The sequence below is a fragment of the Eulemur rufifrons genome, chromosome 19 (assembly GCF_041146395.1).
Source record: "Eulemur rufifrons isolate Redbay chromosome 19, OSU_ERuf_1, whole genome shotgun sequence".
NCBI lineage: Eukaryota > Metazoa > Chordata > Mammalia > Primates > Lemuridae > Eulemur > Eulemur rufifrons.
The window spans coordinates 86,351,086-86,495,264 of record NC_091001.1 but is presented as its reverse complement, the minus strand read 5'-3'; the positions used below and the strand labels follow the sequence as shown (position 1 = coordinate 86,495,264).

The 144,179-nt window shown below is 41.8% G+C and overlaps 2 protein-coding genes across 5 annotated transcripts in view; one reads left to right on the top strand and one right to left on the bottom strand.

Moving 5' to 3' along the window:
• The first annotated feature begins 61,844 nt into the window (after positions 1–61,844).
• GALM (galactose mutarotase) lies at positions 61,845–123,506 on the top strand. The gene is made up of 7 exons (XM_069495256.1): positions 61,845–62,105; positions 71,973–72,127; positions 77,310–77,516; positions 83,317–83,398; positions 119,587–119,728; positions 121,333–121,507; positions 122,318–123,506. The coding sequence occupies exons 1-7, from the start codon at positions 61,916–61,918 to the stop codon at positions 122,393–122,395; spliced, it is 1,029 nt and encodes a 342-aa protein (XP_069351357.1). The 5' UTR covers positions 61,845–61,915; the 3' UTR covers positions 122,396–123,506.
• Positions 123,507–136,896: 13,390 nt separating this feature from the next.
• The window catches only part of SRSF7 (serine and arginine rich splicing factor 7), an 8,426-nt gene continuing 1,143 nt past the window's right edge, over positions 136,897–144,179 (bottom strand). Inside the window, exons 2-8 of one of the 4 annotated variants that reach the window (XM_069495286.1) lie at positions 143,866–144,046; positions 143,420–143,596; positions 142,465–142,539; positions 142,235–142,336; positions 139,697–139,750; positions 139,119–139,154; positions 136,897–138,491 (exon numbers count right to left, since the gene is read on the bottom strand). In XM_069495286.1, the coding sequence (XP_069351387.1) occupies positions 138,437–138,491; positions 139,119–139,154; positions 139,697–139,750; positions 142,235–142,336; positions 142,465–142,539; positions 143,420–143,596; positions 143,866–144,046 (680 nt within the window). In that variant the 3' untranslated portion in view covers positions 136,897–138,436. Of the gene's footprint in view, positions 138,492–139,118; positions 139,155–139,696; positions 139,751–142,225; positions 142,337–142,464; positions 142,540–143,419; positions 143,597–143,865; positions 144,047–144,179 lie in introns of all 4 variants that reach the window. The other 3 variants (XM_069495285.1, XM_069495287.1, XM_069495288.1) reach the window with 3 other exon arrangements.

The following is a 144,179-nucleotide window of genomic DNA, read 5'->3' as shown; positions in this document are numbered from 1 at the left end:
AAGAAAAAACTTGTTTATGTGTTATCTTTTGAATCCAGTGTGCTTTTATAGTAGTTTCAGCAGCATCAAAGATCAGGAAAGGTTGGGTGAATTAGTAAACTTGCTTATAAAGGAAACTTTTTTGATGGGGCGAGGTAGGCCATTCCCAAGATATTTTTAATTTGCCCAAATTAAAAGAGACAGAAAAGAAAAACTGGGAGCTTAAAACTCTGAATTATTTTTCTTTAGGAGAAACAAGACAATAGAATATTCTGTGAAGTAGTTAGGAATGATCAGTAGCACTTACTATCTTTTTGTTGTTAAGTATGATTGACTACTTGTTAATTTTTTTTTTTTCTTAGAAAGAAACATTTCATAGGGATTTATGGACAGAAGCCATGTCTTGGGCAGGGGCAAGGAGAGACAAGATGGTAGATCCACACCTACTTGTTAATTTTATCTGTATTTTCATATGCAAGGTAAATTTAGTTTGGATAAATTCTATTGACTCCCCACTGTGAACTTATTAGGCCCTATACAAATTTTCCAAAGATTACTTATGATGGTGAAAATATTTTAAATTCTCAAAGCCCTGCATTCAACCTATGGATTATACCAAGTTAAAATGCAACTCTCTAGCCAATATGTGAGGAAACCCAGACTCAGCATTTGCTTCACTAACAGTGGTAAGAATCAATATGTACCAGTATTAAACTTCATTCTTTTTGTGACTAGTGCTAATCAAACTGTTGAATAAAAATTATTGAAGAAGTAAAACTTTGGAAGCATTTTTAAAGGACATCAGTCAGTTCACTGACTGTGGGTAAAATTTGAGCTTGTTGCAGATGAGTTGTTCAGACAGGACAATAGGTTCTTTGATAAGGAAAATGCTAGCTAGCTTACGAGAAGAGCTAAAGAGGGAGGACATAAATTATATTCTATGTGATTTCACTTAGATAAGGTAAAGAAATGACACACTACCCAGTCACCAGAAATGCCTAAGACAATGAGAAAAAACTCCTAAATGCTATGACCATCTGGAACCTCTTGTGCATTACAGCCTCAAACCTTTGGCTAATTTTCTGAGTGCTTGATTGGATTGGCTGCTATAGAGTAGAGTAGGCAGCGGCCAAGAGCTCCCATTGCCACATCTCAAAGGGGATTCAGAAATTATACCGGAGTGGGAGACAGGCCTAGGGCTGGCCTAGGGAAACTGAGAGTAAAGGGCCTTCATAGTCTGACCCTAAATTGCCCTTTAGTTTCAAATCTCATTAGTAACCTGTGTAAACTAATTTATAAGACATTGTGCTAGATGATAAGGGGAGTAAAAAATTGCATGAGCTGGTCCCTGCCATTGCAATCCAATTAAGGAAACAAGGCACTTACCCAAGAGATAGGCTACAAGGCACATATACAATGATACACATGCAATAATAATAACTACATATAATATGCCAGTCACTGTGCTAACAATTCTGACAGAAGCCCTCTACCCGAGGCATGATTATTATTATTCTGCCTGTTACTCAATTAAAGAAACAGTCTAGGGGAGGTTAAGAAACCTGCCCTAGAGCCACAATTAATAAACTAGAGAGCCAGGATTGGAACCCAAGCAATCTGGTTCCAGAGCCAGTACTCTTCATCAGAAGAATGATGATTTAAATATTGTGTTATTGGCCGGGCGCGGTGGCTCAGGCCTGTAATCCTAGCACTCTGGGAGGCCGAGGCGGGTGGATTGCTCAAGGTCAGGAGTTCGAGACCAGCCTGAGCGAGACCCCGTCTCTACTAAAAATAGAAAGACATTATATGGACAACTAAAAATCTATATAGAAAAAATTAGCCGGGCATAGTGGCGCATGCCTGTAGTCCCAGCTACTCGGGAGGCTGAGGCAGTAGGATCGCTTAAGCCAAGGAGTCTGAGGTTGCTGTGAGCTAAGCTGACGCCACGGCACTCACTCTAGCCTGGGCAACAAAGTGAGACTCTGTCTCAACAAAAATAAATAAATAAATAAATAAATATTGTGTTATTTAGTGCCGTGGACATATACATCTAATTTACAGTCACTTAGCATGTTACTAATTCATTGACTAATTTATACCTGGGTTTATGCAGCTGTAATTCTGGGATGGGCCAAAAAGTTTATAGTTTTCACTATTGGCACTTGTATAAGGAAATTCAGTTTACTTCCATAGGAAATTACAAGTATAATGCACTGTTGTGCTGTTAATTTTTCTGTTTAATTTTTGTAGAAAAAGCCCAGAAATTATGTGAAAAGTGTCACTATTTTCTGATGGATGCATCCTTTGAACAACCAGAGATGCAAATTATGAGTTTTTCATACCCAATTTCCAATATTGCTGTTATTTCATTGAATATATAAAACTTTTGTTTCCTGCCTCAACTCTTGTAAAATTCAAATAAAGCCTCATGCACATTTTACTGTGAGCCACATTTCCAAAGGATTAGAGCCGTAGAGGTTTGTTATGATTAAGACAACATGTCTAACATGAAATCCAGCTATTTAGAGACAAATCAGTTTCTACGAAATTTTGCTAAATCCAGAGTGCACTATTTCTGATGCTACCACTTGGCTTGTTTGATCACAGAGAAAGTGTACTATGGTGCTGTTGCTAAAACTGGCCCCTTTAATTCAACCCACATTTGCTTAATTATGGTCAAAAGAACCACAGTTCAAGAAGCATGCACCCTGCAGGAAGTGCCCCAGACCAGTATTAGCTCCAGGTGTAGTGGAGTGTAACCACAGTGGTATACTCTTTCAGGAACTGTTATGCACAACTGATTTGGGGCTCCAGCTGCCACAGTGTTTGTTTGGCCTCTTTAAAAAAAATTGTAAAAAAATAGTGATAAATCTGCAAAAATAAAAGATTGATCTTAGAAGTGCTCACTCATTTACCAGATAATGACAAGTAAAATTCAGATTCTTGTTATTGGTTATAGCCGCTTAATCTTAAAATTAATATTTAAATTATTTTCACTTTTCTTTCTGACTCATGTGAATTGATAGTGCATTACATATTTTAAAATAATATTAATAAATTATAATTTAATAAATAAAGTGTAAAATGATACTATTTCTGTCCACAGTTGGTAGTGAATAGAATTAAGCTAAATTCACCTTGCCTATGAAAATATAGGAAAAATTAACAAGTAATTGCTCGTACTTAACGACAAGAAGATATTAAGTACTATTAATCTCTTCCAATTATTCTATTGTTTTGTTTCTCCTGAAGAAAAATAATTCAAAGTTTTAAGCTCACAATTCTTTTAAATTTGAGCAAAATAAAAATATCTTAGGAATGGCCCACCTCACCCCATAAAAGTAAACAAGTTACTTTGGTAAACAAGTTACTAATTCACTCATTCTTCTTTCCTAATCTTTGGATGCTGACACTACTATTTAATATAAAAATGACAATGGATTCTAAAAATAACATATAAACTGGGTTTTTTAAAGCTCAGTTGTGTTTGTTTGTTTGTTTGTTGAGACAGAGTCTCACTCTGGTGCCTGGGCTAGAGTGAGTGCCGTGGCGTCAGCCTAGCTCACAGCAACCTCAAGCTCCTGGGCTCAAGCAATCCTTCTGCCTCAGCCTCCCAAGTAGCTGGGACTACAGGCATTCGCCACCATGCCCAGCTAATTTTTTCTATATGTATTTTTAGTTGTCCATATAATTTCTTTCTATTTTTAGTAGAGATGGGGTCTCGCTCTTGCTCAGGCTGGTCTCAAACTCCTGACCTCTAGTGATCCTCCCACCTCAGCCTCCCAGAGTGCTAGGATTACAGGCGTGAGCCACCTCACCCAGCCTCAAAGCTCAGTTTTTTGACCCTTGCTGTCTTCAGCATTCTGAAAGCCAGGTAATGTCTTTGTATTCTGCATATATTAGGGAACATTTGAATCAATAAAACAGAGTTTATACAGAATTGTATAATTGTTCCCCTTTTTGCTGTTTACTTTCCCAAACTGTTCCACCAGTTTCTTCATCCTTACCCCTAAATCCAGAAAGGTAATAGTCCACCTTTATTTTAAAACAGAACAAAAGAGTTTTGCCTATGCATCCTCTCTTTGGTAACCACAAATCAACTATGGGGTTTAGCCTAGACCTGTGATGTTTAATACAGTAGCCAGTGGTCACATGTGGCTATTTAAATTTAAATTAATTAAAATGAAATAAAATTTAAAATTCAATGTCAGTCCCACTAGCCACACTTTATCAGTAGCCACATAAAAAGTGCCTTCCACATTGGACATATTTGAACTGGACTATAGCATAGAGAATGACTGTATCTCATTTATCTTTGTGTCTTCAGCACCTAGAACATTGCCTGGCACTGACTAGATGTTTGTTGATCTAAATTAAGCTTCTCTTTCTCTGGCACATGAAACAAAGCATGTAAACTTTGCAAATTATGTCTATACAAGTATCCCAAAGACTGATCTAAAATTTGATTTTCTCCTCACTCATATTTGAAATTAAATTATTTTTAAAATATAACTTCATTTTTCAAGTAACCAAACAGATAGGGCTCATTTTGTGCACCCGATGTACCAAAATATGTGTGACTTGGATTTGTAAATCAACCAATTGTAATAAATGTGAGAGAGGCATTCTAACAAAAAATTTCCTATTGTGAATATCTTCAAAAGTGAAAATTCCTTTACAAAGCAAGTAGTTACTCTCTGATTTACTTTAAGCACACCATTATGTGAAAATCAAAATTGGAACTGAATTGAGGAATTAGGCAAACAAAAGTAGTTTTCTTTGAAGGTGCTATTACAATCATCTGATGTTGAAAACTTTGTAGGATAAAGTTACTATTATTACTAATTACAAATAAATAACCAGCGCTGTGTAGCACTTTACTATGTACAAAGCAGTGTCACGTACATTGTCTCATTTGATTGTCACAGAAACCTTATAAGGTAGATGGGGCAGGTCCTTACTGTCTCCAATTGTCAGATGAAGTTCAGAAAGACTAATCTTTTTCTCTAAATTCCCATCTTCTTTTCACTATATCAATAAGGACATATGAACCATCTATGGTGACTGCACTGAAATTGGAACTTTTAATTTTTCTGCCCTATTTGGACAGAACTACTTTCCTGAAAATATAATTTTTTAAGCAACCCAAAATTTGTGTGAACTAAAACTATTGTTTTACACCTCTGGAAAAAATATATCTCAACATCTGTTTATAGAATGTCCTCAATAAATATTTGCTAAAATATCAGTGTTACTGAAAACAGGTAGAACAGACTGTATCAGTCAAAGTTAGTTGCAGAGAACATAATACACTCTATTTAGTATAAGCTAGAAGTATTAAAACACTTAAAAAATTGAGAATACTAGTGAAATGACTTTCAAAACCACACCTCAGAACTGGAAAACCAAAAGAGCTGTGCTCTCCCTCATTGAGAAGCTAACAGTTCCACCACTACACCACAGTGGCCACAGTCTGGAAGCCACCATGATCAGGAAGCTGCCACTTCAATGGCCAGCTCCAGAATCATACCATACCAACTGTAATCTGCACCAGCAAAATAGATGCACCACCCATGCTTCCCGACATTCATGAAGCTAATAAATGAACACCAGGACCTCTAGTACCACTGTTACAAAAGAAAAAAATGTCTCCACCAGCATGCCTAGAAACAGAAACAGCCATCTAAATCTTACATAAGAGGCATCTGATTCTTGAAACCTAAGTACTTACACAACAATAGCTGCAAGAGAGTCGGGAAGATGCAATAAATAATAAAAATTTATTATAAGATTTCAGTGAGAAAAAGAAAGTACTATTACATCATTTTATCTCAATCTGAAAACAAAGTCTCTAAGATGGCTTCAGTTGTTCCATAAATGATACCAAAATAACCATAGTAATGGAGAAGAAAGAAAGTTAATCTGCATGATTATTTGCATAGGACAAAGCTTTTTGCAGAAAAGAAGTGAAAATTTGCAGAATTTACTCTTGAAATGTTTCTACATGAATAGTAACTTGTATATCTGCAATTAAGACATAGATTTTTTTTTTTTTTGTCCTGCAGACAGTAAGACAAACTCTAGTCCTTTTCAACTAGGTAAGGCAACAGTTCTACCTACTCAGATTGAATTCTTTTCACAAGCAGCAACTACTCCTTAAGCTCCTTTTCTGCTCCCCACTTCTCAGCCCCATCAACCAGCTAGAGGTGGGGCACTAAGGGGAAATAATATTGGGTGAGAAAAGAGGAGAGTTTTGTAACCACAGCCTTACATAAAGAGGCCTCAGAGTTCTGTGTGCACTGTGGGTGGCATTCTGAATGGTCAGGACACCACAAGGGCATTGCATACTGTACCCAGGGAAGGAAGAGACACCAGAAGAGGAAAGAAGGGTGAAGAAAGCTGAGATTACCAAAGACGAATTTCATCTGCTTCATGACTTTAAAAAATTAGCTCTGCCCAGTCTTGTCGTGGACAAGGAAGATTATCTAATGACCTCCAGATTATCAAGCCCCAGTCTTAGAGGTTCAAATATAAAAAAGAGAAGAATGGGCTAAAAAAGACAAATGATCTAGAAGTTAAGTGTATTGAAGCATCAGGCCTGTATTGATTGCTACTTATTTACTCCCTGGCATTCTGGAGGGATCTAGTTGTGACATGCCAGGCATCACAGTTCAACTCTGGGGCACATTCAATGATTCATAATCCAATTGACATCACTGATACATTGTGAAAGAATTGATTCTCATTCTTAGACACCCACAGCTACAAAATCAGTTCCCTCCAAATCCCATCTCAGTCCCACCCACCTAGCCTTCCTTCCTCTGCAGTGAGTGTTTCAGCTTGGCATGCAGCCACCCAGTTAGAGAATACATTTCCCAGCCTTCCTTACAGCTAGGTGTGGTCGTGTGACAAAGTTCTTGCCAATGGAAGAGGAGCAGAAATGATGCATCATTTGCTTCAAAAGAATTGTTTGCTGCCCCATTCCTCTCTTTCTGCTTCCCACATACAAGAGTCTAGATGTGGCACTGAGTTAGCTTTCACTATGCAAACAACAGAAGGAATGGTAGAGCAGAAAGACTGAAGGCACCGGGCACCTCGATGATTTTACACACACACACACAGAGCTGGAACTCACACTTCCAGACTGTTACATGAGAGAGACAATTTTCTATTTTGCTTGTGTACCTTATTTTGGGATCTGTTAATTAGAGCAGTTTTTCGCCTATACCTAACATATCTATGGTAAGCCTCCAGGGAGAGAAACTGGATTGCTGGAAACCACAGCCTTGTTTCTATATACTATATTCTTGTATACTTGTCAATTTTTTGTGCCATGTACACACACTCTCTAGTTTTTAAAAAGGTATCTATTAATTCCTTAATTTGTTAATGCTTTTGTAATCCTGTTAAATTAAACAAAAATTGATATTATCTTCCTAGAGAGTACATTTTCATCCTGGCTGAGAGGAAAAGCTATGTATTTGTCCCCAGACCTTTGATATCCTGGCTTCCACCACCAACCTTAGCAGATATTTCTAGCAGAGCCTGATAGCAAAAGCAACAATCTTTAAATCATTAAGTATAACGATAACCAAAAGAACCAATCGTAATATGATATCTTGTGTGTGTTCCCATAAAATCATTCTGTTTTGTGGGAACACAAAGCTTTCTATGCTGTCATCTGCCCCACTAAAGTCAGTTACATTCAGCTAGTCACTTCATGTTTTACCACTCCTATATTCAACAAACTTTTATGACATACATTTTCAGCCTGATCCTGTGGTGGGCCCAGATATAAGGATGAACAAAACACAGTCCCAACCCTCTCTGTGTCCCTGCCAAGTACTATTATCTTAAAGATGGCCAACGCAGGTTGTTATATCTTTTTCCCCCTCGGACCTACGTGAGATTTCAAACACAGTGGGTAACATAAATGGGTAAAGAGATGTCCTCCCTGCACCTAAAATTACATCATCTAAAACTGTCAGATAGAATCTTCCCCTAGTACTTCTTGCTTTCAAAATGATAGCATTAGAAACAGTAGTCAAAGGCAGACTTTAATTCTCTTTGGTAAACTATTAATAATGAATGTGCTTTGCCACAGTTAATATTTATAAGATCCCTATACCAAATATAAGAGCCAAAAAGTGATAATACCCTTTGTCAAAGTAATTTTACTCAGGAAACTTTAAGTCTAATCCAAACTAATATAGAAGCCATATTCATAGAGGTGGTCATAACATTATCCATGACTTCTAAGTATAGGGAAATCTTTAAATTGTGATGTAAACTACATGTATTAAGGGGTTAATAAGACTCTTGTGGCAATAAAAGGATTTATTATTTAATGGAAAGTTTTTAAAGCCTAACACAAAAGTGTGTGTGTGTATGTACCAGGATTTCTCAAACTGGCACCGTTGACATTTTAGACCAGATAATCCCTCTCTGAGAGGGGGCTGTACATTGTAGGATGTTTAGCAGCATCCTTGGCCTCTACCACCTGGATGCCAGTAGCACCACCCATGCCCAGTAGTGACAATCAAAAATGTCTCCAGGCATTCTCAACTCTGCAGGGTGGCAAAATTGCCCCCAGTCGAGAACCATGGGTATATACTCTATGATTACAGCTATGTAAAATATAGGCATATATGGACAAAGCTGCAAGGAAATTTGGAAAACTTAAAAAGACATTAAAATTATTGAAGCTTTAAAACATTCTCTAATATTTTTGTAAGAAAAATATTAAAGGGGTTAAAAATTGAGTACTGTTATTCACAAACTCCTCTAAGAAATTTTAGTCTTTAAAAATTATTATACATTTTCATTATTGGAGAAAATTTTAATCTTCCCCCTATAATAACATCAAAAGAAACTTTATTTAGATGATTGTGAAATCATTCTGTAAAAAAATCTCATAAAGCCAAAACTGATATGTGATTCAAATGGAGATGGACAGAATGACTCATTAGTACTGGACATAATTGTTCTGCAGAATACTTCTTGGAGCTTGCCCAAATTCAGAAGAAATTTTGAAGGAAATTTTGTATAAGAAAAAAATGAATTCAGAATTATTTTATCACTGATACCCAACACTGGATTTGAATAAGAATGGAAAAGTTACTTAAAATATTTTGACAATTCCCAATTTTATAAAAAAAAATGTATTAAGGTTTACAGCATCTAACATTTGCAGAATACACTGTTCATTCTCTCATTTAATGAATTTGAGCACAAGAAGAAATAGAATGTCAGTCATGAACATTTGCTGAGTAATATGACAAGTATGTGATATAGAACAAAGAGAGTATAGGCTACTGTAGGATTGGGAAAAAATAAATCATTGTCAACATTCACGTGGCCATTCTATTCCTTGCTCTGTTACAACAGATAATTTTAAACTGTTTTTAAAAGTCTCAATAACATTATTCTGAAAAGCAATACATCTGAGAAGCAGGTGACCTAGTGGACATAAACCTCAGCAGAGAGGCAGGTGTGGATGGTTGACACACACCCTCTCCTGTTCTGGGGCCTATATTTGATTCAGTAAATAAGCACAGGGGTATTTGATGCTTGACTTAGAGAGAGCTATGCCTGGAGGCTTGGGGACTTTGGAGGAAGAAAGGAAAAGGAAAAGGCTTTGAACAAGAATCTGGAGAGAGGCCAGGCACAGTGGCACGTGCCTATGTCCTAGGTGGGAGGATCACTTAAGCCCAGGAGTTTGAGATTACAGGGAGCTATGATCATGCCACTGCACCGCAGCCCAGGTGACAGAGCAAGACCTTGTCTCTGAAAGAAAAAAAAAAAAAAAGAATCTGGAGAGAGAGTGGTGAGGAAAACATGGCATCTCACCTCTCACCTCTCCTCCACCCCAACCCGTTTGGTCCTGTGGACTCATTGGGGCTTTCTGAAAAGCAGTTTAGAATTAGAAGTTGAAGAAACTTTCTTATGCTTTGTTGTCAGAATCAGCACATACAATGGGACAGCAGAAAAGTGGAAATTACAGGGAGGGCCCCATCAACAGGCTCAGTGCCGCCATCCAACAGATTTGGAACGAGGGACTTAGACCAGGAGACTGGACCTCCTGAGAACATGGAAGAAACCCATTCACAATTCCCAGATTAACTGGTGAAGATTTTGTGAGGAGAAGTTATTGAAGTCTTTTTTTTTTTTTTTTTTTGAGACAGAGTCCCACTCTGTTACCCGGGCTAGAGTGCCGTGGCATTAGCCTAGCTCACAGCAACCTCAAACTCCTGGGCTCAAGCGATCCTCCTGCCTCAGCCTCCCGAGTAGCTGGGACTACCGGCATGCGCCACCGTGCCTGGCTAATTTTATATATATATATATATATATATATATATATATATATATATATATATTTTTTTTTTTTTTTTGTCCAGCTAATTTCTATATTTTTTTTTTTTTTTTTTTTTTTTAGTAGAGATGGGGTCTCGCTGTTGCTCAGGCTGGTCTTGAACTCCTGAGCTCAAACAATCCACCTGCCTCGGCCTCCCAGAGAGCTAGGATTACAGGCATGAACCACCATGCCTGGCCTATTGAAGTCTTTTATTGCTAATGTGACTTTTTTGATTCCTGTGGGCTGACTAGGTATAGGAACATTCCACTATGTCTAGTTTACAAAAAAATACCCCACCAATCCCCAGTTTTATATTCCATAGGTGTTCCTCACCTTATAAAATAAGTATTCACAAAAATTGACTATAAATAAAATGTAAAGCAAATTCTATTTTATCCTAGATAGCCATCTTTCAGGTATAATTTACATAAGCAGTCGCCAATAAATTTTCCAAACAAAAAATTCCAATAAACTGGATTAAAAGCTTTTGATAATGAAGAGCATTGAGAGGAAGGCTAGTTCAAAGTAGGCTGGAGACTGCAAACCAACAGGGACACATCCTCTACTCTAAAATTATTGCTCCACCATTAGCCACTGCCATGTTCACAGCTACCAGATTTTTAAGGCGGTATTTATGAAGCTCAAAGAATAAGGCCATAATAGCATCATTTCTGCAGATTCTATGTGTTATGGTCTGAGACGCGAGAAAATGACCACTTGAAAGCCGAATTGAGCCAAATTAGTGAGTCTTTATTAGCTGGCCAGCGACCACCCCTGTTCTGGGAAAGTGCAGACACAGAGAATGGCCCTGATCTTAAAGTGGGCAGGGGTTATATACCTTCACCACTAACAATACTAACAATACACATACAGCTCAGAACATGTTGATTACAATAATTCATAAGCAAGCAACCTTACAGAAACAGATAGCATCAGTTAAATCAAGGAACATCCAAGGAACATTTCTCCAAGAAACAGCCAAGCGTAGTACAATGTAACTATACACACCTAATGATTTTAAACAATCACTTACAAGTTAATCACTGTATAAATTTTTTTCTGTTATTTATGTATTTTTCTCTCAGCTCGTAGGTCATGGACCTATGAATCACACAGCAGCAGTGAGCCTGTACACAAGATGGTTTCACTGTGGCTCACAGAGCTATAGTGATTACTATGCCTCATCACACTATGATCAATCACTCCAAATTAAAATTTACTTGAGGCCAGGCGCGGTGGCTCACGCCTGTAATCCTAGCACTCTGGGAGACCGAGGCGGGTGGATCGCTCGAGGTCAGGAGTTCGAGACCAGCCTGAGCAAGAGCGAGACCCCATCTCTACTAAAAATAGAAAGAAATTATATGGACAACTAAAATATATATATACAAAAAATTAGCCGGGCATGGTGGCGCATGCCTGTAGTCCCAGCTACTCGGGAGGCTGAGGCAGTAGGATCACTTAAGCCCAGGAGTTTGAGGTTGCTGTGAGCTAGACTGACGCCACGGCACTCACTCTAGCCTGGGCAACAAAGCGAGACTCTGTCTCAAAAAAAAAAAAAAAAATTTACTTGAAACTACATAGAACAAATCAGTTCTATGTTCATTCTGAAAGTTTAGAATGTTTTATATTGAATGATGTATAATTCAATATAAAACTGGGGCCAGCTGGGGCTATGCTGGCCAGCACAGACGGGCACAATTCTAATCCTTTAGTGATAAATGAACCTGTAACAGACAACTCATTTTTAACAGTATGGTTCCTCCCCTTAGTATGGAACTCTTTCCTGTGAGGAACCCAATCCAGGTGTCTTAGTTGGGGATGAACTCTCACTCAGGGCTACATGGCCAGCATCACAAGAGAGGACAAGTGACCCAACCAAGCCAACCGGAGTTCCCCATTTCCCTAGTCTCATTGATTGGTTCAAAGATATATATGTGACCAAGCAGAACATATCAGAATCACCCCCAGGAGTTTTTTTTTTCAGAGCTACTAGGAAAGACTGCCATTTTTACAGGGCTTGCTAAACTAGGAACCTAGGAGTCTGGGATTGGAGAAGCCCAGAATGAAGATGCAAGAGATAGACAGAGCTGGGAGATAGGGAAACAGCCCCAGTGACATCATTGGAGCCCCTGGATCCAGTTATGTCTGAAGCTGGCTCCATGTTGACTCCCTTTCCTTTCCTTTTTTTTTTTTTTTTTTCCCCTACCATCCTCTCAGGAACAGTAGGTGTAATCGCTCAAATCCAGACCAATTTACCCAGCTCACCAGGAGTAAAAACTCTCACCATTTCCCAGTTCTGGGTTGCTGGAGTTTCTTCTAGGCAGTGGTGCCAATGAAACAACTGGCAAGACAATATGAACATGCAAACACATGATTCATTTTCTCTGTCAGCTTGACCAAATTCAGGGAGAGAGACAACAGGTTGGAAGTACCTACAATCACTCTCAAGCCCACAGGGTCTAAATAATTCTTTTTACATAACAGAAATTATTTTTCTCCTGATACTACTCTTTTACCAGCACACATCACTTCCACAACTCCTCTCCAGACCGTCCCCCAAGGTTCATTTAGCTAGACCACTGACAGTTTTGCCCCTAATTGTTGTTTACTTCATTTGTATGTAGTCTTTGTCATGATCATGTCATTATCATAAAGAGGGTATTCCATTGTCAGAACAACTGGAAGGGACAAACTAACACACCACAACTTGAATGAAACTTGAACCATACCAGGTTAAAGTCCCATTGTATTCTTGGTTCCCTTTGCATATATGTTCACATAAACATAGACATTCTGCAATTCCTACCTATTTCTTTCTTTGCTTTGTTTCTCTTTCTAAAACTTCTGGCTGACATGTTTACTTTGCCCTGAATTTACTAATTTAACTCCTTTTACTTCTGATAACTTAGACACCTTTTCTTCTTCCTACATAACAGATTTTCTCTCTGAATTTCTCCTTTAGATCAAAATTGTCCATTCAACCCCTTGAACCTCCACTTTCATGAACCAATAAATTCCTCTATTGTTTAAGCCTGTCTGGGAGGGTTTCTTTCACTAATAAGTGATTTGAGCTCCTAACACCATCTGCCCAACTATTCAGTTCTTCTCAGAGAGTTTCATTCCTACAGTCAATTACTGTGGTGCTGCAATGGTTTGAATATGTCCCCAAAAGTTCATGTGTTGGAAACTTAATTGCCATTATAACAATATTAAGAGGTGATGTCTTTAAAAGGTGATTAGGACAAGAAGGAATAATCCCTCATGAATAGATTAATGCTGTTATCTCTTATAAAAGGATACATTTGGCCCCCATCTTGTCTTTCTGCCTTGTGCGCTCACTTGTCCTTCTGTTGCTGCCCAACCGGGTTCATTTGCCCACTGCATAGAGAAGAGCCAATGTACTGGGACAGCTGGGTTGCAATGGAGAAAAGAGTTTTATTCCACATAGTGCTAGGTGGGGAGACAGGAGAAATTTCTCAAATCCTCCTCCCTGAGAATTTGGGAAATAGGGTTTTTAAGAATAGTTTGGCAGGCAAGGCTTGTTAATTGGGGCAAAATTATAGGGGTGTAGAAATCGTCTTCTGTTGTTCCAGTCCCTGGGGTCACTATTCCAGTTGAGTTGGTTTCTTGGTATGGACCGCTGGTCTGGGTGGGTCAACCAATCCACTGGAATGTGGGGCCTGGAAGATATCTTGAAAAATACCTTTAGTTTTCAAAAAGGTGATGTTATCTATAGAGAAAGTTAAGAATCTTTATGGACACCAGCTATGGGGAGAGGTTCTGAATCTTTATGACCACCAGCTGCATGGCTCCAAGTGGCAATTATAGAGACACAAACAGGGGGGATAGTGATTAATCATTATTATTTTTAGCTAGGCCCTTACCACAGTTCTCACCTTGTACCCCATTACTGATTTGTGTAAAGGGTGGTTTTACTTCTGCTATATCAAGACGCAGCAAGAGGGCCCTCACCAGATGCAGACCCCTCAACCTTGGACTTCCCGGCCTCCAGAACTATGAGAAATAAGTTTCCTTTCTTTACAAATTACCCAATCTGTGATATTCTGCTATAGCAACACAAAAGGGATTACGACAGAGATGCTCACTCCCATCAATCCTGGAATTCAAAATTAGGTTACCTAGGCTGGGTGTGGTAGGTAGCTCACTTCTGTAATCCCAGCATTCTGGGAGGCCGAGGTGGGAGGATCGCTTGAGGCCAGGAGTTCAAGACCAGACTGAGCAAAAGTGAGACCCTGTCTCTACAAAAAATAAAAAAATTACCCAGGCATGGTGGGGTTCGTAGTCCCAGCGACTCAGGAGGCTGAGGCAGGAGGATCGCTGGAGCCCAGGAGTTGGAGGTTGCAGTGAGCTGTAATTGAAAGGGGCAGCCTTGCTGCAATAACAGGAAAATATCTAATCCCGCAATTTCCTAATAACTGCTAAAGATCAGTCACGAGCTCTCTCCCTGCTCTCTTGCTCTTTTTCTCCCTAGCTGGCAGGCACCCTGCAGAGTTCCATTTTCACAAACATCTGAAAAGAGCTGAAAGACAGAAAAGAAAAGTAAATCTTCCTCTTTACATTCCCCAGAAACTGCCTTAAGAATTTGTCTCAAGGTGTTCCTGAGAAGCTCCTGGACAAACAGCAGGTGGGAAAACTCCAGGCCTTAATTTCCTGCCCAAAACCACATCCACAGGTGCAAAATCACATCTCCTGCAATAAACCTGACTACGTTTCAGAGGTAACCATCATCAGAGAAAATAAGAAAGACGGACAACCTGATGTCTCACAGCTGCCTCCTGCTACTTACTCCACAGCCGCTGCTCTTTCAACTGACAACAATCACTATGTTTCTTCCTTTCTCTTTGTCCCCATAAAATCAGCAAGCCACTTGGCCTCAGCTCTGGCACCCCCTTCTCTTTCTTTGGGCTCCACTCCATCTCCCTGCTCTCTTCCCCGACCTTCCCCCCTCTCTTTCATTCTCTCACTGTCTCTCCTCTAAGAAGATAAAATAAACTTTTTTACTTTTATGTATCCTAATCTCTGTTTGAGAAACTTTTCTACACCTGTGTCGTGAGCACCCACTAGGCTTCCCACCCTAACAGTAATGACACCGTTGTACTCTAGCCCAGGCAACCGAGCAAGACCCTGTCTCAGGAAAAAAAAAAATAAAATAAAATTAGGTTAACTAGAAAAAGGAATGAAAACATGGTAGAGTGACCAAACTCCTGTGCCTCCTTCCAAACACCAGTAAAATAACAGTACAAGAATATACAGTAGAAAGGTATTAGCTTCCAACAAGCTGGAGAAGAAAAAGGAATCAAAAATATTCATCACACTTACGGAATACGGAAAGTGAATAGAGAAGTAATAACTGACACAATAGAACAGAGGAAATGGAAATCTAAGCATCTCAGAGGGGGATTTCAATGAGTAATGAGCTAGAAACTGAGTCTCAGAGCCTGGAGGCAGCAAGAACCACAAAAGGTAGAAGTGAAGATGTGACTCCAAAATGAATGGCCTGGTGGACTATATGTGAGTTGGACCTCCAGTCCCTGGTCCCCTCACCAACTCTTAAGCTTCCAGACAAATATTCCCCTCTCTGCTCTCCACCCCACAGGGGAACAGAGGTTCATACTCTGAAGAAATTAACCTAAGAGTCTCTGGACTTGGAGACGAAGCCAAATGCAGGGTAAGGACAAGTCATAGAGCTAAAAACTGGAGTATTATATCAGAAGCTGTATTACTGAATTATGGACACTTTGGCATGTCCCTTTCCCAGAATGCCAGCAACTGAGCATATACCTACTCTCCACCTCCCCAAGCAAACCCAATTAGAGATTCTCCTCTGGAGAAACTGGATCATCCCAGAAAAAAGATCTCCAGACTCTGACATTACAGGGTCCCCCAGTGATAGAGCTGGCTCACCACCCAATCTTCCTTCCGAAAAACCCTTTAGACAACACACCTGGCCATTGCACCCAGAGCTTCCAAAGAGCTTTTTTATGAGGCACTCTGAAAAACTAATGGCCAGCAAGGATCCCAGACATTTCAAGAAACCTGCAACATGAAAGGCAGATACCAAAATAAACAGAGAAAAATGGAATTCAGACGTCAGAAGCCAGAGAGCTCTTGACCCTGGAAAGTAAAGTCTAATTACAATCACTGCTGTGAAGCTGTTTGATCAGCAGTTAGCACTGCTATGGCCACAGTCTCATGTCACTTAGGGTTGGTTGCCTTCAACTGCAAGTAACACAAATCCAGGCTATAATGGCTTAAACAAATACCAGTTTATTTTTCTCACATAACAAGAAGTTGGAGGTAGCAGTGGAAGGCATTGGTTCAGTATCTCCATCATGTTAGAAGTGGCACCTCTGTGATTTTTTTCACTCTTTTCCTCATGCTCCAAGGTGACTATTGCAGTTTCAGGAATTACATACTGTTGAAGACTGCAGAGGGAAAAAAAGGAGTCAAAGATGGTGCCAGTTCTCTCTGTCCCTACTGTATCATCTTATTGGCCAGAACCATGACACATGGGCCCCTATTTGACTAGGAAAGTTCATACCTATGCCAGGAAAAGCCATTGCTGCTCTAACAAAATTTCTCTCTTTTGTTTCCTAACAACATTTCTCAAAAAGACAGAAGAGAGGGCCAGGCGAGGTGGTGGCTCACACCTGTAATCCTAGCACTCTGGGAGGCTGAGGGGAGGATCACTTGAGGTTAGGAGTTCGAGACCAGTCTCAGCAAGAGTAAAACCCCATCTCTACTAAAAATAGAAAAAATTAGCTGGGCGTAGTGGCGTCTGTAGTCCCAGCTACTCAGGAGGCTGAGGCAGGAGGATCACTTGAGCCCAGGATTTTGAGGTTGCCTTGAGCTAGGCTGATGCCACAGCACTCTAGACTGGGTAACAGATTAAGACTCTGTCTCAGAAAAAAAAAAAAAAGAAGAAGAGAGAAGTGGTCACCAAATAGGTAACTAGCAAGCCAGGCTTGGTGGTGTGTACTTGTACACAAACTTCCAACTACTTGGGAGGCTGAGGCAGGAGGATCCTTTAAGGCCAGGAGTTTGAGGCTTCAGTGCGCTAGGATGGATCATACCTGTAAATAGCCACTGCACTCCAGCCTGGGCAACATAGTGAGATCCCCATACTAAAAAAAAAAAAAAAAAATAGGTAACTAGCAGTATCTATCACCATCTTCAAACCAAACTGTAGTTCTCTGTGATGTACACTTTCATAAGATCATAAATGATTTTTAGGTGGTAATGTGTCAGAACAAAGACATAGAAAGTGTTTGTGAACCTAAAGGTGGAGATTCTGGCATCTTTATTTTCAGGCTATAAGAGTTTAGGCTTTCTATAGCTGACATCACTTAACTGTCTTTTCTGTAACAAAGCTCAGGAAGAATCTACAGCACTACAAAAATATAATGCTGAGATAATACATTCATATAACATTTTTCAGCCTTATTTACCACCTCTAACTTAAGGGGTGTTTTGTTTTGCTTTGTTTTGTTTTGTTTGTTTGTTTGTTTTGAGACAGAGTCTCGCTCTGTTGCTGGGGCTAGTGTGCTGTGGCATCAGCCTAGCTCACAGCAATCTCAAACTCCTGGTCTCAAACAATCCTCCTGCCTCAGCCTCCCGAGTAGCAGGGAATACAGGTATGTGCCACCATGCCTGGCTAATTTTTTTCCGTATATATTTTTAGCTGTGCAGCTAATGTCTTTCTATTTTTAGTAGAGATAGGGCCTCGCTCTTGCTCAGGCTGGTCTCCAACTCCTGACCTCGAGCGATCCTCCTGCCTCAGCCTCCCAGGGTGCTAGGATTACAGGCATAAGCCACAGTGCCCGGCCTAACTTCAGTTTTGAGTTTTCACACACCTTCTGCTATATGGTGGCTGTTGGCTTACCAACAACACCAAGAACAGCATTACCACGATTGCTGTAAGTATTCTCACAGATGAGTATATGCAATTAGCATCTATGGTAAGTTCCAATTTAGCTACAAAAAGCATCCTATAGCTCAAATGCAGCATAGTACATCAATAGCTCCCACACTCCTGTCCAACATTCCCTGTGATGAAACCTTCACCTCTATTCTGCTAGAACTCCAAATGCACAGATCTTCCTTTTGTTTCTAATAATAGTGCCTAGAATAGTGTCTGGAATGTAACAGGGCTCAACAAGTATTTGTTAATTGAATGACTGAATCTCCTGACTTCCTTATTTCTCCTTGCTTCCCTATTTCACCTCCAACCTCTTTTACATAAGAAAACCACAATCTATCAGGCAAGAGAGGTACTTTATTACAATGGATACAATTGCCCCTAGTTCCCATTATATGTGTCAACTAAAGAAAAAAATCAGGCTTTTAAAGAATCAAAGTTCGTTTTATTCTGGAGTCTAACAGAATTGCAACCCAAGGGAGTCCTTCAAAGAGTGTGTTAGACTGCTCCAAAGCAGTGTTTCAGCCCACAGCTTGTGTACAGGTGGTAACGGTTCTGCAGGTTCTCAGAAATTACATCAAACGTGCTCAGAAGTTTCATTAGGGTAAAATCTCATCAAAGCTTAGGTGTGAGAGCACCTCTGGTTATAGATTACGAAGGCATAATCATTAATTCTGTCAGGCTTTATCTTATGTACAGAAAGATACATTTTTTAAACTTATCTTTTTAAGAAATGCAGCGATTCAGGCAAGAGACTGGGAACCTGTGCTCTAGTACCTGCTTATCGTCTTCAGGGCATTCTTCCAGAGGGCCGCACTCAGTCACTGAGTCAGGGGCTTTGTGAAATTCTCCTGGCAACCAGAATGAGCAAACATGGCTTCTCACGCTTGCTAGTTTGTCTCACATGTACTACCGTGTTTTCACATTGTGCAGCCAGCAAACTGTGTTATCAATCATGTACAGGTAGTCGAATGCCTAGAATTTTAAAAGTTATACCTAATAAACCTAAAAGATATGATAAAAAAAAAAAGAATTTGCATTGCCTTTACTTCTCCTCCTACTGCTTGTAAAAAGCATGTTGTCATGGTTGTTTGTGAATGGATCCTTCCTGACTTCTGCATAGGCAGATGCTCTTGTCCTCTATAGGCTAAAGTTTTAAGGAGCAGAGAGTGAGGTGGTGAGGATAGACTGTGTTTAGAAGACCAAATAGGACACAGGTCTGAAGCAGGACATTTTTAAACAGCTATTTTGATGCAGCTAGGTCTAAATGGCCCTGTATTAGCGTAAAATCACTATTTTAAAAAAATTACCAAGTAATAGATGCAATAGACATTCTTTTATTTTTTCTATTTTATTTTATTTTATTCTATTTTTTTTTGAGACAGAATCTCACTCTCTTGCCTGGGCTAGAGTGCCGTGGTGTCAGCCTAGCTCACAGCAACCTCAAACTCCTGGGCTCAAGCGATCCTCCTGCCTCAGCCTCCCAAGTAGCTGGGACTACAGGCATGCACCGCCATGCCCGGCTAATTTTTTTCTATGTATTTTTAGTTGTCTGGCTAATTTCTTTCTATTTTCAGTAGAGATAGGGTCTCGCACTTGCTGAGGCTGGTCTCGAACTCCTGAGCTCAAGCAATCCTTCTGCCTCGGCCTCCCAGAGTGCTAGGATTACAGGCGTGAGCCACTGGGCCCGGCCGCAATAGACATTCTTGACCTTAGTTCACTCCCTATCAGTGCTATTGCTTACAAATGCAGTGATTTTTTTTTTTTTTTTTTTTTTTGGTAGGAAGAACTAAGAATAATGGATCCTGTTTGGGAGGTGTGTGTGTGTGTTTATGTATTTCCCTCTCCAACCAGTCTAATGTATACCACATCTAGGATAACATAATCAGGAGATCTATAGATCTATCCTCTAGTCTAGAACAGTGTTTCTTACCATTTTTTAAAAAAAATTTTCTCCTCTTTCAATAAAGACAAGAGTCCCAGATCCTGTAGAAATTCATCTCCCTACCACCCAAGGAGATTTCATCAAGTTTTACTTTCATTAGTTACTTATAAATTGTTTAGCCGATCAAAAGTGTCTTGGTCTTGGCTCTTAAAGAGTCTGTTGGATGACTCAATCATGAGGACCAATGTCTAGTGACATCCTCAGGATGGTGGCTCAGTGATAGAGGACTGCACGGTTCTAGGGCAGTAGGAGAGAGAGGCCTCAGATCCAGGTGATGCCCAGGATCCTTGCTGGTTTCTGCTGTGGAGGGGGTAGTTTGGTCTTCTTACTCCTCAATGATGACCCTTGAGTGCAAATGTTCCTTTCCCTCTGACATTTGTGGTATTGTGCCACTACCACTGATGCAGTTGATGGTTTTGTACATTTGCTTTTGGTCATAAAGTCTCTGTGTACACAGCTCTTTGTTCCAGCACAGGCCTCTGTCCAGTGACATGCTGGTAAATGTTTAACTGGCTATCTTCAAATTACTCCATGTCCTTGGGCCCCTAACTGCTCAGGGCCATTTCTAGGGTGCCTCTTTTGGGTCTGCCTGTTACTCTGCCCCCACATATCCTCCTGAATCTCTGAATGTATCACATGTCAAGCACTTTGTAAACAGTTCACATATATGAACTCATGTAATCCTTACAGCAACCCCAACAATTAGATGCCAAAGTGGAGGTATAGACAGCACCCTTGACATAAGTGACACCATCTTAGAAAAAGGCATTTTAAAAGGCATCATGTCAACAATGACCAGATGTTTACAAACTATACCCAATCAGATAAGGGCATAACCCTTTGTTATAAGTCCCCATCGGTTGACTCAAAGGCCATAAAAAGAACAGGACTTTTCCAACCAGCCACAGTCGTTTCTGGAGCAACTGGCCTGTGGTCACTCGTGATAAGAAACTAGCATCTGACACCACAGGCTCTGCCCAAATCAAGAAATCTTCCTTGCAAGACACTGACCGCTCCACTGATGACCGACCAGGTCAGGACCAGGTCAGCCCAGGGCCACCTTCTTGTCCATGCCGCTTTCCTTGGACTGATTCGTTAACCCCCTTTTTTCCTATCCCCTTTTCTCTTGATGTTAAACATTACTTTGTTCAATGTGGAAATTTTAATCTATAACATTTATATATTGATCCAGTTTATTACTATGTATGGTTTGCAATATCAACTGACTTGTGCAGTGGCTTGAGCCTGTGTGTCCGCGGCTCTGCCTACTGAGTGAACGGCAGTACTGAGGAGAACTGCCTCCTTGGGAGCTCCATGCTTGTGGCTTTTGTGATTGAAATAGCATCAACAAAAGTTTGACATTGTAGAAAGACACAAATGTGCAAGAACCTGGTTATCTCTGACCTTGTGCCACTCGTGAGGGGAAGGCTTCTGAGAGATGTCACAATGTTTCTTCTCTGGTCTCTAGGTAAAATGAGACGAGAGCCTGGGGTGACCAGAAGTGGATGGACAGAGACTCCAGAGTCACACTGAGAAGATTCATGGTGGTGTCTCACACCCGCACCCCAGCCCTCTTCTCATGCAAGACTGCTACTGGCCACCCCAGAGAGGAGCTGGGGACAGGCAGCCTGGCTTCCTCGTCCTGCTCCCAGTACCAGCAGTCGCACATGCATCTTCATTGGCCCCAGTCATTCTTTCAACAAATATTTATTGTCTTTGAAGTCGAAGGTACACACAAGGTATTTTACAGAATGCAATCGTGAGCACACCAAGGCCCTCATTTGTCTTCTGAGAGATTGTGATCTAGAACAAATGAGATGTGTACACAGATTATGATTGTTCTTTCTTTTTTTAATGAACTAAAAATTGAAGGGAAGATTATGATTTTTGTAAGTTGCTACCTTGTAAGTGTCAGGAGAGTTTTCAGGACGATGAATCAAACCTCTGGTGTGGCCCTATCTCTCCTAGGCTATGTAAACATCTCTCAGCTCAAGAACAGCTTGTATTTGGATTGGTGATTTGTTATTTAAAGGGATATGTCTCTTTTTGTTTGTTTTGTTCTGTTTTGGAGATAGGATCTTGCTTTGCTGCCCAGACATGAGGGCAGTGACATGGTCACAGCCACGGCAACCTCAAACTCCTGGCCGCAAGCAATCCTCCTGCCTCAGCCTCCCGAGTAGCTGGGACTACAGGCACACACCACCACACCTGACTAATTTTTATATCTTTTTTAGAGACAAGGTCTCACTATGTTCCTCAGCCTGGTCTTGAACTCCTGATCTCAAGCAATCCTCCCACCTCAGCCTTCCAAAGTGCTAGGATTACAGATGTGAGCCACCACACCCAGCTCTAAAAGGATATGTCAATCACCATTAAAGATATGTAGACTGAATGTGGAAAACTGAATTGGTTTATTTGTTAGGGTGCTGGAATTATGGGTGATTTTTCCCCAACTTTTTTGATGTACATTATCATTATATAATAGTGTTTGAGCTTTTTTTATGTTTAGAAGAAAAATGTTAGAATTGTTGCCATTCACAGCCTAGCTCCAGGGACTGACTCCCAACTTAGCCCAGCTCATCTCTGAATTGATCTCCTGAGGATCTGAGAATTCTACAGAGAACACTATTGAACACTGCCAGCTTTACATGGTCATAGCAACATATTTTTAAACTTGTCTGAGGATGTTTTATGTATCGTATATAACATGAATTACAGTTTTAAAATGGCAAGTGTGAAACCTTTGAAAAGTGATGTGCTTGTAGAACTGTCTTCTTAAGACTCTGTGGAATTTTTTTTTTTTAACATCCTTTTGACGTTGGAGGTAACAGTCCCACATGAGCACGGATAGGAAGCTGCCTTAAGTAAACAGACGTCAGCAGCAGCACAATCTACTACTTTACCGGTGATCATTACCGATTACTTGCATTTAACACTTACCAATCTAAGCCAAGAGTCTTCCAATGAGAAATTGGGCTCTATTAATATCAGGAAACATATCTGTGAGCCTCTAGCAGCCATTAAGCACTCCTGTTAACAGCCTCCTTCACAACCTATACTGGATTCCCAACCCCATAAAAGGACAAAGGGCAGCAGCAGCCTTGATCAGTATGTGATTCCTGAAATTGCAGTAGCCATTTTGGATCACGAGGAAAAGAATGAGGAAATCCCTAGTGCTCTGGAAGGCCTAGGTGAGAAGATCGCTTCAAATCAGGAGTTCGAGACCAGCCTGGGCAAGAGTGAGACCCTATCTCTACTAAAAATAGAAAAATTAGCTGGGTGTGGTGATGCACGCCTGTAGTCCCAGCTACTTGGGAGGCTGAGGCAGGAGGATCGCTTGAGCCCAGGAGTTTGAGGTTGCAGTGAGCTATGATGATGCCACTGCACTCTACCTCAGGTGACAGAGTGAGACCCTGTCTCAAACAAACAAAAAGAGAAAATCACAGAGGTGCCCTCTCTGTCATAATGGAGATATTGAAACAATGCCTGCAGCTGTTACCACCAACTTCTTGTTTTGTAAGAAAAATAAACTGCTATTTGTTTAAGACATTGCAGCCTAGATTTTTGTTACTTGCGGTTGAAGGTAATCCTAAGTGATACGAGACTGTGGCCGTAGCAGTGCTAACTCTGCTGATCAAACAGCTTCACAGCATTGACTGTAATTAGACTTTACTTTCCCAGGGTCAAGAGCTCTCTGGCTTCTGACATCTAAATTCCATTTTTCTCTGTTTGTTTTGGCATCTGCCTTTCATGCTGCAGGTTTCTTGAAATGTCTGGGATCCTTGCTGGCCATTGATTTTTCAGAGTGCCTCGTAAAAAAGCTCTTTGGAAGCTCTGGGTGCATTGGCCAGGTGTGGTGTCTAAAAGGCTTTTTTGTAGGATAATTGGATAGTGACCTAGCCTTATCATAGGGGGACCCTCTAAAATCAACAGCAGCTCTTCTGAGGAGACACTTCCACCACTTTTCCCCATCGATACCTCCCTCTACTGTTCTCAACCCCAACTCCAGCCTCTCCGGTGATCTGAGACTTTCAGGAAAGCATGTAGGGAGTATGGATCTCCATTGTAGAGGACGACATGGCCAGAGCGTATCTGGGTCTATTTGGCAAGTAGTGTTATAGTGGTGCTTTACAGTTCTTGGTCATATCATCGAGTGTCCTGTACTCAGCTTAGTGGTAGCTGGCCTAGGAAAAAAGTCAGTAATGATAATAATAGCACCTAACACACTGAGAACATACGACATGCCAAGTACTTTGTTAAACCCTTTACATGGAAGACTTACAGCATCCCAGGCAAGTAGATACTTCCACTATCCCATTGTGCCAGTGAGGAAAGTGAGGCTACGAGGTTAAATAAACTTGCGTAGAGTTACACAGCTAGTATCAGGTTTTCTTACAGTGCAAGCACTTGGCAGGTAGAAAAAATTCTCTTTGGTGGGACACACTTTAAACCCAGGCTTCAAAGAATTCCCACAAAGTTCCAAGGAACATGACCTCACAACTGAAATTCATAAAACACATGCAGAAGCAAACCAACATACGCGAGAGTCATCAGAAACAACAGCAAAATCAGACTTGTGAAAAACTTTTGATATTGGAATTATCAATTATAGATTTATTTCATAAATACAGAAAATGTATTTAACACTGAAAGTATGAACAGGAGAATAAAAAAACTGACAAAGCAGATCTGAATAATTAGAATAACTATAAATTCAAATTTTCATAATTGAAGTAAAAAGCCAAATGTATTATTTAGCCCATTAAAAACAGATAAAAAGGCCATTAGTGAACTAGAAGATAGAGGTGAAGAAATTGCTCAGAATATAGCACAAAGAGAAAAAAAAAATATCTTCAAAAACCTTCCAGCAGGTGATACATTAAAATCATCTGCATTAAAAAACAGGAATAAGAAAATGATACCAACTATTATCACATCTATCAAATGTTAGGGGTCTAACAGCCCAATATGATAAGAAAGAATTGAAAAAGTAGAAATAAAACTGTAGTTATTGGAAAATGACAGATGATAGAATAACCTGCAGACAAATTATTAGAATAAATAAGAGTTTGGCAAGATTCCTAAATACAAAAATCAATTCACAAATATAAATGGCATTTCTATAAGGTGTAAGAAACAATAAAATTAATTTCTAAAATACCATTTTTAAAAAGTAATGTAAACTATAAAGTAGTTAGAAATAAATTTAGCAAACTATTTTGTTAACAGCTATGTGTAGAGAAATTTTATATTTGTTTGCTATGGCTGCCATAACAAATGACCATAAACTTAGCATCTTAAAACAACAGAAGTTGGGCCGGGCGTGGTGGCTCACGCCTGTAATCCTAGCACTCTGGGAGGCCGAGGCGGGTGGATCGCTCGAGGTCAGGAGTTCAAGACCAGCCTGAACAAGAGTGAGACCCCATCTCTACTAAAAATAGAAAGAAATTATATGGACAACTAAAATATATATATACAAAAAAAAAAAAAAATTAGCCGGGCATGGTGGCGCATGCCTGTAGTCCTAGCTACTCGGGAGGCTGAGGCAGTAGGATCGCTTAAGCCCAGGAGTTTGAGGTTGCTGTGAGCTAGACTGACGCCACGGCACTCACTCTAGCCCGGGCAACAGAGTGAGACTCTGTCTCAAAAAAAAAATAAAATAAAATAAAACAACAGAAGTTTATTATCTTACCATTCCAGAAGTCAGAAGTCTAAAATGGTCTTATGGACTAAAATCAAGTTGGCATAGCTATGTTCCTTCTGGAGGCTCTAGGGCAGACTCTTTTTCAGAGCCTTTTCTACAAGTTCTGGGGATTAGGACATTGACATCTTTGGGGGGCCATTATTCTGTCTACCACAAATATAAATGGAAAGACATACCTTTTTCATAAATAGAACATCATAAAGATGTCGGTTCTCTCAAATTGATTTATAGATGCAATACAATTCTGAATCACAAACCCATCAGGTGGTTTTCTTTTTCATTGAACTTTACAGGTTTCTTCTAGCATTTATTATATATGAAAGAGCAAAGTACCAAGTATAGCCAAGACACTCCTGAAGAACAGGTATGTATATAGAGATTTGCCCTACTGAATGTTAAGACTTCTTATAAAGCTATAATATTGAAGACTTTGTGGTATTAACCAGGGACAAATAGAGCAATAGAACAGACTGGAGAACCCAGAAATAGACTGAAGTAGAGTCTATATGATATATGATACCACTGGCATTGCAACACGTCATAGAGGAATACATACACTATGATTACATCTATGCAAAAGTCGAAAATGGGAAAAAGCAAGCAATACAGTATTTAGAGATACATATGTATATGGTAAAACTATACAGAAAAGCAAGAAATAAAATTCAAGACTTTGGTAACCCCAGGATTGGGAAGAATGAGATTAGGGAGTTGCACACAGTTTCTTTTTCTTTCAGAAGTATTGCTAATGTTCTACTTAAGCTGAGTGTGGAGTACAGAGATGTTAACTTTATTATTAGTCTTAAACTGTGCAATATGCTATGTATTAATATATTCCTTTCTTTGAATGCTATCTTTGTATTTTGTTTTGAGACAGAGTCCCACTCTGTTGCCCAGGCTAGAGTGCCATGGCGTCAGCCTAGCTCACAACAACCTCAAACTCCTGGGCTTAAGCAATCTCTTCTGCCTCAGCCTCCCGAGTAGCCGGGACTACAGGCATGCACCACCATGCCCAGCTAATTTTTTTTCTATATATATATTTTTAGCTGTCCAGATAATTTCTTTCTATTTTTTTAGTAGAGATGGGGTCTTGCTCTTGCTCAGGCTGGTCTTGAACTCCTGACCTCGAGGGATCCTCCTGTCTCGGCCTCCCAGAGTGCTAGGATTACAGGCGTGAGCCACCACGCCCAGCCTATCTTTGTATTTTTAATTTAAAAGGTCATCTGAGTTCATTTTAAAGACTTGTTTAAAAGCAAGTTAAAAATTCATAAATAATGCAGAGTTAAAATATGAGTATCATAATTAGGTCATATAAACCGGTAAAATAAATACTAAGACTGTTAGAAAATGGTATAGAAGTCATGAACAGACAAATTTAAACAAGAGGAAATCTAAATAGCAATTAAACATATGGAATAAAAAACTTCTATCAACCTAGTAGTTTAAAAAATTTGATATTTTAATACTATCACCTCTCAAGAAGGGCTAAAAGTGTATTAGTTGTTGGTACTATACTGCTGAAAGGTGGGTAAATTAATAAAAATTTATGAAAAGCAGTTTATCAATACCTATCAAGAGTCCTAAAGTGTTTACACCCTTTGGCTAAATATTAATAATACTATTTCCAGAAAGCTGTCCTATAAAAATAATTTTTATATATCAAGAAATACCTTTGTGACAAAAAAGAATAATATCCACTGAATGCTCATGCTATGTGCCAGGTATGGTTCTAAGCCACATGAGATAGGTGGCATTATGATCCCATCTCACAAATTAGAGGAGACTTGGGTTATTGCCAAAATTACTCAGCCTGGAGGTATTAGGATCGAACACCATTCAATGTGATTCTAGAACCGATATTTTTAAGTGCCACACTATACTGTAGCATTGTAGCATTGTTTCTAATTGTCGAAGAAAAAAGATTTTAGTGATCCTTTCCTTTTTTTACAAAAATTTTTTTTTTTCATTTTTTAAAATGTTCCTTTTTAAGATCAGTCAAGTACAGTAGTGAGAAGTGGGGAAAATAGTAGAACAAGGAGTTCCATCTGTAACTGACTATGAACAATAAAGTGAGATAACTCACTACCTTCGGACCAGCCAAAGATTTAATGATTCAATAAACAGTGTGAGACAATTACTCATGGAAACAAAATTAAAGAAAAAAACTGGCAATAACCAGAATGTCCAATGATAGCCAAACAGCAAAATGAAGTATGGTATGTTTATATGTAATAGGCAGAGAAGTCACTCATATCAGATATTTTAATACATGGGAAAAATACATCTTAAAATTGAATAAATGTGGTATCATGATTCTGTGCAAATATATCACTGTTAAACTAAAAATGAAAGTCCTGCTGATGGTAAGTGAGTAGTATCTTAGCAAAGAACAACACGTTCTTTATTTCTATTTTAATTTAATGTTACTATTATAGATAATACATTCATCCACACTATCCAAACATCAAACAAGTATAAAAATATACACAATAGAAAGTTTCACTCCCACCCTGTCCCAGGTCCCCTTGGTTTCTATTCCCAGCCCCAAACAGGTCATTAGTATTAGTGATTTCTTGTTCGGCCTTCCAGAGGATTGTTCCCAAAGACAATGTGTATTTTTTGTCCTCTTACTTTTTTATACAAATTATAAAACACTATACACATTTTCCCAGCAACTTGCTTTTCTTATTTAATATGAATAGATCTTGAAGATCTTTCTAAGTCAATACAAAAAGCACTTACTCATTCTTTTAATAGCTGTATACTATTCCACAGTGTAGGTAGGCCATAAATAATTTAACAAGGCCTCTAGTAAGTAACATTTATGTTGCTTCCAATGTTTTTGTTAGTACAAAAAAAGAATTCTGCAATGAATAATATTTTTAGATACTATCTCTAGAAATCACTATCAAAAGTAGAATGCTGGGTCCAAATGTATAACCATTTGTAATTTTGATGGATACTACCAATCTCTAAAGGGCCAACATCTTTATGCTATTAGATCTTCCTATCGAAGATCATGGTCTGCCTTTCCATTTGTCCCAGCCTTCTTTTGTGAAGGACAACACAATCTGGATCTACTGCTTTTCAAAAAGCAGGATGTTTACACAAAACTTTGCCTATCAATGCTTTCAGGCCGGCCAGCAGCGGTGGCTCACGCCTGTAATCCTAGCACTCTGGGAGGCCGAGGTGGGCGGATCGTTTGAGCTCAGGAGTTCGAGACCAGCCTGAGCAAGAGCAAGACCCCATCTCTACTAAAAAGAGAAAGAAATTATATAGACAGCTAAAAATATATATAGAAAAAATTAGCCGGGCATGGTGGCACATGCCTTGTAGTCCCAGCTACTCGGGAGGCTGAGACAGGAGGATCCCTTGAGCTCAGGAGTTTGAGGTTGCTGTGAGCTAGGCTGACGCCACAGCACTCACTCTAGCCTAGGCAACAGAGTGAGACTCTGTCTCAAAAAAAAAAAAAAAAAAAAAAAAATTCTTTCAATTATACACACACACAAAAAGGTTAAAAGGAAATAGATCATTATGTTAATGTTAAATAATCTATCAGGGCAGGTGGGATTATGGGTTATATGGGATACCTCTGTATTCTTCTTTATCCTTTTCTGCATTTTTCAATTTCTTGCTGTAGTTTGTTTTGTTACATGAACATGATTACTTTTGTAACAAGGTCTTTTACTAAAGGACATCCGGCCCAGCCTTTTGCCTTCAGTCTGCCCAGATGAGGTAACTGAAACAAAGAGTTTAAGTGACAGGTCTGGAGTCACATTAAACTATTCATCTTGGCTGGATGACAGTTCAAGTCTCCTGACTCCCAGCGTAGCTTTTTTGTTTGTTTTCCATTTCCTACACCCCACTGCTTTAGTTGGAAACAATGGAGCTTTAGCAAGAAGCTGAAGTTTGGGAAAGTAGATTCCAAAAATTTTGTCCTGTTACTGTGGAGTATTTTCAAGCTTGACTTAGTGCTGAGTTTTGATACAATTTTAGTCTGTGTTTTCAAAATGAGGGCACCATATCCCAAAGATCAGTGTCTCCCGAGAGGCCCACACATTGCCACCACTTTTCTGAAGGCTAAACTGAATACAGTTTAATTTGGCCAATTCCCTATCTCTCTCCTGCATCTCCACTGACCAAAAGTCAACTCGGATCTTCAAAACTGATGTCTATCCAACCTGGACAATAAAAAAATTGTTTTTAAGGGTTTTTATTATTTATTTATTTTATTTTTTTGAGACAGAGTCTCACTCTGTTGCCCAGGCTAGAGTGCCATGGCGTCAGCCTAGCTCACAGCAACCTCAAACTCCTGGGCTCGAGCAATCCTCCTGCCTCAGCCTCCCGAGTAGCTGGGACTACAGGCATGTGCCACCATGCCCTGCTAATTTTTCTATATATATTTTTAGCTGTCCATATAATTTCTTTCTATTTTTAGTATCAGCGGGGTCTCGCTCTTGCTCAGGCTGGTCTCGAACTCCTGAGCTCAAACAATCCGCCCGCCTCGGTCTCCCAGAGTGCTAGGATTACAGGCATGAGCCACCGTGCCCTGCCCCTGTTTTTAAGGTTTTGCTTGGCAAAATCTGGCCCAACATTGTGCCCAATAACCCTGAAGCAATAAGTACAACAGAAATTCTACACTTTCATGAAAGACATTCTTTGATGGAAAAGGTGAGGTGTGGCAGAGGACAGGAAGCAAGTGGAGCCAGAAATACGTAGGTTTCCAGAAGCCTATAAAGGAAGCACAAGTCTGTAGTTATACAAGGAAAAGTTTTTTTTAAAAAATCTTTAGATCCCAGAAGAGCCAATAACTTTCAAAGTAATAAGATTTAGCATCATTCATCAGAGAAAAAGCAATATAAATCCGTGAAAGTTTGGCCCAAAGGATTAGGTACTTTGAGGTGAAATTGTAAAGTGTCCAGGTAAAGCAAATTGCCCCATGACCTTACTACATCTGTATCTGGTGGCAAGCTCATGAAAGACCAGTAAGGAAGCTGTACGCTTGTTCTGAGTTTGACCTTTCTCAAAACAGAATGTGGTTTTGCTAAAATAAGAAAAGAATCTACTAAAGTCATGCTGCACTTGATTGTTACCTTATAAAATCTGGCAGAAGTTTTCCCCTAAACCTGTCAGCAATGCTGACAATTCCATAGAAGAATTTAAGCTGGTGCCACTGCTACTGGTGCATAATCTCATTCTAGGAAACTTCATTGTTTAGGGAAAACAATTTAGAGATTTGTAGTTTGGTTTTTTATAGGATTACTTAAATAAAGGATTTTTGAAGGGAAAAATTCCATTACAGAAACTCATCAAAGGAAAATTTTACTGAAAATTTCCTTTTAGGGGAAATTTCCTATGTAGTATAAATAACTTTTTTCCCTCTTTAGTCAATTTTTATAATAATTCTTTTTTATGGACCAAAACCTTTTGAGTTTTTTATTTTGGAGAGAAGGAAAGAGGGAAGAAAAGGAAGGAAAATCTTAAAATTCTGGGAAGAGCAGAGGAAGGATCACTCTTAATTATGCTGGTGGCTCATTCTAGGTACAACTGGTACAATTACAAGGAAGTTTCCTTTTCTTCTGTCGTCATACCTCCCAGTATGCTTTCCAACTTGTCTGTTTCATATTTCTTCAAACTCTTGTTCCCAGCCAGACATCAAACACAGACAGTTAATCTAATAAACAAATCCTTACTAAGATGGTTTACCTTTCAAGGAATATTCAGATCTCTAAACAAATTAACATAACTCTGATTCTGGTGTTTTAGAATATGAGAGGCTGGTGGGGAAACACAAAAGACCCTTGTCAGTATCCCTGACTCATGACACAGATTGGTCACAAAAGCCATCTGCTTAAGGTTACTCCCAGATCCCCAAAATGCCCTAGGAAAAGAACATTGATTATTTCTACCTTCAAATAAGGAAGGAAAAGATTTAAAATAACAGCATATAGGTTTTATTTTGTTTTTTTTGAAACAAAAGATACCCTTGAGCTATGGCTCCAAATCATATTTCATTAGAGTTTCATTTAATGCATTCGAAACATGTTTAACTATTAGACAAAGGAGATTCACAAAGTATTCATAGAAAAATAATAAATGAAGACATCTAATGTGTATCTAGTAACAGAAGTAATTAATCCTTATAAATTTTCTTTTTCTGTTACTTGACAGCTCTCTAAGTTTTCCTAGGTCAGGAACAATGAAAATTCCCACCCACTATAGATTTTTATTCTTCTGACTTAAAAAATGTGGAGTAGCCTAGAGAGATTCATAAACTATATAGGACAAAAATACAAAAATGAAGAGCAGTAAGACAAATTGTTAAATTCTGGTTAGAAAATAAAGCCATAATGTAGTTAATACACAAAAGTCATACCAAGAGAATCTTTCCTGTTAATATAGGTGGACTGTCTATTTGGCTTTGAGCTTCCTAATAACCAAACAGGAGGGAAACTAGATCAGTTAGAAAATCAAACATCAAGGCCTGGCGCAGTGGCTCATGCCTATGATCCTGGCACTCTGAGAGGCCAAGGCAGGTGGATCGCTTGAGCTTAGGAGTTGGAGACCAGCCTGAGCAAGAGTGAGACCCCGTCCCTACAAAAAAATAGAAAAATTAGCTGGGTATGGTGGTGTGCACTTGTAGATCCAGCTACTCGGGAGCCTGAAGCAGGAGTATCGCTTGAGCCCAGGAATCTGAGGTTGCAGTGAGCTATGATCACCCCACTGCACTATAGCCAGGGCCACAGAGCCAGACTCTGTCTCCAAAAGAAAAGCAAAAAATCAAACATCAAGTTATAATTCTATTTTCTAATCACAGAGCCCAAGACAACAGGGCCCAGATCTTGTTAGGTGCAGTGTCATGCATTTATTTGAGCTATTCTATGAATGTGTCACCAAGGATTAAGATGCTGAACTGTAGTAAAGAAAAGTCAGAATATACCTAGGAGAGAATACCTTACTGAATCTGATGGCTAGTGGGGATTCACAGACCAACTTCAGCAAGACCTGGTCTGTGGGATACAGCTGTCACCTGGCCTCATCTCAGTCTAGGAGGGAAAACGGAATGCCCCAAGGTTCAGAACAACCACCAGGAACTCCATCCAAAATAATATGTGGAGGGCAGGAGGGAGGGAAGGAAGGAAGGAAGGGAGAAAGGAAGGAAAGAAGGAAGGAAGCAAAGAGGAAAGGAAGGAAAGAAGGAAGCCATTCATGATACAGAATGAAAAGATAGAGAAAGTATGAAAAATGAACTCAAAGGATTCACAGCAAATTCATGGTTGATAATTGCAGAGGATGAGGAGACAGAGATGAGAATGTGACAAAGGTGAGGATCAAAGGTACTTTGAATTCACTGGGGAATATTCTTATGTACTTATGAACACATATAAAGCCTAAAAGCAAATATACCAAAATGCCGACAACTCTCAGTTCCAGGAGGTGAGAAAATTTTATACTTACCTGTATTTTTAACTTATTTAAAATTCTGAAAAAATGAAAGAGTTTGAAGTAGAAGGGGACACATTGGTAAAGGGTTCCTGGAGAAGGTGAGTTTTGAGTATGTATGTAGTGTATCCTGTAAATGAGACCATCCTTGGATGGTCTCAGGGGAGAGTTGCCAGGGTCAAAGAGGGAGGATTTTTCCTTTTGGATATTGTGGTAACGCAAAAAGCACAACGAATAGTCCCTGGTTTTCAGCTAGTTAGGGATATAAAAATTACCTATGTGAAACACCCAGAAACTAATACATGGTCACACAGAATTGAAAGTCATCACTTGTTACCGATAAAAGAGAAAGCAAAAATAAATTACTTCAGAATGCATAATGCAGAGTTTTTCATGAATCCATCTCAAATACATCTTCTCCACTTCTTTAGTCTTCTCCAACCACCATCACCTATATCTGTACTATCAGCACATCAATGATTATTTTTGGAATGGTCTTGAACTAAGAAGAAGGAAGGAAGGAAGGGAGGAAGGAAGGAAGGAAAGAAGGAAGGAAGGAAGGAAGGGAGGAAGAAAAGGGAGAAAAGGAGACAGGGAGGGAGAAAGGAGGGAGGCAGGGAGGGACAGAGAGAGGAAAGAGAAGACTTCAACATATGTGCAGGTAACTCACTAATGGGCAGGATTATCATTCATCCTAGAAAAAAAGGAAAAACCAAATAAACCCACAGTATCACCTTAGAAAATAGGAAATGTTCATTTTTGAGGGACAAAAGCAAAAGTTGCCCTAGAAGGATAAAAATCTCTTACCCTATAATTAAAATACACCTGAACACTTTCGGCTCTGTTGGGTTGGCCCAGAGATACTCATATTTTTATGAGTATATGATTTCAACAAAATTCCTCCTTCCTCATATTTCTCAATCCTGTTTGTATTGACTTAAGTCCTTGATGTCATTTTTTGCATTAGAGTTCTTTTCTTTTCTTTTCTTTTCTTTTTTTTTTTTTTTGTTTTTTTGAGACAGAATCTCACTCTGTCGCCCGGGCTAGAGTGCCGTGGTGTCAGCCTAGCTCACAGCAACCTCAAACTCTTGGACTCAAGCAATCCTACTGCCTCAGCCTCCCGAGTAGCTGGGACTACAGGCATGTGCCACCATGCCCCACTAATTTTTCTCTATATATTTTTAGTTGTCCGGTTAATTTCTGTCTATTTTTTAGTAGAGACGGGGTCTCGCTCTTGCTCAGGCTGGTCTTGGACTCCTGACCTCGAGTGATCCTCCCGCCTCGGCCTCCCAGAGTGTTAGGATTACAGGCGTGAGCCACTGAGCCCGGCCTAGAGTTCCTTTCTTTTTTTAGGATACTTCATTATCTTGATATATTTGAGTACCGTGTATCAATTAACAGCATAAGCCATAGGCCACCTGGAAATACATGTTGTTACTGCAGCTGCAGAACTCACCTATGCTATAAAACTGCATTTAAATTTTGTCTTTTAGAGTTTGAATGAAGTATGATTTCATTATGATGCTATTGAGCAGGTTTATAATGTGAGCATTCTCAAATACCCCCTCCATGATTAGATGACTCAATTGCTCTTTTTTCCAAGAACTGTTGAAGGCTGAGATATTCTGCCTGGTTAAAAGCCTCAAATGTGAGATCATAGTCATATGTTTTAGGTCTTGCAAACCAGAAAGTATAAAACCACGCTAACCATTTTATTTGGGGGGGGAGAGGAGAATGCATTTATTTTCACTATTATTACTGTATCTTAGTCCTTAATGAGATATTGTACATCTTTTCCAGGGAAAATAAAGAAATTCTGATGCAGATAAAATGTTTAAATGAAGGGAGAAAGTTAAAACATTCAAATCACTCTGAAACTAAATGGTGGTAAATTATAACAGCTTCCAACAATCACTTAGTTCTTACGAAAAGTATTCACCATGGCAACCACTGCATCAAATTGCTCTTAAACAAGGAATAAATTCAAGAGATCTATTGTACAGAATGGTGACTATAGTTAATGATAATAATATTGTATTCTTGAAAAATGCTAAGAGAGTAGATGTTAAGTGTTCTCACTGCAAAGATGATAACTATGTGAGGTAGTGCATTTGTTAATTAGCTAGATTTAACCATCCAAGGATATATATTATAGATACTTCAAAATGTCATATTGTACATGATAAATTTATATAATTTTATATGTCAATTTAAAAAATAAGTTTGAAAAAAAATTGCTTTTAAACAGGTCCTAAGCCATAAACAAAAAAAAAGAGAAGTAAAAGGAAATTTATCTCAAGGACGTTGGTACTTTGAGAGAGGAGTCTGCCAACCTCCTCATTTGCTGGTAAATTAATAAACTCCTCTTTCCTTCTGCTCAAGCCACTTGTCCTCGTACTTCTGATGCAGCCTTGCCAAACTTTTGGTAACAGAATTTGGCATCCCTGGGTAAGACCACCAGCGCCCCAGTGGAGTGGCACCCCACGACTGCTGGAAGAGTCAGGGAGCAGCCCCAGGTCAAAGCTGTGGGTCTTCGTAGGTAGGAGCAACTTCTTCTCGGAGTGAGAGAGCAAGGGATAGCCTTAGCACCTGCAGAGCCTGTTTTAGCTCCAGGGAATGCTCATCTCTTGTATCCCCAAAGTAGACACAGCTCCCCACAACCTGAACTAAGTTGAGGAGAAGGAAATATATTTGGGAAACTTCACATCAGCCATGGCCACTTGTAAGTAAAGTTCCCCAGGACACTGAGACCCTGTTTCCACCCATATTGGTGATGGGGGGCGAGGGTGTTCAGACGTCCCTACTGGATTTGTTTTGAGGTACCAATTTGAGGTTGGATGGAACTAGGGAACCTGGTTTGGACTGAGCTCATTTGTAGTACCCAGGGAACCAGGAGGGATTGGGAGATGTGGGTTCTTTTGTCTAAGAGAATTTGGGTCTTGTTTTGTGGTTCCCATTTGTTCGGCTGTGGCACTTTGTGTTGGGGATTTCCTATATTGTCTGTGTGTGTTTGTAAAGTTTTGTTGCAAAATAGAAAAGCTTCATCTCAAAGTCCCTTGGGGAAAACTTTGGCTGAATGGTTAACTTGTAGCTGAATGGTTAACCTATATGTGAAGAGAATGGCATTATTATAATCCAATGTACAAGCTGGAGTGTGAGGACAAGTAGCTGTTAAATGAAAATTCCCATTTGATTGACAGGCCTTGGCACTTTAGATTGTGTTGGGCATTTCCTATTGTTTGTGTCTGATTATTTGTGAGTTTTCGTCTAGTGAGTTTTTGTACCTTTGTCTAAAGATTATTGTAATAATACTGGTCTGGAGTGTGAGGAAAAGTGGTGGTTGATGGTCTGTGCTTTATTCTGGGCTGTTGCTTCTTTTAAAATTCAGAGCTCAAATGGTTGACCTGCCGCTATAGAGTTAAAAAGCTCTCTGCTCGAGATAAACTCATTGTTTATGGTATACAAAATGATCTGTGTTTGTATGATTTTTGATAAATCAGGTCCTCCTGCCCCTGCCGGAACCCCCACAGCTGGCCAGGGCAAGGCAAAGGGTAGGGCCACAGCTCAGGGGTGGACCTGGCAGGAGGAAGGACTGGTGCACATGACCTGCCATTCACTGGCACTCATGCAGCAAGGGGGAAGGAATGCCTGCCGCTGCTGCCATCTTGGTACTATGGGAATTGCCAGGGAGGGGGCCGCCTGAACTAACTCTTCAATCCCACACCCAGCAAATTATGACTCAGGGTTCAGAAGGCTCTTTCCCAGCAGCAAACTCAATTTGGGCCAGAGGGAACCCATAGCTGGGCCAGGCAATCTGTGGCAACATCAGATAGGTGGCTTGAATGTGCAAGAACAACCAGCAGGGTCCTCTGAGACAGTCAAAAGGAATGGGTGAAAAAGCCACCTCACACTGACTTTTTGTAAAGAAGAAGGACCTTGAAAGGAACATTGCCCAAAAGTTGCAAAAGCCTCCAGGTAGCAAGAAGCTCCCAGGAGAGAAAATGTTTTTTTTTTAACTCTGAGACTCAGACAGTGAAGGAGGGGGCCGGAGCCCCCTGCCTCCAAATATCCCCATAGGAGCCCTGGGAAAAATTGACAGTGGGGATTCGATTGGTGCCAACTTGTGTAGACAGAAGCAGACCGGTGAGGGGCCCCTTCCCCAGCTACAGCCCCAACCCTGGCACCAGCCTCTCCTGGCCAGACAGGGAGCAGTAGGGGAGGGGCCAGGCAACAGTGAGGCAGCACAAGCAAGCAGCTGAGGAACTTGAAGGGTACTCAGTTATATTTAAATGGCAGGATCCTGAGACTGTGCTGCCTCATGGGTTTAAAAGGGCTCTCCCACTCTGTTTGGTAGAAGCTTAGCAGGGGACTCGCAGAACCTGCAATCAGACAGATTTGTAAACTTGTATTAGCTTATCTGGGGTTCCTAGGAATGGCGTCTGGATCCCAGACTTCGGACTGATGGTAAAGCCCTGGTATGGAGAAAAACAAGGAATGAGCCTTAGTGTCTTCGTAGAGATGCTGAGAGGCATGCCACTGGCAGAGCTGCTAAGCAGGCCACTGGAGCTGATCTGTTCCTGGGGACCTTGATACCCTGGCTAGATTTAGACCCCCTTAAAAACTAAAGGCTGGGGCTCTGACATTTGAGATGGCACAGCTAAATGGAGACAGAATTCTCATAGACTCATCTCCTACCCAAAGCTTTGGTTCAGCCTCTTATGAGCCACTTACATGAATACACACACTGGGAGTGTGATGCTTTGATGGATTTGGTGGGCCTCATTTGAGAAGACCCCATTTACAATTGACTGTTTATGTGCTTGGGATGGTCCAAGGACAGAAAGGAGACCTGCTACGCAGGGAGCCCAACGTGTAGGGGGCCACCCTTTCGATGATTGGCGGTTTCACTCAGATGCTTAGACTTGTATTGGTAAATACCTTTTCAGGCTGGGTAGAGGATTATCCTACCCAGAAGAAAGAAAGGAGCATCTAAGTTTACTGGAATCCTTCTGGAGAAACTCACTCTGAGATGGGCTCCTACCAGGAGCCAACTGGGCCTTTGCTGAGCTCCTGCATGTGTACAGGAAGAGAACTTGGAGGACGGGAGGATGGGCAGTCCAGGGAAAGAGGCCAAGCAAATGGAGAATAACATGCTAATGATGGAGGCCGTGGACAGATAGCTACAGAGACAGCTCAGCAGCTCCTCCTCCTACGGCAAGGATGTCAGCAGACAGCCCATTGCCAACAGGACTCAGGAGCACACTCCGCGGAGCCCTGGATGTTTCACAAGAGCGATAATATTATAGACCCTCCTTTGTAGCAGAGGTCCCTGCCCCAGTTGGAAGCAGAGACGTGAAAGGGACTCTATGAAGTGCCTCTAACAACTCACACCTCATTAAAATTGTTAGAAGTGAAAACTTGGGTCCATCATATCAAAGTAAAGAGTTGTAGCCCCCAGTGGAGGGGCCAGCCTTTAGGCAATCTAAAGTATCTGTTTGTAGAAAAAGAAAATGCAAATGTTGAGGCCAGGCTCGGTGGCTCACACCTGTAATCCTAGCATTCTGGGAGGCTGAGGTGGGAGGATTGCTTGAGCTCAGGAGTTGGAGACCAGCCTGAGCAAGAGCAAGACCCCATCTCTAATGAAATAGAAAAAATAGCTGGGCATGGTGCACACCTTGTAGTCCCAGCTACTCGGGAGGCTGAGGCAGGAGGATTGCCTGAGCCCAAGAGTTTGAGGTTGCTGTGAGCTAGGCTGATGCCACAGCACTCTAGCCTGGGCAACAGAGTGAGACTCTGTCTCAGAAATAAATAAATAAATAAATAAATAAATCATCTTTAAATAAAATAGCATCTTCCTGAGCATGGTGGCTCATTCCTATAATTATAGCACTTTGGAAGGCTGAGGTGGGAGGATCACTTGAGGCCAGGAGTTTGAGCCTGCAATGAGTTATGATCATGCACTCCAGCCTAGGCGACAGAAGTAGATTCTGTCTCAAAAAAAAAAAAAAAAAAAGCATCCTTTGACCTAGTATGTCACTTCCACTCCTAAGTACAAATATTAGATAAGAACTCACCAGACAGTATGTACACCATGTACATAGCAACATTGTAATTGCAAATATTTGAAAACAAACTCAATTTCCATCAATGGGAAGAGGAATGAATGAATTATAGATATAGTTCATACTAATCTCCACAGCACTAGTAAAATTGAATAACTTGAATTACATGGAACAACATGAACTAATCTCACAAATATAAAGTTGAACAAAAATGAGGTTGAAGAAGCCTATTTATTTATTTACTTTTTGAGACAGAGTCTCTCTCTGTTGCCTGGGGTAAAATGCAGTGGCTTCAGCCTAGCTCACAGCAACCTCAAACTCTTGGGCTCAAGAGATCCTCCTGCCTCAGCCACCAGAGTAGCTGGCAATATAGGCATTTGCCACCACGCCTGGCTAATTTTTTCTATTTTTAGTAGAGATGGTGTCCTGCTCTTGCTCATGCTGGTCTCCAACTCTGAGCTCAAGCAATCCTCCTGCCTCAGCCTCCCAGAGTGCTAGGATTATAGGCGTGAGCCACTGCGCCCAGCCAAAGAAGACTAAAGAGTGTAGTACTAATAGAAGTGCACCAAATATACATTTTGGCAAAAGGTCAATAAATTAAAATCAATATTTAGTTGAGGACAAAGATGAGTATCAACATCAAAGAATGGCTTCGGGGATACAAGAATAAACCTGAAATTATATTTAAAATATTGATTGCTATTTTATTATTAATTTCAGTAATAATTATGTCACAGAACATGAACAGCTATTTCTTTAGCACTGTTAGATGCTGTTTTGCTCTTGTAGTCACTAATCTGTCCGTGTGTGGTACCAAAAAGACAATCACTTGTACCTGAGGTCAGTAGAGGTACAAGATATTTGGGAGTTATCTCATTTTTCTCTTCTACTTTTTTCTTTTCTTTGTATTCTTTATCTTTTTATTACATTTGAATAAAAAACTGACTTACTATAGATGTTGCACATGATTTTGGAGTTTTTTTCTTGGCAAAATTTTGAGATGGCAAAATTTACATTCTATTTTAAATTTCTCCTCATAGAAAGAAAATAATTCTCAAATGGCACTTCCTAAGATTGTCAGTTAATGCACTTTTAATATCTGTATTAACTGTCCATCCACTTCCCTATTTATTTAACTATTAAGAAGTTTTTAATAATTTTGTACATAAATTAACAGCTTTCAAAATAGTAAATTATCACAGCATTTTCCTCTTGCAACAAAAAATACACATTTGGGCTGGGCACTGTGGCTCACACCTGTAATCCTAGCACTTTGGGAGGCTGAGGTGGGAGGATTGCTTGAGCTCAGGACTTGGAGACCAGCCTGAGCAAGAGGAAGACCCCGTCTCTACTAAAAATAGAAAAATTAGCCGGGTGTGGTGGCATGTGCCTGTAGTCCTAACTACTCAGGAGGCTGAGCCAGAAAGATTGCTTGAGCCTGGGAGTTTGAGGTTGCAGTGAGCTATCATGAGGCCACTGCGCTCCACCTGGGGTGACAGAGCGAGACTCTGTCTCAAAAAAAAACGAAACAAAACACATTTGTACTTCAACCTATTGATAGAATTTCAACATACAAAGGCATACAAAGAGATTTTCATTCCAAGTTACATCTAGAATGCTTAACTATATTTGAAAATTACTTGCTAGGTATTAAAAATAAATCCAGGGCTGGGTGCAGTGGCTCATGCCTGTAATCCTAGCACTCTGGGATGCCGAGGCTGGCGGATCATTTGAGCTCAAGAGTTCGAAACCAGCCTGAGCAAGAGCGAGACCCCTTCTCTACTAAAAAAAAAAAAAAAAATAGAAAAAGATTAGCAGGACAGGTAAAAATATACAGAAAAAATTAGCTGGGCATGGTGGCGCATGCCTGTAGTCCCAGCTACTCGGGAGGCTGAGGCAGGAGGATTGCTTGAGCCCAGGAGTTTGAGGTTGCTGTGAGCTAGGCTGATGCCACGGCACTCTAGCCAGGGTAACAAAGCGGGACTGTGCCTCAAAAAATAAATAAGTAAATCCAAATAACGTGTCTTATTCGTGTAACTGATATTTGTGACACTGAACAACTAGGATTTGTCTATTCGATCACATGATCGTTGACCTTGATCATGCAACCACATGACCTTGAACCCTGAACCAGATGCCAGAAATGATACTAAAATAGCATTCAGCTGTTTAGTCTTCCAAAAAGCAAAGCTTTAGTCAAGAATTGAAGTGCTTCCTTCGTCGTGGAATGTTTAAACTATGCAGATACACCTGATTTTGTTTAGGGGTTACATGGATATGTGTCACAATTATGAAGGTATATCTGAGAATAAGCACGAACCAAAGGCATGAATTTGGTTCTTTTAGGGGTAAAGGTAGAGATGCACTAGGGGAAAGATACAGAAAAGTGCCAATTGTATTTGTAATGTTTTGTTTTGTTTTAGAGACAGTGTCTTGTTCTGTTTCCCAAGCTAGCATACAATAGTGTGATCATAGCTCATTGCAACTTCAAACTTCTGGGCTCAAATGATCCTCACGCCTCAGCTTCCCAATTAGCTACAGGTATGTGCCACCACGCTTGGCTAATTTTTTAATTTTTTGTAGAGATGGGAGTCTTACTATGTCGCCCAGGCTGGTCTTGAACTCCTGGCCTCAACCAATCCTCCTACCTCGGCCTCCCAAAGTGCTGGGATTACAGGCATAAGCTACTGCACCTGGCTATTTCTTAAGCAAGATTTGGAACTTGAATGATTATTTTATTATTTTATTTATTATCTTAATTTTCTATTTATTATTTTATTATCCTTTTTCTGCATGTAGCTGGGACTACAGGCATGCGCCACCACGCCTGGCTAATTTTTTTCTATATATTTTTAGTTGTCTGGCTAATTTCTTTCTATTTTTTTAGTAGAGACAGAGTCTCGCTCTTGCTCAGGCTGATCTCGAACTCCTGAGCTCAAACGATCCGCCCACCTCGGCCTCCCAAGTGCTAGGATTACAGGCGTGAGCCACCGCGCCCGGCCTAGAAATATGACTTTCTTATCTATAAACTTTCTAAGTTGGAAAAAGGTTTAATAATAGGGGCTTATCTTTTCTTCAGAGATGAAATTATGGATTATTAAACCATCCACTTAGTAATTGATTTATTTAAATCTCGAAAACTAAGATAAAAACAAGAATAAAGTTAACCAAATAGTCATTTTTAATGACAAACTGGTACAAAATATCTTTCTGCCACGGTGATAGTAGTTAAAGGCAAAAGAAACAAAAATAGCTGAAAGGAAAAGAAACCTGGTAGTTTGATCATGATTGAAATCAAACGAACAAGATTCAAATCTTCAGTCTTCAGGGGTATGATCTCTACTTTCAGTGGGATGTAAGCCATTATCAAAAGCCAGCTCACTGTGATGCTCCCTCCCTTCTGTTTGGGCACCGTTTTCTTCGTCAGTGTTATGTGGTACAAATTTTCTGTTTTTCTCCACAGCTTCTCGAATTTTGGACCAGAAACACTTGGCCCTGTACCCCTTGGTTATAGTTTGCTTGTGCTAAATAAGCCTCATTTCCTGTTTTCTCTCTTATCTTACATAACAACAGGTAGAAGTGGAGCAGAATGTGACAGTTAGAGGGAATTTTGCAACAAGAATGAAAGCAGTTACTCCGAGCCTTAGGCCGATTTGCTCATTTTCATTTCATTATCTCTTACAAATAACTCTTAAAATGGACAGAAGCTGTACAGATGCAAGGAGAGAAGAAAAGTTCCCTAGCTCCAGTAACACTGTCAATGAGCAGCCGGTTTGGCCACTTCAGGCCTTGGGTAACTTTTGGTTTTGTTTTTAATTAAAGTCTTCCCCTCTAATCAAGATTTTGAATTTGGTTTTGAGTTTTATAACTTTATATCTACTTTATACCTTTAAAAATCTCACTTACCTTAAAGAAAGGCTCAACTATATAAGGCAGCCAAAATTTAGAAAATGGCATGATTATTTAGGACAAATGAGGAAAGGGATAAGTTGTTTGGAAACTCTGCTTTCAAGTTGGGCATTGTGGATCACTCCTGTAATCCCAGCACTTTGGGAGGCAGGGGAGAATCACTTGAGGCCAGGAGTTCAAGGCCAGCCTGGGCAATATAGCAAGACCCTGTCTCTACAAAAACAAATGTTTTTTCTTTTTCTTTTTACTTGCCCTCTACAAAAAATTTTAAAATTAGCCAGCTGTAGTTGTGCACCCATAGTCCTGGCTACTCGGGAGGCCGAAGCAGGAGGATCACTTGCTATGATCACACCATCCCGCTCCAGCCTGGGTGATAGAATGAGACCCTGTCTCAAGAAAAGAAATGAAAAGAAAAGAATTGCTACTTTCACTGAGTACAATATGGAATCAGTTCCTTCACAATTCTACCACAGCAAATGAATTGCTTTTCATGACATTTAATTTTATGCCTAGCTGAAAGCTCATTTCTATAGTGTTTTCTACTGACTTTCCAGCAGAAAATTCGGTTTTTTTACTTTATTGTGTTTTATTTTTGAGACAGGGTGTCTCTCATTCTGTTACCCAGGCTAGAGTGCAATGGTGTCATCCTAGCTCACTGCAACCTCAAACTCCTGGGCTCAAGTGATCCTCCTGCCTCAGCCTCCCAAATAGCTGGGACAATAGGTACATGCCACCATGGCTGGCTAATTTTTGCATTTTTTTAAAGTCGGGGTCTTGCTCTTGCTCAGACTGGTCTCAAACTCCTGGCCTCTAGCAATCCTCCCACCTAGGCCTCCCAAAGTGCTAGGATTACAGATATGAGCCACTGCGCCCAGCCAGATTTGAGGTTTTTGATTCAAAATATCCTACATTCCACCATTCTCTCTCGCCACCTCCCTTCAGTGTCCTTGATTATTATCTAATGCGCAATCTAACTCAATACAGTCCTGTGACATTGGGGACTGGCAACCCCAGCCCTTCACGATGTCCTATTTTCTTGCCTTTTTAAACTGTAGAGGCTGGAAAGCAAAATACTTGATTTTCCTTTTTTGCTGCTGGGGTGGCCACATAATTCAGTTCTGGCCAAGAAATTATAAAGTATCCCTTTCCAGATGAAAAGAGATAGATACAACTGGCAGGATCCTTTTGTCCCTATAGCTTCTTCCCCCTTCTTCCTGCCTAGAAAGCAGACACCAGGCCTGGAGATGCAACAGCTAGGTGGTGACATGAGTGACAAGCATGCGGAGAAAAGCCCATAAGCTAGGAGAGGCTGAAGAGAAAGACTGACAGAGCCTTGGTCCGTGTGCATATTTCTTCTCAGCTGTACCAGTGCTGGACTGCTCAGCTCTGGACTTTTCATTATGTAAGAAAAATAAAACTCTTTTTTGCTAACGTACTGTTGTTACTTGTTCTTGAAACAGGTATCCTATTATTTGCAACCAAAAGCACTCTAAGAAGCCAATTGTTAGACTCTCATATTTTAAAATTATTTAATCATGTCAGTGTCAAAGTGGGTTTATTTTAAAGTCCAGGGGCTGCTTCTTGTGCACAGAAAAGACCATTCATAGTTAACTGGGTTTTAAATTATTATATAATTATTACACAATTGTTTATTGAAGAAACACATTTTTCTTAAACTTTTAAGTTTAATTTACAATATTTTGGCTTACTTATAATAAATGCCATACCAGAGACAGATGCAAAGAGGACGAAAAAGAAAACATTGTTTCACAGAGAAGCATTTGATTTAGACCTTGAAGAATAAAGAGAAAAGAAAATTCCAAGCAGGAAAACTAGCACATGAACTCAGAAACAAGAAAGAGCATGACATGGTAGATGGGTGTGCTGGAGAAATACAGATGGGGCTGGAAAGGAAATTGAGGCCAAATTGTTTAAAGTCTTATATACTAGACTAAGTAGTTGCAAGTTTCTCCTGTGGAAAACTGGAAGTCTTAGAGTGCTTTATGATCATATGGGTATTCTAGAAAGATGCTCTGTAGCTACGAGAAAAAGAGATTGGAGGAGGCCATTGGTAAAGAGGCTATTCAGAGACTATTGCAGTATAATCATTATTATTATTGTTGTTATTATTATTTGAGGCATTGTGTCTCTCTTTTGCCCAGGCTAGAGTGCAGTGGCATCAGCCTAGCTCACAGCAACCTCAAACTCCTGGGCTTAAGTGATCCTCCTGCTTCAGCTTCCCGAGTAGCTGGGACTACAGGCGTACACCATTGCACCCTGCTAATCGTTTCTATTTTTCAGTAGAGACAGGGTCTTGCTCTTGCTCAGGCTGATCTCCGAACTCCTGAGCTCAAGGGATCTTCCCGCCTTGGCCAGAGTGCTAGGATTACAGGCATGAGCCACCGCACCCAGGCCTATCGCAGTATAATTAATGAGAGAGGATAAGGGTTTAAACAAAGTGAAGACCCCACTGCCTAGGCTGTGGTGGACCCCCAGGGCAGGAGACCAATGGAGGACAAAGCAGAGGCTCAGGGTACACAGTCAGAGCTGAGGGGAAGTCAAGTCTGTAAGGTTAAGGGGCCAATGTTACCAAGAAGCATTGCCAGGGCTGTTAAGGACCGTGTGCTAACTGCTGCAGGCTGCAACTTCAGAAGCCAGCAGAGCCCACAGAGAAGAGGTGGACAAGGACACAGAGAAGGCAAAGGACCCAGGGAGGGGACCCAGCCGAGGACCCTGGCTCTTCATGCTGTGACGAACATCCCTTCACATACACCTGCTCACCATGTTAGGTGAAGCAGCAGGAAGAGGGGGAGGTAATCCGAGAGTTGTAATATGTTTATCCTAGAGAAACTCAACATATCTAAAGAAATCGTTTCAGTTATCAGCATTACCATTCTTTAAACCAGACTGGACATTTAGATAGTTCCTACCGCCACCTACCACCAGCACCAGCACCAGCACCTTCACCACCACACCAAGTGAGTAAGTGCTCAAGAGAAGACCAGATCAGCTGTGGACAAAATAACAGGAAAATCCACTTTATCTGCAAAACAAAGTTGTAGCACAAGTTAAATTATGCGACTCTGATACAGAGTCACAGAAAAAGAACTGAAGATAGAAACCTTGGCTGGTTATGTCTAGCACTGTGCAGGGAAGACACGGAATGCGGGGGATGTCATCCATCCAGTCATCAGGGAGGAACTCCTGCTGGTGAAGCATGTACACCTCCTTGGGCCTGGTTCTGCCAGCTCTTTGCTCCAACCCATGCTCACCAAATGGCCCTCGATTACTAATTCATCATCACCAGTCCTTCAACACTAGAAAAAGGAGATAACAACATTCCAGACCCTGCAAGAGGATAACCCCTTTTAAAGACACAGACTAGGCATTTATTTTCTATATCAGTCTCTTAAGAGTGTGGCTGGGCCGGGTGCGGTGGCTCACATCTGTAATCCTAACACTCTGGGAGGCCGAAGCGGGAGGATCGCTGGAGGTCTGGAGTTTGAGAGCAACCTGAGCAAGAGCAAGACCCCGTCTCTACTGAAAACAGAAAGAAATTAGCTGGACAACTAAAAACATATAGAAAAAATTAGCCGGGCATGGTGGCACATGCCTGTAGTCCTAGCTACTTGGGAGGCTGAGGCAGGAGGATTGCTTGAACCCAGGAGTTTGAGGTTACTGGGAGCTAGGCTGACGCCACAACACTCTAGCCCGGGCAACAGAGCGAGACTCTGTCTCAAAAAAAAAAATAAAATAAAAATAAAAAAAATAAAAGGAGTGTGGCTGGTGTTCATCTTCATAAGCAGGATGAATCCTGGGGCGCTGACAAGGCAGCTTCTTGCCTGAAAGCCTGAAGACCAGACCTTGGACTCAGGCGAATTCACACTCTGGTGATCATTTGGCCGGTTCTTCCTGGCATCACCACTACATTCCTGTCCTGTCCCTTTAATCAGTGTCATTTCATACTTCCAACTCCGGCTGTATCCACTGAGGACGGACAAAGAAGCTCATGGAAGTGGAACACAGTCCAGCCGGATGCACGTATTTCCTCTCAGCTCCTGTGCTTGCCCCGTGACACGCTGCAGGTGTGTTGGCCGAGCTGTCCGCTCAATGACTCACCCTGAACTGCTTCCCATAGCCCATTCCACTTCACTCTGACCCACTCGGAGTTCTGGCTGCTGGTTTTTACATTCCTTCCATTTATTTCCCCACTGTTCCCATGGGATTTGACCTCAAGTGACTCAAAAAGCCTTGGGTGACACCTTTCCAATTTCAGCTTGTCTCCCTCTGTCCCAGCCCTGAGCAGAAGGGCTGCTGTCCTGCCAGGCCTGCCTGGCCTTGCCAACAGGACTTAGAACCACAGAACCATCCAGGGCACACTCACCATGTCAGAATAGGGTCAAGTTGGGATCAACCAAGCTAGGTTCAGCATTAGATGCAAAGGTCCCAGCATTTTCCAGAACCTTTGGCCAGGCTCTACCTCAGGGAGCTGAGATCAGCACACTTTACAAAAAGTCAGGGAAACGTGCAGCAGGACTGGTGATTTCCTGGGGAGGCTTTGAGAAAGTAGCTGCCTCGGTGAGTAGCATCTGTGAGCGAAGCCGATCCCATCGCAGTGATTACGGAATGAACAGCACTGCACTGGGCTGCAGCGGGTCTAGCTCATAGCCGAGTCACACCAGCTCGACATGTTCCCTGCTCATCACTTGCTATTTTGGGGTACATATCGGAACCAAGCCGGCCTGAGCTTGAATACCAGCCATGCCTCGTTGGCCCCAGTCTTCTCTGAGTCTCGAATTTTTCAGCTGTGAAATGACAATGATTACACCTCCTTCACAGATAAAAATGGGTAGCACGCACATCGCCTGACAGGCAGCAGACACTGACCGATGTGAATTCTGATTCCTTTTCCTCAGAGTCTGATTCCAACCTGAGGCAGAATCTCCAGGACCCTAAAGCAGGTGTGCTTCACCAAAGGGTCCTCTGTACTCAGTCATCCTTCGTCCTTGTCCTTAAGGACCAAGATCCTGTACCAGGCCCTAAACACCAAACCAAAATGGAATCACTCATGCTGAAGTTGCACAGCACCAAGCCAAAACGAAGTTGTTTACCTGACCTTCCCAGAAATCAGAAGAGAGAGAGAGAGAGAGAGAGAGATAACAGCCAAATCCCCAAACAGGCAAGTTTTAGCTGACAGGAAGTCCCCTCCGCTTTAACCTTTACAAGGAAAGTAAATTTGAAACCACCAATCCTCTTTTCATTCTCTGTTTCTGCTTCCCTCAGCCCTTTTCTGTCTATAAAGCCGAACTCCTCTGCTCAGCTCATCAAAACACTCATTCTATTTTACAGAATGGGTTGTCGCCAAATTCCAGAATCGTAATTAAAAGCCAGTTACGATTTTAAAACTGAATTTGTTGTAATTTTGTCTTTTGACACTTCTAAGAGTCATGGAGTCAGACCCAGGAATCCGTATTTTTCATAAGCTTCCCAGAATATTCTAACGTGCACCAAGGTTTGAGAACCACTGCTCTGTTCCTCCCTCCTCCTCCTCCGTGACATTGTTACCCCCTGAAGACAGAGGGCGGGCCTGGCTGGAGTCTGGTTGGTGGCTGTGGTATAATAAGAAGTATTTGGTCTTGTCCCTGGTTCCTGGCACAGAGCCCTAAACCCCTTGCAATCTCCTGAGTTATAAGCATGTCTTTTATATACTAATGAATGATTCATGGGGGTGGGGCGCTAGGTAACTTCAAGATGGGGGCCGGTTGCCAGAAAACCAGCCCAGCAACTTGAGGATTAGAACTGTCAGCCCTACTCCCCAGCCTAGGAGTGGGAAGGGGTAAAGATTGAATTTGATTACCAGTGGCCAATGATTTAATCAATCATGCCTTTGTAATGAAACCTTCATAAAAACCCCTAAACGCCAAGGGTTCGTGAGCTTCCGGGTTGGTGAACATGTTGACGTGCTGGGAAGGTAGATGTGAGACAGGGCACAGAAGCTCTGCGCCACCCCACCCCATATACCTTGTCCTCTGCGTCTTTTCCATTTGGCTGTTCCTAAGTTGTGTCCTTTATAACAAACCAGTAAATATAAGCGAAGCGTTTCCTGAGTTCTGTGAGTCATTCTAGTGATTATCAAACCTGAAAGGAGGTCATGGAAACCCTCAAATTTGTAGTCAGCTGGGCAGAAGTGTGGGTGGCCTGGGCACCCCATTTGTGGCTGGTGTCTGAATCCAGGGAGGTCTTGCTGAGCCCTGTAACTTGTGGCATGTGACCCTAACTCCAGGTAGATAGTGTCAGAAATGAATTGAATAAAATTATTGGACACTCAAGTGGTGTCACAGAATTGGGAAAATGACACACATTTAATGTCAGAAATGGTGTCAGAAAAAAACCACCGCACAGGCGCCTTGTCACATTTGTCGCCTCCTGACTTCACCTGGCCCTCGCACAAACACACTTCTTTGTAGAATGTGGTTAAGCCCAGAAGAAACGGCCAATTCCGCTGCAGTTCTCTGACCTAAATTCAGTGTTAGCCTTTTGAAGAGGAGCAGAAGTGGGGCTTACATTTTCCCTGCTTGAGCCTGCCCAAGGAAGGGCCAGACTTGCCTGCCCGGCTCTGACCTTTTTCTGACTAGAATCCACACCACTCCTAGTGGAAAATTCCAACAGACTAGGGAGCCAAGGGCCTCTGCTCTAGCACAGGGGCAACCTGTTTGCTAATCATCTTACGGACTCACTGCCTGCCTTGACTTTGGGGGGACGCTGCCTGTTGCCTTGTGAGCTTGGTCACGTGGTGTCTGCCGGAGCCCTCCTGCCTACCTAGACTCTTTGCCCAAGTTTGTCTGGGCTATTTATCGGTAGTCCAGCCTTTCCCATGGCCCCAGAGTTGCTGCAGTAAACTCACTCAGCCATTTCCACTTGAATGCACCCCAGGCAAAGGCTCTGCTGAAAAAATCTGAAAGACTTCCATCTCCTGAGACCCTAGCTGTGCTGCTGTCCCAGTGTTCATTGTTAAATGCTATCTCTTCCCTTCCTTGCCTTCTCTTCCCTCTCCCCTTCTAGAGAAGCCACGTAGTTTCATCAGTTAATGCTACCTGTCATAGTCTGTTAGTGTTGCTATAACAAAAATACCTGAGACTAGGTAATTTATAAAAAACAAAAATTTATTTCTCATAGTTCTGGAGGCTTGGAAGTCCAAGGTCAAGGTACTGGCAGGTTCAGTGTCTGGTAAGGGCCAGGTCCCCCTGCTTCCAAGATGGCTCCTTGAATGCTGTGTCTTCATGTGTTGTGTAGGAAGGGCAGGATGGGCAAAAGGGCCTCAGCTATTCCCTGTAGCCCTTTTATTTTTTTATTTTTTATTTTATTTTTTTTTTTGAGACAGAGTCTCACTCTGTTGCCCGGGCTACAGTGCCGTGGCATCAGCCTAGCTCACAGCAACCTCAAACTCCTGGGCTCAAGCTATCCTCCTGCCTCAGCCTCCCGGGTAGCTGGGACTACGGGCATGCGCCAGCATGCCCGGCTAATTTTTTCCATATATTTTTAGTTGGGCCACTAATTTCTTTCTATTTTTAGTAGACACGGGGTCTCGCTCTTGCTCAGGCTGGTCTCGAACTCCTGACCTCAAGTGATCCACGAGCCTTGGCCACCCAGAGTGCTAGGATTACAGGCGTGAGCCACTGTGCCCGGCTCTGTAGCCCTTTTATAAAGCACTAATCCATTCTGGAGCTCCTTCAGATCTTCCCACTTTGATCCATGGGGTCTCTGGCTCCACACTTACAAATGCACCATCACCTAGAGTAAAACCCTTGTCTTCTTCCATGTCCCTGGAAATCATCTGACTCCTTTGTGTTCTCTTACCTTGGGCAGTGCTTGGAGTGCATCTGACACCCCAGGTGTGGGCTCATAAACACCTGGCAGTGACCAGTACTTGCCTAAGACAGGCTCAGATTCTCATTACAGATGCAGGGTGGGAGGAATGAGGTGGCACTGCCAATCCTCCAAGATCCCAGGAAAGAAGATATATAAATACTGTCAACTTTTATAAGAAGTGTAACGGAGTACTATTTATTCCCCCATGTCTTCTTCTTTATACTACATTAATAGAATGCCTAGAATAAAGATAATACATTTCCAAACCTACCTTGCATTTTGATAGGATTATTTGAATACGTTCTGGCCAATGGAATGTGAGGGGAAGTGATGTATGGAACTTTCAGGATGTGTCCTTAAAGGGAGGGGCCATGCCCCTTCTCCAACATTCCCTCCCCCCACTCCCATCTCCTCTCTCCTATCCTGCTGCTGTAAATGTGGACATGGTGGTGTACTTCCTCAGCTAAGTGGACTTCAGGCCATACCCTAGGGATGGTGAGACAAGTTAGAAGGGGCCTAGGTCCCAGAAGACCACATTGAGCATAGCTGCCATGCTAGCCTTGGACCACCTGTTGAGAGAATCAATCTGCCAGGGCCCTGAACACCCTTTTTGGATATGGCAAAAGTGCAAGTCCCTGTCCACTCTTTAGTTGGCCATTTCCCAAGGTTAAGTGTGTGTGGGCAGCCTTGAGGGATGAGGTAACATCTCCCAGATAAAAAGCAGGCTTGCTTACCACTCACTATAGAAGTGGTAGGTTCTAGCTGCGCTGCAGATCCACCATGTGCATGGTGTTCGCCTTGGTCTCTCCATGTTGCCTCCGTGAGTCTTGGAGAACATGGGGAACTAGCACCAGCACAATGAGTATACCATTAATATTAGTTATTCGTTGAGCAATACAATCCTTTGTCTCAGACCCAGAGTCTAGTGTCTTCTACCAACACACATGAAATGGTAACTTATTAGCTTGCAAATAGAGTAAAATCGCAGAACCTGACATACCTACCTTTGGACTCCATTCCAGAGGTAGCTTGCTACTGCAGGATAGCCTAAGGATGTAAGAAATCATTTGGTAGAAAGAATAGTCCTGAAAATAAGGCCAACATAGTAGAAAACAAAACCAAGAAATTGAGAAAAATAAAGGCCTACTGATGTAGTCTTAGCTCAGATTCATCTACCTCTGAAGACTCTTCTTTATTTACTTATTTATTTTGAGACAGGATCTACAGCTGTTGCCTGGGCTAGAGTGCAATGGCATCATCATAGCTCACTGCAACCTCAAACTCCTGGGCTCAAGCGATCCTCCTGCCTCAGCCTCCAATGTTGCTAGTTGGGACTGCAGATGCGTGCCACCATGCCCAGCTAATTTTTCCATTTTTTTGTAGAGATGGGTCTTGCTGTTGCTCAGGCTGGTCTCAAACTCCTGGCCTCATGCAATCCTCCTGCCTAGGCCTCCCAAAGTGCTAGGATTATAGGCATGAACCACTGTACCTGGCCCCAAAAGCTGTTTTTAGGAGAGAAGTCATCTTATATGTCTCATAAGTGACTGTTATTTTGGATTTCCGTTACAGACAGCCAATCTTAATTGGTTAATTGGTTAACTGATCAAAGAGTAGCTTTTCAAAGTTCTGATTTGGCAAAAAAATTATGCTTATTATATCTTGTCCAACATTTATCATTTAAGCTGAGCCAAATATGATCCATTCAAAAGCAAGAAATTATGAAAAAGTAAGAAGTATATGCTAGTTGGGACCTCTTAAACAAGTGTCATGTAGGAATTAAGAAGATCACACTATGCGTGGTTCCCATGGTTAGCAGATGTTGAAGGCACTATCACTGAATCAAGCTGTACAAATTATGAAAATGGGCCAGGCATGGTGGCTCATGCCTGTAATCCCAACACTTTGGGAGGTGAGGTGGGAGGATGGCTTTTGGCCAAGAGTTCAAGACCAGCCTGAGCAGCACAGCAAGACCTTGTCTCTACAAAAATAAAAAAAAATTAGCCTGGTATGCTGGAGCATGGCTGTAGCCCCAGCTACTCGGGAGGCTGAGGCAGGAAAATCACTTGAGCTCAGGTGTTTGAGGTTGCAGTGAGCTATGATGATATCACTGCATTCTAGCCTGGGCAATAGAGCGAACAGAGCTCTGTCTCAAAAAAAAATAAAATAAAATAAAATAAAATAAAAAGGCATTCCTCATATTTATTTGATTTTTTTTATTAAAAAAATTTTTTTAATTTATTTTAAGCCTCAGTCTCTTGGATAGATGGACTACAGGAGCACCCCACAATGCCCAGCTGGGTTTTGTTGTTTTTATGTATTTTTTTCTTTTTCTTTTTAGTAGAGACAGGGGTCTCACTCTTGTTCAGGCTGGTCTCGAACTCCTGAGCTCAAGCAATCCTCCCACCTCAGCCTCCCAGAGTGCTAGGATTATAGGTGTGAGCCACCGTGCCCAACCTTATTTGACTAAGATAGTTTTCAAAAATTGCTTGAATGTTATTTTCTGCCAAGAATTATATTCACACATGCTTTTCAATATGACATTCCCTATTATGAGGAATGGAGTCCAGATGAATTTGGAGAGCAAATTCCCTGATCTACCTTGTCCCCAGAGATCTTTCTAGTATGTTGGCAGAACTTGTTTTTTGAGAAACAGCAGTGTAATAGGAAATATTGAGAAAGGTTCAAAGTTGTGTCACTACCACATTAATCAGGAGACCAAGGTAGACAAATAAAACAAGAATAGATACCGAGGTATGGCAGCACCTGCTACTGAACCACTGACAAAATGTTGAAAGCTCTTTTATGAGACACAGGTATTCTGATGTGTCAAAATAGTCTAAATGCTTGATTTCTCTACAGCAATTCCTTATAGAGTTATTTCTCATGTCCAACTTTGACCATGTTCACAATTCTCTAACGAAATTAGTCCCATCATTCTGGTTTGGATGCATGTTGTTCTTGCCTGCTCAGCACCCATTCTCACTTTGGGAATAGCACCAGTTTTCCCTTGGGGAATCCCCCATCCCCACTGCCAATCCACATTGTTGGGTGAGGTTGCCTGCATCCTACCAAGCACCAGACACTTGGTTCAGAAGGGCAAGCCTGCCCAGTGAGAGTCAAAACTGGGACTTTTATTGATACTGTTGGGAAGGAGAAGCTTGTTTTATACTTAGATTGCTACTGTAGAATAGCCTGGGGTTCCTGGAAATCATTAGGAAAAGCAGTCCTGAAAATAAAGCTAATGTGGTAGAAAACAAAACAAAGAACATGAGAAAAACCAAGTTCCACTGACATAGTTTTAACCCAGATCCGTCCATGCCTGAAGGCAATTCATCCCTGGGCTTTTCCCTGTGCTAGTCGATAAATTTCCCCTTTTGCCTAAGTCAAGTTTGAGTTGGTCTGTAACTTTTGGAACTAAAAGAGTTCTGACTCTTGAAAGTATTGCTGTCACAAAGGATGCCTAGAACTGACTATCTAATCTGTATAAAAGCAAAGAATGAGCTCAGGCCAGTTGTTGCTCCAGAATTTCTAAAAATAAGAAGAGCCTGGTGCTACAATCAGGTCAGAGAGGAGTGGATGAGGGACTTGTTTTGAAGCTGCTTTACATAAAATTGATTAAATATCTATTATTCATATCAAATAACAGAGGGAACAAAAGCCCCCCCAAGCCACCCCCTTAGTGCCACTGTTAAACTAAGGAACGATGAATCAATAGGGTTTCCAGAGCACTGTAAGGGTCCAATATGATTATGACTATCAATGCCTACTAGAGACAGAATGAGATAGTAGAATGCCCTGGGTTCAAATCCCTGCTCTACAATTTATCAAGTTAAATTGGACTAATGGCTTAAATTCAAGAAGATCCAATTTTTTCACTTTAGATAATGGAGAACTGATGTGACACATTGAGCACTGAGGAACTGTTCTAGAATTAAGGGAGATCAAAAAACGAAGCAGCTAAATGTAACCCGCATTATTCTGGATTGGATCCTGGACCCAATCCAGAGTTACCAGATATATTTTTTTCTTTCCTTTTTTTTTTTTTTTTTTTTTTTGCCATGGACCATGAAGAGTGTAGTTCAGAGTTACTAAAAAGACATTATTGGAGAGGTTGGCCAAACTTAAACGTGCTATAATTAGATAATTGTATTTTTAATATTAGATATTTTAAATTTGATAATTGTACTGTGGTTAGGTAAGAGCATATTCTTGTTCTTAGACACTATGTGCTAAGCATTTAGGGGTCAAGGATTATAATACCTTCAATTTACTCTCAATGGTGAAGAAAAAGAAGAAGAGGAGGAGGAGGAGGGGGAGGAAAGGGAGAAAAGAGAAGGAGAAGGAAGAAGAGGAGGATGAGGAGAAGGAGGAGGAAAGTGTAATTAGAAAGAAAGCATTCAAATGCATAAAAAATCTTAAAAATTGATGAATCCAGGTAAAAAGTATATGGTGTCCATTGTACTATTTTTCCAATTTCCAACTTTTCCAAGGTTTGAAATTTTTCAAAACAAAAAATCAGTTGAAAAATGAAAAAAACATTAACTTAAAAGCACACAAATTCCAGAGTCTCCCTTTCATCTATCAATTCTACCAGTAGGCATCTATTCTACCTCCCTTCCTGTCTAACTGGATACACTTGAGCAGCCATGACCACATTCTTATAATACTGAATGCTGGTAACAACCTGAAAGCCCATTGACAAAAGAGAAATCATGGTACATTCACACAGTGGAATTTTCTGTGCCAGGAGTTCATGACACTCTCAACAAGTCGGGTCCCAGGCAGGAACGTCACAACAGATTGGAAATAAAGGAGACATAGACAAAGTATAGATTAAAGTGATGGGGAAATCAGGGGTCCTCTAGCATTCCCGTGAGCCAAGAGGCCATGAGTGGAGTCCCGCATCAATATTTATTCTTTCAGCAAACAATTATTATCAGTCACTAATTTACATGTACATATCATGAGTTTAAGTTTCAAGGTCTCCCAAAGTAACAATAAACTAGATAAATATGGACAAGTTAAAGATAAAATCCTGAGTCAGTAGGAAAGCGTATAATCCAAATGGGAACAAACTATGTACTTCTTTCTACTTTATCTAGTTCCTCATTTACTGAGGCATGAACTCAGGAGAGACATAGGAACATTGTCTCAGGCTTAGAATAGCAAACCACTCTTATCTGCTGGGCTGACATCCTTTGATCATTCTCTCCACCTTCAGATTACAAACCTGGTCCTTTTGCAGACATCCAGGCTGTGGCCCTCAGCCTTCAAGGTGGGGTCCGTTTGCAGACCTCCCTGATTGGTGGAATGTCCCCCTCAAGGTCAAGCAGCTTTTGCTCAGTGAACTGACACGTCCACAGGTTACTCTTTGGCAAAGTCCTGTCCCACTCCTGGGGTTCTCGTGTCTCAACCCTAACCCTCAACATCTCTGCAGTTATAAGGATCCAGTTAGGCTACATGTACTAATATGAAAAAATCCAAACTATAAGGCCACGTGACAAAAGGGAGTTACAGAAGAGTAAGTCTAATGAGATTTTATTTTATTTTGTTTTAGCAGAAGTCATATATTATATTCAATTTTGGTTTACTTTCCAAATTCTTTTTACTTTTATCAAAAACAATGCATGCACATAATTAAAAACCAAATAGTCTAAAATATTTACAATGTAAAACAACGGTCTCTTGTTCTACTCCTCCCCAGCTATTAGTCCCACTCACTTGAGATAGCTATTTTTCATTCTTTTAATTGTTTATTGTTTTTTAAGAGGATATACATGGGGGTGACATTCAAAATATTTGGCAACTAGGAAGCTGTAGGCCTTGATAAATCATAATCCACTTTGGCTGGTAGGTACTTCATGCTGCTGTGTGCCAGCTCACAGCAGCCCTGGAGAACATGTGTGTGTTTGTGTATGTGTGTGTGTACATATGTATGTATGTATATATATGCATGTGTGCTGTGCACATGTCCTTGCAGATGCATGATAAATTACTGGAAATACATACCAGAATCCATTGATAATGGTGGTAGGATGAATGAGGCCATAGGAACCATATTGGAGGTATCATAAGTGATTGCCTTTGGGCTAAATATGGGACTGTTGTTTTACTGAGTGGGGCATACAAAGTAAGGTCCAGAAATGATTTTTAGAAAGGATATATTTGAGGCTGTGCCAAAGAGTAGGTGATTAATGAGGTACTTGGCAGGAGAGAGGAACTTCAAGAGAAAAGAATAGGTTTTAAAAAAAATTTAGGCTCCTGAGTGCTGTGTGATTTCACTTCCTTTTGGTCTCCCCATGAACCTTCAGTGGAGTATCCCTTTCTTACTTATGCACTGTGGAGTTGGATTTCTTTTCTAGGATGAGATGACATGCCCAGCTTCCCATATTTTTAATACATACATCTTTATCCCTAAGTAAAACCTTATGTTGTTTTGGAAGTTTTAATATTATATACATGGGCTGGGTGCGGTGGCTCATGCCTATAATCCTAGCACTCTGGGAGGCCGAGGCGGGAGGATCGCTCAAGGTCAGGAGTTCGAGACCAGCCTGAGCAAGAGCAAGATCCTGTCTTTACTAAAAATAGAAAAAATTAGCTGGGCGTGGTGGCACGTGACTGTAGTCCCAGCTACTTGGGAGGCTGAGGCAGGAGGATTGCTTGAGCTGAGGAGTTTGAAGTTGCTATAAGCTAGGCTGACGCCACAGCACTCTAGCCCAGGTGACCGAACATGCTTTTTTTCCTGCTTAACTTTATAACTATGAAATTCATGTCTGAAGATGGGTGGAGCTTTAGTGCATTCATTTTCCTGTTATCTCATGTTCCACTGCATGGATATACCACCATTTATTCATCCATTCTCCAACCAATGGACCTTAAGTCGCTTCTAAATTTTTATTCTCACACATAATACTTCTATAAATATTCTTACACACATATGCAAAAGATCACTTGGAGTATATTATAAGGAAAGGAAATGCCGGCCCATAGACTATTGCTGGGTTATGTGCAATTTGACTTTATCAGATATTGACAACTTGTCCTCCAGAGTGGTTTTACTGATTGAGGGATTCTTTACTTCCTCTCAAGCATTCAGTCATTCATTCAACAAATATTTATTAGCGATCTACTAATTTGCTCTGGGTACTGGTATGCAGCAGTGAAAGTTCCCGCTCTCTTCAAGCGTCCATTCTCTTGGCAGGACACAGATAATAACAAATAAACAAATGAATATACAATAGGCTTGGAGGTGATAGGGGCCTCATTTCCAGGATCTGTGGGTGCTAAGGACTAGCTCTTCTGCTTGGGCCCTTCTTTACCTACATTTTACATTGCTGTAATGTGTTAGAATATACAGAGTGCTTTGGAATCCGTGTTCTCAGATGACCACAATACCAGACAACATATAAGGAAGTGGTTAAGTGTTCCTATCTGTGCAGTCAAGCTGCGCAGCATCAAATCTTGGTTTCCTAACTTACTAACCTTGTGACCTTGAACAAGTTACTTAACCTCTCTAACTTTCAGTTTCTGTATCAGATAATAGTGACTTATTTCTAGGGGTATTTATTGGGTGCCCAGTAAATTTTTAGCACTTTATATTTACTAGCAATCAACTAATAATAATTGGTTAGGCCAATCATGTGACATTATTCCCATTTCTAGATGAAGAAACTGAGGTTCATAGTGGTTAAACAAATTACCCACCCAGTAAATGCTAGTGCCTCTTAAGCCCAGGTCTTCTGATACCAGAGCCAATTATCCACTACAACATTGTTTGTACATATGAACATATCACATATTCATCCAAGAATTATTATTATTTTTTTAGAGACGGGATCTCACTCTGTTGCCCAGGCTGGAGTGCAGTGGCTCAATCACAGCTCACTGAAGTCTCGAACTCCTGGGCTCAAGCAATCTTCCCGCCTCAGCCTCTTGACTAGCTAGGACTACAGGTACATGCCACCACACCTGGCTAATTATTTTTTTAAAGGAGACAGGGTCTTATTATGTTGCCCAGGCTAGTCTCGAACTCCTAGCCTCAAGAAATCCTCCTGCCTCGGCCTCCCAAAGTGCTAGGATTACAGGCATGAGCCATTGCACCCAGCCTCATCCAACAATTATTTATTGAGCATGTAATATGTGACAGTTACTGCTTGTGCTAGGGAATTCAAAGATAATCCCAATATGGCTAGTCTTCTTTGAGCAGCCCTGAACTTATAAATACTTTGAGATTAGCCCCAGCACTTTGTTTCAGCCAGCATTGGCTGATAATGAATTTTGAAGATTTTACTGGTTTTTATGGAGAACAGAGATGAAGATTATATGACATTAGACTATAACTCCTTAAAGGCAAAGACCACGTTTTACTTATCAATATATAACCAGCATTTAGCATGGTGCCTGGCATATACGCATTGAATATCTGACAAATGAACAACAAGCCATACGGCCAAATTTAATCCATCTTCCTAAATAGCGTCTCACATGCCCCTCATAAGGCCTTCCCTAGCAACTGCTCCAAAACTGTTGATGAAATTGAGTTAAACTGAATGGTGAAGAATTCTACCTCTTGTGAACTTGATGGATTCTCCCAGGTATTCCTTGCTTTCCATACAGGTAGTTTTCATTTGAAACCAAGTATAGTGAGCTTGAGTTACAAAAACAGGTAAGTCAAAATATTGAATCAGGGAGTCAATAACCTCACCCTCAGGCCCTATCCCCCCAAATAAAATATATATATTTCCCAGAATTTGACAGTGCTTCATTTTCCAGATTATTACCTTGCATCTGACCTCCCTACGATAATTTCCCCCTAGATTTAGGCAGCTGCTGCTTTTTTTTTTTTTTCATACACAAATATTCCTTTAGAGTATCACTGTGGGATTAAGAAAATGGGATATTTAGGAAAGAAAAACAAGACTTGTGCCTGACTGCTGACTTAAGCACAAGATAGTCCTATTTGGGACAATATATTAAACTCTTCAAAGCAAAAGAAGTGTACTCCTTACGTCTTAGGGAAACATCATGGTATATTTCATTTTCTACCAAGCTGAGCAACAAGATCTCCCCTAGTGACACTTGGCATTGGCCACTCAAATGCATTTATTTCTTTCTGTAACAGGGTGAGCTTGGCAGAACATTGAGAACCGGAGGCTGAGAAAAAAAATGCAGTCTTCTAGTTCACAAAAGTGATTCTAAGACGTCCTTGCTAACACAGCATTGCTGAAAGGGCTTGTGTATGAATCAGCCGCAAACGTTAAGTGGGCTGATGAGACTTGCAGAGTTTATGAGAATTTTTGATGAAGCTGCACGCAAGAGTGCCTATCGGTTATTATATGAGTGTGGTACTGTCTATAATTTGACTTGTTTGGGTCTTTTTGTTATTGCATGTTATGCTTCACTGAAGCCTGTGTTGCAAGCTCTCTTTTTTCCTTTGCTATCAGAATTCCTCTGCTTCGTGATGGAGAATTAAGGCTTTGTGGCAAGAATATTAAATACTCCTTCAAACTACACAGACAGAAAAGGCTGAGAGACAGTTATTATGTTTTATTAGCATCTGATTTCAGGAACATGATCCCAATTCTCCTAATTTCCTAATCATAGATGCATTTCCGTGCTCACCACGGTCTAGTTGGATACTTGCTGAAGTACCCAGGAACCAAGCCAAAAGCAGTGTCAAGGAAACATGGACAATTATGCAGATGGGTTTAGTAAAACTTGTCTGTAGGCTCCCAGCACTCTCCCCCTTCCTAGGCCCAGTACTCCTCTAGAGTTGCCAGACTTAGCAAAGAAATGAATAGGTGCCGCTATTTTATCTCATAATCCTATTAAGGACTTTAACAGATTTACCTTAGTCCTCTGCCATCAGAGCCTATTTAGGGGGAAAAAAAATCTGATATTAGTCATCCAATCTTAGAGCACTATTTCTTTAAGTCTGGTCCTGGATAATCTACATTAGAATAACCTGGGGGTAACAGCGGGGAGGGAGGGAGCTAAAAAAAAAAAAAAAAGAGAGAGAGAGAGAGAATAACCTGGGGAATATGAAAAATGCAGATTCCTGAGTCTCACCCTAGACTCCCAGAATCAGAAATTCCAGGGGGTAGGCCTGGGCAAATGCATTTCCAATGTTCTCAGATAATTCTGAGACACACTAAAGCAAAACAATTATTTAATGACCTCTGTGTCTTTCCTCTCCCAACTGTATATACTTGAAGATTTCTTTCCACTTGTGCAAAAGGTACAGTACCTGGCATTTATAGGGGCTTCAATAAATATTTGTTCCCTGAATCCCTTCTTAAAGGAACTTTGGATTTCAGGAGCAAGAGAGGGATAGATACCCAAGGCAGGAGAAGGGGATAGAACATTGCAGACTCAGGATTCGGGTTTAGAAAGACTACAGGCCCCAAAATGCAATTTCACCTCTCAAAGACTACCATTCCCAACATGCAGTGCAGATGGGGAGAGCAAAAGGAAAAAACTGCAAGCCTGGCAGGGCAGGAAAGTTTGCCTGCTTGTTATCCTCTGGCAAAGTAATGATTTATGTAAGGCCCCCGGAGGCTATTTTTTTCAAGAGTGGCCACTCCCTAAATCCAGGCAAGGAAAGGGAGGAGTCTGACCGAATCACGCCCCTTCTCCAGTAAACTTGGGTCACTGCTAGCTAAGCGGCTGGAGTTGGAAGAGCGAGGAGTACTGCACACTCCAAGCCTTCCCAATGGTGTCGGTGACGAGAACCGTGTTTGGAGAGCTGCCCTCGGGGGCGGGTACGGTGGAGAAGTTCCAGCTGCAGTCAGACCAGCTGAGAGTGGACGTCATCTCCTGGGGCTGCACGATCACAGCCCTGGAGGTCAAAGACAGGCAGGGGAGAGCCTCAGACGTGGTGCTCGGCTTTGCCGAGTTGGAAGGTGGGTTGAACTCTGCCCCGGGCCGCACACACCGCGCATCGATCGTGCTGCTCGCCCTGCGAGGAAGCGAGGGGAAAGTCCCCGAGCTTGGGCCGGTCTCACTTGGAGTCCGTGGATCTGGCTAACTCAGGCTTGTGTGGCCATCCAGTGTTTGGAAAAAACCATAATGAATGGAAATAGCTATAGGACTTGGCTTCTGATTATCCATTCAGGCTTTGCCTCAATAAATGTAAAAATGTCAATTGAGGATAAGATAAACTCCAGCGACCCTGGAGCGATCCTTTGAGAAAGCAGGACTGGGAAGAGGAAGCAAGAGGGGGTGTGGCTCCTAGCTCTTCCCTTGTGCACTTTTTGTAGAAGGAAAATCAAAAACATGCGTTGTCCACTTCCTTTTTCCTTAATTAGATTCTCTTTGAGGCCTGGTTGCCTCAGAAATGCTCCATGAGGTAAGCTCAGTGGAGGCCCAGCGCCCGCAACTGCTCAATAACCATAAAGTGAATGAAACGGAGAATCCAACTCAGTGCCTGGAAATGAGGTCTCCTACTAACTAGGATGGGCTTTCATCTCGTGGGAATCCATGGGCAATTAGGATCATGTATTAATTCATGCATTTAAAAACTCTTAATTCAACCAACTCATTCCACAAGACAGACAAGGCCCCACTCCTCGTGGAGCTTGAGGTTTAGCTGGGGAGATAGGTTTTAACCCAATACTTGCATAAATAAAGTATTACAATTATTAATTGTAATTACAATTACAGTTGCAGTTTGATTGCAGCATAGGAAAATGTACATTGTGCTATCTCTTGGCACTACCGTGTAAATAGATGGAAAATGAGGTCTGAAATAAAGTTGGCAGAGGGAAACTGAGAGTTAATGCCCTCTGTTCAGTGGTGGTGGTGTGTAAAAATTCCACCTGAGAGGAGGTTTGAGGTTTTGCTTTTGGTGTGTCATTTTGTCTGTTTGGTTCTTTAGATGTGACACTCGGCTCATGGTTTGGGGTCAACAGAAAACTCTGAATTTTGTTTTTTCTCTTAAAAGTCTGAAATTTGCTCCCCGCTTCCTTAACAAAATTTATTGTAAGAATATTCCTAAGGATCCTGTTCTGTGCCTCTACCTTGGAGCCGCTACAGCTTGGCTTCAAGAAGCAGAATTTCTTTGGTAACTTAAGGGAGTCTGTTACAGGAGACTCACCGGTAGGAAGGTGCAGGGATGTAGGGGGAAATCAGCTCCCCTTCCCCGTCCTGTCTGCGTCCCCGTCCTGTCTGATGTCCCCTCTGACATCTTCAGAGTCAGAAGGCAAGAGGCTGGTAAAGGCTGAAGAGGCCTCTTTAGAATCATTTTGCTGAGTCATCTCTCTCTGTTAGTAGCATAACCATTTTCTAAGTTTGAAACAGAATCACAAAGAGATTGATTCATACAAAATCATTCAATGGAGTCAAAGGAGAATTGGACATATGGCCTGGGATTCCAGAGCAAGTTAAGTTTTTTTCTGAATTTTATTTTATTTCAGAGTATTATAGGGGTACAAATGTTTTGGTTACATAAATTGCTTTTGGAACATTTGAGTCAAAGTTATAAGTGTCCATCATCCAGTTAGTGTGCATTGTACCTGTTAGGTGTGAATTTACTCATCCCCTCCTCTCCCCCCCAACCTGCTTGATTTCCAATGAGTTTTATTTCCATATGTGCACATAAGTTGTTTGATTAATTCCAATTTAATGGGGAGCTTGTTAATGTGGTGCTTGTTTTTCCATTCTTGTGATACTTCACTTAGAAGAATGGTCTCCAGTTCTATCCAGGTTAATACAAGAAGTATTAGTTCACCTTTTTATGGCTGAGTAGTACTCCATGGTATACATATACCACATTTTATTAATGCATTCATGTACTGATGGGCACTTGGGTTGTTTCCACATCTTTGCAGTTGTGAATTGTGCTGCTATAAACATTCGGGTGCAGGAGTCTTTTTTTTTTTTTTTTGAGACTGTGTCTTACTCTGTTGCCTGGGCTAGGGTGCTGTGGTGTCAGCCTAGCTCACAGCAACTTCAAACTCCTGGGCTCAAGCAATCCTTCTGCCTCAGCCTCCTGAGTAGCTAGGACTACAGGCATGCGCCACCATGCCCGGCTAATTTTTTTCTATATATTTTTAGTTGTCCAGCTAATTTCTCGCTCTTGCTCAGGTTGGTCTCGAACTCCTGAGCTCAAATGATCCACCCACCTCGGCCTCCCAGAGTGCTAGGATTACAGGCGTGAGCCACCGCGCCCTGCCTTGGAGTCTTTTTTTATAAAATGTCCTTTTTTTCCTTTGGGTAAATACCCAGTATTGGGATTGGTAAATCAAATGGTAGGTCTACTTTTAGTTCTTTGAGGTATCTCCGTACCACTTTCCATAGAAGTTGTACTAGTTTGTAGTCCCACCAATAGTGTATAAGTGTTCCTATCTCTCCACATCCACACCAGCATTTGTTGTTTTGGGATTTTTTTTTTTTCTTTTTTTTTTTTTTTGAGACAGAGTCTCGCTTTGTTGCCTAGGCTACAGTGAGTGCCGTGGGGTCAGCCTAGCTCACAGCAACCTCAAACTCCTGGGCTCAAGCGATCCTCCTGCCTCAGCCTCCCAAGTAGCTGGGACTACAGGCATGCGCCACCATGCCTGGATAATTTTTTCCATAATTTTAGTTGTTTGGCTAATTTCTTTCTATTTTTAGTAGAGACGGAGTCTCGCTCTTGCTCAGGCTGGTCTCGAACTCCTGAGCTCAAACAATCCACCTCAGCCTCTCAGAGTGCTAGGATTACAGGCGTGAGCCACCTTGCCCGGCCAACATTTTTAGTTCTGATGCAAGAGTCATGGACCTAAAAACGCAAGGTGCCTTTAGCATTCATATGAAATGTAAGCCAAGATGACGTGGCACCCAGGAAGCACCAGTTTCTTGATGGTCGTAGAAGTGCCATTTGTGTGAGGGCATTCACACTATTGTCTCTGTGACCCTTGCGGGAGTCTCAGTGAAAGAAAATGTTGAAGTCAATATAAAAATGTAGAAATGAATCTCTAAGTTTAATGTTTTATTTGGGAATAAAGAATTGCAATTTTTGGCCAGGCACGGTGGCTCATGCCTGTAATCCTAGCACTCTGGGAGGCCGAGGCGGGAAGATCGCTCGAAGTCAGGAGTCCAAGACCAGCCTGAGCAAGAGCGAGACCCTGTCTCTACTAAAAAATAGAAAGAAATTAGTGGCCCAACTAAAAATATATAGAAAAAATTAGCCAGGCATGGTGGCGCATGCCTGTAGTCCCAGCTACTCGGGAGGCTGAGGCAGGAGGATTGCTTGAGCCCACGAGTTTGAGGTTGCTGTGAGCTAGGCTGACGCCACGGCACTCTAGCCTGGGCAACAGAGTGAGACTGTCTCAAAAAAAAAAAAAAAAGAATTGCAATTTGGGGCATACATGCAGATTAGGTGGTCTTTGGTGTGTCCAAGGAACAAAGAGAAAGTCGGAGGTTTTATTAAATAGAGAAATATTATGTATCTCTTTGAGAAAATTCATTGGCACTAATGAGTTTCCAGAGAGCTGTCAAGCTTTGATTAGTGAATGATGGTGGTAGGTAAATTAGTCTTAGAGTTACAGCAGGTTGTTTCAGGAACTATTAAAACCGGTTTGAGGTTACAGCAGGCAGTTTCAGCAGCCAGGCTTGCAGAGAATTATTCATACATTCTTGGAACAATATTATGTATCCTTAGTGCTTTTTCCCCCTGGCTTCTCCACTCTATTTCAGTTGGATATGACAAAAATGACCCAATTCCTATGATCAAGTTGCACAAAAGTATGACCCCCAAATGTTCTTAAAAGGGAGAAAAAACCATTAGCTCCCCTTAGATTACAATGATCCAGCTGACATGTCATTGCCCTCCCTATTTTCAGTGTATCTTGAGAATGTTCAACAGCATTTCCATATCAGAATGCGGCTCAGGCTTCACAAAATGCCAGGTTGAATGAAAGCATTTAAAATACTCTTCTAGGTGCTGTATCAAGATGGACATTTTCGTTCCCATGCTATAACCTGGATAATTGAGTTATTTTAAAAGGAAAGCAATTTTCAAAAGGAGAAGTCGGGGGAAAATACCATTAGAATATAAAGTAATGCTTTCTAATATGTTCAGCCATCTTTGAGGTTATTTTAAGTGGACCCCAGTTCCTTGTTTTACAGCCCCGTCTTTCAGTTTTTTGTAGATTCTTTTAGTATTGCCAAAGGTAATAAGACTTCATTTATGTCATAGCAAGAAGCATAATTGTCTCAGTTAGAAAAGTATGAAATGGCATGTTGGGGCTCAGAAAACCATACCCTAAGTGAAGGCCTAACAAGCAGCCTTAGAAGCAGAGTCTCTTTCTGCCGTTCTGCCCTACTGTCTCTTGCGGGTCCTTCTTCCCCAAGGCAAGCCAGAGAAACTAGAATCCCTCTTTCCTAAAGCTGGTCATAGAACCCCTTTTCTACAAAGCCAGCCCTACGTCCTAAAAATATTACTCTAACCTTTCCCTCTGCTTTCTGTGTAACAGCTGGCCATAAAGAAATTAAGACCCCCATTCTAGAGGTGTCCTGCCCCATACCCAGGAGGAAAGAATGCTGGTCAGAGAGCCGGGGAAGAATCTGAACAGACAGGCCTTGCTGGGTTTCCCCACTCAGTCTGTTAGCATTAGATCTTCCCCCTTTTGTCCAGTCATATTTCTACACAGCTGTAGCATACTCCATTGAGTGTAAAGATGGATTTTCTCTGTATCTTTGGGTCTTCATTCTTCAGAATGTCTGCAATGTCCACATAAAACTATCATCAGATACTTTTTTTTTTTTTTTTGAGACAGAGTCTCGCTCTGTTGCCCGGGCTAGAGTGAGTGCCGTGGCGTCAGTCTAGCTCACAGCAACCTCAAACTCCTGGGCTTAAGCGATCCTACTGCCTCAGCCTCCCGAGTAGCTGGGACTACAGGCATGCGCCACCATGCCCGGCTAATTTTTTTTGTATATATATATTTTAGTTGTCCATATAATTTCTTTCTATTTGTAGTAGAGATGGGGTCTCGCTCTTGCTCTGGCTGGTCTCGAACTCCTGACCTCAAGCGATCCACCCGCCTCGGCCTCCCAGAGTGCTAGGATTACAGGCGTGAGCCACCGCGCCCGGCCAGATACATTTGTTATGCTTTTCTCTTGTTAACCTGTCTTTGTTATAGGGGTGTTGGCTGTGTATCACCCTTTTTTCTTTTTCTCCCCCTACTGTGCTCTGCTAGGACACGTTCATTTTAGTGCATTAAAACCCATGTCAAGAAGAAACTGGTAACAGTGGTTGTCCCTAAGAAAGGACCTTGGGTAGCTGGGGTGCAGAGAGTATGAAGGAGCCTTAATTTTCACTGTATATTCTTTTAAAATGTCTGAGAGTGTAAGTTTATTTAAATGAATTGAGGTTAATAATTTAAAGTAGTAAGACTTGACAGAGTAAGGGGTTATCTTGACATTACCATGTCCCAAGAATTTTTTGAGTCACGAGGAAGCGCTAAGCGTGCATAATTCCATGAGACGCTGTCCTTTTGTAACTGCCAGGTTGGATGTGAACAATTTCCAATTTTCCAGATAGCTTATATAAACTGCTTGGAGGACAGCCATAACCAGAGGTCAGAATGGTTCAATTTCTCCCTGGGAAAATGAGATTTTTCTTCCATAGAATTCTAAAGAGGTAAATTATATGATCTTTTAGTTACAGCTGGGAAAAATCAGTAATGCCTCCTGTGAGTTTTTCTACCATTTTTTTATATTTAAAAATGTTAATCATCTGCATGTGCCACCTACAGTCATCATGACTTCTTTCAAAGCCTGTGATGAGAATATTTGCTTATAAGCCACAGGTGTAAACAACCTACCCATAAAATCAGTGAGACTCCTTCTCTTTTATTTTTCCCCAGTTACCACCAAACACCCAGCTGTTAGTGCCGTGAGAGCCATTATGGAAAAAATAAACTTAATACCTTAGAAAACTTGGGTTCAGAAAAGGGAGTGAGGAAAAAGGGATCAGATTAGAGGCTGCATTTTAATGTTGCAAATGCCCAAGAGTGCCCTTGTAGGAGCATTGGGGATTTCTGGTTTAAATCTCTGCTTTGTCCCTTAAAACTGTGTGACCTTGGGCAAGTTGTCTAACCTCCAGACCTATTTCCTCATCTTAAGTAAGGATTGTGATGATGAAATATGCTATGGGCTGTGATATGTATCTGACCATATCTGACCACACATCTGGGACGTCCCTGATCAGAGTGAGCAATTAATCACTTTTATCCTCTTTCTTTCCTTTGCTCCCCAGATACCTTCCCTCGCACTACCAGACCTTTATATTTCACTTTATTAACACTGCAAAAAGTGGCGCGGAGATTCATCTGGGACAGCCAGCTACCATTAAAAAATTTATGAAATATCTGAGATGATTAACGTGCTTGCCAAGTTAATTGTTTTCCTCATATAGGCAAAGGACAGTCATTCAGTGGGTGGAGGTTTTGAGTGAGAGTAGTGAGTAATTTTAGTTCAGACTTACTGCACTCTAGCTAAGGTTTGGGCTGTCCGAGGTAAGTGTCATAGTTGGGGTCCTTTGGTTGTTAGTGGAGTGGATAAAGCCACATCCCATGGTTAAGCATTTATTAGTTTATTTTGGCCAGTGCCTTGCCCAGAAAAGGGGCGATTTTTTCCTCTACTGTCACCTCAGCAATTTTTTTTTTTTTTTTTTTTTGTTGAGACAGAGTCTCACTTTGTTGCCCAGGCTAGAGTGAGTGCCGTGGCGTCAGCCTAGCTCACAGCAACCTCAGACTCCTCGGCTTAAGCGATCCTACTGCCTCAGCCTCCCGAGTAGCTGGGACTACAGGCATGCGCCACTATGCCCGGCTAATTTTTTCTATATAGATTTTTAGTTGTCCATATAATGTCTTTCTTTTTTTTTTTTTTTTGAGACAGAGTCTGACTTTGTTGCCCAGGCTAGAGTGAGTGCCGTGGCGTCAGCCTAGCTCACAGCAACCTCAAACTCCTGGGCTCAAGCAATCCTACTGCCTCAGCCTCCCAAGTACCTGGGACTACAGGCATGTGCCACCATGCCCGGCTAATTTTTTCCATATATATTTTTAGTTGTCCATATAATTTCTTTCTATTTTTAGTAGAGACGGGGTCTCACTCTTGCTCAGGCTGGTCTTGAACTCCTTAGCTCAAACGATCCACCCACCTTGGTCTCCCAGAGTGCTAGGATTATAGGCGTGAGCCACTGCGCCTGACCTGGGTTTAATCCTTAAAAACTATTCCTCCAAATCAAGGAACGGGCAAGTGCTTCTTATCTTCATGGGCTGATTAACTGTCGCCAGGAAGCAGTGGCTTCTAAGAGAATTCTTTCAAGCCCACGAGCCCTGCTGTTGGGTTTGTGGTTGTCTCCACACCTGGTATGTCTCTGGCAGAGAGAGGGGGCGTTCTGTGTATATATGTTGAATGAATCAAGGTAGGACTCAAAAATCACTACAGTCAAACTGTTTTTTAGACAAAAATTCTGCTTTTAAGTACATTTTTGAGCTTCTGAAAAGCAGATGAAACAAAACCAAGAAATGGTTGTTTGGCCCTTTGGGGCTTCTTGTGGTTAGTTAACCAGTGTAAGGGATTTTAAGGTTATAGTTTCAGAAAGAGAGGAGGCTGGGGAGAGGTGGCAACAGCTGAGGAATCAGCCCAGCCCATGCCTAGGGCTGGTGGTAAGGTCAATCAGCCCGAAAACCTTGTACTTTCCAAATAATGTGAGACTTAAGAACATGGACTCAGAAGCCAGTCTGGGTTCAAATCCTGGTTCTGCCACTAATTAGCTGTGTATCTGGGGGCAAGTTACTTAACTTTTCTGTCCTCAGTTTCCACATCTGTAAAATGGGGTCATAACAGTGTCTCCCTCATAGAAGTATTCTGAGGATGAAATGAGTTAAGTATCAAGCACTTAGAAAGTGGCTGGGGCTTAGAAAGTGCTCAGATAGTCCATGGGCAGGACTTTGAGACACCTGCAGATTAGCAAGGAAGTGAACCAGGAAAGGCATGGAAAAGAATGATTAATGTTTAACTGGTGCCCAGCTAGTTGAGTAATGGAAACCTGTGACCTGTAAGTGGCCTAATCAGTTCAGGGTCTGTGTCCTGAGAGCCCCTCCAGCTGTGGCAAAATAGTTCGTATGCTTGAATTGCATCCTCTGCTGATCTGAAGTAGACGTGACAGATACAGAGTACCACAGAGAAGGGGAATGGAATTTCAAGGGCATCTGAGTAAAAAATAGAGCAGAAGGTAATCTTGGTGATAATACAGAAAACACATAATCTCCAAACCTTCATCTTTTCCATTGTAAACTAACCACAGAGAAACTTAAAGAGAAGGAAATTACCATAATATGCCCACACACAAAGTTTTAGGTGCAAGGCCACTACCTTGCTTTTCATAGCTCCCTGCCCCTGAAAAAGCCCAACAACAGTTTATGTTCATCATTATGCCATGTAGCCATCAAAAGTATCATGGTAGATATATATGAAATAGCATGGAAAGAGCTTACGATATTTGATAAGTGAAAAATTACACAACAATGTGTGATTCTGGTACAGTTCTCTTTATATGGAATTTGTATTTGTATATATACTTATATGTAGTTAATTCAGAGAAAAAAATGAAGTGTACATGCCGAACTGTTAGCAGTGGTTACCACTGGGAAGGAGGGGAGTTGAGAGGGGAAGGAGTACTTTCATGTTTTGTTCTGTATTAAGATTGCCAGATTCCACAAATAAAAGTACAGGATGGCCAGTTAAATATGAGTTTCAGAAAAACAACTTATACTTTTAAAGTATAAGTGTGTCCCATATATAATGATACTATGAACATACTTAAGCTAAAAAATTATTCATTGTTTATCTGAAATTCACATTTAACGGAGCATCCTATAGTTCCTCTGGCAAGCCTACTCTGTATCCTTCTGTATTATTTAACTCTCTTTAAAGGACATTTCCATGTATTAATACTAACTGTGATTTCTTAAAAACAAAAAGAGAAAGAAGAATAAGATAGTTTCCTTTCAAGACTACACACAAGTATACTTTTCTGTTAAGAAAATTGATTGGCCTAGAAAAAAGCAGATTACAAAGCAGCATTATACAGTAATCCCTCCCTTATCCATGATTTCGGTTTTCGAGGTTTCAATTACCCAAGGTCAACTGCAATCTGAAAATAGGTGAGTATGTTATAATAAGATATTCTGAGAGAGAGAGACCATGTTCACATAACTTCTATTGCAGTATATTGTTATAATTGTTCTATTTTATTATGAGTTATTGTTATTAATCTCTCATGTGCCTAATTTAGAGATTAAACTTTATCATAAGTATGTGTGGATTGGAAAAGACATATATATAGGGTTCAGAACTATCCACAATTTCAGGCATTCACTGGGGGTCTTGGAACATATCCCCCTGAGATAAGGGGTGACTGCTGTACTAAGACCCTAGTTTTATAAATAGGAAAAAAAGCACGCATGCATTCACTTAAAGACAGAAGGATAGATGTGCATGAGAATATTAACAGTGTTTCTCTCTACTGATGAGATTAAGGAGGATTTAAGTTTTTTTCTTTGTGTTTTATGAGGCTCTTTAACATTTTTTATAATGAACGTGAGTTACTTTTGGAAAAGGAAAAGGCCATGTGTAAAACATGTCATCTTCTGTGCTTCTGTGAGGACATCAAAAAGCCCAAGTTGTTGCTGGGTGCAGCTTCCCTCAGAAGAAAGGAGTGAAGCAGCGTGTGCCTCACCTTCAGCTTGAAGTTCTAAAAGCACTGTCATCTCGTGTCCTTTCAGGGTATCTCCAAAAGCAGCCCTACTTTGGAGCAGTGGTTGGAAGGGTGGCCAACCGAATCGCCAAAGGAACGTTCAAGATCGATGCGAAGGAGTATCACCTGGCCATTAACAAGGAGCCCAACAGTCTACATGGAGGAGTCAGAGGGTTTGATAAGGTCAGTTGGGACATGTGACCGAGTTCCTTCTTGGCTCACTTCGAGAAGTACCCTTAGGCGTCCCTCCTGTTTGCCAGGCACCATCCTAGGCCCTAGAGCACATTCGTGGTCAGGATATAGGAAAGAGGCTGCTCCCGGGCCTCAGGGGAGCGGTGCAGTGGCCACGTGCCAGGATCCATCCTTCTCTAGCACATCTGCTGTGACAGGTGGGGGAGCCCCAGGCGAAAGGATGACGGCCCTTGACTTAGGAAAGACAAGGAACAACTTTCTCACAGTGTTGGGATCAGGGGGTTGCGTTGAAGAGACATGGATTAATAATAATACCTACCACATATTGCACAAGGCATTCACCTATATTATCTCTTACCTCTACCAGCACCATGTATTATCATCAGATGGGGAAACTGAGGCTCTAAAAGGCCACATGACTCCTAAGTGGGACAGCCAGGTGCACTTGGCCCAAAGCCCTTCAGGGCCACACGGGTGCCCCAATCCTGTCGATAAGCCCCTTCCTCTGTGCCGTGGCACCGCACCCAGGCCTGTCCATCCGCTGAAGTGCCTCGTGCCTCAAAATTACCTCAGGTTCTCTCCAGTTCCTCCTTTCCACATAAAAACCCATTCCCCGAGTGAATCCCTGGAAAACAGAGTCAGGAAAGCAAACTGATCAAACAGCTTCTCCCTGAGGTGGGAATGCCTGGCCTTCCGCCTCCTGGCCCCATGTGGTAGACTGTGGGTTAATCCCAACGATTGTTCTCTTACTAGTTTCACGCTGTGAGGGAGAAAATTTTGGTGGTTCACTTTCCTTTAAATTATACCACCCAGTTTACTTGCTAGAGAAATGGCATGCCTATAGTCCCAGCTACTTAGGGAGCCTGAAGTGGGAGGATCACTTGAACCCAGGAGTTTGAGGCCAGCATGGACAACAAAAGAAGACCCTCCCCCCATTTCTAAAAAAAAAAAAAAAAAAGACAAGCCAGGTGCAGTGGCTCATGCCTGTAATCCCAGCACTTTGGGAGGCCGAGCTGGGAGGATTGCTTGAGATCAGGAGTTCAAGATCTGGGCAACATAGCAAGACCCCATCTCTACAAAAAAATTTTTTAAATAGCCAGGTGTGGTGGTGCGAACCTGTAGTCCCAGCTACTTGGGAAACTGAGGCAGGAGGATCACTTGAGCCCAGGAGTTCCAGGCTACAGTGAGCGATGATTGTGCCACTGCATTCCAGCCTAAGCAATAGAACAAGACCCTGTCTCTTAAGAAAAAAAGAGAGAGAGAGAGAGAGAGAGAGAGATAAGAGCCAGAGAAGACAGGACCATGTATGGCAGCCAGTGGCCACAATTTCTTCTTTTCTGCCCCTGACCGCCACCTGTCCTGTTGAAGGAAGTTGGTTGCTCTGGTTTCGCCTTCCCCATGAGCTTCCTGTCTGTGGTCTAGAACCAGACTGCCCCATTGGTTCCCCTTTCCTCGGTGATGGGACTCCTCATGCCAGGGAGAGCATAAAGGCAGAGGGTGGCATCTGCTCTGCCAATATTAGGATAGACAGTATCTAGAATTTTCGGGGTCCATGGGGAAACCCCATTAGCGGAAATAAGGCCCAGCTTGGTTTTGGACAGGGATTTTTAGAGAAGCCTTAGAACAGCACCTTGTTCTAGCTTGTTCCTGTTCTCTCTGCTCACTGTGGTATTTTCAGTGGTTTTGCTTAACATGTAATCCCTTTATGAACACAGCAATGCTGTGAGCATACACGTCCTTCAGTGCAGTATGCTACTGAGCCTCTTCTGTGGACCAGGGGACTCCTGAGGCCCACAGTATAGGGAGGGAGACAGACCCTCACATAACTGATATAGGTGAGCTATAACAAGTGCCGTAACATAGATGCTAACAGTGCGCTACAGGAACTGGGTGTGAACAAATGAGTAGCAACCGAGGAGGTAGGGTTTGAATCACCGTAAAGAACGGATAGCATTGCATTCCATATGGGGAAATTGGAGAGAATGGCTGTGCAATGGAACAGCCCACAGAGGGGTGCGGAAAGACTCTGAACATTTTTATGAAGCCACTGAAAGTTTTTAAACAGTAGCTTTTGATCTAGTGACATAAACCTTATCAGATGAACTTTATTTTACATTGTGTTGGATCTCAACAATTAACTGAATAATTATTGGCTTGGAGTTATGTGTTTTTCTATTTATACCAACACGTTTTTTACTTTTTTTTTTTTTAAATTATTTTTCACTTCTATGAAGAGTGACCAACACGTTTTTTAAAAAGACAAGTTGAATAACCTGACAGGATTAGAAATGATATAAGAAGGCTTAGAGGTGCAAGATTTCTGGAAATTTGGAAACTACAGGGTCAAGGAAATCCTTCTGTGAATAGGAATTGTATTTAACCAATAATATTGGTTTACATAAAACTCTTTCCATTGTGTTCTTTCTCTACGAAAGAAAAACTAGGTAGCAAGTTAAGAATATTTTATTTCAAATATTTAATTTCTAAATTTTTCCATTTGGGATATTCTTCTTTTCTTTTCTTCTTTTAAGGCAAGCATGAAAATGAGTTTTATTGAGAGAAAGATAGGATTATAGGGAAGAGCAAGATACAGGTTTACAGAGCATGGTACATATGCCACAGATGACGACCAGACCCACTGTCGCAGCAAACGAGAGCCAAAGGAAGGACGCAAAGAGAGCACATTTTTTAATTACACATGTAACAGGCTTCATATTTTTAGTATCTTGAAAGTTCAACATTTCTGGGAGATAATTAGAGTATAAAATTAATTTTTTACTAAGCTCAGTGAATTTGCTTCAAGTACCAGCTGCTTTCGCCATAGGTGCGGACAGAGACCTCTGTTCCCGCTGGGCCCCCCTGCCCAGCAAATGCAAATGAGAGCCTGGCCCTGCCAGGGGTGGGCGGGCAGAGCCTGGGCTCATAGGCCATTCCTGTGGCCCACAGAGGCTGTGGCCCACAGAGGCTGTTATCTTTCAAGTCGATTTGGAACGGCAGAGTTTGGCCTCAGCTCTTCTGTTAAAAATGGAGATTTGAACAAACCTTCACTGAAACTAAGATGTGGAATAGTGTTGACAGCCAGACCTGAGTTTAAATGCCAGCTCTGTCATAAATTACATGTGTGACTTTAAACAAGATTGTTTATTTTTCTCTTTAAACAATGGGCATGAAGTATGATCCTCCCCTCCTCTGGGATGTGGGAGGTAGACGTGGGCAAGTTAATTCCGTCTAACTCAATTTACTCATCTGTAAAATATTAGTTGGAGCCATATGAAATTGACAGTGTTCAACTGTTTTAACCCATGATGATGATCATTTCATTTGGTTGAACTAAATCCTTACCCTAGCAAGATGATTTATGTAAAGCACCAGTGACCATTGAGCACTCAACAAATTGGAGGTCTCATGTCTACAATGGGCCCCTTCACTAGTGATCCCAAAGCATCTTGAAGGAACTGAGAATCTCTGGCCAGCTGTGTGGCCTGGAGCAAGCAGTTTATCCTTTCTGAGCCTCAGTTCTCTCATTATTCAATGACAGTAATGGTACCTACTTTAAGTCTGCTCTGAGACAGATGAGACGGTGTCTGTGAAGTTCCTAGCTAAGTGTCTTGGCTTATAATGGACACTCAGTAAATGTTGGTTTTCACTTCCCTGTAAGTATAATCTTAGGGCCTCTAGACAAAGTTGAGAGCAACCGCTATGTTAATCTAAGATCCCATTTCCTATTTCCAAAAGCAAAAAGCTTTTATTTATTTATTATTATTATCTTTTTTTTTTTTTTTTTGAGACAGAGTCTTGCTGTGTTGCCCAGGCTAGAGTGCTGTGGCATCAGCCTAGTTCACAGCAACCTGAAACTCCTGGGCTTAAGCGATCCTCCTTCCTCAACCTCCAGAGTAGCTGGGACAACAGGCTTGTGCCACCACGTCTGGCTAATTTTTCTATTTTTGGTAGAGACGAGTTCTTGCTCTTGCTCAGGCTGGTCTTGAACTCCTGACCTCAAGGGATCCTCCCACCTTGGCCTCCAGAGTGCTAGGATTACAGGCATGAGCCACCATGCCTGGCCAAACAAAAAGCTTTTTAAGGAAACTTTTCTTCATATTTTTCTTGCTATTCTTAGAATCATATTCTCTAGAACAAGAAGAAATCTTCAAGATAATTTTTTCATCCCTTTTATTTTATGATTGATGCCCAAAGTCATGCAATGGTTGTGCCAAACCTGGGACAAACCAGGCCCCAAAATCAGAAGTTCTGATTTTATAGGCTTAAACTCTTCTTAATGGAAAAAATGCCTTATTTATTTTGAACTCTGCTTAGGAAACAAAGAACTGTGGAGTGTTTTAAATAAATATTTGTATATAGTGCCCACAAGAGAGAGGAGCTGGTTTATTAAAGTTACCTCTACAAGCACTCGGCTAGCTCAGTCGGTAGAGTATGAGACTCTTAAAGTTGCCTCTAAATACTATTAGCAGATATTGCTATATGACATTTAGCAGATTGACACTACAAGATAAAAAAACGAAGAAAAATAATCAAAGAAGGGGAAGGAGAAAATATTGTAGACACATCTATATAAAATTAGGGGAAACAGTATGGAGAATGTGAGTAGGTAAAGAGAAAAAAAAGTTTTCTCTCACAAAAGCCACTTTTCTGTATAAAACAAAATTTTAGAATAATTAAAATCCAGGCTATTATTCAAAAGCCTTAATGATTACATAACCATTTTCCTTGCTGGAATCAGTTGTCTTTAGGTATTGAAAGATGGCATTTAGGCCGGGCGCGGTGGTTCACGCCTGTAATCCTAGCACTCTGAGAGGCCGAGGTGGGTGGATTGCTCGAGGTCAGGAGTTCGAGACCAGCCTGAGCAAGAGCGAGACCCCCGTCTCTACTAAAAAAATAGAAAGAAATTATATGGACAGCTAAAAATATATATAGAAAAAATTAGCCGGGCATGGTGGCACATGCCTGTAGTCCCAGCTACTCGGGAGGCTGAGGCAGGAGGATCGCTTAAGCCCAGGAGTTTGAGGTTGCTGTGAGCTAGGCTGATGCCACGGTACTCACTCTAGCCAGGGCAACAAAGTGACACTCTGTCTCAAAAAAAAAAAAAAAAGAAAGAAAGATGACATTTAGCTTGGGAGTGGAGTGACCACGCAGCTTTGAAAACACTGTTTTCCAGGTGCTCTGGGCCCCTCGGGTGCTGTCAGACGGCATCCAGTTCTCGCGCGTCAGTCCAGACGGTGAGGAAGGCTACCCCGGGGAGTTAAAAGCCTGGGTAACGTACACCCTGGACGGCGGGGAGCTCATGGTCAACTATCGAGCCCAGGCCAGTCAGACCACGCCAGTCAATCTGACCAACCACTCTTATTTCAACCTGGCAGGCCAGGTAAGTGAACTTGACTTCTTCTCTCCTGCTTCTAATCTCTTGCTTTGCGGAATGACCCGGGGCTGTGGCTGGAAAGACCAACCCAGTGTGGAGTTACTCTGGCATTTGTCCCCCACATGGTGATGAAAAGGGCCCAGCAGAGAGCTCACAGTAGGTACTCAATAAATGGAAGTTATAGAGAAAAGTAGAATGAATACATTGTAGTGCCAAGAGAACTAGCTGTTTCAGGCAAGTAAGTAGCTATTTCAGGAACCTTCCTCTCAACCTCCCTCTCATCTCCTCGTAACGTGTACTTAAGTTGGCTTCCCTTATTCCACTCTGCTTCCCCCAGATTACTTCCAATTAAGGTGCTTTCCACCCTTGGATCATCGGAATTGTGCCCGGCCCCGCCCCTTTAGACATGCTGCCCATATGTTTGGGTCTCGCTGTGTAGCCCCCCAGCTCCTCACAGGGCTCTGGGTGGCTGGTCATGCCCTGCACAGAACAGTCACAGGAGCATTGGACTTGGATTGAAAAGACCTGGGTTTAATCTGGAACAAGGAAGGAAATTAAAAAAAAAAAAAAAAGATGTGGGTTTTTTAGATTAATAATCATACTCTTCAATTTCATAATAATGGCTACCTACTATTTGCCGGCCACTATTAGAAGCACTTTGTGAAGTTGTTGGTAAACACACTCAACCCAGCATAGGGGTAAACCGCAGTGGAAGGACACTTGAAATGTCCCTCTGAGAGTGGTGCAGAGCCGCTGTCAACCCCTCTTAAGTGCCCCCCTCTAACCTGCCTCATTCCCCCCTGATGGTAACGTTTTGGCTCATTGAGGAGGCCGTCACACCACACAGAGGCCATCGCATCAGACAGAGTAAAAAGCTTAGCTAAACTCTATAGATTGTATCTATTACTTCCTCTTTATCTGAGGAACTCATCATTGTCCCCTATACTTAGATCACTTTGGCGTGGTTTCCTACCACAAGATGACCTTCACAGCCAACCAGTAATAGCTTGCATTTTTACAGTCTTTTAGGAATTTGCTGATGATCTGCTAGGTTTTTTTTCCCCCTAGAATCTTCTCAAATAGCAGAATTAATTGGTTTTTATGTGATTATATGAAGTTCTCCCTTTAAAAGTAAGAAAAATGGTCCTTCACTTGCTTGTTCCTTATCTTTGGGAACGTCTAGCATCCTTCTTGAGATTTTAAAAACTAACCAAAAGCCAAAAGCAAAACAAAACCGCCCAGGCAGAAGAAGCTCTATTTTTTTTAAAATAAGTTTAGAAAGAAACAACAGAAATAGAACAAAATATTGTTTTATGTAGGTAGTAAGTGATGGTGATTTTTCTGTTTTCCACATTTTTTTATACTTAGGACATCCTATTTTATAATGGGAGAGATCTAAAGGAATAGATTCGGAAATAGAGAAATTGTACATGAAGTATTCCATCTGCCAGTGTGTTTCAGTGAAGGAGACAAAATGGGAATGTGAGGTTTACTAAGGCTCTTTCCATTTACCACCCTTCCAATCCTACAGGGACTTGGAGTGACGAGTGTTTCTGAATCTCTTTCCAAAGTCTGAATAAATTCCCAGATCATAGACCCCACCCAGAAGGTTGGACAGTGTAAACTCCCGCATACTACAGGCCAAATATCCCTTATCCAAAATACTTGGGACCATAAGTGTTTCAGATTTTGGATTTTTCCAGATTTTGAAATATTTACATTATCTATACTTACCGGTTGAGTATCCTTAATCCACAAATCCAAAATCCGAAATGCTCCAATGAGCATTTCTTCTGAGCATCATGTTGGCACTCAGAAAGCTTCAAATTTTGGAGCACTTTGGATTTTCTGATTAGGGATGCTCAACCTATATCTTAGTAAGTGCTGAGGGTAGGTGGGGGCCCCCAGCCTTTGAGGGGACTCAAGTAGGAGTGGATGATCTTACTTGGGGCCCAAGCATTGGCTCCTCACTTCTAAGTTTGAGTGTTGGAGGCCTGGGGGAGGGGATAACTGTGTTTTTCAAAGAATGGAAAATGTATGTGGGTTGCACATTTGCTTTTTGTTTTGGTTTGTTTTTCTGCTTTTTCCTGCGCCTAACATAAAACTGGGAGAATGTGTTTCTTATTGAAACTTTGCCTAAAGAACTATGAAAGCAGGTCTGGGGGAATGCGAGATGAAAAGTTATAGCTGTGGTTCTGGTATGACCAAGTAGATATGTCATCAAGAACCCAGGTTCTTCCATTTTTCTATCTGCTTCCTCAGTGTTTTGGCTTTTGTCTTCAGGCTTGTCCCCTCATGGTCACAAGATGGTTGCCACAGCTCCAGAAATCACCTCCTTATATAGTCATATCCAGAGACAAAAAGGACCTATTCCTTTTTTCATATCTCTAATGTTCCCCTTTTTAAGAACAAGCAAAACCATTCCTAGAATCCCCCCAGCAGACTTTTCTCTCACATTTCATTGGCCAGAAGTGTGGGCCATGCTATGGCTAACCCAATCGCCAGCCGGGAAATTAGACCACTGTGATGGGCTGAGACCAATCAAAGTTTGCTCTCTGGGAATGGGGAGGGGGCCCCTTCCCTAAATACATGGCATAGGACGTAGGATAAATCAACACATCAGGTTTCTATCAGGGGAAAGGGAGGGCACTGGTAAAGGAGTTGTTACGGCTTTTGAGTAGTAACCAATAGTATCTGTTCACAGAAAGACAAATACAGCATGTGCTCACTTATAAGTGGGAGCTAAATAATTTGTATGCATGGAAGGAGAATGTGGAATGATGGACAATGGAGATTCAGAGGGCTGGTGGCGTGGGAGGTAGGTGGACGATGGAAGGTTGCTTGGCAGGTGCAATGTGTGTTGCTGCAGTGATAGATGCACCGAAGGCCCTGACTTCACCACAGTGCAATATATCAACGCAGCAAGGTTGCACTTGTACCCCATGAATAGAATAGAAATAAAAAATAAAACAAAAATACTGTCTGTTACCTCCTGTTAGAGGTGATAAGGGCTGAATTAAGGCCATGGTAGTGCAATGCACAAAAGAGTCTTTAAAGCCCCATGCAAGTTGTAAGGGACTCTATAAATGATTAACATTACAAACTGGTAGCAGCCAAGCAAAGTTAACCAAAACAAACACTGAACTCAGAGATGGGCCTTGAGATCTGTTTGTGAATCAGCATTTCCTGCCAAGTTTTCATCAGGCTTGAAAGGAAATGATTCCAACAGTAATATTCCACCAGAGTAAATGGTTGCATTTTTCCAGGACAGAAGAGTCATTAAACAAAGTATGTGTCTCCTTAATGAAGGAATGTTAGTACTGCTTGGTGACCCAGTGACCATTAAGAGAGTGGGTCCCTGATGAATATTCCTTTTCTTTACCTCCAAGTTTTCTTCCTAACATCTCAGACTCATCACTTTATTTGGTGTATGATTTTCAGGTTGATTCATTCTCTCCCTGCCCTAGTGCTTAAAAAAAACAAAAAACTAAACAAACAAAAAAAGGAAATTCCTAAGCAGCTTTATTATTTATGATAGTAAAACACTGGAAACAACCCACGAGTCCATCAACAGGAGAATGGATAAACAAATTGTTATATTGTCATACAATGGAATACTACTCAGCAATAAAAAGGAACAAATTACTGGTCCAATAACATGGATGATCTCGAGAGCATTATCTTGTGTAGAAGCAGCAAGGCACAAAAGGATGTATGCTGTATGATTCTATTTATGTGAAGTTCTAGAACGGGCAAAGTTAATCTATAACTATATAAATCAGAACAGTGTTCTGGTTATAAATAGGTATTTACTAAAGAAAAACAAAAAGGAAGAAGACACCTAGGAAACAAAGTGAAGACCTGGATAGATGCTAGGAGTGCAGAGAATGACCTCACTACCTGCAGGCCTCCCTCCTGGATGACATTAGAGAAGTTGTCCTTAAGTCTTATTTGTGCAAGCGAAGGATGGAGGAGCTTCGGTCCAGGCTCTCCTTTTCGGAGATGCTTCAGCTATATGGGTCGCAGCTCCAAATTTAGTACCACCAAGGCCTTGAACCCAGCCTTCCATACCCCTGTCTGGGCTGACCCAACGCCTTCCATGTTGAGCATTGAACAAATAGAGCCAGGGAAATAGCAGTAGTCCCAAATTCTCTTCCCTTAGTCCCAAATTCACCCCCCTCAGTCCCAGAGGCCTCTTCAGTGCTGGCACCGCCCTGAGGCATGAGAGGATGGCAGTAGCGGGAACCGCCCAGGAGAGACATCCACTGAGTCTAGAGCTGCTCTGGGAGGGATGCAGACCCTCTCCCAGCTTGGACCAGCCTTCCCAGATCAGAACAGGGACCAAACCAGTGGCTAAGACAGGGAGTTTGGGCAGAGGACAGGCCTCTGCCCTGGGCCCGACCCGCCCACTCCACATACTCAGTGGGAGAATATAAGAGATCATAGTTCTTCAGAAACAGAGCCTCAGAGTAGTATAATTAAACCAGTTCCTGTCACGGTTCAACATAGATTCTCACGGTCTTTAAAATCTTGGCCTTTCGTCTCAAAATGACTCCCATAGAATCTGTTTCCAGCTAACCTGCAGCCTCTGCCTCTCTCTGCTTACTTCGCAGTTTAGCTTAGCTCAGGCTTTTTCAACCTTGCCACCGTTGACATTTGGGCCCAGATAATCCTCTGTTGTGGGGGCAGGGAGCGGGGACTATCCTGTGTATTGCAGGGTGTTTAGTAGCATCCCTGGCCTCTCCCTACCAGATGACAATAGCACCACCAGCCCCAGTCATGACGATAAAAAATGTCTCCAGATGTTGCCAAATGCCCCCTGCAGAGCCAAATCACTCCCATTTGAGAACCACTGGTGTAGGTTATTTTTGAGCATTCACTAAGCAAAAGCCCTCACTTGGTCTCCCTTCCCTGTCTTCTGCTGTGATGCTTTAAAATATGTTACTATTTGATAATTTTTTAAAAAATCCTTTGTATTATAAACTTACTTGTGTAAAGTATTTTCCAATTTGCAAATAGTATAATACAACTCTACTAAAATGTTCTTCCCAAGGACCCTGGCAAAGGTAAAATCAGCCCAATTTTACCCCAAAGGAAATGAGATTCTCCGTTGAGTGACTTACCTGGGGCCACTCAGTGAGAGCTGGAACTAGACCCCAAGCCTCTGCCACTGGCCAGTGCTTCTTGTACCAGCCTTGGCTCCCCCAAAAGGGCAGGCTGCAGGAGGTAGGCAGGTGCTCAGGAGCAGGGGCTGCAGTTCTGACTCCTGGGCTTTTGCCGTGCAGCAGAGGGTGGGTCCTCCAGGTGGGAACCGGGCAGAGAGGGGTGCCAGATGCCCCCTGGAAGTGATCCTGGAGCAGGGCCTTGGCCTTCCAGGACCTGTGCATTCCTGGTCACTGACCCTTGCTCTTCTGTTTTCCTGGCATGTGAGGAGAGTAGAAAAATCGCCTCCACTAATAAGCCAGGGTCCAAAATGCTTTCAAACCACTGTGTTCTCTCTGACTTTTCACCTTCATATTCATTCCATTTAGAAAAGAAAATGCATGCACGCTTGAATGTTTCTTCCAGTTTTATCAGTTGCTATTTTGAGCACTTAAATGATCATGTTTATTCTTATTTATTTACTTATTTTTTTTGGCAAAGACTGCCTGTGAATATATGTAATCATTACCATCAGTCAAATGGGATTTTTAAAGTTTTTGCCAATGCCTGAAAACATTTTTTGCAAGAGAAGTTATAAAGCAAATATATTAAATAAGACTGAGCAGTAAAATCTTCTTTTCTTTCCTCTGCCTTTGCCTCCCAGGGTTCCCCAAATATATATGACCATGAAGTTACCATAGAGGCTGATACTTTTTTGCCTGTGGATGAAACCCTGATTCCTACAGGTTGGTGAATTTAAGATTTTTTATGCTATGTGGGATCGTGGATTGGATCTGGAGCCTGAGAATTATTGGGGAAACTGGTGAAATCATAATAAAGTCTGTAGTTTAGTTAATAGAATTATACCCATGTTAATTTCTTAGTTTTGATATTTGTACTGTGTTTATGTAAAATGCTAATATTAGGGAAACTGGGTGAAGGGTATACAGAGATGTGCTATTTATACCACCTTCCTGTAAGTCTCAAATTATTTCAGAATTTCAAAGTTAAATACATAAGCTGAGTAAGGTATTACTTTAAGTTTAATAGACACGTGCCTTACATGAGGCAAGGGCTTTTGTTTTAGTTTGGCCTCTTTAATGGGTTAAGTTTATGGCCGCTAGTTCAAAATTTTTACAAGGAAAATGGTAAGCATGTGACCCTGCATTCTAAACAGCCACTTCAGTTAACAGCAGGCATTAGAAATTCCCATAAATATAGTGACTACAAAACGAATTGGAATAATAATGAGAAATTGAGATAAAAGGGCTAAAATTTTTGGCATCACAGTTTTCTAATATTTTCCTGGCTCCAGGGCTGAGTTGAAAGGCTTTTATATTTGTCTTGGTAACATGTGTTATCTTCTGATATTACTCAGCAGACAGGCATGAGTAAGCTGGCCCATCTGGTCCCCCTTGCAGAATTATTACATTAGAACTCTGTGTTGTGAACTGCAAGGAAAAAATAGCAGTGGCTGCTGTTTTGTGACAGATAAGAAAGAAAGTGAAGGAAGTAGCTTATAAGTGGAGGTTATGAAATAAGTGCATGTGTATTTGTGTATATTTATAAAATCTTCTTATGCTATCCTGTTGAGTTTTGATCAGGTGAAAATCACACAGATGCATAATTAGTGCCGTGTAAAGATTATTTGACAGGCTTGTAAGAGATAATTGTGGCAGTGCACAATAGAGCTTAACATACAATCTAATGGACTGCATAAAACTCACGTTCATCTCAGTTCTGCATCATAAATGGTTTCAGGGTCAAATTCTATATCTATCAAGTTCTATAGTAATATTGAACAACTGTTGAGTGGAAGCTAAGAACTCTGGACTCTGGTAGGCAAGAACACATTCTGTCACTGGTGTAAAGGTTCTTGCTAGCGTCGCAGAAAAGAATTTCAAGACGTGCACACAAGTGAGCAATAGTGGCAAGTTTACTGAGTGGAAGCAGCCAGGCTTAGGAAAGACTTGTGCAGAGGCGACAGTACACCCCTAAGAAAGGTTGCGGGCGGGCTCGAAGAGAGCAACTGCGCCAAACCCGCAACTGCCCCAAACCCCAAGCGGTTTTTATTTACTGAAGTCAAAGAAGCCTGGGTAGTCAGTGTTCATTCTGTTCTTACTCATAGTTCCCCTGGTTTTCCTACAAGGGGATCGTCAAAACCACAATGTAACTTATTACCACTGTGATATCATGGGGGAAAGGTGCAACGCTGGGAAGTTAAGGGCTCTCTTCTCCTCGGGTCTGTTCAGTCAAGCGCTGTTTATTCGAGCCAGTTGACTACCTTTTCCGGTCCCTCCTCCCTTGCTCGTACCTAACTGCCTACTCTAAGTTCTGGTCTTGCCTTTTGCTGTTAAGTAGCTAGGGGACCTTCAATATTTGTAAATGCTTTAACATTTAACCTCTCTGGACTCCCATTTCCTTTTCTGCAATTAGGATGGGATGTTGAACCCAATCAGATTTTATGGACCAGTAAATTTTCTTTAAAAAAACAATTTGGAAGGCTGGGCGCGGTGGCTCACGCCTGTAATCCTAGCACTCTGGGAGGCGAAGGTGGGCGGATTGTTTGAGCTCAGGAGTTCGAGACCAGCCTGAGCAAGAGCGAGACCCCGTCTCTACTAAAAATAGAAAGAAATTATATGGACAGCTAAAAATATATACACAAAAAATTAGTCGGGCATGGTGGTGCATGCCTGTAGTCCCAGCTACTCGGGAGGCTGAGGCAGGAGGATCGCTTGAGCCCAGGAGTTTGAGGTTGCTGTGAGCTAGGCTGACGCCACGGCACTCTAGCTCGGGAAACAGAGTGAGACTCTGTCTCAACAACAACAACAAAAAGAAAACAATTTGGGAGACTTATGGTGTGCCCAAACTTTCATTTTTCCTAGTTAGAAAGCTATCCTGTGATGAATACAAGGCTATCAAAACTAATTGGGAATGTACATGTTATATTTCAATGGAGAGCTTTTAAAAAAAAAAAAAAAAAAGCTAATTGGTAGTCAGGTGTGGTGGTGCATACCTGTAGTCCCAGCTACTCAGGAGATTGAGGCAGGAGGATCACTTGAGCCCAGGAATTTGAGGTTGCAGTGAGCTATGATGACACCCCTGCATGCTAGCACGGGGAACAGAGTGAGAACCTGTCTCAAAAACAAAACAACACAACACAAAACAAAATACAACTAATTGGGATAATAATGAGAAATAGAGGTAGACTACAATTATAAAAAAAAGAAAGCCCAAACTACCATTTATAATCACCATCTTTTTTAAAAAGAAAAAATATTTTAATAGCACAAAAGTAGAAAAAAATTAATCTCAGAATAAAGAACAATCTTTTATATTGAATTCATATAGCTTTTTAAAGAAATGTGATAGCAAATTATACAAATGTATCTCAGTTTTCTGTGGACCAGTGAAAATTTTACCATGAACTCATAATTGAGAACCAATAATTGATCTATCTCAAAGGCCACTTCCAGCTCTTACATCCTGCGATTCCACGAGGCTCCTAGTATAACATTTAACTGCTATTTCCACCACCCTTCAAATCCGTTAGCGCTCTATCATGGAAGTAAGTAAGTTGCAACAACTTCAGAGCTCGTGAAAAATTTATAATTCTCTCCTACCTATCCATCCATAGTCCTGTGTGTTATACCTGTTTTCCCAGTGACGCTTAAACAGAAATTATAGCATTTTTCTTATTCCTCTTTTTTCAGAAGTGCTTAAGAAGGTGATTGTGTGATTTCTTTGAAACTTCCTCCAAAAATGGGCGTAACTGCTACATTGCACTTCAGTGACATAAGAATCCACATGCCTGGCCCACTTTTAGCCAAGAACGAATCTCCAGGAGCCCAGATTTCAGCTGACTCTTTTTTTTTTTTTTTTCTCTCTCTCTTTTTAAATAGAGACAAGGTCTCACTATATTACCCAGGCTGGCCTAGAACTCCTCAGCTCAAGCGATCCTCCCACCTGGGCCTCCCAAGTGTTAGGATTACAAGGCATGAGCCACCATACCTGGCCTCATCTGATTCTTAATATTGATCAAAAAAGCCCATGGGCAAGTGGCTTAATTCTGAGATGAGTCAAAAGGGCCTGCCTGTCATTAGATCATTCAGAAATGCCTCCCCTGTGCTGCTGGGCTCTCCAGGAGCTGGCTGTCTAAGTGGAGGGGTCAGCAAGAATTTTATCCATCAACCTGGAAAATGTCAGGATGGACATAACTAGGAGAGTTGGCACGGAGGAGAAACACCGCTGAGGGGGGTCCCAGATAGAAGAAGTGAGAGGTACATAAAACCTGGAAGGGCAAGTGAAAGTTTGCTAGACAGTGAGGAGGAGAAAGTGTTCTAGATAAAGATGAGGAAACCCTGGGCAGTGCAGGGAACAGCAGGACTAGCCCTGGGGAAATGCTGTGCTTCTGAAGGAAAGTGTCAAGTGCATGTTTTTGGTGGCAGAAACTGGAGAGGTTGGCTGGGGCCATGTCAGATCTGCACTGGGCTCTGTGTGAGTGCAATCTCTGGGGTGACCCTGAATGACCCGGAGTTCAAGGCAGATCAACACAGAACAGACTCACAGGTGTTCCTGAGTCCAGTTTCCAACTTCCGGTTATTCAGCCAGAGCTGAACCACAAGGCCACTTCTCTGAGATATGCTATAAGCACCCGTTAGACCAGCCACACTCCGTTAATTCTTCTGAGAATGGATATGCAGTATCTAGAGACTGATGTGCTGAGAAAAAGAAGATGCTGATTATCTGTGAGATCAGGTGAAGGTTTATGATAATAATAGCTAGTGTTTCAGGGAGGATGTTATAAATCATCCATACTGTAACCCTGTGAGATAGATTCTGTTCATTTTTCTTATTTAACAGATGAGAAAACTATATAGAACCAGGAGTTTAAGTAGCTTACTAAGGATCACTCAGTTAACAAGGGGTGGAAAGCTAGGATTCACACCTAAGTGGTCTGGTATTAGAACTCAGGCACTTAACTTGACCTGCACTCCACAGACCTTACCGTGTGCTTAGGTATCTGGGAGATTTACGGTAGGGGAGAAGGATGGAAAGGAGAGAGCAAAGAAAAAACTAAATCACTTTCTTAACTATATAGATAGCCAAGATCACCATGTAGTCAAGAAATGGGAAGTAAGCCAAAAGCAAAAAACAAAGGACAAACTTTTTTTTTTTAATTTTTAAAATTTTTTTTAATATGAACGGGTGGGAGGTTGTGAGGAGGGGCTCAGTTTCCTTATTTTTTTGGTGTGTTGACACAGTCTCACTCTGTTGCCCTGGCTAGAGTGCTATGGTGTCAGCCTAGCTCACAGCAACCTCCAACTCCGGGGCTCTAAGTGATCCTTCTGCCTCCGCCACCCAGTAGCTGGGACAATATCCGTGCGCTGCAACAACCGGCTGGGTTTTTGGGGTTTTTTTTTTTTTCCTTTCTTTGTGGTAGAGATGGGGTCTCACTCTTGCTCAGGCTAATCTCGAACTCCTGAGCTCAAGCAATCCTCCCGCCTCGACCTCCCAGAGTGCTAGGATTACAGGCGTGAGCCACTGCGCACGGCCATAGAACAAACGTTTGACAGGCCTTTTTTGCCAGTTGTCAATTCTCATTTCTTTTGTCACCTTTTGTACAGAGAACTTGACTGCTTCTGTTACTGTTCTCCTCCCTGATTCTTCTTCTGTTCAATTTATTTCTACTTTTCTGCAAAGAAAACAGAAAATCAAGTTTGTTCAAATGATATGTAAGAAAGAAAGAGAAAGAAGATGGAAGGAAGGAAGGAAGTGAGGGAGAGAAGGAGGAAGGAAGGGTTTCCTGACATTAAAGAGCATGAATTTAAGTGTCTGTTCTTGGCCGGGCGCGGTGGCTCACGCCTGTAATCCTAGCACTCTGGGAGGCCGAGGCGGGTGGATTGCTCAAGGTCAGGAGTTCGAGACCAGCCTGAGCGAGACCCCGTCTCTACTAAAAATAGAAAGACATTATATGGACACCTAAAAAAAATCTATATAGAAAAAATTAGCCGGGCATAGTGGCGCATGCCTGTAGTCCCAGCTACTCGGGAGGCTGAGGCAGTAGGATCGCTTAAGCCCAGGAGTTTGAGGTTGCTGTGAGCTAAGCTGACGCCACGGCACTCACTCTAGCCTGGGCAACAAAGTGAGACTCTGTCTCAACCAAAAAAAAAAAAAAAAAAAAAAAAAAAAAAAAAAGTGTCTGTTCTTGGTAGCCTGACAAGGAAAGGAAAGTAACCTCAGAGGTCATTGCTCTGTTGCAACACACAGTGTTTGATGACACAGCCTCGTCTTGCTGGTTCTTGGTTGTCTCATCTGCAAAATCTTATGATGACCAAGTTATGTTGAAAGTTTACTTTCTTTAAGTATATACATTGGTAATCTTAGAAAAATCACCTTTGATAGAAAAATTCACATAGTAAAAGAAAAGCTTAGCTTACTGGGGTAGAGTTCAGTTATCTGAGCACTCTCTTAGGACGGGTGTGCCTCACTTATCCAGGGGCATGCTGGGTAATAAGTTCATTGCATTACAGCCCCTTCTGCTTGCCTGGTTTTCCCTGGGGCTGCTGCTTGGTTGAGGTGAAACCCTCAGAAGTCAGCAGTAGAAAACTACTCTAAGAACAGCCTTGATCTTCTTGCATATGAATGGCTTTTGCTCCATAAATCAGTTATTTTGCTCACCATCCTGGTCCTCTGCTTTCCACCCCAATTCCTTGTTTATGTGTTTATTTGCTTTTTAAATCTCTCTTCCTGGGGTCATAAAAATTCTCATTAATTTTACTTGGAGCTCCTGGAGAGAAAAGTCTCTGTTATCGTTGTAGCAGAAAAGAAACCAAACACCAAGAACTGTTTAAATGTACCCAGTGTCACAAGAAGAGATAACGAAACCACAGTCTGAGAAAAACAGCTGATGCAGGAAAATTTGTGGTGGATTTGGGGAAGCTCAGGGCAACATTTTAACCATGAGGCCTTTTATCAGCTCATCTTCATTCCTTGAATTCTGTATGGGTTTTTTCGCAGATGCTCGATCTGACAAATTACGGTTTCTATAGCGTCATTTGATCAGCCTCCCCCTTGACTTTCAGCCAAGCAGCGTTGCTTCTAAGTTTGTATCTTTCTATGAGACAAAGAAGGTTTAATAGGCTATTAATTTATACTTACAGTTGTTTTTCAACTTCTTATTTTTTGTTTGCTCTTCATAAAAGCTGTAACCTGAGCTATTCTTGAAGGAAATGCTGATGTATATCTAAACTTTGGGGGTGTTTTTCACCCTGGTGACAGACCCTCAGTAAATAGTTTCTCAGGTGATGGGAAAACCCATTATCATGAGAATGTAGCACCTTTTATTTCATAGTAACTATAATTCTGTGGCCATGGCACTCAGTAAAAGGAAACCTTCCCCTGCAGGTGTTTGGGGAGGTGTGAAGTCCTGTCCTCCGTTTTGTTCGTTACCTGCTTACAGATTGGGCGTTGTCACATAGAAAGGAAACAGATACAGTCACAGGGAGCCAGAGCAAGCACAAATGATGAAATGCCCTCATGTCTTAAATGTAGGCCCCCGTTTAGACCTCTACCCCAGGCAGAGACCCACAAACCTCTGGCAGCCTTGAGTACCTGTTTTGCTCCTGCCTTTCTTCCTGTTGGCAATTTTTGGGGAGCATGTAAAATGTCTTTGGCCCTTTCAGCCGGATAACAGCCTGTATTCTGTGGCTTCTTCATTCTCCCTCTGTCTCTGCTCTCCTAAATATTAAAAGGCTATCCTTTTCCCAAAGGCCAGTGGGAAAGCCTCAGCCAGTGTGGGGCATCAGAAGCCTTTAAAGGTGCATGTTCAAGTAATTTGAAGTCCACCCCACTTTTCCCCATTGGAAATTCCTGCCATATTGTCAGCCCTGGAGGATTCCTAATGCAGGCAAATAATATCCCTTGTGTGTTGTTAGGCTGCTTCCAGCATCTTTGCTCTTCTGCTAAAGAGCAAAAAAACAACAGGAAAGAAAAATATTTGAACAAAAGAATGGGATTTGTCACCTACTTTCTAAAGCTACTCCTCTGGATGAAATTCTGGGCACTTGCGAGTCAGCAGTGGTGTATTGAGTACATGGTCCTTGCTCACAGGTGCTTCTTACCTGTCCCATGGCAGGTGGCACCAATAGAAGGCCTGTTCAAGGCTGAGAGCTCATTTTACCCATAAACCAGGAGCAAAGTTTGCAGCTAAGCTGTCAGGCCGGGTTTGCATATTGGCAGTTAGTTTAGCTTTGCTTCTTGAGAGCAATTGTTTTTAGTTACTTAAAAAAAAAAATGCCACCCATAAAGTATGCGCTTCTATGTAGGATGGGCACACACTCTGTTGTTGGGGCATCTAAAGGTCCCCTTGAGTGTGTCCGTTTTGTTTATTTATTTAGTTAGTTAGTTTGAGATAGAGTCTCACTCTGTTTCCTGGACTAGAGTGCAGTGGCATGGTCACAGCTCACTGCAACATCCAGCTTACGGGCTCAAGCGATCCTCCTGCCTCAGCCTCTTGAGTAGCTGGGACTATAGACGCGTGCCACCATGCCTGGCTGATTTTTCTCTTTTTTGTAGAGGTGGGGTCTCACTATGTTGCTCAGGCTGCTTTCAAACTCCTAGCCTCAATTGATCTTTCTGCCTCAGCCTCCCACAAGTGTTGGCATTACAGATATGAGCCACTACACCCAGTCTGTTGTATTTATTGTTGTCAGGGCTGCTGTCCCTGTAGTTTCCCAGAAGTAAAACTCCTGGAAGCCATTTACCAGAAGGGATAGGTATATAATGGACATCTAGAGATAGAGAACACTCCAGTGCCAGATCCCTGTGCTACCATGCAGGCATTTATTTGTTTATTTATTGCTTTTTAATTTTTAATTGACACATAATAATTGTTCATATTTATAGGTTAGAGTGTGATATTTTGACACATGTATATAATATTTAGTGATCAAATCAGGGTAATTAGCATATCCATCACCTCAAACATTTATCATTTCTTTGTGTTGGGAACTTTCAAAAATCTGCTCTCCCAGCTATTTGTAAATATACAATAAATTGTTGTTAATTATAGTCACCCTATAGTGCTACATAGAACATTAGCACGTATTCTTTTTTTTTTTTTTTTTTTTTTTTTTTTTTGAGACAGAGTCTTGCTTTGTTGCCCGGGCTAGAGTGAGTGCCGTGGCATCAGCCCAGCTCACAGCAACCTCAAACTCCTGGGCTTCAGCGATCCTACTGCCTCAGCCTTCTGAGTAGCTGGGACTACAGGCATGTGCCACCATGCCCGGCTAATTTTTTCTATATATATTTTAGTTGGCCAGATAATTTCTTTCTATTTTTAGTAGAGACGGGGTCTCGCTCTTGCTCAGGCTGATCTCGAACTCCTGACCTTGAGCGATCCACCCGCCTCGGCCTCCCAGAGTGCTAGGATTACAGGCGTGAGCCACCGCGCCCGGCCAAGCACGTATTCTTGAATATCCTTCCTTCCCCCACCCTCCCCACGTCTAGCTCCCTTTTCTCCCCATCCTCACCAGCATTTGTTATTTTTGTATTTTTGACAATAGCCATTCTAAGTAGGGTAAGATGATATCTCATTGTGGTTTTGGTTTGCATTTCTCTGATGATTAGTGATATTGATGCATTTTTTCACACACCTGTTGTCCATTTTTATGTCTTCTTTTGAAAGCTGCCTCTTCAGCTCATTTGCCCATTGTTTAATCAGATTATTTGGCTGTTTCTTATTGTATTGAATTCCTTGTATATTCTGGATATTAATCCCTTGTTGGATGAATAGTTTACAAATATACTGTCCCATTCTGCAGTTTGTCTCTTCACTCTGTTGATTTTTTCGTGTGCTGTGGAAAAGCTTTTTAGTTTGATATAATCCCATTTGTCTATTTTCGTTTTTGTTGCCTTTGCTTTTAAGGTCTTCTCCATAAAATCTCTGCCCAGACCAATGTCCTGACAAATTTCCCCTATGTTTTCTTCTAGTAGTTTCATAGTTTGGGGTCTTACACTTTAAATCTTAAATCCATTTTGAGCTGGGAGTCTAGTTTCATTTTTTTGCTTACAGATATCCAATTTTCTTGCCACCATTTATTGAAGAGACTGCCCCTTCCCCAATGAATGTTCTTGGCAGCTTTGTCAAAGATGAATTGGTTGTAAATATTGGATTTATTTATGTGTTCTCTGTTCTGTTCCATTGGTTTATATGTCTGTTTTTATGTCAGTACCATGCTGTTTGGGTTACTTTAGCTTTGTAGTGTATTTTGAAGTCCAGTAGTGTGATGCCTCCAGCTTTCTTTTTGCTCAGGATTATTTTGGCTATTCTGTCTTTTGTGGTTCCATATGAATTTTAGGATTGTTTTTTCTATTTCTGTGAAGAATGTCATTGATATTTTGATATGATTGCATCGAATCTATAGAGCACTTTGGCAATGTGGTCATTTTCACAATATTAATTCTTCCAATCCGTGAACATGGTGTATCTTTTCATCTTGTCTGTGTGTACTCTTCAACTTCTTTCATCAGTGTTTTATAGTTTGCTTGGTTTTTTTTTGTTTGTTTGTTTGTTTTTGGTAGAGATCTTTCACCTCCTTGGTTAAATTTATTCCTAGGTACTTTATTGTTTTTGTAGCTATTGTAAATGGGATTGCTTTCTTTAATATCTTTTTCTACTGGTTCCTTGTTGGTGTATAGAAACACTACTGATTTTTTATTCTTCAATTTTACTGAATTCATTTGTCAGTTCTAAGAGTTTTTTTGTGGAGATTTTAGGGTTTTCTACATGTAAGATCATGTCATAGGCCAGGCATAGTAGCTCAGGCCTGTAATCTTAGCATTTTGAGAGACCAAGGCAGGAGGATTGCTTGAGCCCAGGAGTTCAAGACCAGCCTGAGCAACATAATGAGACTCTGTCTCTACAAAAAATTAAAAACAAATTAGCCAGGCATAGGGGTGCCCACATGTAGTACCAGCTATTCTGGGGGTTAAGGTGCATGGATCGCTTGAGACCAGGAGTTGGAGGTTGCAGTGATGCAACGAGCTATGATCACACCACTATACTCCATCCAGCCTGGACAACAGAGCAACACACCTTGCCCTATTAAAAAAAAAAAAAAAAATGTCATTTATAAATGGACAATTTGACTTCCTCCCTTTCAATTTGGTTATCCTTTAGTTCTTTCTCTTGCCTAATTGCTCTGGCTAGGACTTCCAGTACTATGTTGAATAAAAGTGATAAAACTGGGCATCTTTGTCTTGTTCCACATCTTAGAGGAAAAGCTTTCAACTTTTCCTCATTTAGTATGATGTTGGCTGTGGGTTTGTCATATATGGCCCTTAGTATATTGAGGTACCTTCCTTCTATACCTAACTTGTTGAGAGTTTTTATTATGGAAGGATGTTGAATTTTATTAAATGTTTTTTCTGTTTCTATTGAGATGATCATATGATTTGACCTTCATTCTGTTGACATAATATATCATGTTTATTGATTTGTGTATGTTGAACCATCTTTGCTTCCCTGGGATAAACCCCACTTGGTCATGGAGAATGATCTTTTTGATGGGCTGTTGGATTTGGTTTGCTAGTATTTTATTGAGGATTTTTGCATCTATGTTCATCAGATGTTGGTCTTTAGTTTTCTTTTTGTTGTTGTATTTTTGTTTGATTTCAGTATCAGTAACATTGGCCTTGTAGAATGAGTTTGGAAGAACTCTCTCCTCTTCAATTCTCTGGAAGAGTTTGAGAAGAATTGGTATTAGTTCTTTAAATGTTTGTGGAATTCCACAGCGCAGCCATCAGGTCCTGAGCTTTTCTTTGTTGGGAGACTTTTATTACAGAGTCAGTCTCGTTACTCATAACTGGTCTGTTCAGGTTTTCTGTATCTTTTTGGTTCAATCTTGGTAAGTTATACGTGTCCAGGAATTTATCCATTTCCACTAGGTTTCTAATTTGTTGGCATGTAGTTGTTCATAATAGTCTCTAATAATCCTTTATATTAATATTTCTATGGTATGCAGTTATAATGTCTCCTTTTTCATTTCTGATTTTATTTATTTGGATCTTTTCTTTTTTTTTTTTTTTTTTTCTTGAACTAGTCTAGCTAATGGTATGCCAATTTTGTTTATCTTTTTAAAAAAACAACTTTTCAGCCGGGTGTGGTGGCTCACGCCTGTAATCCCAGCACTCTGGGAGGCGGGCGGATTCTTTGAGCTCTGGAGTTTGAGACCAGCCTGAGCAAGAGTGAGACCCCGTCTCTACTAAAAATAGAAAGAAATTATCTGGACAACTAAAAATATATACAGAAAAAATTAGCCAGGCATGGTGGCACATGTCTGTAGTCCCAGCTACTCGGGAGGCTGAGGCAGGAGGATTGCTTGAGCCCAGGAGTTGGAGGTTGCTATGAACTAGGCTGATGTCACCACACTCTAGACCTGGCAACAGAGTGAGACTCTATCTCAAAAAAAAAAAAAAAAAAACCAAAAAAACAACTTTTCACTTCATTGATCTTTTATATATTTTTTTTAGTCTCAGTACCATTTATTTCTGCTCAAATTTTTATTTCATTTCCTCTACTAATTTTGGGTTTAGTTCATACTTGCTTTTCTAGTACCTTGGATGCAACGTGAAGTTATTTATTTGAAATCTTTCTAATTTTTTGATGTAGGCATCAAAAGTTTATTGCTATAAACTTCCCTTTTAATACTGCTTTTGCTGTATTCCATAGGTTTTGGTATGTTGTGTTTCTATTTTCATTTGTTTCAAGAATTTTTTTTTTTGAAACAGAGTCTCACTCTGTTGCCAGGGCTAAAATGTAGTGGTGTCATTATAGCTCACTGCAGTCTCAAACTGCTAGGCTCAGGCCGTCCTCCTGCCTCAGCCTCCTGAGTAGCTGAGACTATAGACACACACCACTACACCTGGCTAATTTTTGTCTTTTTTGTAGAGATGGGATCTCCGCTTTTGCTCAGGCTGGTCTCAAACTCTTGGCCTTAAGCAATCCTCCCACCTCAGCCTCCCAAAGTGCTAGGATTACAGGCATGAGCCACCATGCCCAGCCTTGTTTCAAGAAATTTTAAAATTTTCCTCCTTATTTCTTCATTGATCCATTGGTTGTTCAGGAACATGTTGTTTACTTTCCATGTATTTGTACAATTACAAAAATTCTTGTTACTGAGTTCTAGTTTTATTCCATTGTGGTCAGAAAAGATACTTGATATGATTTCAATTCTTTTAAATTTGTTGAGACTTGTTTTTTGGCCTAACATATGGTGTGTCCTAGAGAATGTTCCATGTGCTGATGAAAAGAATGTGTTTTCTGCAGCTGTTGGATAAAATGTTCTGTAAATGTCTGTTAGGTCCATTTGGTCTAAAGTGCAGTTTAAATCCAGTGTTTCATTGTTTGTATCCTATCTAGATGATCTATTCAATGCTAAGAGTGGGGTTTCGAAATCCCTATATATTATTATATTGGAGTCTATCTCTCCCTTTAGATCTAATAATATTTACTTTATATATTTGAGTGCTTCAGTGTTAGATGCATATATATTTATAATTATTATATCTTCTTGCTGAATTGATCCCTTTATCATTATATAATGACCTTCTTTGTCTCTTTTTACAGCTTTTGACTTAAAATCTGTGGTTTTTGTTGCATGGAATCTCTTTTTTTATCTCTTCACTTTCAGTCTATATATTTTTATAGGTGAAGTGAGTTTCTTGTAGGCAGCATATAGTTGGTGTGTGTTTGTTTGTTTGTTTGTTTGGCCACCCCCCAGCCCCCGTCTTGTTTCTTTATCCATTCAGCCAGTCTATATCTTTTAAGTGGAGAATTTAATCTGTTATATTCAAGATTATTGTTGATAGGTGAGGACTTACTCCTATCATTTTCTTAATTATTTTCTGGTTGTTTTATATATCCTTTGTTCCTTTCTTCCTCTCTTATTGTTTATCATTGTGGATGGGTGGTTTTCTGTACTAATAAAGTTTGATTCTTTTCTCTTTCTCCTTTGCGTATCTCCTTTACCAATAAGTTTTATACTTTATGTATTCATGATTGTGGTTATTGTCTTTTTGTTTCCAAATGTAGGACACCCTTGAGCATTTCTTGTAAGGCCAGTCTAGTGGTGATAAATTGCTTCAGTTTTTGCTTTTCTGGGACATGTCAGGCATTTAGCTTCAGGATCTGATTCTAGTGCCCTGCCCTGCTGCAACAAGAGGAAACAAGTCCCTGGTGCCTTGCTCAAGTACTGAGCCAGCTAGATGTGAGCAGGTGCAAAAATCCAATCCTTTTGTTTCTCCAGGGATTAATTCATTCCCAGAGTTGTAAACATTGCATTTCACCCTTTCACCTTACAGAACTGTGAGATTAGGAGGCGAGCTGGGCAGTCTGCCCAGGAAGACATTATGATCTACATAACATGGTACAGTACTGAGGAGGTGTCTTTAAAGGCATTTACAGCAGCACATAGCTTTTTTTTCCCTTTAATTTTGCTGCTCTTTATTTTTAGTAGTAGATAAGGAATTAAGAAAGCAAAAAACAAATGCTTTGACTAGAGCTTTTGCCTCTTAAAGTAACATTAGTAACATCCCCTCTTCTTCTTTTTTATTTTTTAAAATTTACCCAATCCTTTCTGTCCCCCAGCCCATCTGTGTTCACTTGCTGTTCTTGCTGCACTCAGTTTTTTAAAAGCTCATTCTAAAATTACATGAAAGCAACCCCATTTTGACAAAATTAGAATTCTGGTAGGAAAGTCTTACCACGAGGCTGTGGAGAGAGGCCCAGCAAGGCTTTTGTATTTTATTTCAGCCTCTCACAGTTCAACCTACAATTCAGTAGATGATATAATTACTTCCTCAGGGCAGGTCTGTGTCTCTGCCCTAGAGAAATAATAAAATCCAAAGTAGTCTCTTGGTTGAAAGATGTTGCAAATGAAGACTGTTTTGATCTTCATGTATTAGCATTTGGGTTCTAATCTTTCTCGAGCTACTGACAAAAAATTCCTTTAAACTTATATAATTCTAAAATATTGGACATAATATTTGTTTCAGACATCCATCAATATCCTTGCTCTTTCCTTTCTACCCTTCCCCCACATCATTAGTCATCAGGTCCTACTGATTTTTAACTCCTAAGTATCTCTCCAATCTGTCTTCTCAATATGTATTATTGATTATATGACTCAGTCTCCATCGTCATTGTCCTGCTTCACACTATCTTTTCTCATCTATATCAGTGCCCAGCTTATATTAATATTATGAGCTGCATAAATTGGGATCAGTGAATGAATGATTCATAATCTGGACAATCGCTCTCTAACTGAAAAAAAAAAAAAATTCTCCTAAGATCTATCTTCCAGGGCCAGGTATGGTGGCTCACACCTATAATCCTAGCACTCTGGGAGGTCAAGGTGGGAGGATTGCTAGTGCTCAGGAGTTCAAGACCAGCCTGAGCAAGAGTAAGATCCTGTCTCTACTAAAAATAGAAAAATCAGTCTCTACTAAAAATAGAAAAATTAGCTGAGCAGCACGGTACACAACGCCTATAATCCCAGCTACTCAGGAGGCTGAGGCAGGAGGATCACTTGAGCCCAGGAGTTTGAGCTATGATGATGCCACTGCACTCTACCCAGGGTGACAGAGCAAGACTCTGTCTAAAAAAAGAAAAAAAAAGATCTATCTTCCATCTAGTTACTAAAGATACCTATCTAAAATGCAGATCTTGCTTTGATAATCTCCAGCTTAGAAAACCTTTTAGGTGACTTCCAGGCCAGATACCAGCTGCCTCCCCAGGCTCATCTCTCCCCGTGCCTCAGTTACCCCCCACCATGTTTCTGTACATCCTCCCCTGCCCCCAGCCTACAGGGACCACCCAATACCCCCTGCTTTTCTGCGTACACCCCTACTCTTTCTTCAAGACTCATACTTTCTCCTTGGAAATTCCCTCCCCCACTCCACTTCCTGGAAACAATAGATTCATTCTTGCTTGTGTTTTTTGTAATGGCGTAAGCTGTTTAGAGCTTATAACATGCCGGGGCTCCCCTATCTGCCCCTGTGTCTTCCTCAAACGATCCATCAGGATTTAGTTACAGATCCAAAGCAGAGAGCTTCAGGCTTGAGGTCCCTTTGGGTTGAAGCTAGAAAACTAAGCTATGCTAAACACAAAAATGAAACCAAGTAATAGCCAATCTGTACATCCTAGGAATAGCTCCTGCTTCCTTTCCCCCAAAGCCAGTCTCTCACCACTCTTCCCCCTTCTTTACATTTGTGATGGCAAAATTTTTTTTTTTTTTTGAGACAGTCTCGCTTTGTTGCCCGGGCTAGAGTGAGTGCCGTGGCGTCAGCCTAGCTCACAGCAACCTCAAACTCCTGGGCTTAAGCGATCCTCCTGCCTCAGCCTCCCAAATAGCTGAGATTACAGGCACGAGCCACCATGTCCAGCTAATTTTGTTTGTTTGTTTGTTTGTTTCTATTTTTAGTTGACTGGCTAATTTTGTTTTCTATTTTCAGTAGAGACAAGGTCTCACTCTTGTTCAGGCTGGTCTTGAACTCCTGACCTCGAGGGGATCCTCCCGCCTCGGCCGCCCAGAGTGCTAGGATTACAGGCGTGAGCCACCGCGCCCGGCCTTGTGATGGCTATTTTAATAGTCCAAGCGAGAGATAAGACCCAAACTAAGGGTCTGGTGGAAGAAGGTAGTTTTTTAATATTTAGGAGGCCTGAATTGAATGTGGTATTTGAGGAAGCAGGAAGGCTCTCTGGCTCCGGGGCTTCTAGGGCAGCTCCTTGGGCAGCTTCTAGGGATGGAGATCGGCAGTGAGTGGTGAATAGAGGAGGAGGAGGAGGAGCTGGCATGGGAGTAGGGGGCTGGGAGGATTGTGTATTTGGTCTTGGAAATATTTGGGGTTAAGGTGCCTGCGGGGCATCCAGGTAGAGATGTCCAGCAAGCAGGTGCACCCATGAGTGTGATGTTAGGACAGAAATGAGAGCTGAGATATAAAGCAGTGTGTACTTTGTAGATTAAGCCACGTAGATTTCCAGGGAGGAAACATAGATTGAGGAGAGCCATGATTTGAGAACTGGGCCTAGGGGAACTCTAGGAAACAGCCACCAATATTTAGAGTGCAAGAAAGACCCACAATAAAGGTGTCAAGGGAAATGGCCAAGGGTAGAAGGCAAAGAAGGAGAAAAGGGTCTGGACGTCTTAGCGTGGCCAACAGTGTCAACAGCCCAGAGTGGTCAAGGCAGAGGAGGCCTGGGAAAAGTGCACGGCTGTCGTCATTGTTACTGCTGACCCCATTTAACGTGGTCAGGGCAGAGGCCAGATTGCGATAGTTTGAGGGGTGACAGGAATTGAAGAGAGTCAGGAGTATAAGCCAATGACTGTTCCCAACTGAGGCAACTCTCTTGAGTACAGAGCCCTGGGCCCCACCGCAGAGGTTCTGCTGCATCTGCCTGAGCACAGACGGCCCCGGGACTCTGTCTAGTATCCTAAAAGCTGCCTAAGTGAGCTAATGGAAGGGACTGGTGTGGAAACCGCTTTCAGCAAGCTGTGAGAGGACAAGAAGGTGCCTCTACAAGGTGGTGTTGCGGGGCCAAGTAGCGGCTTTTTTAGGGGGAGCAGAGCTGATTTAGGGCAAGTAAATTCGTTGTCAGAGGGCACCGAGAACCCAGGGGGGGATTGAGACCATGAGTTTATGGTAGCCTCAGTCGGTGCTTCTGTGGGTTTTCTGCAGTTTCTCTCCGCAGCGTGGAGTCGGGAGCAGAGAAGACAGATTGTGGGATGATCCAAAGTTGGGGTTTTGTCAGACAGGAGGGGCAGGAGGACAGGGTGTAAGGTGGATCAAGGAGTGTCACTAACCAAGTGGGCAGGGCCTAGACAGTGGGCCCCAGGTAGGCCGTGGAGGGCCGAGGCTACACAGCAGGAGGCCCTGAAGACAGGGGACTCTGGGGTACCGGGGCCTGGCAGCCTCAGGAGGGAGCTGGTGTCACAGGATCACCCCTGTGTTGGTGCTCGCGCAGGAAGGCCAGGGGGCTGCAGACAGACACTGGACAGCAAATCCCTGGATGCCATCGCCATAGGGATCTAAGATGAAAAAGTACCCCGCAATGAGAATGCCTTCCGTTCGTTGGTCCCTTTCACCTGAAAACGACCTGCGGCTCAGTTTGGCATTTTATGCTTTGGATGTCATGTGATATCCAGAAGCAATCCCCTCCCCCGTTGCAAGTCAAAGTAAAATCAGAAAATGCTCAGTGGAAAGAAAAAAAAAAAACACCAGCACTAGAATAAAGCCACAAATCCAAAGTACTGGCAGAGGAAAGGGGAAAAAACCGCAGCAGAGACAAGCTTTGAAGTTATGTGATCTATGAAAATTTATAGAAATGTTACCTTACAAAAAATTCCCAAGGTGCTTTACTTGCCAACCACTGGAATGAAGTAAAAATTCCCACCCAGGGTGTTAACTTTTAATTATCATTCTCTTTATGTTGTTTCCTAAAATAATAACAGGCATTCTAGAGTGATTTACCAAGATGGCTTAATTAGGTGTCAGATGAGTACCTGTGCCCACAGGCCTCCTTATGCAAATGTGACTGTTCTGAACCCACTGGAGAAGGAAGCAGACATAATTGGAGCAGCTGGGCTGGAAGCACAGCTGGGCCGTCCCCATGGAGACCAGACTCCAGGCTGCTGTGCTGCGTTTCCGTTGCCCCAGCTTCCTCCCCACGCCCGCTTGCTTTTCAGGGATGGGTGCAGCAGCCCATCTGAGCCGGGGCCTCCCTCACATAATCCCCAGCACATGCTTTTCCACTCTAATGGTGCACACGGATCACCTGGGAACTTGTTAAAATGCAGATTCGGACTCAATGGTCTGTTGTGGAGCCTCTGGGTCCACTGTGTCTAACAACCCCCCAAGATGATGCCTGTGCTCATGGTCCTTTGAATAGCTTTGAGTAGCGGTTTAACAGGCTTTAAATAGCTCCAACTAGCCTCAAGTGACCTTCTGTTGCTTTTTCCCTTTTTAGCACCTATTTCACCCCTCGGGCTCCCTTCCCCAACGCTTCCCTGTGTCCTCATGGTCCACCTTTAGCTACCTTTATTTCCCTCCTCCCTCCAACACTTGGCCCTCCCGACGCTGGGCCTCTCTCATCCAAAACCATTCTCTGTAGGTCATTCTGCAAAGAGCTGCTCTCAGCCAATGGCCTCCCTAGAGAAGACAAGCTAACATTTTGATTTTAAAAAGAAAGGGAAGAGAAATAACCAAGATATACACAGCGTATAAGGGAACAACTGGCTTCATTATTTTTGTCACATGGGCCAGTGGACCTACAATCCTGGAATGTCATGGTTGAAAAGGACCTTGTCTTCTCCAGCCACCACCTGCCTGGCCAGTATTTGCATCGCTGATCTCTGGGCTCTGCCAGCACTTGGATGCTCACTGTCCATCCTGGTCAGCGTGTCAGAAGGGCCTTCCTCACATCGAGCCGAAACCTGTTTACCTAAAGCTGACCCGCACTCGGCCTGCTCCTGGGCCTGGATCCCTACAGAGCAGGCAGCTGTCATGTCCACTCGGAGCCTTCTCTTCAGGCAAAACATGCCAGGCCCTTTGGCTAGTTTTCTTATGCCATGAATTGGCCATTCTGGTCATTTCCCTCTGATCTTGCTCTGTGTGTCTTTAGGCCGCTCCTCCTGTGATGCGCCCGCTGCAAAAAGTAGCCCAGGACTGTCACCCCGTCGTTACAGTCTTTGTGTGACTCCTATTGAACTTGCTGCCAACCTACATCCTTAAAGTCATTGTCACACATGCTGTGACTCAGCCACATCTTTCCCTAGTCAGTAGCAGTTATAATAATTATACTTAACGTTTATGAGAGTTAGTGTAACATGATGGTTAAGAACATGGGCTGTGGAATGAGACTGCCTGGTGGGAAGCACAGTGCTAACCACTGTGGAAGTTCTAGCACCATCACCACCATCATCATCATCATCGTCACTGTGCTAAGCATAATACTTTGCTTTCAGTAACTGCTTTAATTCTCATAACAACTTCATGACATAGGGGCTATTGTTATCCCCATTTTACAAGTGAGGAAATGGGACCTCACAAGATTATGTTTCATGCCCAGGGTTGTAGTCACAGTCTAAACCTGGGCAGCGTCCTTTGGTTGGTTTGGTTTGATTTGGTTTGGTTTTGGGCACAAGTGCAAGACCATACCTGTTCCTGTTATTCATAAATTTCACCTTGTTGTAGTTGGCACTTCATCCTTACTTTGCACTGCCTTTTGGATTCCTGGTTCTGTCATCCCAAGCGCATCTGCCTTCTAGCTTCATACTGTCTGTCACAGTTTGCAAAGCTGCCTTCTTTATCTCCATCTAGATTATCCACGAGGTCAGAGGCCACTTGGCAATTCCCTGTAGATTCTGCTCACTGCCGCCCAGATGCTGCACGTCCAGCCTCAGAACCCACTCAGAGAAGCCTAGCCGGTGGTTGGCCATGATTTGTATGTGGATATATTTGTATTTGGTTTCTGGTGAACACATTTCCTTCTCCCTGTCAGATATCTATTCCAGAATCCTTCCTAAGATAGACAGCAGCACCCACATTTATTTGTGAAATCAACCTTCCCTGGCAGTGCAAGGTACAAATAGAATGCAGGATCTGCAGAACACACCTCCCAGAGAGGATAATGACCAATTCATTCCAGCAGATAGTTAGGTTGAGGAAGCCGTCCCTGGGTTTCCAAGCTCCTCCTGTGTTCCAGCAGTGCAAACGCAAGCCTCCTGTGTGCCAGCCGAACCCTGGCGGCTGAGCAGCCTTGGCGATGCCACCATTTCTATGAAGGGGGACATTGGGGCAGCAGTCTCATCAGAAGGGAGGCTGGGGCTGGCCTCAAATTTATTTCTATGTTTATTATTATCATATAATAATATAATTATCATATTAATGTATGTTTATTTGGGGCGATTTGCAAGGAGAGTTTGCACTGATGGAAGTTATACGGGGTAAATTCCACATAAAGCCATTTGGTGGCAGTGCCCCTGTGCCGACCGATCAGAAAGGCTGGGCTGATTTCTCCCCTCTCTCCGTTTGGTTCTGTTGTCTGAACCTGGGTGATTAATGTATTAATAATTTAGCTACGTTTAGTTACCCGTCCTTTTTACAGTGTCAGGATGTAAACCACCTTTCCCTGTTGGCTTTCTGGGCCTCCTGTGAACCGGGACTGTGGGAGCCTTGTGGGTGTTGGTGGAGAGCAGGAGGCCATGGGTCTGCCATGAGTCTGGCCTCCCTGGGCTCCCATATACCAGTCACACCGCTGTCCCTGGAGCCTGCCCGAGCTGCAGCATGTGGGGGACATTCTTCAGCCCCAATATGTTCCTCCTATGAAGTCATCACACAAACCCTGGACGCTGTCTCTCAGTGTGGTCGGGCAGAAAAGCCGTCCCTCTCACGCTAGAGCAGCCAGCAGCCATCGGTGGACTGAGCCCAGCGGGGGATTTGGGAGGATTCAGGAAGCTGTCTTGGTTCTCACAGAACAGCAATGCGCCTGCTCTTGGGTGGTGGGCACCGCCACGTGCCATGAAAACTGACGAGGCAGGCGAGGGTGCTCCAGCCAGAAATGGGAAGTGAGTCCTTGATATAATCTTGGATGGCTGTTTTACAAGGCTGATTTTGACACATTATCCTAAGGAAAACACAGTGGTTTAGGGCACGGACTCAAATTCTGACTATCTAGGTTAAAATCCTTACCAACTCTGTGATCTTGGACAATTTAAGTTCTGCGGGCCTCGTGTGTAAAGGGAAGACAATAATTGGACCTACCTCATTGGGTGTGAAGATTAAATAAAGAGGTAATAGGTGCAAAATGCTTAGAGTAGTGGCTGGCATTTAGTAAGAGTTTTGTAAGTCTTGACTATTATTATTACTGTCATCATCGCCATTTACTGTGTATTTACTGCGTACCAGACACGGGGCTAAGCACATACACTACATGCATTAGTTCACTGAACTACCCTTTGAAATAGGTGTTAATTCTGTGCTTCTGTTGGGGAAACTGAAAACTGGAGAGGTTAAGCAACCTGCACAAAGTTAAACAGGTAAGTAACTGGTGGAGTCAAAATCTGGAATCAAGTTTCCCGAACTCCAAATTATGCTGTTACTGCCCTCTGCCACTGTCAGTAATAACTGCTAGATCACTGAGTACTTCCTACATGCTTAGGGTGCAAGCACTTTACATGTTTTACCTCCTTTAATCTTCATGATAATCCTACAAGATAGATTCTCTTATTATCCCCATTTTACAGATGAGGTAACCGAGGCTCAGAGAAGCTAAGCAACCATCACAAATTTTTACAGCAAAGAAAGCCAAGACTTAAATCCAGGCCTGCCTGCCTCTAAAATCCATTCTATGTCCCCAGAGAAATTTTAGGTTAAAAAAAAAAAAAAAAGAAAGAAAGAAAATCCATTGTATGGAGTTTTTTTGACTGTTGCACAGGTGAGCAGGACAGTGCTAGAAGGCTGGTAACAGTAATCAGTGATCCTGATTTCTTATATGCACTGAAACCTAGGGGTACACAGTTTTGCCTAATCAGCCCTATTTTCTGAGCTATCATTAGGGACAATTTTTACTTTCTCTGATGCTTCATTTTCCTGCAGTTTCTGAAAGCTGTTGATTTGCTCAGATTAAGACAAGCCTCTGTGCCTTTCATGTGTTAGTTTGCTGTATATCTGCTGCAAGAATATGGAGAAATCATAAACAGTTCGGAAGGAGGCCTGGATGTATTCTGCAGAGTGTTTGCCACATTGGGATGGGAGGAATCTGCCAGTAGACTCACTCACAGGCTACATTTCTGGACCAAACATTTGAGGCTGTGTGATTGCAACATTCCAAATGTGCATTTTAGTATCAGGTCATGAGGGGGCAACTTGTTTTGTCGAGTAGCAGTATAGACAGAACACATTTTCCAATCTATAGATCAGAGATTCTTAGCCAGGGATGCATGGCTGGGCTTCAGAGGTTCTGAGTGCATTCTGTATGAGTGTATGCATTTTACTGGAGAGAGAGAGCCCATAACTTTTATAATATTCTCAAAGGCGTTTATGACTCAAAAAATCATTAAAAACCAAGCCAGGTGAGGCGGCTCATGCCTGTAATCCCAGTGACTTGAGAAGCTGAGGTGGGATGATCCCTTGAATCCGTTCAGGCCAGGAGTTCGAGATCAGCCTGGGCAACATAGTGAGACCCCTGTCTCTAAAAAAAAAAAAATTAAAAAAAAAAAAATCGTGAGTACACTAGTGAAAATGACAATGCACCATAGAAGCAGAAGTGCACCTTTCTTTTGCATGAAAGATTTATGCTATAATTAATACCTGTTCTCTGTATTAAGGGAACGTGTGTGTGTGTGTATGTGTGTGTGTATGTGTAAAAGAGAGAAAGAGGGCATGTGCTGAGTACCAGGTAGATACCAATATTAGCTCCATTTTATAAGTGGGGAAGTCAAATTCCCATTTATATTCTCCCCAGGGAGAAAAAATTATTGGAGAAAATTTCTTTTCCATCCATCCCCCAAATTTTTCTAGAAAGTCTATGCCAGATTTCCTTTCTTTTCTCTCTTAAAATAATTTTTAATTGTGGCAGGGTGTGGTGGCTCATGCCTATAATCCTAGCAGTCTGGGAGGCCGAGGCAGGAGGATCACTCAAGGTCAGGAGTTCAAGAGCAGCCTGAGCAAGAGTGAGACCCCGTCTCTACTAAAAATAGACAGAAATTAGCTGGACAACTAAAAGTATATAGAAAAAATTAGCCGAGCATGGTGGCATATGGCTGTAGTCCCAGCTACTCGGGAGGCTGAGGCAGAAGGATTGCTTGAGCCCAGGAGTTTGAGGTTGCTGTGAACTAGCCTGATGCACGGCACTCTAGCCTGGGCAACATAGCAAGACTCTGTCTCAAAAAAAATAATAATAATAATAATTTTTAATTGTTATTATAAACAGGACGTACTCGTGCTAAGGAGTGTCTGATGGGACTGGGGTTTTATTACTGCACTGCGTGTTGGTTGTATGAAGATGAGCTAGAAAAAGGATCTGTCGGGAAGGAAGGGTCTCAGAGTGAATGAACGTGGGGATTCAATGACTCTCACAGTGACCATCTGTTCCTCTTCTCAGAGAGGCAGGTACGAGGGCCACCAGGCAGGGAAAAGAGCTATTTCAGATCATGGGAAATTGAAAACTTTGAATTAAAATTCACTCCAGGTGAATTTTCTATCAGACACCCAGAGAGTGTTCATGCCTAGATGTTACAAAAAAACATTTCACTGTAGTCAGTGTTTGATCAGAAGTTCCCAAGATCCAATTCACCTTGTACCCCATTTCTTAAGTCTTTTGCCCCAAAAACTTGAGTCAGAGGTAGGAGCCCATAGGATGTGTGTAATATAAGTGTGTCTTGCCCGTGCCCCAGATACACCTTCCCAGGTGGCTGGAGCCATTCCTGTGCTTGTTCTCTCCTGCAGCTTGTCCAGTTAGCCAGTCCCGACTTATCCTTCAAGATTAGGCTCCTGTCACACCTCCCGGGAACCTTTCCTGACCCCCATGGCTGTCTTAGGTGCTGCTTCTCCTGCTCCACTGGAGACTTAGGAATGTTACTCTCATTACATTTGTCACACTCTCCTGTAGGTTTTTATTTTTTTTAATCTGTCTCTTCTACCAGATTTGAGGCTTTCTGAGGTCAGTTTAATGCCTGGTATGTAGAAGATGCTCAAAAATTGATGAACTAACAAATTTGTCTTTGTTTTTTCCCCATTCAAAAGCAATTGCAAGGATTAGTGTTCTTAAGGTAGTGACTTGAAGGTACTTCTGACTATGTAAAAGGACGGGGCGTGGAGAGGGACATTAACCTCCTTTCAGGATTTGTCAAGTCAGTCCTAAGAGCGGAAAATATTACCTCTTAGTATACTAGCAGTATACTCGTGATCTATTGCCATGTAACAAATTACTACAAGACTTCATTTATTTTTTTATTTTTTTAAAGACTTCATTTATTATCTCTCATTGTTTCCGTTGGTCAGGAATGCAGACAGGGCATATCTTGTCTCTGCACATGTTGTCTAGGACCTCAGCTAAAAGATTAGAGCAGGAACTGCAATCATCTGACGGCTCATTCACTCACATATCAGGCAGTTGACGTTAGCTGTTGGTTGGGGGCCTAACTGGGACTGTCAGCCAGAACAGCCCACACCTGGCCTCTGCTCGTGACTTGAGCTTCCTTACAGCATGGCGGCTGGGCTCCAAGGGTGAATGTCTTGAGAGAGAGGGTGAGGCTGAAGCCACTTTGTATTTTATAACTTGGCCTCAGAAAGCACACAGCACCACTTGGGCCACGTTCTTAAGTCCAGCCAAGTTCGAGGGAGAACACAGACTCCACCTCTCCCTGAAGGAGTGTCCACATCACATTGTAAGAGCACGTGGGATGGGATCTAGACTGATGTGGCCATCTTTGAAAAATGCAATCTGCCACAGCAGTCACGGGGAAAAGGCCAAATTCCTCATAATAGAATGTATGTGTGAATCCCTTATGTGAGATAAGAGATGAGTCAAGACAGATGGATTTCATGAAGGCAGTTGGGTTTTTCCTTCACTTTCAGAGTGCAGGTAATTATAACTCTGTCAAAAATGCAAAGAGGAAGATCTAATCTTTTATGACAGAGATCTGGAATGTTAGAAAGTCCTGTTTCTAATAATCAGATCCACTTCATCTTCTTGTGAAAAGGAGGCAGTTGTAGTCACCAGAGTGACACCACATGAACCCCCCTTGTTGAGGTCTCTGTAGACCCAGTCACTTCCCCTCATTCCTGGCTCACTGTCCCTCCAGCACCACTCTTGTTGTAATTATTAATTTTTTCTTCTTCTATGTTGTGATACCCTGACCACTCTCAGCTTCCCGAGATCCTCTCTTCAACGATCTTGTCCTCCACCCTTCTCAGCTGCTCACTCCCGGTCACCGGGTCATACCTTTGACTTTGTCATGACTCGCACTGCAGCCTTCCATCATCACTGTTCAAGAGGTCTGTCTTTCAGCTCCAGTAAGCCTTGAGCACCACAAGAACCTAAAACCCTTTGGTTCTATCCCCCTTTCACCGTCCCTCCCTCTCCCCACCCTGACTTAGATCAAAGTCCTTTGGGAGAATCACACCCTTTGCACATGCTCTCAGCTCTCCTGCCCCTCCCTCCTCTTTGTACACGCCTAATAAACACAACCCCAATTAAACCCACCCTCCACAGCTGCCACCGTGCAGCTTCTGGTCTCTAAATTCATGGAAACAACTCTGCGGGGTCCTCGATGCTGCCTGCAGTCAGACTTCCCCTGGGATGGAGCGGCAGGAAACACTGCCCTTTGCTCCTCTGCCCCACATGGCTGGGTCAATCCACCACCTGCCGGGCGTTGCTGCCACACCTGAAGGCTCAGCCAGCCAGAGTTCAGAAGAATAAGAAACCCTCTTCAGAAAACAGCTTCTTCCTACCCACACCCCAGCTTTCTGGTGGCTTCAAACCTAAAGTCTGACGGCATGACATCCTCTCGAGGGCACCCTTTCCATTTCCGCTTCGTTTTCTGTGCACTCAGCGTTGCTGAGAGCGCTAATCTGACATCCCTTTCTATTCTTAGCACCAAAGCACAAACTCATATATGCAGATGAACCAGAGTTAGAAGAACTTGCACATTCATCATTCATTTTCCACACTGTTAGTGTGAAGAATCAAGAGCACCTGAGGCTTTGGGTTGGGGGTGGCTGTGGCCAAGTGGGACAATCCAGAGTGAGGCGGAAAGTGCCTGAGGGGAGGCCTGGAGAGTTTGACACTGCAGAGATGTGTCACCTCAGGCAAGTCCCTTAGCTGCCTGGCTCTCAGACTCTTTGTCTACAACGTGAGGGGACTGGTTGAGGTAATTCCTAAGGTCCTTTCTAGATCTTTTATTCCTTTTTTTTTTTTTTTTTTGAGACAGAGTCTCGCTCTGTTGCCCGGGCTAGAGTGCCGTGGCGTCAGTCTAGCTCACAGCAACCTCAAACTCCTGAGCTCAAGCGATCCTTCTGCCTCAGCCTCCCGAGTAGCTGGGACTACAGGCATGTGCCACCATGCCTGGCTAATTTTTTCTGTATATATTTTTAGTTGTCCAGATAATTTCTTTCTATTTTTAGTAGAGACGGGGTCTCACTCTTGCTCAGGCTGGTCTCAAACTCCAGAGCTCAAACAATCCGCCCGCCTCCCAGAGTGCTGGGATTACAGGCGTGAGCCACCGCACCCGGCCTAGATCTTTTATTCATTGTCACAGGGTATACACAGCTGCCTCTATTTTTTCTGCCTCTACTTTATTTATTCTTCACTTTTTCAATCAAGTAAAGGTTCTGCTTCATGCCCAGAGGGTACAAAGAGAAAGAAATAGGGCACAATTCTTGCCCTTTAGGAACTCACATTCCTTATAGACCAATCGTTTGATATATGTGAAAGTTGGTTATATGAATTGGGTCATCCTTGTCATACCCAACTAACTCAGAGTTGACAGGCCAGGGGGCAAAAGCACTTGGGGCATAGAGCACCCACTCCAGTATTGAATTTTCTGCAAGGCCAGCTGCTGAAACAGCCTGCTGTCACCCTAAGACCAGTTTCACCTGGTAACTGCTGAAACAACCTGCCACGACTCAAAGACTAGTTTTACCTACCGCAGTCACTCACCAATCAGAGCTTGCCAGCTCCCAAAAATGTCTCTAGTGTCAGTGAGCTTTCTTTCAAAATAATACATAACATTGTCTTTCTAATAAAACTCTCAACCTTCTCTTTGTTCTTTGGACGTACCAAAGACCACCTGGTCTGTGTGTATGCCCCGAACTGTAATTCTGTGATTCTCAAATAAAACATTAAATTTAGAGATTCCTTTCTATGTTTTATTTTGACTTCAACAAATCTTACAGTTATGCCATAATGTGATGAATGTTTTGAGAAAAGTCTGTTCTAAATATAATGGGAACAAAGTGGAAAAAAGGATTAGTTCTAGCCGTGGAGGTTGGAATCCTTCTCAGAGGAACTTATATTAGAGAGTGTTCTTAGATGATCAGATGGGCTTTGCCAGAGTGTGGTGGGAGCAACAGACACAGAAAGGACATTCCAGTTATGAGAAAGGGCCCAAAGACGTGGTGAGTCAGAGGGGACACAAATTCCACATTTTCCATATACCTGACCATTAAGTGCATGAGGGAATGTGTCAGCCAGTAAGGCTAGAAAAGATAAATTAGAGCCTTTTTTCTTTTTTCCTTCTCATTTAGCAAAAAATCTCATTTTAGAACTATTCCAAGTTTCTAATTTTAAGTCAGGGCTTCTCTGTCATCCTTGTGCTATCCTGAAATCTGGCCTTTTTATTTATTTATGTCATCCTTCTGATGATGTTCAAGCACATCATTTATCAAATATTTCCAAATAATAGTAGCTTCTTTTTACAGAGGGAAAAACTGAAGCAAACATCAATTTGTAGATTGCTCGATATCAGGGAAACAGACTTGAAATATGCCATGTGTCTTCCCTTCAGAAAAATTTCATGGCTTTCTTTGTTCCTTAAAGTCTTCTATCTATTGCCATACTTTAAGGGAAATAATTATAAGCAATATTGACTGACCTGGGGCAATCATACTAGGACTGTCGTAAGGGTTAGATTTGTTGTTGGTGTTGTTGTTTAGTTTTGTTGAGACTGAGTCTTGCTCTGTTGCCCTGGATAGAGTGCAGTGACATCATTGCAGCTCCCTGCAACCTCCAACTCCTGGGCTCAAGAAATCCTCCTACCTCAGCCTCCCAAGTAGCTGGCTGGGACTACAGGCTCGCACCACAATGCCCAGCTGATTTTTTTTTTTCCTATTTTTGGTAGAGGTGGGATCTTACTCTTGCTCAGGCTGGTCTCGAACTCCTGAGCTCAAGCAATCCACCCGCCTTGGCCTCCCAGAGTACTAGGATTACAGGCATGAGCCACTGTGCCCGGCTAAGGGTTAGATTTTTGAGACAAGTATGGCTTTAAGGAAGAATTAAATATTGTGAACACAATGTAAGGTTAGGAAAGAAAACATAAGTTACCCCTCAGAAGATGGGTTGGTAAGATTAAAATCTTCCTGAGCCCGTGAGAATAGCTGCTGCTTTTTCCCAGTCTAGTTGTTTCATAAAGAATTATTGTTGGCCGGGCGCGGTGGCTCATGCCTGTAATCCTAGCATTCTGGGAGGCCGAGGCGGGAGGATTGCTTGAGCTCAGGAGTTCGAGACCAGCCTGAGCAAGAGCGAGACCCCGTCTCTACTAGAAATAGAAAGAAATGATATGGACAGCTAAAATTATATATATATATATATATATATATATATATATAAAAATTAGCCGGGCATGGTGGCGCATGCCTGTAGTCCCAGCTACTCAGGAGGCTGAGGCAGAAGGATTGCTTAAGCTCAGGAGTTTGAGGTTGCTGTGAGCTTGACACCAGGGCACTCTAGCCCCGGCAACACAGTGAGACTCTGTCTCAAAAAAAAAAAAAAAAAAAGAATTATTGTTGCCTTTTTAAAAGTCAGTCAGTCTGGGAGGTGGTTTATCACATAAACTTCACAAAACAAAAGCACCCAGTTGGGTCATTACCACCCAGCATTTGGCCTTTGGCTTTAGAGATCCGAAAAGTTCAACTATTAATTCTCCCAGAACTGATCCAGGTTTTGAGGATTGGTTGTAAAGTGGCCTCTTTCTGTTGTGTCTCTAGCGCCATCTACTGGGAAACAAAGTGCCTTTATTATTAATATTATCGAATACCTTCAGTTGACAGTGTCAGAAACCTAACTCAGGGAGCAAAGAGGAAGGACAAAAGCGGAGGAGGAAGCTCAGAGCAGATTGTGTCTAAGAAAAAGAGGATTAAGTGTATTATAGTGAAGTTGCTTATATAGTGAGATGTAAGCACTAAAACAAAAATTCGAACTTTCTAAATTATCAGAAACATACTCATACGCAGGCAAATACAGACCATGTGGTAAAAAAAAATTGCTAAAAAGCAAAAACTAGAAGTCATAAATACAGAAAGCATACTATAAAGTATAATGACAGAACTAAGAACAATTACAATGTATTTACACATGCTATATTAATGACATTAAACAAAGTCTTGCAGATTGAATCCCAGAGGAAAATCCCATGGGATGCTGTGTACAAACCAAGTGACTTAGAAAGAAGAAATAAGATTTGGTGTTCAATAGATCAGTAGGTTGACTATAACTAACATTAATTAATTGTACATTTCAAAATAGCTAGAAGAGAATAATTCAAATGTTCCTAGCATAAAGAAAAGATAAATATTTAAGGCAATGGAGATCCCATTTACCCTGATTTGATTATATGAATATCAGATTGTCACATGTACCCTTAAAATATGTACATCTAATAGATATGAATATAAAAATTTTTAATGAAAAATAAATTTTAAAAAAAGCAAAACAGGCAAATGCAAGCTAAAGTAGTCTTAATCTTAATGTCAGTAAAGGCTGATTTCAGGACAGAAAGCATTAAATTACATAAAAAAGATATAATAACAAAGAATGCAATGAACAATGAAGGTTCAGAAAAAAATGACCATATCTAAGACCATAAAGAAACCCTCGGGCAATTTCATAAAATATAATATAGCCAATAATGACCTAGAAATGTTTTAACTTAATAATTCTTGGATTAAAAAGGAAATTAAACCCCCAAACTAGAAATATCTAGAAAATTACTATATATTTATATATAATGGAAAATGTATATTAAAATATAATCTAAATATTATATAATTATATATAGTAGAAACTCCTCATATGTGATATAGCTAAAACATTGCTCAGGGCCGGGCACAGTGGCTCACGCCTATAATCCTAGCACTCTGGGAGGCTGAGGCGGGAGAATCACTTAAGCTCAGGAGCTGGAGACCAGCTTGAGCAAAAGCGAGACCCTGTCTCTAGTAAAATAGAAAAAATTAGCCAAGGGTGCTGGCGCATGCCTATAGTCCCAGCTACTTGGAGGCTGAGGCAGAAGGATTGCTTGAGCCTAGAATTTGAGGTTGCTGTGAGCTAGGCTGACACCACAGCACTCTAGCCCGGTAAACAGAGTGAAGCTCTGTCTCAAAAAAAAAAAAAAGTATTGCTCAGAAGAAATCTTTTATGGAGAATTCCAGAAATAGAAAATTGTATTCAGTGTTTTCACCAGAAAGAAATAATATATAGTTGAGGTTATGGATATGCTAAATTCCCCGATTTGATCATTACACAATGTATATATGTATCAGAACACCACACAGTACCTCTATAAATATGTACAATTAGTATGTGTCACTTAAAAATAAAACTAAAAAAGAAAATAAAATTTTAACCCTAGGCTGGGCGCGGTGGCTCACGCCTGTAATCCTAGCACTCTGGGAGGCCGAGGTGGGCGGATCTTTTGAGCTCAGGAGTTCGAGACCAGCCTGAGCAAGAGCAAGACCCCATCTCTACTAAAAATAGAAAGAAATTATATGGACAGCTAAAAATATATAGAAAAAATTAGCCGAGCATGGTGGTGCATGCCTGTAGTCCCAGCTACTCGGGAGGCTGAGACAGGAGGATCCCTTGAGCTCAGGAGATTGAGGTTGCTGTGAGCTAGGCTGACGCCACGGCACTCACTCTAGCCTGGGCAACAGAGCGAGACTCTGTCTCAAAAAAAAAAAAAAATTTTAACCCTAAATACTTACATTAATCAAGAAAGTGTGAAAATAAATGCATTAGGCATCTAATGCAAGATACTTGAAACAGAATTTTTAAAAACCCAAAAGAACAAAAGAAAGAAATTAACAAAAATAAAAGCAGAAGTTATGATTTTGAAAAGGAGGAAAAGGTAGTGCTAATAAATAAATCCAAGAGCCACTTTATTGCAGGTGGGAAAAAAAAACGTAAAATAGATAAAGCATTAGCTAACCTATTCCATACACAAAATAAGAAATTAGTATAGGGAGTAAGCACGGACAGATGAAATTTAAAGAACCACAAATGATTTTTTTTCTTTTGCTTAACACTTTACAAATAAATATGAGAGCAATGTAGAGAATGGGGTGATTTTCTAGGAAAATATAAATTTGCAGTTGTAACACCTTGAAAATAAATTTTTAAATAGAAAAATTATCATAGAAAAATAGAGGAAAATACGAGAGCATATAGAGTTGTCTAATGACATACCTAGGAATAAATTCAGAAACAACTTCTAAGCTATATCGAGTGAAAATATCAAAGTGGAGACAGGCTACTAGATTTGTGTGTTTTTGTGAGTATACATTTAGATCGTTGGATAACTTAGTAATATCTCTGGAAGCCGCATGAGAAACCGGTAACAGTGGCTACTTCTGTTGAAGGCAACTGGGTATGTGGGAAACCAAGAGAGAAATTCTTTCATTACATAGTATTCTGTACTGTTTACATGATTTACCATTTAAATTGATTGCATGTGCAAATATTACCAGGTTTTTTTGTTTTGTTTTGTTTTGTTTTTTAAAAAGAAGAACCAGGGCAAAGGAAATAGATGTTTTTCAAGGATGTTTTCAAACAGAATATGACTTAATTTCTCCTAAAGCTAACTCTGGTAAAAGAGCAAGGATTTTTTTGTGTGCTTCCCAAATTTCCCTGGTTGAACAGTGGACACCCAGGCACCAGGATGGTGTTGCCTGGGCCTCTGTGTCTCTCTCAGGTGCCTTGTACCCAGGCACCCCTAAAGCCCTATGTGAATTTAGTACCCCAGTCCTCATATGCCAGAAGATTCCATTTCTGAACAGCAGCTCTGAGTTCAAGGATGTCCTCATTTGCCCAGATAGATTTGTGTTTCCTTTCAGCATTTAGGAACCCACAAAAGCAGAACTAAATGCTTTAAATGGCTAACAGTTGTTTCTCCTTTACTTACTTAATCCTTTTAATGGTAAGAGACAACTTCCTGATTTTTCTTAGCCTTCTAAGATTTCAGCCCTGCTTTGCATGCTATCTCTCTCTTCTAAAAATAGTAGAAACCAATTCCTAAAATTTCTCCATCTGACCGCATGAAAGGAAAAAATAATTATCACCCTAAAAGAGTATGTTAACCACCTAACATTTGTACTTACCTTTAAAATATATAAGACAGCTCTGGGACAATAAAAAAAACTTTTTTAAAAAGACTATACTGTGGGCCGGGCGCGGTGGCTCACGCCTGTAATCCTAGCACTCTGGGAGGCCGAGGCGGGTGGATCGCTCAAGGTCAGGAGTTCGAGACCAGCCTGAGCAATGAGCGAGACCTCGTCTCTACTAAAAATAGAAAGAAATTATCTGGCCAACTAAAATATATGTAGAAAAAAAAATTAGCCGGGCATGGTGGCGCATGCCTGTAGTCCCAGCTACTCGGGAGGCTGAGGCGGTAGGATTGCTTAAGCCCAGGCGTTTGAGGTTGCTGTGAGCTAGGCTGACGCCACGGCACTCACTCTAGCCTGGGCAACAAAGTGACACTCTGTCTCAAAAAAAAAAAAAAAAAAAAAAAAAAAAGACTATACTGTGGCTGGGTGTGGTGGCTCACGCCTATAATCCTACCACTTTGAGAGGCCAAGGTGGGAGGATCATTTGAGCCCAGGAGTTCGAGACCAACCTGAGCAACATTGTGAGACTCCTGTCTCTACAAAAAATAGAAAAAGTAGCTGGGCGTGGTGGCATGGGCCTGTATTCCCAGCTGACTCAGGAGGGTGAGGCAGGAGGATCATTTGAGCCCAGGAGTGCGAGGTTTCTGTGAACTATGATGACAACATTGCACTCTAGCTGGGGCGACAGAGCGAGACTGTCTAAAAAAAAAAAAAAGACTACACTGTATCATCGTTTTAAAGCTCAGAAACTGAGCTTCTTTCCTCAAGAAAAAATGGGCTGGAGGATTTGGCCTGATGCAGAGGAACTCGGGATTCTTTGTAGTTGTTGCAAAATTCTGGGACCTGGCTGTAACTCACTTCTGGGTGGACCATAATTTTAGGGAGCAAAGTGAACCTCTGCCATCATCCTATCCTGGAGTTTTCCACCTGAGCTGCTCAGAGCCTGTCCTGGCTTCAGCTAGAATAACTCTGGCTTTTATATATGTGGATTTTATATTGTACATATGAATGTATATTTTATATATACAATCGTCCCCTCAGTATTCACGGGGGATTGGCTCCAGGACCCCCACAGATACTAAATTCTGAGGATGCCCAAGTCCCTGATATAAAATGGCGTGGTGTTTACATATACTCTGTGCTCATCCTTCCATATACCTTTAATCATCTCAAAACATAAATGCTATGTAAATAGTTGTTATACTGTATTGGTTTTTTAATTTGTATTATTTTTATTGTTGTATTTGGGTTTTTTATTGTTTTTTCCCAAATATTTTCAATCTGCGGTTGGTTGAATCCACGCATGTGGAACCCACAGATATGGAGGGTGACTATATATGTGTGCATATACATATATACATAAACGTTTTATATATTGACCTTCTAAAAAGATTCCCTCTGAAATGAAGAATTCTGCAGGAAGAGAGGTGGGGGGTTGGGGGAGTCAATGATCCAACTTCATTGCACTCATGAAAAGCCCAGGCTCAAGAGAAGTGACTTCATCATCTAACTTTATTTAACATCTTTCCCTGCCTCATCTGGGGCATTCCACACTTCTCCCTATGTAGTGATCCTCCCTGAGCAAGAATCGGCTTGAGCTCAGAGTCAGCGAAGCTGGACGTGCTTCTTGGGTCCAAAGGTCAATGGGTCCAGAATGCTCCTTGAGGCCAGAAGTCAGTGGGTCTGGACACGGCCCATTGACTGCTGAATGCTTCTTGGAGCTAAAGGTCAATGGCCTATTGAAATAGACAAACTGTTTCCTATGGCAAATAGCCAAGGTGTGTCTCATTGTCCTGCACATGGGTTATGAGGTCCAAAGGTTAAGATGCAAACGTTTGCCTTCCCTTGAGCAATTTCCATAAGAAATGGAACATGTCGCTTCAGGGCTCTAAAGATAGTCACGTACCAGGAAGTAGCTGCTGGACAAAAGGAGCATAAAAATAAAACGACTGGTGTTTTTCCACACTGCAGTCTTTACCGTCTATGTGTGTCCGTGTGTTTTTTCTGTGTGTCTGTATGTATGTTTATGTGTTCATCCCCCATTCTGTAATCGGGCCGCAACACCCTACATGAACACCCTGTCGCCTTGTACTCAAGCTGTTTCCTTCACACGGAATGTTCTTCAACTTCCTCATCCATTCAATCTCACATGATTGCACTTTGAGCCTCAGCTCAACCACTGTGACTTCACCCATGAAATCTCCCCAGCTGCCACCCCTAAGCCAGCCAAGTCACACTGCCTATCTTCTTTCTCACAGCTATGTCTCCAGGGGAGCACTGGTGACACTCTATGCTTATGAGCGGCTTATGTCTGGTTCCTCCTCTAGACTACAAGCAGCTTAAAGGCAGGTTCCATGTCTCATTCATCTACGCAGTTTTCCTGGCTATCAGAGTGCCTGGCACACAGTTGATGTTTAATAAATGTTGTTGGAGCTAGAAAGTGACTGAGTGAATGGCCCTTAGTCCATTGCTCTGGCACCAACACGGTCCGAGGAGAGGAAGGAATGGGGCCTTAAAGGAACGGTTTGCTCTGCGGGCTTCCTCACATTGTCTGGGCTTTCTTGACTGAGCTAAATCCAAAATATTTGTGTCCCCTGTTTGAAATGGTTTGGCTTAGCATCTAGGGAAGAGCAGAACTGAAAGTAGGAAGAGAATGAAAGGTGGTAAAGCAAAATGGCTCTATTTTCAGAAGAATATAAAACCCACATTATAGCCTTCGGGCAAGCGTGGCAAGAGGATTGTCTATTGAGAAATTCTCTCTCCCTTGAATCTCCAGTTGAAATGACTCACAAAGTCATCTCAATTCCCCTTTTTCTCCCTCAAAGCCCTGGTTACTTGTTTAGTGGTTTTAGTAGAACAGAAGATATAGCACACTATTTTTACATATTTTATCTACTCTAAGATGCCACCAGTTATAAAGTTCCCCATTATTTTACATGCCATGAAGAAGGAAAAAACCTCTGCCAGTTAAATCATGACATGATTTCAGAGATTTTAAAATATGAAAATGAGCATCTTAAATTGATAAAATTATACAATTGAGTATGTCAACATCATAGGTTGTTGTTATTTAATAATATCAAGTTATGTGTGTCTTGGTTTCCTCATCTGTTACATGAGCAGTTTGGACCACAGGAGCTCTGAGAACCTTCTTGTCCTGACACCCTTGAGTTTTACCATGAAGGGATGTTCTTGATTGGGCCTTGGTTGTGTGATAACCACCAAGCCAGAAGTCCTGTCCAGGTTGCTTCTATGTTTTGCCCTTCAAGAGTTGAGCGTCCCCACACTGCACAGTCCTCCCTCAGAACTGACCACCCACCACATCATTGTGAAGAGGCCCAGGATGGCCCACCTTGATAAGACACAATAGACTGCACTTAAAGCTTGAGGGTTCTGGCTTATACACAGGAAGGAAGCAGTGTTTGCCAGACTATAATTCTTCCAGGAATCACTCCTGGAGACTCACAGCTTTCAAAGTATTGAATTGAATGTCAACAAGGTGATTGGGTGATTAGGACAACCATCACCTAGTGGAAGTTAGATGTGACTTTCACACTTAAATGACTCTGAATGTTATAGCTACTGCATTTTGCAGTCAATAGCTTATTCGCTTTAAGGAAGTCTAATAATTCATTCTCCTTCTTAGGATCCGGCCACGCATCTCTTTTACAAATGAAAATGAAGGCTGAGAGGGTCAAACCAGTGGGTTTTGGGATGCTGTCTATAAAGATTGGATTTGGGTATTTATCACCTTCTGTTTTCTGCCTCTTCCCACCAGGAGAGGTTGCTCCAGTGCAAGGAACTGCGTTCGACCTGAGAAAGCCAGTGGAGCTTGGAAAACACCTGCAGGCGTTCCGCCTCAATGGTTTTGACCACAATTTCTGTCTGAAGGGATCTAAAGAAAAGCATTTTTGTGCAAGGTCAGGTACTTTTGACTTCCTGCCTCTGTAGAGAAGAAGAGACACCAACTTCTATTTGAGGAGCTTTTCCTCTGGCCACATCAGTAGCATTTACTGTGTTACAGGGGACCAAGTACCACATCCCGTGCTACGTTGCCCAGACGGGTCTTGAACTCCTGGGCCTCCTCCCAGCCTCACGCTGAGCATCCCAAGTAGCTGGGATTCCAGGCGCACCACCACGCGTGGCCTGTCTGTTCTTTAACGCCCATTTTCTGTTAGAAACCCTAATTCTTCCTGGAGGAAGGAAGTCACTTCTGCATTCACTGAGCTTCCAGGGCCGTTGATATTTTTTCTTAATTTGTGATTTATGCCCTGCCACTCCCATGGCAAGTTGGGGGCTACACTCCTCTTGCAGCACTCAGCACCGTCAGCCTGGTTTGCTAGACATCTGTGTGCACGCGCTGTCCTTCTCACTAAGCTCCCAGTTCCTCCTGCCGTTTCATCTTTGTAAAGTCCTGCCTCTACCCGAACCCCTAATGCCATGCTTGGCACTAGCACATGATCAGTTAATGGTTGTGGAATGAATGGATTTTAAGTTAAGCAGAGAAAATGGTTCAACCCCTAATAGAGACTTCAAACAGAACCCCAGAACCCTCCTCTGCCTCGGAGCCCCAGCATCAAGGCCCCAGTGGTGTTCCTCCTCTGTGTCCCCCACATGCCTCTGCCCTCCTGCCTTCTCCCCACTTACTCAAATCCTGGCCCCCCTCTTCCCAAGCATCTTTCCCTGAACCTCTTGGTTGATTACATGTGGTGGGGGTGTTTTAACTATTTTGTGCGTGTTTTGCCTCTCAATGAGACAGTGAGACCCAGGCCTTTTTTAATCTATATCCCTTTGATACCAGGTACAGGACCGAGTAGGAATTCACCTCTGTAGAAGCCCTTTGGCGGGAAAAAAATGCAGTGAATCTAATGGAAACCCACAGCAGGGCTGGGCACAGTGGCTCATAACTGTAATTCTAGGAAGCCGAGGCAGGAGGATTGCTTGAGGTCAGGGGTTCGAGACCAGCCTGAGCAAGAGCAAGACCCTGTCTCTACTAAAAAAAAAAAAAAAGAAAGAAAGAAAGAAAGAAACCCACAGTGGGACTGTTCTAGGGGGAGACCTGACTGAAAAACAGCCTGCTCAAGCCCCAGGGAAGGGGACATTTTAATTCAGAAAAGCATCTCTTCACTTTCATAAGACAGGGCTGGTGGTTTTGCCAGGTCAAGCAGAGAGCTCCCACTCTTTATGAAAAAGAATGTCAGCCTCTCCAGGACCCTAAAACTGCTTCTCTCTATCCTCCCTGCACCCTCCCACCCTCCTCCCCTGCTGGCTTGGGTGAGTCTGTTTTGCCATTCGCCAAAGCAGGCAAGATCAGCGTGAGAAGTTGTTATTGAGGATCCCCAGAGCCACCAGCTCAGAGGCCTCACCTGTGAGCCTGGGAGAATTTTCCATCGTGCTCTTCCTACCTTCATCTCCTCCTTACGTCTTGTCCCTACTCCGAGGCTAGGTCTGATTCCTGACTCAAAGCTGCCTCCCTGCCTGTTTTTCTGCCCTGGACTCACATGTGGTTCGTCTTTACCCCCAGGGTGCGTCATGCTGGCAGCGGGCGAGTGCTGGAAGTATACACCACCCAGCCCGGGGTCCAGTTTTACACGGGCAACTTCCTGGATGGCACACTGCAGGGCAAGAGTGGCGCCGTCTATCCCAAGCACTCGGGGTTCTGCCTGGAGACCCAGAACTGGCCTGATGCAGTCAATCAGGTAAAGCTGACTTGTCACACTGGTGTTGTGTCAAGGTCACACTGTATGGACACAGGTCAAGACACTCAAGTCACATATGATTCAAAAGTCCATGTTTGTTCTCTTCTCCAACTCATGATAAACACAGAAAACCCATAGTCAAGTTACTGGCATGGCATTTACATATTAAGAGAAAAGCTCAAATTTTATGCCTCCAAAGCCTTTAATGTTTCTCCTTATCAATATACCTGCTCATTTTCTGCAACCACACTTTTCAGCAGATCCTCCACATCTTTTCTTTCTGTTTTCTCCCTCGTAACTTTCTTTTCTAGCTGTTACCTAGAATAATGCTCCTCACAGTGCCAACTCATAAGAAGCTCACAGCTTGCACCAGAATGTAAATCAACACGCTGCTTCCTTCATCAAGTGTGCTTGGTGATGTAGTAGGTTTTCCACTCTGGCTCAAGTTCTTTCTCTCACTGCAAAGTGGTAAGAAGCAGTTCCCACACTGGCACTGGCCCATAGAACCCTGGCCTAGAGACCAGTCCAAAAGCATGCCCTGGGGCTGGGCGCGGTGGCTCAATAGAAAAATTAGCCGGGCATAGTGGCACACACCTGTATTCCCTGCTACTCGGGAGGCTGAGACAGGAGGATCGCTTGAGCCCAGGAGTTTGAGGTTGCTGTGAGCTATGATGATACCACTGCACTCTACCCAGGACGACAAAATGAGACTCTGTCTCAAAAAAAAAAAACAAAAACAGCAGGCCCCGAATGGATAATGGCACAGCCTGGGCTGGCAGGGTGTAACCTGTGTTGTTTTCCCCTTCACAGCCCCACTTCCCTCCTGTGCTGCTGAGGCCTGGTGAGGAGTACAACCATACCACCTGGTTCAAGTTTTCTGTGGCTTAAAGAAGATAGGACCTGGTCCAGGGCTGTCTCCTGTCCGGAGATGAGATGAAGATTGAGAAGCTTTAAAAGTGATCCTGTAAATTAGAATCACGCAAATGGTAGCTGTCATGATGATCAGTCTGAATATTGATTTCCTTTTCCAATGACTGGCTCCAGGCTGTGTCTAATGACCAGCTCTGTTCTCTGTACAGTTCAGAGGGCACGTGAACCCAACCACCAATGTCGTCATCTAAGCCCTGACCCTACCCAGCAATGGTGCCAGGGACTCTCGCGCTGCTGTTGGCTCCATCTCTCCACCCTGCCTTTTTCTTTTCAACTTTCCACCCTTCCTTTCTTTGATACTACTCTCATTGCTTTTCTGTTTCCTCCTCCTCTACGGCAAACCTCCATACTCATGTGCGGCTGTCCAGAGTGTTCAGAGGTCGTATGAGCTCATTCGGCACACTGGCAGATGGACCTCCCTGCCTCTAGGGCAGTACATGAGTGACAAATGAGGGATCCGAGGCTTAGAGAGGTTCAGGGACCCACATGCTAGTAAGTAAAAGTTTTAGCCAGGACTTCAGGTCATGCAAATTCAAGTCCCTTCTTTGCATCTACCTCAGTCTGCCAGGGCATTCCCAGGGCCACGGAAGGGCTAAGAAGAGTCTGAGCCTTGCTCTAACTGTCAGAGCCAGTCCTGCTTCTCAGATTCACTTTTATAAGCAGCATTAGGCTGAATTGAACCATCTCTTAGCCCTAGAGCTGGTGTGACAAACTGAAGATCAAAATGTCCAGAAAGAATCTGACGTTTAGATTTTCTGCCTTTGGGGTTAACGGAGAAAGGCCAGCCCAGCCAAGGCATGAGAGGAAAGGCAGGCACTGGGGACACAGGAGCTGTGTTAGCGCGAGGAGACCGCCCCACCTTTCCCAGCACAGTGAGGATTGCACATTGCACCAGCAGCAGAGGTCGTGTGGTGTGGACCGGGCTGGGGCTCTTCCTTTCCTGGACAGTCAAATCATCAGTGATGGAACTGGGTTGTTGATTTTTAAAGAAATATATTTCATACTAATATATGCTATAGTCATGAAATAAACCAAATTCCGCATCTTCAGAAGACTTCAGTTCCTTCATTCATCTTTAAATGTCAGACACGGACCTTTGGGAAACAGACTAAGTGCATGGTGTGTTCTAGATTCTACTTGCTCTCCAAGAGGAGCCTAGATGAAATTTTCCTATGGGTAAGCTGCCTAACTGGTAGCCTGTCAAGCTTTCCATACTTCTTTCTTTGCAATCAATAGTAAACCAAAGGTGGTATTTATTTTTAAATTCATCGAATACCTACTCTGGACACAGTCCTCTGCTGGGTCTTTTAACGGAGTCAAGAGGTAATGTAAGGCTGGGCGCAGTGGCTCACACCTGTAATCTTGGCACTTTGGGAGGCCGAGGGGGGAGGATGGCTTGAGCCCAGGAGTTTGAGTGAGCTATGATGACGCCACTGCACTCTAGCCCAGGTGACAGAGCAAGACCCTCTCAAAAAAAAAAAAAAGAGGTGATGTATAATGTTGTGCTCTTCACACGGCTGCCCATAGGGTGGTAACATTCTCAGTTGTCTTCTCACTGGAGAGTAAGATGCTGTCTGCAGGTCTCGCCACTCTGAAGTTACCAATGTATACATTGGCCAAGAGGAGAGGCCTCAGAGGTGAAATACGAAGCTGACTGCAACTCATCTACCAATTTGACTGTTTGATGCAGGGTTATAATATTCTAGGTGCCAGCAATCATTTAGGAAACTCCAGAGAAGGAAGAAGAAGGAGAAAGAACATTTTCTTATTCACAAGTGTACGGTCCCCTGGTTCCCCCTACTTTCTTTCTGTGTCCTGACTGAAAATCAGAGTGCCTTGACCACTCTGTTACCCAGCCAACTGCAGGTTTTTCCCAGCAGGCAGAACCCAAACTGGGACCTTGAACATTCCCAGGCACCGATTAAAGGTATCTAGGTTGTTGCCTAAAGCACTGAAAGAAACCGTCCCCAGCGCTGAGCCAAATTCCTAACACTGTCATATAAACTCCATACTCTGACCCCCTCGCTGCAGACGTAGCTGGATGGAACACCCCTTCCTCTCACTGTCCGTCACGAGGATCGCTGCAGCACTCTGAGTCCCCCTAGGGAGTGCTGTGGACTCATCAGCCCGGCCTTAGTGCTGCTTTCTTTGGAATCCCAACCTGCCCCATCCTGGGACGGTTTGGGACACCCCCTCGTGGAACCTCCCCTGCCACTCCTTTTGGGGTGATTTTAGCTATGGGTTCAGCAGGACCAAACAACAAGGAAACACAACAACTACAAATGCGTTCCCAATGTAGTGGCCTCTAGGTTTGAGAATATATTTAACACCCAAACACTTTGTTTTCCCCTGTTCTAAAAGACAGTTGTTTTTGTAATAAGCCAAGTCTACAGTAGTAGCCCAAGTAAGGAGATTCACTGTGGGGCAGCTGAAATAAATTACTGGTATTTCAATGGTGTTTATAAAAGAAAGTAGAAAGCCTAAATTTGTCAAGCCATAAATCTGAGGAAAGCAAAAATTTAGAGAAATGCATTCTTTGTGACAGCAGCCAATCTATCCTTTTTCATGAAACACACAAAAGAGAACTTTGCTTGAGAAAAGATCTATGTGGTCATGAGACACACAGGGTGTGCCAGCATGTGAGCATAATTATAGGATCTTATGATAAAATCACTGAAGGCTTCAGCAAGAAATACAATTTTACAAGGTAAGATGTAATGTTACTATTAATACTACACAAGCATTGCCGTAAAGATTAAGATGTCACGCTGTGGAGGTTGAACTGTTGTGACCATTAGGTGACCAAGGACAGTCTAATCTCAGAAGACTAAAGGAAGTTTAGTGTCAATAAATAAGTGGTAGTTTATGAAGAGTAGAACATGAAAAACTGCAGGACTACCGGCAGAGGGCAGGAGGGAAGCACAACACGTCCTGGTCCCTGGCGGGTTCCCAGTATCACTCTTGACCATTAGAAACAGTTGCATCACCAGTTTGCTAGGGGATATTCACACAGTTTGGACGGAAGTGCAATCGTTTTCAGAAGTGGTTTGAGATGGCAGAAGAATAAGTGAACTTGAAGATAGATTAATAGAAATTATTCAATCTGAAAAACAGAGAAAAGAGATTGAAGAAAACTGAACGGAACCTCAGAGACCCATGAGACATCAGGCACATCAGCATATGTGTAATGGGAGTCCAAGAAGGAGAGGGACAGAAAAAAATATATGAAAAAATACCAAAACACCCCAAATTTGATGAAAAACATTAATCTATAACTCCTAGAAGCTCAACAAACTCTCAGGATAAATGCAAGGAGGTCCCCACCTAGACGCATCATATTTAAACCACTGAATGCCAAAAGCAAGGAGAAAATTTGAAAGCAGCAAGAGAAGAATGACTCATCACTACAGGGGACCATCAATACAATTAACAGCTGACTTCTCATCCGAAAAAATGGAGTCCAGAATACAGTGGAATGACACAGTCAAAGTGCTTAAACACCAGGGATTCTATTATAACCCAGAACTGTCCTTCACAAGCAAAAAAGAAAAAAAAACATTCCCAGATAAACCAAGACTGAGAGAATTATTGCTAGCAGACCTGACAAGAAATATTAGAGGAAGTCCTTCATGCTGAAAGGGAATTACACCAGAATCCATGGACAGAAATAAAGACTATCAGAAATAGTAAATAGGCCGGGCAGGGTGGCTCACGCCTTTAATCCTAGCACTCTGGGAGGCTGAGGCAGGTGGATCATTTGAGCTCAGGAGGTCGAGACCAGCCTGAGCAAGAGCGAGACCCCCGTCTCTACTAAAAATAGAAAGAAATTAGATGACAGCTAAAAATGTATATAGAAAAAATTAGCGGGGCATGGTGGCGCATGCCTGTAGTCCCAGCTACTTGGGAGGCTGAGGCAGGAGGATTGCTTAAGCCTAGGAGTTTGAGGTTACTGTGAGCGAGGCTGACGCCATGGCACTCTAGCCTGGGCAACAGAGTGAGACTCTGTCTCAAAAAAAAAAAAAAGAAAAGAAAAGAAAGAGTAAATATATGGGTTAATAAAAAAGACATTGTATTTTTTTCACTTATTTTCTTAAAAGACATAAAATTGCATAAAGCAATAATTATAACACTGTATCATTGAGTTTATAATACATATATAATATATAGCACAAGGGAGGGAAGAGGAGGCCAAGCACAGTGGCTCATGCCTGTAATCCCAGCACTTTGGGAGGCTGAGGGAGGAGAATTGCTTGAGGCTGAGTTCGAGACCAATCTGGGCAACATAGCAAGACCCTGTCTCTACAAAAATTTTAAAAATTAGCTGGGCATGGTGGCATGAGCCTACAGTCCTAGCTACTCTGGAGGCTGAGGCAGGAGGATTGCTTGAGCCTGGGAGTTAGAAGCTGTAGCGAGCTGTGGTCACCACTGCACTACAGCCTGGGCAACAGAGTGAGACCTTGTCTCAAAAAAAAAAAAAAAATTTAATGCAAAAGAAGGCACTAAGGGAGGAAAAGAAAATGACATTGGACATACAGAAAACAACAAAATGGCAAATATAAACCCAACCATATCAATAATTCCACTCAATGTAGATGGTTTAAATACTCCAAAAGGCAGTTTGTCAGACTGAATTTAAAACCAAGATCCAACAACTATATGTTGTCTACAGAGACTTAACCTTAGATTCCAAGCCACAAATAAGTCGAAAGTAAATTGATGGAAAAGATATACTATACAAACAGTAATCACAAGAGAGCTGGAGTGGCTGTACTAGTATCACACAAAAAAGCCTTTAAGAAATCTTACTACAAACAGAGATGCTTCATAATGATAAAAGCATCAATCAACACATCAACAAACTATTATATAACAATTATAAATTTATGTATGCACCTAATAATATAGTCTCAGATACTCTGAAGCAATAATTGTGGCCAGAGCCCATGCCTGGAGTTGACTCAGTGCTGGGCATACCCAATAGTGCTGGTAAATACTGCTTCAAATTTCCTAAATAGAACCTTCCTTTTTGTTTAGATGAGTATTTCCTTGAGCACAGTGACCCCTACTGGTACTAATGTAAATTAAAATTTTCATAGAATTAAAATTTTTCAGCCTTTTTCATAGAAAGGTTCCATTCCAGTATGGGGTTGGGGATAGGGGCGGGGGTGTCATTTGATTAGAGAGGATCAGAGAAACCTAGAGGACACATAGTAGAACCTTTCTTTGACTCACATGTGAGTGTTGCTAACTTCTTTATTATAATGGTATTAAACCAGGCCAATCTGTCCAAAAACTAGTAACCTAGGACCCTGGAACAGTAGTTGTCAATCCTGGATACATATTAGAATCACAGGGAAGATTTTAGATAAATGCCCAGGTTTCAGTGATTTTTATTTAATTAGAATGTTTTTAAGCTCCTTCTGTGATCCTAGTACGTGACTAGGGATAAGAACCACTGTCCTAGAGTAAAAGCTTTCCCTACTATTATATTGTACTATTCACCAATATTATGGTAAGTGCAAAACTGTGTTTACCTAGAATTTCCCCCTACCTTCACAGAGTACTTCCTCAGGAAATGAGTCATGGAGGAGACAGTCTTCACTGACCAAAAGTATGTCTTGGTAAGGCCCTGGCACCCAAGGTAAATAATCTTAGCACCGGAGATCGCAGATAATTATTTTGAAGATTGGAAAGTTGAAGACAAATGTCTAAACCAGGGTTGGCAAATATTTTCCGTAAAATGAAAATGAGAGATTCCAAAATCACAGTGGGATAAAAAGAAATAATTAAAAAAAAAAAAGGAAAAGAAAATGAGAGTAAATATTTTAGGCTTTGTGGGACTCACAGTCTGTCACAATTACTCAACTCTGCCCTATAGCACAGAAAGTCATAGACAGTAGGCAAACAAATGATCCTGGCTGTGTTCCAATGAAACTCTACAGATACTACAATCTTTTTTTTTTTTTTTTTTTGAGACAGACTCTCGCTCCATTACCTCAGCTAGAGTGCAGTGGCAACATACCTCACAGCAACCTCAAACTCCTGGGCTCAAGCGATCCTCCTGCCTCAGCCTCCCCAGTAGCTGGGACTATAGGCACACACCCATGCACCACCACACCCAGCTAATTTTTTCTGTTTTTAGTAGGCACTTGGTCTGCTCTTGCTCATGATGGTCTCAAACTCCTGAGCTCAAGTGATCCTCCTGCCTTGGCCTCCCAGAGTGCTAGGATTACAGGCGAGATCCACCATGCCCGGCCTAGATAATAGAATTTTAATTTCACATAATTTTCATGTCATGAAATGTTACACTTTTTTTCAACAACTTAAAAATGTAAAACTATTTTAGCCCATAAACTGTATGAAAACAGGGGGCGGGGTTAAAAAAAAAAACCTGTATGAAAACAGCAACAGGCCAGATATGAAAAAAAGCCAACAGGCCATAATATGCTGATCCTCAGGGGGGAAAAAAAGAAATTTTTTTTCTCTCTAAACTCTCACACCACTCAACACCTCTGACACAGATGTATGGGGGTTTTTCCCACACACCAACCCAGCAATTCTGCAGTGGACACCAGCTGGGCGTCCTCTTATTCAATTCAGTTCCAACACTACCTGGAGGTAGTGTCAGATCCCACAGGTTGACGGCTCAGTCCCACAAGACTGCCCCCCGTCTCAGACCCCAATCACAGTTACTGTAGGGGTTGTCACCTATACTTTTGGCTGACCCAATATAAATCAGGATTACCATGACCTCCCTCCTTGGGTTTCAATTAATTTGCTAGAGCTGCTTACAGAACTCAAGGGAACACTTTACTTATGTTTACCCATTTTTTATAAAGGATATTACAAAGGATACACATGAACGGCCAGATGGAAGATGGATAGGGCAAGCCCTGTGAGAAGGGTGCACAGCTTCCACGCCCTCTCCAGGAGCCACCTGCAAGTACCTCCCTGCATCCCGCTATCCAGAAGCTCTCTGAGCCCGTCCTTTTGGGTTTCTATGGAGGCTTTATCATGTAGGTATGACTGATTAGAACACTGGCCATTGGGGATCACGTAACCTCTGCCCCTTTCTCTTTTTCCTTCCCAGGAGGTCGAGGGGTGGGGCTGAAGGTCCCAACCTTCCAATCATGCGTTGGTCTTTCCAGGGACCAGCCCCCATCCTGAAGCTATCAAGGGACTGCCACTCATCTCATTAGTAGACAAAAACCCACTCTTACCACTCCAGAGATTCCAAGGGCTTTAGGAGCTTTTGGCCAGGAAACTGGGACCAGATACATATTTCACAATATCACACCCGTCTAAACAAATAGCCTGCACTCTGAAAATATAAACATTAAAACACAGATACCCATCGTATCAGGCAAAGGAAGCAGTGCGTTGTGGGGAGCCCAGGAACTCTGGCGATGGTCCTCCTGACACTGGCTGAGATAAACTGGCCTAATTACCTTTACCTCTGCTGTATATATTTTCTTTAACGGACAGATTTTTTTTTAATCTGATCTGAAACCTGGGCAGTGAAAAGGAATCATTTTCTAGAATCTAAAAAAGATATGTTACAAATGAAAATAAAAACAGGGTAGAGTCTTTGTATAGGATCACATCCAGCAACCTTCACGTCTTGGTCATTAAGAAGCACAATCCATGGCTGGGCGTGGTGGCTCATGCCTGTAATCCTAGCACTCTGGGAGGCTGAGGTGGGAGGATCGCTCGAGGTCAGGAGTTCGAGACCAGCCTGAGCAAGAGTGAGACCCCGTCTCTACTAAAAATAGAAAGAAATTATCCAGACAACTAAAAATATATATAGACAAAATTAGCCGGGCATGGTGGCGCATGCCTGTAGTCCCAGCTACTCGGGAGGCTGAGGCAGGAGGATCGCTTAAGCCCAGGACTTTGAGGTTGCTGTGAGCTAGGCTGACGCCACAGCACTCTAGCCCGGGCAACAGAGCGAGACTCTGTCTAAAAAAAAAAAAAAAAAAAAATTAAAAAAAAAAGAAGCAGCACAACCCAGGCAATCTACAGAGGTAGGTGTAGGCTTAGTCATATAAGATGGAAGCTGCTGGCCAATGACTTGACCTTAGGGCCAGGCTGACTCACCTGGGCTCACCAACTCTTGGTGATAGTTAAGTCTGCACACTTTATTCTGCAAAGAACTTTCTGCACAGAAAACTTCCACATCCTTTCTGAGTAGAACTCTTTAGTACAGAACTCACAGTTAACCCAAATGAGGAGAAAAAAACCTTGCACTACAGTTGCAAAGTATAGCTGGACATTGTAAACAGGAGCCAAAGGATCTAAATCCTTTGCAGACCGATTCAGACAGAACTCAGTCTTATAAAGACAGCTAAAAGGAAAATGTGGGCTTTTAATTGAAATGATTATAAAGGTCTTACAGAAGAGAAGAGGTTCCAATTCCATACACTTGGTTTAGTGGATCAGAATTCATTCATTCATCCATTAACATTTTTCATTCATCAAATATTTAAGTGTAAGTGCTAGGCAATGAGGAAACAGAACCTCTGGTTCCTGCAGTCAAAATCTGTCTTGTGGCATACACGCAGAGAAACAGGCAATATCAGTATAAACAGAGGAGTCTCACTATGAGAGAAGTCTGAGCATGCTGAAAGAGAACTTAAGCCAGACTTTTCAACACATGGAAATTTTTCAGAGTGGGAGGAAAACACGTATTTTATCACAATTTTTAAAAAGTGGCTGGGCATAGTGGCTCACACCTGTAATCCTAGCACTTTGGGAGGCCGAGGCAGGAGGATTGCTTGAGGCCAGGAGGTCGAGACCAGCCTGAACAAGACCTCATCTCTACAAAAAATAAAAAAATTAGCCTGGTGTGGTGGCACACACCTGTAGTCCCAGCTACTTGGGAAGCTTAGGCAGAAGGATTGCTTGAGCCCCAGGAGTTTGAAGCTGCAGTGAGCTATGATGATCCCAGTGCACTCTAGCCCCAGAAGACAGAATGAGAGCCTGTCTCAAAAAAAAGAAAGAGGCCGGGCGCAGTGGCTCACGCCTGTAATCCTAGTACTCTGGGAGGCCGAGGCGGGTGGATCGCTGGAGGTCAGGAGTTCGAGACCAGCCTGAGCACGAGTGAGACCCCCGTCTCTACTAAAAAACAGAGAGAAATAATCTGCTAATATATTTAAAAATAAAATAAAATAAAAAAATAAATAAATAAATAAATAAAAATTAAATAAATAAATAAAAGAAAAAAAAGAAAAAGAAAAGAAAGAAATTAGCTGGGTGTGGTGGGGTACTCCTGTAGTCCCAGCTACCTGGGAGGCCGAGATGGGAAGATTGCTTGAGCCCAGGAATTCAAGGTTGCAGTGAGCTGTGACCATGCCACTGCACTCCAGCCTGGGCAACAGAGCAAGAGCCTATCTCTAAAAAAAAAAAAAAAAAAAAATATATATATATATATATATATGAAGTTTTAAAAAATTTAAAAACTACTCTGAGACACCATTTTTCAAAAAGATTGGTAAAATTATCAGTAAGTTCAACAGCCCGCCATGCAGGCGATGGTACAGGGAAATAGGCATGCCTATGCATTGCCACCAGGACAAACCAATAATACCTAACAAAAGTATAAATACGCATACCCTTTGACCCAGCAATTCAATTTCTAGGGATTATCCTAGAATGCATGTTCACCTGTGCAATATGTTGTATAAGGTTATTCACTGCAACACTGAAGTAGTAATTAAAAACAATCCTCCACGCCTGTAATCCTAGCACTCTGGGAGGCCGAGGCGGGCGGATTGTTTGAGCTCAGAAGTTTGAGACCAGCCTGAGCAAGACCAAGACCCCGTCTCTACTAAAAAATTAGGAGGAAATTAGCTGGATAACTAAAAATATGTAGAAAAAATTAGCCGGGGATGGTGGCACATGCCTGTGGTCTCAGCTCCTCGGGAGGCTGAGGCAGTGGGATTGCTTGAGCCCATGAGTTTGAGGTTGCTGTGAGCTAGGCTGACGCCACAGCACTCTAGCCTGGGCAACAGAGTGAGACTCTGTCTCAAAAAACAACAACAACAACAACAAAAAAAAAAACAATCCTCATATCCATCACTAGGAACGGATTCAACTCCTGTTACTCCTTTGCTCAAAAACCCTCCAGGAAGAAAACAAACTGATTAAAAGATGGGCCAAAGACCTTAACAGCCACCTCACCAAAGAAGATGGCAAATAAACATATGCAAAGATACTCCACATTATAGGTCATCAGGAAAACGCAAATTAAAACCAAGATATCACTACATATCTATCAGAATGACCAAAATCGAGAACACTGATAACACCAAACGATGACATGGATAAACACCAAATGCTGGAGAAAATGTGGAGCAACAGGAATTCTCATTCATTGTTGGTTAAAAATGCAAAATCATACAGCCTCTTTGGAAGACAATTTGACAGTTTCCTATAAAATTAAACATATTCTTACCATATAGCCAAGAAATCATATATTCCTTGGTATCTACTCAAAGGAGTTGAAAATTTGTGTCTACACAAAAACCTGCACGTGGATGTCGATAGCAGCTTTACTCATCATTGCCAAAACTTGGAAGCAACCAAGGTGTCCTTTAGTAGGTGATAGATAAACTGTAATACATCCAGACAATGGAATATTATTCAGCACTAAAAAGAAAAGAGCTATCAAGCCACAAAAAGACAAGGAGAAAACTTAAATGTATATTCACTAGCTGAAAGAGGCCAATCTGAAATGAATGGTTCCAATTATGACATTCTGGAAAAGGCAAAACTATGGAGATAGTAAAAAGATCAGTGGTTTCCAGGGGTTGGGGAAAGGGAAAGATAAACCGGTGAAGCACGGAAGATTCTTCTGGTAATCAAACTACTCTGTATGATAAATACAATGGTGGATACATGCCATTATACCTTTGTCCAAACCCACAAAAGGTACAATGAAGTGAGCCCTACTGTAAACTATGGACTTTGGGTGACAATGATGTGTCAATGTAGGTTCACCATTGTGAAAAATGTACCAATCTGGTGGGGGATGTTGATAATGGGGGAGTCTATACATGGGGTGGGGAGTAATATGAGAAATCTCTACCACCTTCCTCTCAATTTTTCTGTGAACCTAAAATTGCTACTTTAAAAAGCAGTCTTTAAAAAAATAGCAAAATGAGAAATAAAAACTCTCCAGGGTGAAAAATGTGGGTCCTTACCAAGGTCTACAAGGTACCATATAATCCTACAACCCCCTCCCTTCCTATGCTCTCTCTTCCCACTCTCCCCTCTGTTCCCTTCATATTGGCACCTTTGCCCTCCCACAACCCGAACCACTTCAGGGCTATTGGCACTTACTGTGCCATCTGACTAGAACACTCTGACCCTAGTGGTCAATGTGGCTTACTCCCTCACTTGGTCAAATGACACTATCAGAGGCCCCCTTAGATAATCTTTTGGAAACAGCACCCAACTCCCTCTCTTACCCTACTTTATTATTCTCCGTATCGCTTATTACCCACCTATTTGTTCATTTTTCTCTCTAGATAGAACTTAAGCTGCCTAAGGATAAATTTTATTCACTTCCTGTATTCCAAGCCTGTACCTGACACACTTGAAGGAGCATGAAAGTTTACTGCACAAATTATGCAATAGCCAATAAACTAAATGATATAAAACATAAAGAGCCAAGTACCATTTTTACTTCCATGAAGATTTCCAAAACATTAAATGAGAAAAACAAGGTGTGTATAATGTGCTATATTTTGTATTAAAGAAAACAGGAAAAAATATCTATGTATATATATTTGCTTACACAGAGATTGACTTCCCAGCAGGCTACCTAACTGGTCACAAAGGTTGCCTCTTGAAGAGAACCAGACGACTTAGAGTCAGTGATAGGGACTCTTCTTATTTTACACACCTTAAGCACACCAAGTCAAAAATGAAATGAAATGGAAAACAAGCTGGGCTGGTGGCCTGCGGAAAAAGGAAAAGACACTAGGTTTGAGAAGTGGTCTGAGCGCTTAACAGTTGTTAATAGGCTAACATTCCACATGCTCCAGAAATTATCCTTCTATCCACTATCTTTTCCTCATTAAGTCTGGAAAGAAAATTGCCAACGTGCTAGCAATAGTATAAACTATAGTCTGTAGGACTACAGGATGCATTTTATTTCGATCTTTCCATAATGTGGTTTTTGTCTTAATGGAGCAATAAGGTGCTTTATTGACTTAAAAAAAAAAACAAACCAGGGTTTGAAACCATTGGTAGGAGTCAAACAGGAAAATGAACCTAGTCACCAATCTCAGCTCATTTTCTTGTCTGTGAGATTGGGATTATATTTTATTGTGGGGATTAAATAACAATATCCTTTAATAGTTTTACTAGAAAAATAAACTTACAGGTGTGTGAAAAACTGAAGTTTTGGTGGATTTATATCTGACTCAGGCGGCTGCAGACATCACCAATGTAAACGCATTCCCTTGGCTTTGAAACTGCCTAATTGTGCCTATTTCTTTCATTTAAGAGTTTGGATTTAATAGTTTTAATACTATCTATCATACCATGAACCTAGTTATTTGTCCCATTTCTTTGGCTTCTCTCTGGTTGTCACCATTCTCCAAGCACTCCAAGATCAGCTACTTTGACCACCTCTGCTTCATGTCTTTCTAGCTCTATCCTTATGCAACATTTAGGTTGTTCACCCATTTTCCTTCACTTCAAACTCTTTGCCAACTTAAGTTTCACAACTTCCAGCTCCTAATTAGCTTATTTTATCTTGGAAAATCATGTTCTTTTGGACTCCAAGATAGGCTACATGAAGAGAATCACAATCCTACACCACTATTCATTTAACTAAACAAATCTCAAATTAATGGAATTTCAAGACTCCCCTCAGTATTCTTTGTCCTCATTAGGATACAGAAAGATAAGGCCACACTTTCACTTAATATTTACAGTAGTTCCAATGGAGAACTACCACTGTGAAGTCAAGGGTATGCATTACTTACCCTTCTATACCAAAGAGGACCAAAATAAGGTTCTATCTCTAAAGCACTCAAAACAGTGAGTGAGGCCGGGCGCGGTGGCTAACACCTGTAATCATAGCACTCTGGGAGGCCAAGGTGGGAGGATTGCTCAAGGTCAGGAGTTCAAGACCAGACTGAGCAAGAGCGAGACCCCATCTCTACTAAAAATAGAAAGAAATTATACGGACAGCTAAAAATATATATAGAAAAAATTAGCTGGGCATGGTGGCGCATGCCTGTAGTCCCAGCTACTCGGGAGGCTGAGACACGAGGATTCCTTGAGCTCAGGAGTTTGAGGTTGCTGTGAGCTAGGCTGATGCCATGGCACTCACTCTAGCCTGGGCAACAGAGTGAGACTCTGTCTCAAAAAAAAAAAACAGTGAGTAAAGGCTGGGCGCGGTGGCTCACACCTATAATCCTAGCACTCAGGGAGGCTGAGGCAGGTGGATTGTTTGAGCTCAGGAGTTCAAGACCAGCCTGAGCAAGAGCAAGACCCCGTCTCTACTAAAAATAAAAAGAAAATTAGCTGGACAACTAAAAAATATATACAAAAAATGAGCCGGGCATGGTGGCACATGCCTGTAGTCCCAGCTACTCGGGAGGCTGAGGCAGGAGGAACCTTTGAGCCCAGGAGTTTGAGGTTGCTGTGAGCTAGGCTGACACCACGGCACTCTAGCCCGGGCAACAGAGTGAGACTCTGTCTCAAAAAAAAAAAAGAAAAAAAAGAAGAAACAAAACAGTGAGTGACATGTCCATTAGCTATCAATCAGTGCTAGGCTGAAAATTTTTATTTTATTTTTTTTGAGACAGAGTCTCGCTCTGTTGCCCAGGCTAGAGTGCCATGGCGTCAGCCTAGCTCACAGCAACCTCAAACTCCTAAGCTCAAGGGATCCTCCTGTCTCAGCCTCCCGAGTAGCTGGGACTACAGGGATGTGCCACCATGCCCAGCTAATTTTCTATTTTTAGTAGAGACGGGGTCTCACTCTTGCTCAGTCTGGTCTTGAACTCCTGACCTTGAGCAATCCTCCCACCTTGGCCTCCCAGAGTGCTATGATTACAGGTGTTAGCCACCGCGCCTATCCTAGGCTGAAAATTTAGAGTAAGCCTGGACTAACACTCTTCAAGTCAGTCATAATCAATTTAGTAGTTCCACCACTTAGAATAGGAAAAAAAGGGAGAAATGCACCAAAGTTTATCATTATGAGATGCTTACTAGTAAACAGAGGGGCCGTGAGTTACAGTTTAGTATGAATGTTGTTGGCCTAGACAGACAGCATTCCCTTTCCCCATAAACGCAGAACTTTCTCTGCTTGTTTAAAACTCTTCCCCTCCGCCACCCCTCCACACCCTTTACCTTTTCATACTAGTTACCCATCCTAAAGCTATAGGATTAATAACTCCTACTTTTGGCTCAGAGCTCCCACTTGCAAAAATTGAATGTCAGGATTGTTTGTTCAATCTCTGCAGATTTATTGTTGAGTAAACTTATCTTTATATAATACAGAACAATTAAAGCTAACCAAGTGCAACAAATAAGCCTGCCAATTACACACAAAACTTTATACCAACCATAATTCAGCCAGTTGTCAAAATTCCAAAAACACAAAATCTAAATAACTTCCAACATACTAGTGATCACTTGGACCACCAAATTTGAGGCAGACCAGTATTCCCAAATTGTAATACTATCTAATGACTTTGCTGAAAAGCATAAGAAAATGTACAAGGCTAGATACCTGTGCCACCAGCACTTTTTTTGCACCAAGGATAAATACCTGGTAAACTCTCGATCCAGAAAACTCCCAATCCAAACTGTTATTATAACTGCCGTACTATACCTTAAGATATTTAAAGTCCAAATAAAGAACCTACTGGCTAACATTCTAAGTTCTACCAGTTGCTATCAAATAAACTTAGCTACATGAAGTGTTGCTAAATATAGGTGAGATTTACAAAACCCCTTTAGTCTCATTAACATTTCTGATTGACATCATTAATTACTTTGCACCAGCCTGGCAAAATAGGAGAAAGAATGTTGGTAGTTGGGACCTGCAAAACCTAGCCTGAAAATTAACAGGTCTTTGCTCAGAATAAGGCAATCCACTTGAACAGAAGTATCTGGGCTGGAAAATTTTGCAAAGCTGGTTTACATGAAAATGTTTTGTCCAAAATTCAGACAATTCCCCAAACATGCATTTCTTTTGGTATCAAACTGGATAACGTGTTGAAAGCAAAGAAACAAAAGACCACTGAGTGGAACTCCTTCAAATAGGGAGTTCTAATTTGACACCATCCCACCCAATAGCCTGAAAACTGCAATTAGTTGCTATGCTGAAAGACTCCAGAAATCAGCTGCTCCCTATTTCTTATACCACTTAATAAGCTTTGCTTAGTTCCTGTCATGCTCATTTATAGCCAAATCAGTGGTCCCTCTAACTTGACCACTGATCATTAAGTTTGACAATATCTTTTAACACGAAATAGATTTAGGGACTTGTCATGATGCATTCATGCTATTATAGGAGACTCAAGACCATCTTACCCTAAGTTCTAAGGGTAAAATGGAATTTTCAAAGTCCCTTAAGATCCTGGCCAAGTGTTATATATAGAAGAGTTAATGATATTCAAGAAGACAACCAACACCATTAAACTTCGAATGTAGGTCTGTATGAATATGGTCAGTAACAATATTTGACTCCTGAAGTTTACCAACTGAGAAGTGTTTATTGAACACAAGTCAAAAATCTAGTTAGAAACATTTTATTTAAATGTGCCAAATAAAAACCCACATTTTCAGACCATAGGATGTTAATACATTCAACAAATTTATATTATCTTACTGCTGTGAATTTACAGAGTGAAAATCCAGATCTATTTTGATTAGATGGTTGAAATATCCTTCCTAGGTAACAGTTTACAGACATCACAAATCCCTTATAATAATGTAAACAAAATAACTTTTCCCTAATGGGTGAACTTGAGAGCTTCAGTCCATTCTTTCAGGACTTGCACTTCTGCGCGGACTTCCTGATGGGGAACGACTAAAAAGAAAAACATTCAGTTTGGAACCAATTAGTGTCTATTGAAACTTACTCTTCTCATGTACATGTACTCAATTTCAGTAAATTCACAGGTGGCCAAAGATACTAAGTTTCTACAGCAGACATATCTTTTGTATTACCTAAAAATAAGAGATTTATATATTCACCTTTTATCCCTATTTAAGATTAGGCTACTTAATACTCTCCTTGTCAAACTTACAAAGTTAAATAGGAGTTTATTTATTTCAAGTTTATTGGTCATTAAATACCATGTAGTAATGATTTAGTTGTAAATTGCAACTATTTACAAGATTTATCATCCTCATGTGGACACTTCCTTTTTACCTACTGTCCATATGTATGAAAAAGCATATTTCTGTAAGTGTTCATCGGACTGAATGCATCTTATCACTCTAACATTTTATGACTAAATATTTCCAATAAAATATAAACTGACATTCTTGAAGCAAGAAAAGCAATCATTTCAGAAACTCAGTATCTAGTATTTTAATCTATATAGCACCAATTCTCCAAAGAGCTCAAAGACTGCAAAGTAGGCAACAAACAAATTGTGCAGAGGCCACACTTGACAGGTAGGATTTGGCAACAAAACATCATTTAGCTTACCTTCTTTTTGGAGATGGAGATCTGGACTTTGATCGGCTGTCAAAACATGAGAAATTCTATTAAGAAAAAGTACTAACCAATCCTTTATAGTCACAATATCATGAAACAAACCCCCAACTGTCCTAAACTTAAAATGTCAGAATGCAGTTACACTGAGAAAGAGCCTCCCAGTTGTTGCTTAACAAAGGCCAATCTTCCAACAACTGTTTTTAAAAAAATAAGTGAACTATTACTGTATTTTATTATGATTAATACATTCTGTGTTAAACACATTTATTTCTGGATGCTTCTTCATGCACTCATTAGTTCTAACAAGGGCCTCTAAATATATAACTCCCAAAGTCACAAACTTCTTCCTCACTATAGCTACACATTCCCTTGTTCAGGAAGTCAGCCAGTAATAGGCCATATATAAATGAAGTTCTAGTTTGGTTTATTAAAGAGGTAATGTTGTTCCCACTTCTCAGCTAGGCTTAGAGTTTACACTTCAAACTTCAATAATTCAAAACACTTTGAACTCTTTGGATATTGGTGCCATATAACTAGATAGAAGAGCATTAATTAGATCTTTACCCTACCTGCTTCTTGGTCGGGAAAGAGACCTGGATCTTGATCTTGACCTTGAACGGGATCTTAATAAGAGAAGTGAAACACAATTATACCAATTAGTCAATAGGAATTCCCTTATACACCTACTAAGCAGCTTTTTAGGTAGGTTAAGAAAAGAACAATTAGGCTGGGCGTGGTGGCTCAGACCTGTAATCCTAGCTTTCTGGGAGGCCAAGGTGGGAGGATAGGTGGAGCTCAGGGGGGCAACACCAACCTGTGCACAGTGAGACCCCATCTCTACCAAATAAAGTAAAAACAAAAAATACACAAAACCACAAAATCCAGCTGGGCATTGTGGCGTGCGCCTATAGTTCCAGCTACCCAGGAGGCTGAGGCAGAAGGATTGCTGACAGCCCAGGACTTCGAGCTTGCAGTGAGCTACAATCACTGTATTCTACCCAGAGACACCGTGAAGTGACAGTCTCAACACATTTACAAAAAAAAGTTTAAGAAAAAAAAAAATAGAAGAGCCAAAACTGAGCAAGATGCAAAATATCAGTCTAAGGGTAAGACAAATGATCACTTTCAAGCAAGCTATTATCTAGTAAGGAACCACCATTTTAATTGTTTCTATCATAGTCAAATGGTTAGTTCCTGTACAGAGAAGCAATATTCTCAAACACCGTGTAATATCCAAGGGAAATAAATGTCTTTCATTTGAGAAGACTGATATGACTTAATGTTAAAAAAAATCAACTTAAACTCACTTAAGCCCACAGACCCGAGCTCAGAATAGTGGCACATGCCAGTAGTCCCAGCTATTCTGGAGGCTGAGAGGAAGGAGGATGGCTTGAGGCCAGGAGTTTGAGGCTATAGTACACCATGTCTGTGCCTGTTGATTAGCCATTGCACTTTTGCTTGGGCAACATAACATCACACTTTAAAACAAAACAAAAAAAACCACCACATGCCTGAAAGGAGACTTCAATTCATCAGGAGATAAAGCCCAGTGGGGTAAAAAAAAAAAAAAAAAAAAGGCCACTACACTAAACAAAGCTTTATCTTGGATCTTCAAGTTATCATGGTTCAGAGCCATCAATTTGTCAGACATACCAAATGAGACTCCCATACACATCATTTTTATTAAAGATATTGGAGTCCTACAATCAAAGTACATTTATCTATAGACATGAACCATAGCTTCCTCAAATGGACCACAAGATTCAGAGTTCCTGCATTTAAAGGTTTTGTGCTATTAAACAGCAATTACCTTTTCTGGCTGATTTAGAGGATTAAAAAATAAACAGCAATGAACCCCCCCATGGCATTCTGTTCCACTGCTTCACTACTAGTATTAACATCTCATTTTCTTTTTTTTTTGTTTTGTTTTTGAGACAGAGTCTTGCTTTGTTGCCCGGGCTAGAGTGCCGTGGCGTCAGCCTAGCTCACAACAACCTCAAACTCCTGGGCTTGAGCGATCCTACTGCCTCAGCCTTCCGAGTAGCTGGGACTACAGGCACGCGCCACCATGCCTGGCCAATTTTTTCTATATATATTTTAGTTGGCCAGATAATTTCTTTCTATTTTTAGTAGAGACGGGGGTCTCGCTCTTGCTCAGGCTGGTCTCGAACTCCTGACCTCGAGCGATCCACCTACCTCGGCCTCCCAGAGTGCTAGGATTACAGGCGTGAGCCACCGCGCCCAGCCTAACATCTCACTTTCTATAATTTTTTTCATTCTATCACCTTTGAAGGCTTTCTACAAAGGAAATAAAGCTGGGGCTTGGTTTAATTTTTCACCTCTATTTACAGTGTTGTGTCTAGTTAGATAATACCCTACACAACTTTCCAGGGTTTGAAGTCCACCCATCATTCCAAAACTGAGAACTGTTTCAATTTGCTTCTAAATCTCTTCCTGGTTCTCATGGGCTTTTTGTCAGGAATCAGGCAATTACCATTTTTCAGGACTATTATCACTTATCTATATAATAGGTAGATAATCTGACATCAGAAAAGCTTAGAGCAAAATGCCTTCTTAAAGTATATGCTAGAATCATTTGTTTCTTTACTGCCATGCTCTATTGCCATGGCCTCTTAACAAGCCTTGAGAGACAAGGTCTTGCTCTGTTGCCCAGGCTCACATTGCACTTGCACTATCATAGCTCACTGCACCCTCAAACTCCTGGGCTCAAGCAATCCTCCTGCCTCAGTCTGAGTGGCTGGGACTACAGGCACACACCATCACTCCCAGCTAATTTTTCTGTAGAGACAGGATCTTGCTATGTTGCCCAGGCTGGTCTCAAACTGCCTAAGTCTTCCAAAGGGCTGGGATTACAGTTTTAAGCTACCTCTCTGCTTAGCCTTAAAATCTTTAGGAGCACTTTTCTTCATCTATAAAACTTAGGTAATAGTCATGTCACAAATAATGTATTAAATTCAACTTTAATATCTCAAATATTCTCTGAAGCAATCCCTTTGAATTATGTACTTAAGATACTCCACTGCCGTCATTAAGATGTGACAATCCAAATACAAATAAGGGAAAAATGTGTTACATACTGGAAATACCTCGATCCTTTTATAGAACCAGACCTAGATCTTCTGAGTGAAGCTGATCTCGATCTACGAAGAGACACAGATCTTGATCGTCGAGGAGATGCTGATCTTGACCTAAAAATTAAATCAAAGAACTTTAAGTCCATCTTCAAATTAAGTTCATTATTGCTAGTTATGAAGTGAATTAGAATTCTCAGAAAGTTGGGGGGAAAAAAAGAATTGAATTAGAAGACATCTCTCACCTCCGTCCTCTGCTCCTGCTGCGTGAGCGAGAGTATCGCCTTCCTCTGGATCGAGAATGTGATCTAGACCGTGACCTATTTTTCAAGTTAGAAAAAAAACAAAATTTTAGACAATAACTCGTTTTTAGAGTCTGTATGCCTCTGCTGAAATCAAATCTCAAAACTATTTAAATTTAGTGTCTCATTTGGAAACAAACTCTGGGCCTATTAGTTGTCGAGTTTTTTTTTTTTTTTTTTTTTTACTACCTAAAAAAAGATTTGTTAAAAGCTGAATTACATTTTAGAATTACATAATATAAAACACTGTAATGTGTATTTAAAATAAACCTTGCAAGTTTGCAGGTCGACCCTCTTTGGCCCATGGTCTAGTAGATCTAGACGATCTAGAAGTATCTATAGCCGATCGCTGCATCTAGATGTTTTCTTCAATCTAACGACGATCAAACTGACAGCCAAATGAGCCAGGTGAGGCTTGATTGACGCAAGAAGATTTTTCTAGTTGGGAATGTGGTCAATCTGGTGTTCCTCTTTCTAAACCGGAGGGGGCCCCAATTGTAAGCCAAATTTACTGTTACGGCGATCACCGTCTCAAATTTTCTGCCCTTTAAAGAATAAGGTGAAGCTAGGTGTAGATGACTCGAGGGGATCTGGCCTCTTATGCTGATCACCTCAAGGTCTAGGAGGATCTTAATTGTCGGATTTGCAAGGCGCCTCAGCATGATATCATAAGGCTCGTGACATTCTGAATCAAGGCGACTGACTCAAACGAAGAAACCTGAAAGGTTTTGACCAGGTTGATTATTAATATATTAACATTTTTAATTAAACAAAAATTGTAAAATACACCTGTACAATTAACATTCAAGTTTATAGAAAAACACTAGTTTCTGCCTTGCTAATAAAAGAATTACTTGATTAACTAGAATACCAACCATTCCTTTATTAAAATAAGTACCTGCTTCTTCTTCGCCGGCTGTAGCGATGACAATCATAAGCATAATGTCCCTTTTCACCACACTCATAGCATCTATCATTGGGATCAAAGGGACGTCGGGCGGGTGGTCTATCAAAACGGGATCTCCGAGGCATGCCTGTTGATAGTTCAACCCTCACTCGGGAACCACAAATCACCCTATAAAAGAAAAGTAACAAAATTCCAAAGTTAAAAATATATCCGTGATTTCTAGATTTAGACTCTTTCCAACCACTCTCTCCCCTCATAAGTTCTGGCTATCTTTACTAAGGCCTTCCCACTCTCTGCTACCCCCTTTAACCTTCATCATGATCAGCTATTTAAGGCTTCCTGCAGACTATGGAATCCAAGCTCAGCATCTAGTTCACTATTCAGCCCATAGAAATATTTTAATGAACATTAAGTTTCATAATGGACATTTTACTTACTTCCCATCCAGTCCTCGTACTGCATCTTCTGCATCTCTAGGATCTTCAAATTCCACAAAGGCAAATCCTGGAGGATTTCTCGCAATCCATACAGTTCTTAAAGGACCATAATAACTGAAAGCCCTTTCTAACTCTCCTTTGCCAGCACCAGTGCCCAGGTTACCAACATACACCTTGGTTTCTGTTTAAAAACGCAAATAGAAGAACGCACGTTATGCAAAATTTGGCCGAAGTTTGAATGCATTTTTTGCCTTAAAACGGGCCATCCTTATGACCAAGCAACGCATGTCCCCTATGGAGGACTGAATTTAATC

Excerpts from the sequence above, each read along its gene's own strand:
- GALM (XM_069495256.1), top strand. The coding sequence starts at position 61,916 with ATGGTGTCGGTGACGAGAACCGTGTTTGGAGAGCTGCCCTCGGGGGCG. Across the intron at positions 119,729-121,332 it reads GAAAAGCATTTTTGTGCAAG|GGTGCGTCATGCTGGCAGCG; the intron begins GTCAGGTACTTT and ends CTTTACCCCCAG. Across the intron at positions 121,508-122,317 it reads GGCCTGATGCAGTCAATCAG|CCCCACTTCCCTCCTGTGCT; the intron begins GTAAAGCTGACT and ends TCCCCTTCACAG.